Source organism: Salmo salar, chromosome 26, assembly GCF_965601325.2.
Source record: "Salmo salar chromosome 26, fSalSal1, whole genome shotgun sequence".
Classification (NCBI taxonomy): Eukaryota; Metazoa; Chordata; class Actinopteri; order Salmoniformes; family Salmonidae; genus Salmo; species Salmo salar.
In genome coordinates this window covers 28,509,150-28,645,000 of record NC_138316.1, presented here as the reverse complement: position 1 = coordinate 28,645,000, position 135,851 = coordinate 28,509,150, and the positions used below count along the sequence as shown (strand labels likewise).

The following is a 135,851-nucleotide window of genomic DNA, read 5'->3' as shown; positions in this document are numbered from 1 at the left end:
AGCTTCTTCAGTTATCATTTATAGGATCCAAATAAGGAAGAGAATATATTTTTTTAAAAATCTAGATTTGCACTTGATGAAATTGTAATAAATTGAAATAACAATAAACATTTGATGTGAGGAAAAAAAGGAGAGAATAGACTACCGGACCGCTGGACTCACCTGGCATTACGTCACAGATGGGGACTAGACGGGTGTGTTCCAGACTGGCGAAATTACACAGCAGCTTCCCGTCGATAACACCATCCCAGTCCCCAATAGGATTGTCCTGGAAGAGCCGGAGACAGGAACCGATTACTGCTGCTGGCGTTCCTCATCTCCTAAAACCTGTACTTACAGTCCCAGTCTCAGCAGCAGTCCTGTCATCACTACGACAGCTCTTCTCTCTCCAGTCAACTACCCCCTCTACCCAGTAATGGTCCTCTGTCTGCACTTGAACTTTAACTCCCTCTTAACCTTCCCGCTCTCATTTCTCAAAATGTACCTCCCCGCGTCTTCAAAACAGAGGGTTGCTTATTCCAATCCCCAGGAAGCAGGGTCAAAGTTCTCCAGTACTGGTTGCTCCACTCCACCACACTAATCTAGGTAGTCTTGGAAGGTTGGCCCCATTGTGGGCAAAAATAGATCCAAATAAACAAAAACGTTATTCAAAAATAGCCTAACACTAAGCTGTTTTGTATATGGCGTGTCAGAGTGTTGTTGATGTTCTCTGTATGCTGGGCGAGGCTGGAGCAGAGTGGACGGAGCAGTGGACTCTCCTCTCCTTTCCTCAGCTGCCAGGCCAGCCCGCTGGCCCTGTGCCACGCTACTGGTCATACAGCCCAGTGCTGTAGCTGCATCCCCAATGGCACCCTATTGCCAATTTAGTGCACTACATTTGTGCCCATTGGGCTCTAGTCAAAAGTAGTTCACTACATAGGGAATAGGGTGCCAATGGGGACGCAACCTACAACTTTACCTCACTCCCCAGCTCCCTGCATGACTACTGCCCTTTGTGTGTGTCCCAGGCCAGAGTAGACCGAGTAGGCTCACTGCTGCTGCTACTAACAACCTGCAGTCAAATGCCTCTGTCATTATGCATGTTCCCTTTCCTTAACTGCTATGCCATCTTATTATATTGGCAACAGGAAACATCAACACCAGCAGCTGGTTGTTAGACTGCTAAATAAACATTAGGAATTATATTTTCTTTTCAGGATAGACAATCAAATCATACAAACAACCTTACAGGGGCTACTTGAACTAGACTCTTGCCTAACTTGAGATGTAATTTACAAGTTGTTAGCCATGTTCTATAAATATAGCATTATTATATATGTAGGGTGGACATTTCACCTTTACCTAGTGTTAACAGCAGAGGAGAAGGTAATCTCCACTCTGACAGTATTTACATTGCCAGTCTGCCATTCTACAGCAGACAGGAGCAGGTTGTAGAGGTCCCACTCAGTAAGGCCCCAGTATGGGCCCAGCGTCTCAAGCCTTACCATGTCTACTCCCACATAGTACCCCAGGCTCTCGTTCCCAGGCAGCAGGTCACAGAAGATGATGGTTCCTCTTTCCGGCCCCTCTCTGGTCTGGACCAGGACCCTGGAGTTGATCTCCAGCGGATGGAAATCCAACTCCTCCTCCACCAGGATGACGTGATCCACCTCTAGCTCTCCCAGCTCCTCTTCCTCGTCATCCCACAGCTCCAGCTTGTCCAGGGCCACGAACACCCCGCACTCATCCTCACAGCGGAACAGCTGTCGGCCCTGGTAGGAGCCCTCTGTGAAGCCCTGGCCTCTGCCCTCCTCCTAGGTAGAGGCATAGGTTACATACAGTATGTTAAACGTGGGATAACCTGCGAGTACCAGTCACATGTGGCTTACTAAGTCACGCTAACCCTTCCCCTAATCCGTCACACAGTAATGCCAAAGAATTACCCTGACCCTTAACCTCTTCCCTAACCCCTTACCCTAACCATCAGAGGAAAAGCCTAACACTGGGCTTACGCTGATACAAGAGGCATGAGCTGTCTTTACAGTGAGGTTAGCTCAGCTACAGTAACCTGCATACTCAGCATTCTACAGGGAAGGGAACAGGGAAGTGAACATCATACATCTGGGATGATGAGGGTTTCAGATCGATAGTGCGGAGGGCATAACAGCATACTCAAAATGTTTCATTGCAGAGAGTAGCCGGCAGGCGCCGAACTGAATAATCTTTGCTCTTACACAGGGATAATGGACAGTTAGAAGGTGTAGTTACATGATCCTACACACTGCACTTCTTCTTGAGTGCCATGTAGGGCTTTTCACTATTGGCATCGTTCAATTTATGTTTGTATGCTCAAGATCAGAAGTAAACATTGTTGACTGTAAATGTGTGGTAAGTATTCTGAATCATGATACAAGTCTGGCATTCAATCAAGACGCTGATCTGAAACCCAAGAATGTGCTAAACCCTTTATAGTGAGCAAGGGTCAGCCTTTCCTCTCGTCCGGCTCCTTCACCCACTCACCCAGCCTACAACTGGACACAGAGGAATAAACACAACATTGTGTTGCAATAAACAAGCCTTTGTAGCCCGCTACTTTACTGCATCTTTACAGAACGTAGGCTACGGCAAGAGAGAGTCCATTTACTAGCTTAGCTGTTATGAAATTCTCAGGGAACATTTCACAAAGACCAAATTACAGACGATACACACACATAACTGAAGTTCCCTCTGGGACAAATAAAGTTATTCTATATACGTAACTGAGGGTCAATTGTTTACAAAGTGCATTTTAAAAGAATAGTAAAGATGAGGTTTCTCACCAGCAGCTCCACTCCAAACCAGACCCCGGAGAGAGCCCTGTCTGGGAGGAGAGATCCTTTAAATCGGACTACCCCGGGCAAAGGTTCATCCCCCGAACGCAGCTGCACGCGCACCTTGGAGCCACAGTCGATGTCTCTGGCCCGCTCCAGCCGGGGCTTGTTGCACAGCAGGGCATAGCGCTCCTCACAGTTGGTGATGGGGAACAGCAGCTCAGCTAGCTTCTCATCCAGCTCCAGGACGTCCCTGAATTGGTTGCAAATCAAACACACAACAACAAGATGTACATTTGAATCCCAGAGGAAAACACAAGAAAATATTTTTTTAAAGTTACAAAAAAATGTCAATATATCATACACTATTTGCACAAAAGTATGTGGCCACCCCTTCAAATTAGTGGATTCGGCTATTTTAGCCAAACCCGTTGCTTACAGGTGTATAAAATCGAGCACAGAGCCATATACTCCTCATAGACAAACATTGGCAGCAGAATGGCCTTACTGAAGAGCTCAGTGACTTTCAATGTGGCACCGTCATAGGATGCCACCTTTCCAACAAGTCAGTTAGTCAAATTTCTGCCCTGCTCCGATCAACTGTAAGTGCTGTTATTGTGAAGTCGAAATGTCTAGGAGCAACAACAGCTCAGCCGAAGTGGTAGGCCACACAAACTCACAGAACGGGACCGCAAGTACTCAAGGGCATAAAAATCATCTGTTCTCAGTTGCAACACTCACTACCAAGTTCCAAACTGCCTCTGAAAGCAACATCTGCACAAGAACTGTTCGTCGGGAGTGTCATGAAATGGGTTTCCATGGCCGAGCAGCCGCACACAAGCCTAAGATCACCATGCGCAATGCCAAGGGTCGGCTGGAGTGGTGCAAAGCTCACTGCCATTAGACTCTGGAGCAGTGGAAACGTTATCTGGAGTGATGATTCGCGCTTCACCATCTGGCAGTCCGACAGACAAACCTGGGTTTGGCGGATGCCAGGAGAACGCTACCTGCCCCAATGCATAGTGCCAACTGTAAAGTTTGGTGGAGGAGGAATAACGGTCTGGGGCTGTTTTTCATGGTTCGGGCTAGACCTCTTAGTTCCAGTGAAGGGAAATCTTAACGCTACAGCATACAATTACATTCTAGACGATTCTGTGCTTCCAACTTTGTGGCAACCTTTCCTGTTTCAGCATGACAATGCCCCAGTGCAGAAAGCGAGGTCAATACAGAAATGGATTGTCAAGCTCGGTGTGGAAGAACTTGACGGGCCTGCACAGACCTCAACCCCATCAAACAACTTTGGGATGATTTGGAACGCCGACTGTGAGCCAGGCCTAAATCGCCCAACGTCAGTGCCCGACCCCACTAATGCTTTTGTTGCTGAATGGAAGCAAGTCCCTGCAGCAATGTTCCAACATCAAGTGGAAATTCTTCCCAGAAGAGTGGAGGCTGTTATAGAAGCAAAAGGGGGAACAACTCCCTATTAATGCCCATGATTTTAGAATGAGATGTTTGATGAGCAGGTGTCCACAAACCTTTAGTCATTTAGTGTATGTCAAATGTGAGTATTGTTGTTTTGTATTGTCTTTATATAAAATTGCAATATAGCATGATAGTGTCACTGTCCATTAATTAGACCAACCGCTCATCCAGGCTCAGCACCACGTTGGTCTGGTCCAGGACGCGTAGGCTCCTCTTGCCTTTGCTGGGGGGTAGCGTGCGCCCCAGGCTGTTCCTCTCCTGACAGGCCTGTCCCAGGCTGCCCCGGGGGATCCTCAGGGTCTTCTGGGGGGGCTTCTCCACTGTACACTCCTTAGTAGAATTGTGTTGAGTTAAGGGTCTCAGTGTGTTAGAAATGGCACCCTATTCCCCATTTAGTACACTGATTTTGACCAGGTCCCATTGGGTAGATGTAGTGCATTATATAGGGAATAAAGAGCCAATCCAAACATAATCGAAGATACCCATTAGTACAACAGGACTTATCTTCCTGAGTTATTTAAAAAAAAAAAAAAAAAAAAAAAAAAATACACAATAGCCAAAACAACAAAATATGAAACAAAATAAACAAGCCTTGATAAATAAATAAAATAAATAAACAAAATCTTGAATAATCCCTAGAGAAATTCAGGAATTTTTTTAAAGAGCAACTGCTTTTAAAAACAACGAATCCCTTTGAAAATGGCTTATTTGGCATCGATATGAGCCAGAAACAGTTGTTCTAGTGTCAATGGACTACAAAGTATAAATAGGATAATTTTGCTCATTAAGTCAGTCTAAAACAGAGTTTGGAACATCTGTGCATCACAATGGGTAAACGAAGATAGGGTTTTGATTTGACGATGTCCATTAGTACATTAACATGGGGTGAACAGCTGCGGTGAACACTCTCTATCCAATAACATAAACAGTGAGACTGTTTAAATAAGACAACATGTCACATTTTTTTACTTGAGAAATACTGCACCAAAACACCTTAGTTAGATGTAAAAAAAAAAATGTAATAAAAACATCCATGGCAAAAACTTCAAAATGAATAACAGATATCTTAGATTAATTCTGGGGATTTTGAGGAAGTAAAATAGGGCTTCCATGTCTACAGTGTCTCATGGGAGACAAGAATCATTAACCAAACGCGGAATCGGTCAGTAAACACACCAACAGTGGTTTGTCCTTTAAAAGTTGCAGCGTACTGCAGCACAGCTTGCGTGGTGCTGCAAAATTCTATGGCACGTAATGCTAGTTAGACCACCAGAGGGAATCTTTGAGAAGCACTTGATAGCCTTCAATAGTGGCTGTACTAAAGAATTTAAAACCTTTTTTTGTAAGAACTGATTAAGAAATGTTGCTTAATTAATTTGATACATTTTATGATGTTTCTATTCCAAGAAAAATGATGGAATGGAAAATATGGCACTGTACAACGTGATGGTCGGGAGTAGGCTACAGTGCTGGGCTATTTAGCTAAAGAATCGCAGTGTCGTGCGAGCACGCGGGAGACCTGGTTTCAATTCCCCGGCAGGGAGGAAGGAGTAGGCTGTCCATGTACAGTTGAAGTCAGAAGTTTACATACACCTTAGCCAAATACATTTCAGAGAGTTGTTCACAATTCCTGACATTTAATGCAAGTAAAAAATCTGTCTTAGGTCAGTTAGGATCACCACTTTATTTTAAGAATGTGAAATGTCACAATAATAGTAGAGAATGATTTATTTCAGCTTTTATTTCTTTCATCACATTCCCAGTGGGTCAGAAGTTTACATACACTCAATTAGTATTTGGTAGCATTGCCTTTAAATTGTTTAACTTGGGTCAAACGCTTCAGGTAGCCTTCCACAAGCTTCCCACAATAAGTTGGGTGAATTTTGGCCCATTCCTGCTGACAGAGCTGGTGTAACTGAGTCAGGTTTGTAGGCCCCCTTGCTCGCACACACTTTTTCAATTCTGCCCACAAATGTTCTATAGGATTGAGGTCAGGGCTTTGTGATGGCCACTCCAATACCTTGACTTTGTTGTCCTTAAGCCATTTTGCCACAACTTTGGAAGTATGCTTGGGGTCATTGACCATTTGGAAGACCCATTTGTGACCAAGCTTTAACTTCCTAGGCTGATGTCTTGAGATGTTGCTTCAATATATCCACATAATTTTCCTCGCTCATGATGCCATCTATTTTGTGAAGTGCACCAGTCCCTCCTGCAGCAAAACACCCCCACAACATGATGCTGCCACCCCCATGCTTCACGGTTGGGATGGTGTTCTTCGGCTTGCAAGCCTCCCCCTTTTTCCTCCAAACATAACGATGGTCATTATGGCCAAACAGTTCTAATTCAGTTTCATCAGACGAGAGGACATTTCTCCAAAAAGTACGATCTTTGTCCCCATGTGCAGTTGCAAACCGTAGTCTGCCTTTTTAATGGCGGTTTTGGAGCAGTGGTTTCTTCCTTGCCGAGCGGCCTTTCAGGTTATGTCGATATAGGACTCATTTTACTGTGGATATAGATACTTTTGTACCCGATTCCTTCAGCATCTTCACATGGTCCTTTGCTGTTGTTCTAGGATTGATTTGCACTTTTCGCACCAAAGTACATTCATCGCTAGGAGACAGAACGTGTCTCCTTCCTGAGTGGTATGACGGCTATGTGGTCCCATGGTGTTTAAACTTGCATACTATTGTTTGTACAGATGAACGTGGTACCGTTCAGAGGTTTGGAAATTGCTCCCAAGGATGAACCAGACTTGTGGAGGTCTACAATTTTCTTCTGAGGTCTTGGATTTCTTTTGATTTTCCCATGATATCAAGCAAAGAGGAACTGAGTTTGAAGGTTGGCCTTGAAATACTTCCACAGTAGAGATCGACCGATTACGATTTTTCACCGCCAATAATTGGAGGACCAAACAAAGCCGATACCGATTAAAATCGGCCTATTTATTTATTTGTAAAAATGACAATTACAACAATACTGAATGAACACTTATTTTTACTTAATATAATAGATCAATAAAATCAATTTAGCCTCAAATAAATAATGAAATATGTTCAATTTGGTTTAAATAATGCAAAAACTAAGTGTTGGAGAAGAAAGTAAAAGTGCCGTATGTGCCATGTAAAAAAGCTAACGTTTAAGTTCCTTGCTCAGAACATATGAAAGCTGGTGGTTCCTTTTAACATGAGTCTTCAATATTCCCAGGTAAGAAGTTTCAGGTTGTAGTTATTATAGGAATTATAGGACTTTATCTCTATACCATTTGTATTTCATATACCTTTGACTATTGGATGTTCTTATAGGCACTTTAGTATTGCCAGTGTAACAGTATAGCTTCCGTCCCTCTACTCGCCCCTACCTGGGCTCGAACCAGGAACACATTGAAAACAGCCACACTCGAAGCATCGTTATCCATTGCTCCACAAATGCGCGGCCCTTGCAGATCAAGGGGAACAACTACTTCAAGTTCTCAGAGCGAGTGCCGTCACCGATTTAAACGCTATTAGCGCGCACCCCGCTAACTAGCTAGCCATTTCACATCGGTTACACAAGCCTAATCTCGGGAGTTGATAGGCTTGAAGTCATAAACAGCTCAATGCTTGAAGCACAACGAAGAGCTGCTGGCAACGCACTAAAGTGCTGTTTGAATGAATGCTTACGAGCCTGCTGCTGCCTACCAACGCTCAGTCAGACTGCTCTATCAAATATCAAATCATAAACTTAATTATAACATAATAACACACAGAAATACGAGCCTTAGGTCATTAATATGGTCGAATCGGGAAACTATAATTTTGAAAACAAACCGTTTACTCTTTCAGTGAAATACGGAACCATTCCGTATTTTATCTAACGGGTAGCATCCCTAAGTCTAAATATTTCTGTTACATTGTACAACCTACAATGTTATGTCATAATGTACAATTCTGGCAAATGAATTACAGTCTTTGTTAGGAATAAATGGTCTTTACACAGTTCGCAACGAGCCAGGCGGCCCAAACTGCTACATATACCCTGACTGCTTGCACGGAACGCAAGAGAAGTGACACAATTTCCCTAGTTAAAAGAAAGTCATGTTAGCAGGTTTAAATATGCAGGTTTAAAAATGTATACTTGTGTATTGATTTTAAAGAAAGGCATTGATGTTTATGGTTAGGTACACATTGGTGCAACGACAATGCTTTTTTCACGAATGCGCTTGTTAAATCATCACCCGTTTGGAGAAGTAGGCTGTGATTCGATGAGAAATTAACAGGCACCGCATCGATTATATGCAACGCAGGTCACGCTAGATAAACTAGCAATATCATCGACCATGTGTAGTTAACTAGTTAAGGTTGATTGTTTTTTATAAGATAAGTTTAAAGCTAGCTTGCAACTTACCTTGGCTTCTTGCTGCACTCGTGTAACAGGTAGTCAGCCTGCCATGCAGGCTCATCGTGAAGTGCAATGTAAGGCAGGTGGTTAGAGCGTTGGACTAGTAACCGGAAGGTTGCAAGATCGAATCCCCGAGCTGACAAGGTAAAAATCTGTCATTCTGCCCCTGAACAAGGCAGTTAACCCACTGTTCCTAGGCCGTCATTGAAAATAAGAATGTGTTCTTAACTGACTTGCCTAGTTAAATAAAAGGTACAAAAAAAAAAAATAATAATAATAATAATAATAATAATAATAATACAGATAAAAAATAACAATTCGGCCACAGTCGGTGTCCAAAAATGCAGATTACCGATTGTTATGAAAACTTGAAATCGTCCCTAATTAAAATCGGCCATTCCGATTAATCGGCCGACCTCTATCCACAGGTACACCTCCAATTGACTCAAATGATGTCAATTAGCCTATCAGAAGCTTCTGAAGCCATGACATCATTTTCTGGAATTTTCCAAGCTGTTTAAAGGCATAGTCAACTTAGTGTATGTAATCTTTTGACCCACTGGAATTATGACACAGTGAATTATAAGTGAAATAATCTGTCTGTAAACAATTGTTGGAAAAATGGTGTCATGCATAAAGTACATTTCCTAATCGACTTGCCAAAACTATAGTTTGTTAACAAGAAATTTGTGGAGTTGTTGAAAAACGAGTTTTAATGACTTAAGTGCATGTAAACTTCCGACTTCAACTGTAAATAAGAATTTGTTATTAACTGATTCCATGTGTGTTATTTCATAGTTGTGACGTCTTCACTATTATTCTGCAACATAGAAAATAGTAAAAATAAAGAAAACCCTGGAATGAGTAGATGTGTCCAAACTTTTCACTGGTACTCGCTTAACTTATTTGATTAATATTATGGTGTTTCTATTCCAAGAAAAACAAAAAACCCTCTGGGTTTCCATTAGGATGGAACTTCAATATGTTCTTTAAATAAATAAGACCTACACCACTTTTAACAGCACATTACTAAACACCAGTGAGACTCAGGTCACCTACGGTAGGCCTACAGTATATTGAAAAATATGACGTGACTCTCCGCCAATAAATACATATAGAGGATTGGAGGATTCTAAATTCAAACCAAAAGCCGCCTCAAACTGAAAATGGCAACCAATCACAGCCGGTTGTGATACAGCCAACCTAACTTAGAATTCCCCCCCTACCCTCCTTCTAGGCAAGTCTATTGTCCAGCTAGCTACCTGCTAACAGCCATAATGGCGCTGTACAACGTGACCGTGTGTGTTTGAAAGGGTATTTTCCAGTAAGTAACAATTAGTTTACCTTTATTAGACAACTTTGTTCCAATATTTCTGTAATTCAGTGATATTTATTCCCATAGTAATTCGTTATGGAGCCATAACTAAATAAACGTTGGCATTTTGAAAGAGTATTTTTATCATTATTGTATTAGCATAAATATGCCATTATTAGTTACATTGTTTAGTTTGCATGTGCAGACTGGCACTAAGAACAGTGGGAACGTTTCCCTAGTCAGCTCCATTATTAGTGCAATGCCCCTTAAAGTGTTGCTCTGTGCTACCCAGTGAGGCAGGGTGGGTCCACAAAATACCTCTAAGTACCACAGCATAATCGCTAAACTTTTAGTGGGGCAACCACTGTACAAGACTGAAATCTGGGCAACAGAAAAACACACGTGACAATCGGAAGATTCAATGGCTCTTTAAACATATGTATATTTACCTTGACCACCATGTAGAAGCGCCAGTCCTCCCTGAAGCCCCCACTGGGCTTCTCCTGGCTCCACAGGGCAGAGCTCATGGCTGTAAGGGCTGGGGCAGCTGGGGCATAGCAGGGGGAAATACAAGGTCCGCCTGTCTAACTAACTCAATATGAAGCCTCTCTCTCTTCACTTTATGGACGTTCCTCTATCCCCAAAGCAGTGATAGGGGCATAACAAGGGTGAGAGAGAAACTAGGCCTAACACCTGAGGGGAAGGTTGTCTGGTTAGAGAGTAGACAGAGAGGGTGTTATGGTTGTTCACAGGCTCCTGCTGGCCTGGGGTGCCCTCATAATGGTCTCAAATGTCTGCCTGCATGCCCCAATGTACTTCGAAGGACCTGCGTACGAAAAGAAAGGCATGCTGTTATTATGACAATGTTGTTAAAAGATCATGGAATGCCTCCAGGTTAATTCTATTAAATCACTGACTTATCATAAATCTCAGCTCAATTTCTCCCACCAAAAATTGGCCTATGGCTAGGCTATATTAACCCAAATAAGCATTGAGCCTTTTGGGAAAACAACAAAACATTTAGGCAACACAAATCTGGGATACGCTCTGAATAAATGGAATTCAAAGATTAAAACTGGTATCTAAACAAACAGGACGTAGCCTCAGAATGTAGGCCCGTTATCTGAGTGAAGCCTGATTGCACCATTAGCTACAGGCTGCTACTGTACCTAATAACACTGACGGTGAAAACCAGTTGAGCACAAACATGATTAGGCCTAACTTTGTGTACTACCGGTATCTTGCAACCAAATAGGCCAAAAATAGAACAAAAAAAGTTACTACCTGTATTCTGATTCCGGACATACCTATTTGACATAAGGGTAAAATGGATTTGAATTCAATCACTTTTTGACAGCTCCCTTTTGATTTGAACGAAACCTTCCATACATATTTGCTCATTGTAGAAGTGCTCAGGAAGTGACTTTGTAGCTGAATGCCAAAACATTCAGGAGATAAAGGAGCTCAAAGTTGACTTATTTTGCATATCCCACCATACCATGAAACATCAATGTCTTCATCACTGGAAAAAATAAAGAGTTCGGTTGATATAATTTAAAAGCTTACAAACAGGGTTGTCAAACTATTTAATAGTTTCTGGAAAAAGAAACTGGCAATTATACTAAAACGCTTCATTTCAAGAAAAAATCAAATAGTTTGACATGATATCAAGCTGAACCACTTATCTTTTCCAGTGATGAAGACACGTCTGTCTCATGGTACAGTGGGGTATGCAAAATAGGTCAACTTTGAGTACTTTTACCTCCTGAATGTTTTGGCATTCAGGTCCAAAAAGTCACCTTCTTAACACTTCTTCCATGGGCAAACATGCATAGAAAGTTGACAGGGATGCTGTCCAAAAACTGACTGAATTCAAATGGCTTTACCATGAAGGCAATTTTGAAGCAGGCAGACAATATGCTCAAAACATGTTGATACTCTCCTCTTAAGATGAGAAATGGGTGATGCCGCATAGGCCTTGGTACTACAGTCAATATTAACACAAATGGATTCTAAGCCAGCCGTTATTCAAACACACCGTTATAAACACATTATTCAAAACTCACTCGGGCCTGACTCAGAATTTGAGACATTTTGGATTTCCCCTAGCTGTGTGATGATCAGATATGGTCAGAGTGTGTTAAGGGAGCTGTGAGGGGGAATTCACAGAGTAAAGCAGTCAAACGCCTCTTCCTGACAAACAACAGAGTCACCGCCACTTTAATACAGGGTCGACCTGTTTTGACAAACCCAATATGAAGGGGGGATCCAAGCACCTCTGACATGACTCCTCTTTATGGTTCTCTGGCCACTCTCACATCTAGGCTATTCACACCTCATGTCTGTGCATCAAGCATCAATAAAGCAACTCGGGGCTCCCGAGTGGCGCAGCGGTCTAAGGCACTGCATCTCAGTGCTAGAGGCATCACTACAGACCCTGGTTCGATTCCAGGCTGTATCACACCCAGCCGCAATTGGGAGTCCCATACGGCAGCACACAATTGGCCCAGCGTCGTCAATTTTAAGAGTTTGGCCGGAATTTGTTCTTAACTAACTTGCCTAGTTAAATAAAGGTTAAATAAATAAAAACAATTAAATCTATGACAGGGTGCCGCTGTGTTAGCCTTGGTTTGCATTGCAACTCCTCTTAGGCTGCGTATCTGTGCATAACATCAATTTTCACAGTTCAAATTTTCACATAGAGGACTTGTTGTTTATCATGCCCCTATTTGAGCTTGTGGGAGCATGGAGTGAGCAAAATAACGTGACAGACAATTACTATGTTGTGATGTTATTCTAACAGTCTACCTACCATAAGGAAGGAGTGAAGGCAAAAGGCCTACTGCCCTTTCAAAATACACATAATTGAATGACCCTTGGTCAACAACATGCACTACTGCAGTGCTTACTGCTTACATGGGCATCATCTGACATGACAACTACTTCTGAAAGTAGCCCGCTTGTACCTTTTGCTTTGCCTTTTAACAGTGTGAATGTGTGAAGTACAATGTAGCCACATAATGATGGTGCTGACATCCTGAATATAAAATGACTGGGATGTAACACTGACTATTTAAACACACCATCATGCTTCCATTTTCAATCACAACATTCAAAAGCCCCAACAGATTAAATATTATTAACAGCAGAGTAATTGTATTATCATTGCAGCAGTGGTCTTGCATGTTCCATCAGTGACATCACTGAATAAAGCCAGTCAGCAGCAGCGAGTGATGATGATGCGTGAGAGAAGAAGGAAGAACGTATCACTGCCAAGCCTTGCTTAATCATGGATGAGGAAGGACCCTCATTGAGAAAACACCCATGGAACATGTCAATTAGTGTAAACCAGCACACATACTAGGACATGTTTGCTGTAGGGCTAGCTAGCCAGTATAGCAAACCATGCAATATTGATCAGGTGCAAACATATCATAATCTGACGAGGAAGCAAATGGAAATATAGCCATCATTATGACATAACGTCGTTAGCTAGCTCGTTTTCTTACCTTATTCAAACGTCAGTTTGGTGCTGCAGTGTCATGTCACCTGCTCATTCCAATGCTGTCCTTTAGTAGCTGAGGTTTTGATACGTTTGTACAATTAACTGGCTAGCTTGTTGATAGCAAGCCAGCTGATAATTGATATGACAGCCTCGAAATTAGCTAGCCAAAGTAGCTAGTATGGCTAGCTAGCTGTCCCATGCAACAGATCATGTTATCTACGGCATTTAATGTAGATACATATTTTTCTGAACGACTCTTAGACTATACTATTAAATACTGACACACAAAACATATATTACGTGACAGACAAAATAAGTCAGGCCTTATAGCGAGGAATAAAGATAATTTACAGAACCAATAGACACCGAAATGTGAGTCTCCTGAAAATATGCCAAATCATAACCCATTGGCCAATCTGCATTCATCACAAGTGCCAATAGGCTGGGCTTCACGTTAGTCATTAAGTCCCACCCCCCGGGGTTTTCCCACGAGTTTGGTTGACGGGTATTGAAGAATCTGCGAATGAGTGGTTCTCTCTAGTAGCAGTTTCTAAACCTGCTACTAGTCTCCCTGGCAGATGGTCTTCACTAGTTACCCCAACCACAAAGCCTTAAAGCCCGCCTATTTCTACAATGTATCTTCTTAACATTGTAATTTAAACCTAGCCATAACCTTTACCACACTGCTAACCATATGCCTAACCCTAACCTTAAAATAAGACCAAAAGGCAAAAATGTATTTGTGTGAATTTTTACGATATGGCCCATTTTGACGTTGTGGCTGTGGTAACTAGTGATAACCTTGGTAGACCCTGTACACTAGATGACAAATAGGGGGCGCTGTGTTGAAGCCATCGTGCCTCCATCTTGGCCTGATCTATATGCAATACTCCAGTCAAGGAAAAAGTAACATATACTATAAAAAAAAGAAACGTCCCTTTTCAGGACCCTGTCTTTCAAAGATAATTCGTAAAAATCCAAATAACTTCACAGATCTTCATTGTACAGGGTTTAAACACTGTTTCCCATGTTTGTTCAATGAACCATAAACAATTAATGATCATGCACCTGTGGAACGGTCGTTAAGACACTAACAGCTTACAGACGGTAGGCAATTAAGGTCACAGTTATGAAAACTTAGGACACTAAAGTGGCCTTTCTACTGACTCTGAAAAACACCAAATGAAAGATGCCCAGGGTCCCTGCTCATCTGTGTGAACGTGCCTTAGGTATGCTGCAAGGAGGCATGAGGACTGCAGATGTGGCCAGGGCAATAAATTGCAATATCGGTACTGTGAGACACATAAGACAGCGCTACAGGGAGACAGGACAGACAGCTGATCGTCCTCGCAGTGGCATGTGTAACAACACCCGCACAGGATCGGTACATCCGAACATCACACCTGCGGGACAGGTACAGGATGGCAACAACAACTGCCCGAGTTACACCAGGAACGCACAATCCCTCCATCAGTGCTCAGACTGTCCGCAATAGGCTGAGAGAGGCTGGACTGAGGGCTTGTAGGCCTGTTGTAAGGCAGATCCTCACCAGACATCACCGGCAACAACGTTGACTATGGGCACAAACCCACCGTCACTGGACCAGACAGGACTGGCAAAAAGTGCTCTTCACTGACGAGTTGCGGTTTTGTCTTACCAGGGTGATGATCGGATTTGCGTTTATCTTCGAAGGAATGAGCGTTACACCGAGGCCTGTACTCTGGAGCGGGATCGATTTGGAGGAGGAGGGTCCGTCATGGTCTGGGGCGGTGTGTCACAGCATCATCGGACTGAGCTTATTGTCATTGCAGGCAATCTCAACGCTGTATGTTACAGGGAAGACATCCTCCTCCCTCATGGAGTACCCTTCCTGCAGGCTCATCCTGACATGACCCTCAAGCATGACAATGCCACCAGCGATACTGCTCGTTCTGTGCGTGATTTCCTGCAAGACAGGAATGTCAGTGTTCTGCCATGGTCAGCGAAGAGCCCAGATCTCAATCCCATTGAGCACATCTGGGACCTGTTGGATCGGAGTGTGAGGGCTAGGGCCATTCCCCACAGAAATGTCCGGGAACTTGCAGGTGTCTTGGTGGAAGAGTGGGGTAACATCTCACAGCAAGAACTGGCAAATCTGGTGCAGTCCATGAGGAGGAGATGCACTGCAGTTCTTAATGCAGCTGGTGGCCACACCAGATACTGACTGTTACTTTTGATTTTGACTCCCCCTTTGTTCAGGGATACATTATTCCATTTATGTTAGCCACATGTCTCTGGAACTTGTTCAGTTTATGTCTCAGTTGTTGAGTCTTGTAATGTTCATACAAATATTTACACATGTTAAGTTTGCTGAAAATAAACGCAGTTGACAGTGTGAGGACGTTTCTTTTTTTGCTTAGTTTATGAGGATCAACAGGAAAGATGCTCATAAAATGTCATACATATTATTGAAAAAAACAAAAAGAAGTAGAACCATTGGTTGCAGAGGGATTCATCCTTGAAAGGTTGAGTATTGCTTTCTAAAGCTGACGGTATCTCCAGATTTATTTATGCAGCCCAGTCCCTACATCTTGACAACAAAATAGGTAAAAAATAGGTAGGATTTTTTTTATCTCATTACAATATCTCTGTTACACATAGTTCGCCATAGTCTTTGATGCTATTCCATCTGGAACTCTCATGTTGTTTAGAGGTGTAACCAGACCTCACCTTGACCTACCCTCGCTTAATCCAGTTGACTCTCCAATAGGAAACATTTGTTTCTGCTTACTCCCTCAGAACAACAGATCTATACGTCCTTTATTCCAAAGGGATATTGTATCCATTCCTTATGTCACAACTTACTGGAATACATTTGTAAATAATATCTGTTGAAAACATTACCACACAAATACCAGCTTGTTAAAGAGGTCAAAGAGGTCTCTTTCAGAATGATCCATAAGTATTACCCTACAAATCATTACCTGAAGAAACTCAAAAAAGACATTAACATTAGCTGTACTTTTTGTGTTGAGCATCCAAAAACTGTTTTGCATTTATTTTGGCATTATCTACATGTAAAGAAATTATGGAAAGATATTCAAAGTATTATACCTGTTAATATTCTTGATGACTTTTGTTTTTTTATGGGAGAATATACTGCTCGGTTTCCTTAACTATAATAAGGATAAAGAAAAACAATTTTATCTCGTCAATCTAATTGTGCTAATGGAAAAATGTAATATTCATAAATGTAAATTCACTAATAAAAAAACCACTCTTCCGTGTTTTCTATAAGGAATTCGAGCAGTACATTAAGACCATTCTACATTCTTCGAATAAGAAAGGTGTTAAAACAATCAATATGTGTGCATCTTTTAAGGTCTTTGCATAATCTGTAATTTGTTGTAACCCCTAGCATATGTTATCATTGTCTGTTTGTATACTTCTTGTATGTATACTATTTTTTCTGCAAGAAAAAAATCATTAAAAAAAATATTTTAAAAAGAAAGATAAAGAAAAAAGAAAAAAATCTTGGCCTGATCTTGGTACTCCCCCACAATTGTGAACTACATTCGTTTTCGCCACATTTATTTTATTACAATCACCTTCATGCATACGTTTAAATTATATTGTGAGCTAAACACAAAAATTAAAAATTAAAAAAATATAAAAAACATTTCCTTAAAGTATCACCTTAGAGATTACTAATAATACTGTCGCCAATACAACAACAAAATGCTTAAATATATGTAATTTTGTCCTTGAAACGTTTAATTTAAATACTGTAGAATTCCACATTCCTATGGAGGACTGCTCCTTCTGGGGCATGCCAATATGACTGACTGGTAAAAGTTCAAAGTAGAGGTCGATCGACATGGCCGATTAATTAGGGCCGATTTCAAGTTTTCATACCAATCGGTCATTGCCGATTATGGCCGATTACACTGCAATCCACTTGGAGACTGCATGGCATGCTGACCACCTGTTACGCGAGTGCAGCATCAAAAGGACCTTGTGGCTGCAAGGAGCCAAGGTGATTAGGAGACGGTAGCTGGCAATTAATTATTGGGTCAGCCTACAGGGACATGGGCTATCTCATCCTGTGAAAGGGATTTTACAGGCATGCTGGGAACATGAGCAAAGACAGAACACGAGCTTTGGGTGGGTGGGTAATACCCAGGTGAAGGAGATGGGACTGTATGGAAGGGAATTTAGTCCAATGGTAGCTATCCCTGTGAATCCACCATGGCTACTCCCACATCCAGTAGTAGATCTAGAAGTCTTGGAGAGACTAGGGAAAGATAGGGAGGGTGTTGATCCTTCTGATTTCTTTAAGAGACGTCTGGATACCGTGTATCATAATTTTGTGTCCATATACACAGATGGTTCAAAAGATCCAAGGACAGGACATACTGGGTCAGCATTTGTAGTGCAGGAATGTGGGGTGAGAGTCAGGAAACATATTACAGATCATCTGGCTGTATATACGGCAGACATGATGGCCATACTGTTGGCCTTGCTGTGGGTGGAGGAAGTTAAGCCAGAAAGAGTAGTTATTTGCTCTGATTCATGTGCAGTGTTAAGGAGTCTCCAGTCCTTTATATCACGTAGCAGACAAGACCTGCTTTATGAGGTGCTACAAACCCATGGCAGGAGTAAACAAATGGGTTTTCAGATCACATTTACATGCGTCCCAACTCATGTGGGAGTGGAGGGGAACGAGGCAGTTGATGTACTGGCTAAACAAGCACTAAGTAGTGGATATGTTGATGTTGTGGTTTCAATGAGCAAGGCAGAGGCAGAAAGCATGATATGGACAGTGATGGTGGAGAAATGGCAGGAACAGTGGAATAGAGATACTAAGGGCAGGCATTTATTTCAAGTACAGAGGAAAGTTGGGGAGGGGAGAATGGCAGGAAGGGACAGAAGAGAGGAGGCTATATTTACAAGATTAAGGGTGGGCCACAACCAGTTGAATAAGACTTTACATGTGATAGGAAAGCATCCAACAGGAAAATGTGAGTATTGCCAGGAAACAGAGACAGTGGAGCATGTAATGATACAGTGTGGACATTATTGGAGGGAAAGAGAGAGGATGAGATCTAGTATGAGGGAGAAGGGGATACAGGAAATTAGTTTAAAGAGTATATTGAGTAGAAGGTCATTAGATATAGTCTCAAATATTTTGTAATCTTTTTTAAGAGCAACGGGGCTGGCAGGTAGGATTTAGTTTCTCCCTGTCTCTGGCCTACACTCCAGTACAGTAGGTGGCGGTAATGCACCATAACGTTGGATGCCAACCGCCGATAAACCCCACCAAAGAAGAAGAAGGAGCCAAGGTAAGTTTCTAGCTAGCATTAAACTTATCTTATAAAAAACAATCAATCTTCACATAATCACTAGTTAACTACACATGGTTGAGGATATTACTAGGTTACCTAGCTTGTCCTGCATTGCATATAATCAATGCGGTGCCTGTTAATTTCTCATTGAATCACAGCCTACTTCAATTTCGCCAAACGGGTGATGATTTAACAAAAGCGCATTCGCGAAAAAAGCACAATCGTTGCACAAATGTACCTAACCATAAACATCAATGCCTTTCTTAAAATCAGTACACAAAAGTATATTTTTTTAAACCTGCATATTTAGTTAAAAGAAATTCATGTTAGCAGGCAATATTAACTAGGGAAATTGTATCACTTGTCATGCGTTCAGTGCAAGCAGAGTTGTATCAAATCAAATTATATTGGTCACATACACATGGTTAGCAGATGTTAATACGAGTGTAGCGAAATGCTTGTGCTTCTAGTTCCAACAGTGCAGTAATATCTAACAAGTAATCTAACAAATCCCCAACAATGACCTAATACACACAAATCTAGAGTGGTGAATGAGAATATGTACATATAAGTATATGGATGAGCGATGGCTGTTTAGCAGTGTGATGGCCTTGAGATAGAAGCTGTTTCTCAGTCTCTCGGTCCCAGCTTTGATGCACTTGTACTGACCTTGCCTTCTGGATGATAGCTGTGTGAACAGGCAGTGGCTCGGGCGGTTGTTGTCCTTGATGATTTTTTGGGCCTTTCTTGTGACATTGGGTGCTGTAGGTGTCATGGAGGGCAGGTGATGTGTTGTGCAGACCGCACCACCCTCTGGAGAGCCTTGCGGTTGAGGGCGTTGCAGTTGCCATACCAGGCGGTGATACAGCCCGACAGGATGCTCTCGATTGTGCATCTATAGAAGTGTGTCAGGGTTTTGGGTGACAAGCCAAATTTCTTCAGCCTCCTGAGGTTGAAGAGGCGCTGTTGCGGCTTCTTCATCACACTGTCTGTGTGGGTGGACCATTTCAGTTTCTCTGTGATATATATGCCCAGGAACTTAAAACTTTCCACCTTCTCCACTGCTGTCCCTTCGATGTGGATAGGGGGGTGCACCCTCTGCTGTTTCCTGAAGTCCACGATCATCTCCTTTGTTTTGTTAACGTTAAGTTAGAGGTTGTTTTCCTGACACCACACTCCGAATGCCCTCACCTCCTCCCTGTAGGCTGTCTCGTTGCTGTTGGTGATCAAGCCCACTACTGTTGTGTTGTCTGCAAACTTGATGATTGAGTTGGAGGCGTGCATGGTCGCGCAGTCGTGGGTGAACAGGGAGTACAGGAGAGGGCTGAGCACTCACTCTTGTGGGGCCCCAGTGTTGAGGGTCAGCGAAGTGGAGATGTTGTTTCCTACCTTCACCACCTGGAGGCGGCCCATCAGAAGGTCCAGGACACAGTTGCACAGGGAGGGGTTGAGACCCAGGGCCTCCAGCTTGATGATGAGCTTGGAGGGTACTATGGTGTTGAACGCTGAGCTGTAATCAATGAACAGCATCCTTACATAGGTATTCCTCTTGTCCAGATAGGATAGGGCAGTGTGCAATGTGATGGCAATTGCGTCATCTGTGGACCTGTTGGGTCGGTATGCAAACTGAAGTGGGTCTAGGGTGTCAGGTAAGGTAGAGGTGATATGATCCTTGACTAGTCTCTCAAAGCACTTCATGATGACAGAAGTGAGCGCTACGGGGCGATAGTCATTTAGACCAGTTACCTTTGCTTTCTTGGGTACAGGAACAATGGTGGGCATCTTCAAGCAAGTGGGGACAGCAGACTGGGATAGGGAGAGATTAAATATGTCCATAAACACACCAGCCAGCAGGTCTGCGCATGCTCTGAGGATGCGGCTAGGGATGCCGTCTGGGCCAGCAGCCTTGCGAGGGTTAACAAGTTTAAATCTTTTACTCACGTCAGCCACTGAGAAGGAGGGGGGGGGCGCAGTCTTTGTTAGCGATCCGCGACGGTGGCACTGTATTATCCTCAAAGCGGGCAAAGAATGTGTTTAGTTTGTCTGGAAGCGTGACGTCGGTATCCTCAACGTGGCTGTTTTTGTTTTTGTAGTCTGTGCTTTCCTGTAGACCCTGCCACATACGTCTCGTGTCTGAGCTTAGAATTGCGACTCCACCTTGACCCTGTATGGCATTTTGCTTGTTTGATTGCATTGTGGAGGGAATAACTACACTGTTTATATTCAGCCATATTTCCAGACTTCTTTCCATGGTTAAATGTAGTGGATCACGCTTTCAGTTTTGCACGAATGCCGCCATCCATCCACGGTTTCTGGTTAGGGTAGGTTTTAATAGTCACAATGGGTACGACATCTCTAATGCACAGTCAGCGTAAAGGTCAATGTTGTTCTCTGAGGCTGACCGGAACATATTCCAGTCCACGTGATCAAAACAATCTTGGAGCGTGGTTTCCGATTGGTCAGACCAGCGTTGAATGGTTCTCATCACTGATACATCCTGTTTGAGTTTCTGCCTATAAGCCGGGACGAGCAAGATGGTGTCGTGGTCGGATTTGTCAAAGGGAGGGCGGGGAGGGCTTTGTATGCATCGCGGAAGTTAGAGTAGCAGTGGTAGAGAGTATTAGCCCTGAGAGGCCAAGATGGCGGCTTGAACAGATGCTTTTTTACCGAGCTCTGCACCAAACTTCAGAAAGATTGTGAAAAAAACAAGTTTACAGTCATTACTATTACTGTTTTTATTTGTTCAAGATATAAGAACTTTCCTGTGACTGGAATAATAATTGGATCATTTATTTCGGCATGTCCATGCAAAGTCGTGACACAAAAAGAAAGGAAGAAGCTAGCCGTTCTATTGCTAATCATCAAGAGAGAAACGTGCTTATAGACACTGTCATAACTACGCTTGCCCTATGGATAATCTCATGTTTTAGAATGCTGTTGAAGATGACGAATTCCCCTCTTTACCGGTTACTCCGCGCAAACCTCTACCCTCCAAAAACCCCAACATGAACTCTGACATCGTGGCTACCCTCTCCTTACTCATCAACTCCAGGTCTGACGCCATTGAGAAAATGGTAGGCGCGAACACCATGGTTATCGAAGGCTTGAAAAGACTGTGGTATTTGCATGTGGTGAAATTAAGGATGTGAAAATGAGAGTGGCAAATTTCAAAAAAGTGTGGAAAGAATAACAATGTCTACCATAGACTGATCTGATCTGGAACAATAAACAAGAAGACGGAACCTGAGACTCTATGGCGTGCCAGAGGTGGAGAATGAGGATGTGCTATGAGAGGCTGAAGTTGTATTTATTTTTTATGCATACAGTTACTAAAATACTGTTTAAAAGGGGCATACAGGTCTTCTCTGACTTTACACGGTTATTGTTTAGTTATTAATACTTATTTCCAAGTGAAAAAGGTCTTAGGAACGTGTATATGTAAAACATTTTTTATAAAAAAAAAATCCTTTTCATTTGCACTTAAAATAGTAGGTACCCTTTTATTTAAATTATTATTTTGTATTTTATTTCTCAGAATAGTTTCTGATTACACTAAAGAGGGTTTTTAGTCTCTCTTACTAAAGAGAACCCTTGGTTTGGTCTTGAACATAATTTTCTGTTGAGTTGAATTTTAACAACTTCCTCAGAGTTTATGGTATAAGCTATTTTCACTTTAAGTTGACCTAAATGGTGCAGATCTCGGTTCCTTGTCACTTACGTTCACTGCTCCTACATTTTTGACTCATCCTACAGTTTATACTTCTATATAATCTTTGTTGTTTTGTCTTTGTCTATAGTTTCTCTTAATGCTATGGGGTTACGAAACAATGTGAAGCGCAAGGCCTTATTTTTATTTGCTAAACAATTTCGAACAGATTTTAGCTTTTTTCAAGAGTCTCACTATCTTTCTGCTGCCAACTTCTGTAGGTCACAGTGGGGCAACAATATTTGGCTTTCCCATGGATCTGAACGCTCCGCTGGTGTCACTACAATGAAAAATACCTTTGGTGGTAATATTCTACACTCGGAATGTGACCCATTTGGTCACTTTATTTGTCTTGTGATCAGTTACAATAACATTACGCTCATTACTGTAAACTTCTATGGGTACAACACCAAACATGAGAATGATGAGTTGCTTGAATCTATAGAGAAACATATACTTCATTGGTTTTCTAAATATCCCAATTCGATTATTATTGATAGAAGGGGCCTTTAACATTACTATAGATACTTCATCTGATAGATGGCCCCCAGGTATGACAACCAGTCAGAATTTGGGTTTAATACTTTTATGGAAAAGTTTGATCTTACTGATATATGGAGAGAAAGGTTTCCGGCCGACAGATCGTTCACTTGGAGTAACAAAACAGGTTACAGACAGTCCAGAATAGATTTTTGGCTTATATCCAAATGTATTGATAGTGAGTGTGTTACTACAAATATTTGTACTACTCCCCTCACAGACCATAGGGCCATTTACATTCATATCAAAATGTTTACCCCTGACACTAACTTTGGTAGAGCATCCTACTGGAAGCTAAATAGCTCGTTATTAAATAATGACATAGTTAAGTTTGAGGTTAAAGATCTGCTCTCACATGTTTGGGAAAGGGCCTGTGAAGAAAAGTTTTATTGCAAGAAATGGGAGCTCTTTACATTTGAGGTGTCCAAATACCTTAGAAAATAAGGTAGTAATCTTGCTAAGACCAGAAGAGCTGAGGAGGAAAAGGTGATCATTAAGATAACTTCCCTTTTTCAGAGGTCCCCAGCCGGCCTCTCGGGAGAGGAGAAGATGGAACTGATTGAGTTACAAAATAAACTGGATAATATATATAGATAAAATAAACTGGATAATATATATAGATTCAATTAACTGGATAATATATATAGATTAAATAAAATTGATAATATATATAGATTAAATAAAATGGATAATATATATAGATTAAATAAAATGGATAATATATATTGATTAAATAAACTGGATAATATATATAGATTAAGAGCAGAAGGAGCCTTTATTAGATCTAGGAAAAAATGGATTGATGAGGGAGAACAGAATTCATCCCATTTCTTTAGACTTGAGAAATTTCACTCTACAAATAACACTATCCATAAGTTATATTGATGGTGTTATTACAGATGACAAAAAAATGATTCGCTAAATACTGTAGCAATTTTTACAGGAAATTGTGTAGCTCTAAGTACTGTCAGGAATCCACAGATATGTTTTTTGACTCACTGAATAATGTTCACTCTGTCAGTGATACAGAATCTAAACAGTGTGATGTACCCATCAAAATTGAAGAGATTATATCAAATCAAATCAAATGTATTTATATAGCCCTTCTTAGATCAGCTGATATCTCAAAGTGCTGTACAGAAACCCAACCTAAAACCCCAAACAGCAAGCAATGCAGGTGTAGAAGCACGGTGGCTAGGAAAAACTCCCTAGAAAGGCCAAAACCTAGGAAGAAACCTAGAGAGGAACCAGGCTATGAGGGGTGGCCAGTCCTCTTCTGGCTGTGCCGGGTGGAGATTATAACAGAACATGGCCAAGATGTTCAAATGTTCATAAATGACCAGCATTTTCAAATAATAATAATCACAGTTGTCGAGGGTGCAACAAGTCAGCACCTCAACAGTAAATGTCAGTTGGCTTTTCATAGCCGATCATTGAGAGTATCTCTACCGCTCCTGCTGTCTCTAAAGAGTTGAAAACAGCAGGTCTGGGACAGGTAGCACGTCCGGTGAACAGGTCAGGGTTCCATAGCCGCAGGCAGAACAGTTGAAACTGGAGCAGCAGCACGGCCAGGTGGACTGGGGACAGCAAAGAGTCATCATGTCAGGTAGTCCTGAGGCATGGTCCTAGGGCTCAGGTCCTCCAAGAGAGAGAAAGAAAGAAAGAGAGAAAGAGAGAATTAGAGAGAGCATACTTCAATTCACACAGGACACCGGATAAGACAGGAGAAATACTCCAGATATAACAGACTGACCCTAGCCCCCCGACACATAAACTACTGCAGCATAAATACTGGAGGCTGAGACAGGAGGGGTCAGGAGACACTGTGGCCCCATCCAACGATACCCCCGGACAGGGCCAAACAGGAAGGATATAACCCCACCCACTTTGCCAAATCACAGCCCCCACACCACAAGAGGGATATCTTCAACCACCAACTTACCATCCTGAGTATAGCCCACAAAGATCTCCGCCACGGCACAACCCAAGGGGGGGTGCCAACCCAGACAGGAAGACCACATCAGTGACTCAACCCACTCAAGTGACGCACCCCTCCTAGGGACGGCATGAGAACACCAATAAGCCAGTGACTCAGCCCCTGTAATAGGGTTAGAGGCAGAGAATCCCAAGGGAGAGAGGGGAACCGGCCAGGCAGAGACAGCAAGGGCGGTTCGTTGCTCCAGAGCCTTTCCGTTAACCTTCACACTCCTGGGCCAGACTACACTCAATCATAGGACCCACTGAAGAGATGAGTCTTCAGTAAAGACTTAAAGGTTGAGACTGAGTCTGCGTCTCTCACATGGGTAGGCAGACTATTCCATACAAATTGAGCTCTATAGGAGAAAGCCCTGCCTCCAGCTGTTTGCTTAGAAATTCTAGGGACAATTAGGAGGCCTGCGTCTTGTGACCGTAGCGTACGTGTAGGTATGTACGGCAGGACCAAATCGGAAAGATAGGTAGGAGCAAGCCCATGTAATGCTTTGTAGGTTAGCAGTAAAACCTTGAAATCAGCCCTTGCCTTAACAGGAAGCGAGTCTATAGAGTCTATCAAACATCTAAAGAACAATAAATCCCCAGGTGTTGATGGAATTACTGAACAAGGAGCTCCCTTCCTATTTAAAGTCTTTTTTAGAGAGTATCAAAAACAATGTTCTCCTTCCTACAATGAGTCAGGGGTAAATAACACTGATACCTGAGCCTAAAAAACAAGTGCTGCTCATTGATAACTGGCATCCAATTTGTCTTCTTAATAATGACTATTAGATATTAGCCTTACTACTTGCAAAAATAATTAAAGAAGTCTTGGACGTAATCATTGATTCTGGCTTTATGAGGAACAGCCATATTTCTAACAATATCAGACTAGTATTAGACGTACTTGACTACTCAGACCTAATAACCGAGGATAGTTTCATATTATTTTTTGCTTTTTACAAAGCATTTGACACAGTAGAGCATCAGTTCCTCTTCCACTCCCTTGAGAAATTTGGCTTTGGGGATTTGTTCTGTAAGGCTATTGTCACGACTTCCGCCGATGTCGGTCCCGCTCCTTGTTCGGGCGGCGTTCGGCGGTCGACGTCACCGGCCTTCTAGCCATCGCCGATCCACTTTTCATTTTCCATTTGTTTTGTCTTTGTTTTACACACCTGGTTTCAACTCCCCAATTATTGTTCATTATTTAACACTCTGTTCCCCCATGTTTGTTTGTGAGTAATTGTTCATTGTATATCGGTCCGTTATTGTGGGCTCGCATTATTGCTTTGTATTTGTGTATTTTGAGTAAAGTACATTGATTACTCATATCTGCTGTCCTGCACCTGACTCTCTACACCAGCTACACACAGAACCATTACAGAATTACTCACCTGAAATGGAGTCAGCAGGAGTCTTCTCGGTCGAAGAGCGCATCCAGCAGCACGCGACCTTGTTACAAAGTCTGGGCACCGCCATGGATCGCGTGCTGCAGACGATGGATAGATGGGAGAGAGAAGGAGGTCTTCCAATGCCTGCAACAGCCCCACTACAGCAGGCACCAGGCAAAGCCCTGGAGTGGGCCAACGCTGTATGGAGTGAGGGAGACGCGGCGTTGGACCATTACGCAGAGTTCACCCGTCTGCAGATTTCGACCACCCTCCTGAGGGTCGAGCGGCGGGTGAACGTCTGTTCCACCTGAGGCAGGGGACGAGGAGCGCGCAGGATTTCGCTTTGGACTTCCGGACCCTGGCCGCCAGCACGGGATGGAATGACAGGGCCCTGATCGTTCACTACCGGTGCAGTCTGAGTGAGGACGTCCGTCAGGAGTTGGCCTGCCGAGACACCACCCTCACGTTGGACCAGCTGGTGGACCTGTCCATCCGGCTGGACAACCTGCTGGCCACCCGTGGACGTCCGGATCGGGGCCCGCCAAATCCATCCCCTAGCACCTCCGATACAACGCCCATGGAGCTGGGAGGTGCTGCGCTTAGGGCGACCGGAGGAGGGGTCATTCCCTGCACCACCTGTGGCCGCAGAGGGCACACTGCTGGTCGGTGCTGGGGGGGGGGGGGGGGGGGGGGGGGGGTCCTCAGGGAGTCGAGGCAGCAGGCAGGGCACTATCGTGTCACCCCAGATTAGTCGGCACCAAGCTCACCCAGAGCCCCCTGTTGCTCACATGCATGTGTTTATTACATTTCCTGAGTTTTCCCCGCATTCCCAGCATAAGGGGCTCATAGATTCAGGCGCAGCTGGGAATTTTATTGACCGTTCATTTGCCCATAGTTTAGGGATCCCCCTTGTTCCTGTGGATATCCCCTTCCCTATGCACCGCCTAGATAGTCGACCATTAGGGTCAGGGCTGATTAGGGAGGCCACCGCTCCACTAGAAATGGTTACGCAGGAGGGTCACAAGGAGAGAATCAGTCTCTTGTCATGACGTTGGCCTCTTTGGGTACAGGAAGGACAGTTGACCCCCTCCCCTTTTGCACCATCCCCCAACCTACCTTCCCCCACCCAGTCCCTGTGTGAAGGAGTGGTAAAATTCCAGGAGAGTCTCTGGCTACATGGCCCATAGAGAGACACAGGAAATTCTTCCAACTCACAGAATTGGGGAGCCAAGCGACATTTGTGTTCTGGAGAAGGTATGGAAGATTGGTGAAGAATCCAGCTACGAACTGGTCCGCTTGGTACAATTTTGTGATACTCAGAAGAGACAATATAGCCATATTACCATAAAACTGTTTATATAATAGCCTCAGCTTGAGACTTGCATCATAATGCTTGTATAAAATGTATTAATAAGGATAAAGCTATTTGTAATACATTGAGATGCTATGTACTGATGTTAATGTGATAGAATTGGATTTCTGTACCAAGCTTCACTCAGCCATCGGCACGCCCCCAAGGGACACAGACAGGACCAGGCGTCATTTGACAAGCCTGTTCAAGAGTCACTATAAAACTATACCCTGAGCTACATTTCTCCAGACCAGGCCTCCACTCCATGGCCAATAGGTTTTACCATCCAATTCCTCTACTGAAAGTGAACTATACCACGTGGTTAACTTTTAGACTATTGATAGCGACAGAATAAGAACAAGTCTTTGATATTAATTATTAGTCTGAAGCTAAGTAAATTATATCATCGAACGCGAAGACCAACGAAACATCCATTCTATAACGACATTAATGAATGTCGCTTTGAAAGATCCATTCTAACAGAGAGAGAGAGAGAGAGAGAGAGAGAGAGAGAGAGAGAGAGAGAGAGAACTCTCCATCAGAACGACGCTCGAACAAGGATCCCGACGACACATGAGCGTAAATATATATTGATTGCAATTGTTCCCGAATGAGCGAGCCTTCAATTGTCAATTGTTAATATTAATGAACTCTGTGTACCTTCTCAGCTGACCGTTTATGACCCATTGTCTAACAGACCAGCCATGCCTGTTAGCCATTAGGGCACATTACCCTACCAATCCTTTGTGACGATAATTACTGTTTGTATGTTTTCTGTTAATTACTTAGTGTAGTAAATAAATGATTTTAAGACAATTGATGTATGGATGATTTTAGTAAAGACTTGGTTCGTGCAGATACAACAATTTACGACGTTTGGAATGAGACTGGACTCGAGGTAAAATACACCATTTAAACCAGAAGATAATTGGCCTATACTATAATAGAATATAATATTATAATATAGGAAAGTTATATTAGGAAAATTATAGCTTTGTAATCTGAATATTCTCCTTGGTGCCCCGATCTCCTAGTTAATTACAATTAAACGATTAATCAGTTTAATCGCGTGATAATAATTACAGGGAGTTAATTGATAAACATGTCTTCAGTTTAATGGTACCCCAAAGACACGACACTCTTCCTTATTGATTCTCCTGCGTTTCCCGTGGTGCTGGACCTTGGTTGGCCTGTCATGACCCCACTATTTCGTGGCACCAGAGGGCTCTCAAGGGGTGGTTACAAGAGTGCTCAGGGAGGTGTGTAGGGGTTTCCATCGGTGCGACTACAGTGGAAAGTCCAGACCAGGTCTCCACCGTGTGCATCCCCTCAGAATATGCCGATTTGGCTCTCGCCTTCTGTAAGAAGAGGGCGACTAAATTACCACCCCATCGACGGGGGGATTGTGCGATAAATCTCCTGGTAGACGCAGCACTTCCCAGGAGTCACGTGTATCCTCTGTCACAGGAGGAGACGGCGGCTATTGAGACGGCGGCTATCCCGTTTGGCTCAGTTGGTAGAGCATGGTGTTTGCAACGCCAGGGTTGTGGATTCGATTCCCACGGGGGACCAGTACAGAAAAAAAATGTTGGAAATGTATGCACTCACTACTGTAAGTCGCTCTGGATAAGAGCGTCTGCTAAATTACTAAAATGTAAATGTGAAACATATGTCTCTGTATCCCTGGGGCAGGGATACATTCGGCCCTCCACTTCACCTGCCTCCTCAAGTTTCTTTTTTGTGAAGAAGAAGGATGGGGGTCTGCGCCCGTGTATTGACTATCGAGGTATCAATCAGATCACTGTGAGGTACAGCTAGCTACCCACTGCCTCTCATCGGCAGTGCGATTGAGTCAATGCACGGGTCGCGCTTCTTCACAAAATTGGATCTTAGGAGCGCTTACAACCTGGTGCGTATCCGGGAGGGGGACGAGTGGAAGCCGGCATTTAGTACCACCTCAGGGCACTATGAGTACCTCGTCATGCCGTACGGGTTGATGAATGCTCCATCTGTCACGTCCTGACCAGTAGAGGGTGTAGTTGGGTCAGGACGTGGCAGAAGGGAGTGAGTGTTTTATTGTTTCATTTGATTTTGGCCGTGTGACTTCCAATCAGGCACAGCTGTAGAGGGTTGTGGTTGATTGGGAGTCACACATAAGTTGCCTACGTTTCCTTTGTGTGGTGTGGGTAATTGTTCTTGTCATTGTGGTAGTACCTGACAGGACTGTGTTGGCTGTCAGTTTTTGTTGTTTTTGTGAAATGCATAGTGTTCGTAAATTAAATATGACGAACCCTAACTCCGCCGCATTTTGGTCCACTTCTTCTATAGACAGCCGTTACACCATCAGTCTTCCAGGCGTTTGTTGACGAGATTTTCCGGGACCTGCATGGGCAGGGTGTAGTGGTGTATATCGACGACATTCTGATATACTCCGCTACACGCGCCGAGCATGTGTCCTTGGTGCGCAGGGTGCTTGGTCGACTGTTGGAGCATGAACTGTACGTCAAGGCTGAGAAATGTCTGTTCTTCCAACAGTCCGTCTCCTTCCTAGGGTACGGCATTTCCACTTCAGGGGTGGAGATGGAAAATGACCGCATTTCAGCCGTGCGTAATTGGCCAACTCCCGCCACGGTAAAGGAGGTGCAGCGGTTTCTAGGGTTTGCCAACTACTACCGGAGGTTTATCCAGGGTTTTGGTCAGGTAGCAGCTCCTATTACCTCACTGCTGAAGGGGGGACCGGTGTGGCTGCAGTGGTTGGCTGAGGCGGACAGGGCTTTTGGTCACCTGAAGGCTCTGTTTACCTCGGCTCCCGTGCTGGCTCATCCGGATCCCTCTTTGGCGTTCATAGTGGAGGTGGATGCGTCCGTGGCTGGGATATGAGCCGTGCTCTCTAAGCGCTCGGGCACGCCACCAAAGCTCCGCCCCTGTGCTTTCTTTTCGAAGAAGCTCAGCCCGGTGGAGCGAAACTATGATGTGGGGGGCCGAGAGCTGTTGGCTGTTGTCAAGGCTCTGAAGGCGTGGAGACATTGGCTTGAGGGGGCTAAACACCCTTTTCTCATCTGGACTGACCACCGCAATCTGGAGTACATCCGGGCGGCGAGGAGACTGAACCCTCTCCAGGCAAGGTGGGCCATGTTCTTTACCCGTTTTGTTTTCACTCTGTCCTACAGACCAGGTTCCCAGAGCGCTAAGGCAGATGCACTGTCCTGGATGTATGACACAGAGTAGCGGTCCATGGATCACGCTCCCATACTTCTGGCCTCTTGCCGGTGGCACCAGTGGTGTGGGAGCTGGATACGGACATCGAGCGGGCGTTACGCACAGAGCCCACTCCCCCTAGTGTCCAGCTGGGCGCCTGTACGTTCTGTCTGCTGTCTGCGACCGTTTGATATATTGGGCCCACACGTCACCCTCCTCTGGTCACCATGGCATTGGTCAGACGGTGCGTTGCCTTAGTTGGAAGTACTGGTGGTCCACCTTGGTTTATGTTTCCTCCTGCTCGGTGTGCGCCCAGTGCAAGGCTCCCAGGCACCTGCCCGGAGGGAAGTTACAACCCCTACCCGTTCCACAACAGCCGTGATTGCACCTGTCGGTGGACTTCCTGACGGATCTTCCTCCCTCACAGGGCAACACTACGATCCTAGTTGTTGTGGATCGGTTTTCTAAGTCCTGCCGTCTCCTCCCTTTGCCCGGTCTCCCAACGGTCCTACAGACTGCAGAGGCTCTGTTCACTCACGTCTTCCGGCACTACGGGGTGCCCGAGGACATAGTCTCTGATCGGGGTCCCCAGTTCACGTCCAGGGTCTGGAGAGCGTTCATGGAGCGTCTGGGGGTCTCGGTCAGCCTCACCTCAGGTTTTCACCCCAAGAGTAACGGGCAGGTGGAGAGAGTAAACCAGGATGTGGGTAGGTTTCTGCGGTCATATTGCCCTATACCGGCCGGGGGAGTGGGCGGCGTTCATCCCCTGGGCAGAGATGGCCCATAACTCACTCCGCCACTCCTCCACTAACCTCTCTCCCTTCCAGTGAGTACTGGGGTATCAGCCGGTTCTGGCACCTTGGCATCAGAGCCAGATCGAAGCTCCTGCGGTGGACAAATGGTTTAAGCGCTCGGAGGAGACCTGGAACGGTGCCCATGTGCACCTGCAACGGGCCTTGAGGCGGCAGAAGGCGAGCGCCGACCGCCACCGCAGTGAGGCCCCGGTATTTGCACCGGGGGACCGGGTCTGGCTCTCAACCCGAAACCTGCCCCTCCGCCTTGCCCGGCCGGAAGCTGGGTCCGCGGTTTGTGGAGCCATTCAAAGTCCTGAGGAGACTCAACGAGGCATGCTACAAGTTACAGCTTCCCCCAGATTACCGTATTAATCCCTCGTTCCATGTGTCTCTCCTCAGGCCGGTGGTGGCTGGTCCACTCCAGGAGTCTGAGGTGCGGGAGGTTCCTCCACCCCCTCTGGACATCGAGGGGGCCCCGGCGTATGCTGTTCGAGACGTCAGGCAAGGGGCCTTCAGTACCTCGTGGACTGGGAGGGGTATGGTCCGGAGGAGAGATGCTGGGTTCTGCTCGAGGACGTGTTGGATCCTTCAATGCTGCGAGAGTTCCACCGTCTCCATCCGGATCGCCCTGCGCCTCGCCCTCCGGGTCGTCCCCGAGGTTGGTGTCGACATGCGGCTCGTCGGGGGGGGGGGGGTTACTGTCACAACTTCCGCCGAAGTCGGTCCCTCTCCTTGTTTGGGCGGTGTTCTAGCCATCGCTGATCCAATTTTCATTTTCCATTGGTTTTGTCTTGTCTTACATCACACCTGGTTCCAATCTCATCAATTACATGCTGTGCATTTAACCCTGTTTCCCCTCATGTCCTTGTCGGTGATTGTTTGTTTGTATGTGATGTGCAAGTTATGTTCTGGTGCACGACGGGTTTTGTACCCACTTGTATTCTTTTGTATATTTGGGTTTTTGGAGTTTTGTGAGCACTTATTAAATGACTCCGTTTATACCAAGTTCGTTCTCCTGCGCCTGACTTCCCTGCCACCAGCACGCACCCATTACAACAATAAATGCAGCCCCTGGACATATAGTTTGCAGCAGTTTGGCCCGCCTAACTCATTGCGAAATGTGTGAAGACCATTTCTTCCTAACAAAGACTGTAATTAATTTGCCAGAATTAAACATAATTATGACATAACATTGAAGGTTGTGTAATGTAACAGCAAGTTACGAGTTGCCACCCGTTCTGAAAAAATACAGAACGGTTCCGTATTTCACTGAAAGAATAAACGTTTTGTTTTCTAAATGAGTTTCCGGATTTGACCATATTAATGACCAAAGGCTTGTATTTCCGTGTATTTATTATATTATAATTATGTCTATGATTTGATATTTGATAGAGCAGTCTGAGCGGTAGTAGGCAGCAGCAGGCTCGTAAGCATTCGTTCAAACAGCACTTTACTGCGTTTGCCAGCAGCTCTTAGCAATGTTGAAGCACAGCGCTGTTTATGACTTCAAGCCTATCAACTCCCGAGATTAGGCTGGCAATACTAAAGTGCCTATAAGAACATCCAATAGTCAAAGGTATATGAAATACAAATGGTATAGAGAGAAATAGTTGACACATCATAATTCCTATAATAACTACAACCTAAAACTTCTTAATTGGGAATATTGAAGACTCATGTTGAAAGGCCCTTCCAGCTTTTATGTTCTCATGTTCTGAGCAAGGAACTTAAACGTTAGCTTTTTACATGGCACATATTGCACTTTTACTTTCTTCTCCAACACTGTGTTTTTTGCATTATTTAAACCAAATTGAACATGTTTCTTTATTTATTTGAGACGAAATTGATTTTATTTATGTATTATACACTGCTCAAAAAAATAAAGGGAACACTAAAATAACACATCCTAGACCTGAATTAATGAAATAATCTTATTAAATACTTATTTCTTTACATAGTTGAATGTGCTGACAACAAAATCACACAAATAATCAATGGAAAACCAATTTATCAACCCATGGAGGTCTGGATTTGGAGTCACACTCAAAATTAAAGTGGAAAACCACACTACAGGCTGATCCAACTTTGATGTAATGTCCTTAAAACAAGTCAAAATGAGGCTCAGTAGTGTGTGTGGCCTCCACGTGCCTGTATATCCTCCCTACAGTGCCTGGGCATGCTCCTGATGAGGTGGTGGATGGTCTCCTGAGGGATCTCCTCCCAGACCTGGACTAAAGCATCCGCCAACTCCTGGACAGTCTGTGGTGCAACGTGGCGTTGGTGGATGGAGCGAGACATGATGTCCCAGATGTGCTCAATTGGATTCAGGTCTGGGGAACGGGCGGGCCAGTCCATAGCATCAATGCCTTCCTCTTGCAGGAACTGCTGACACACTCCAGCCACATGAGGTCTAGCATTGTCTTGCATTAGGAGGAACCCAGGGCCAACCGCACCAGCATATGGTCTCACAAGGGGTCTGAGGATCTCATCTCGGTACCTAATGGCAGTCAGGCTACCTCTGGCGAGCACATGGAGGGCTGTGCGGTCCCCCAAAGAAATGCCACCCCACACCAAGACTGACCCACCGCCAAACCGGTCATGCTGGAGGATGTTGCAGGCGGCGTCTCCACGGCGTCTCCAGGCTCTGTCACGTCTGTCACAAGTGCTCAGTGTGAACCTGCTTTCATCTGTGAAGAGCACAGGGCGCCAGTGGCGAATTTGCCAATCTTGGTGTTCTCTGGCAAATGCCAAACGTCCTGCACAGTGTTGGGCTATAAGCACAACCCCCACCTGTGGACGTCGGGCCCTCATGGAGTCTGTTTCTGACCGTTTGAGCAGACACATGCACATTTGTGGCCTGCTGGAGGTCATTTTGCAGGGCACTGGCAGTGCTCCTCCTGCTCCTCCTTGCACAAAGGCGGAGGTAGCGGTCCTGCTGCTGGGTTGTTGCCCACCTACGGCCTCCTCCACATCTCCTGATGTACTGGCCTGTCTCCTGGTAGCGCCTCCATGCTCTGGACACTACGCTGACAGACACAGAAAACCTTTTTGCCACAGCTCGCATTGATGTGCCATCCTGGATGAGCTGCACTACCTGAGCCACTTGTGTGGGTTGTAGACTCCGTCTTATGCTACCACTAGAGTGAACGCACCGCCAACATTCAAAAGTGACCAAAACATCAGCCAGGAAGCATAGGAACTGAGAAGTGGTCTGTGATCACCACCTGCAGAACCACTCCTTTATTGGGGGTGTCTTGCTAATTGCCTATAATTTCCACCTGTTGTCTATTCCATTTGCACAACAGCATGTGAAATGTATTGTCAATCAGTGTTGCTTCCTAAGTGGACAGTTTGATTTCACAGAAGTGTAATTGACTTGGAGTTACATTGTGTTGTTTAAGTGTTCCCTTTATTTTTTTGAGCAGTATATTAAGTTAAAATAAAAGTGTTCATTGTTCATGTGTGTTGAAAAATCATAATTGGTCGACGTCTACTTCAAAGCCTCTCAATGGCCAATACAAACTATCAGCAGTCCAGGGTTTATATACATAATTGATTGCCTCCCACATTAACAGTGCTGTTGACAGGTCTGGGATCTTCTATACTGTGACTTGTACAGTGTACACAGATTCATGTCATTCAAACCAGGCGTGTGTGTGTTGACATGCAAATGACTTGTTATGAGTGCAGAATGATGTGCAAATATTGATAAAAGCAGCACGTGAATTCTTCATATTATATTTTGGAGAAATTATATTTCATTAATAGTACACTGAATTGCTGTTTAACTTCAAATTAAAGCTGCAATATGTAACCTTTTGGAATTCTCTACACTACACTTGCTTGTTGTCACATAAACTGAAATTAAGCGAACTATTCGATTTTTTGGAACCAGAAAACGGCAGAGAGATTTCTGCATAGTGCATTTTTAAAATGTAATAGCCTACATTAACATTTCTCAGTAGGCAAGGAGACATAACGTAACAAGCCATTCTATCCCCACCATAGATCACTGACACAATAGGACTAATGTAATCACTGTTAGTGATTCACTGATAAAATAAGAGTCATGTAACTGCTGAATCAACCCATGTCATCAAACATACTAGCACTGCCAGTCAGTGTACAATAGGGTAGAGTACATAAGAATACTGATGTACCAGTTCAAATACCTGACTGTTATTTGATAATTAGCCAGAAACAATAGGCTCACACCCAATGGTGCTTACATAAAACAAGTGTCAGACCAGTTCCTTATCACAATGACTAATATGACTAATATGAAAAGAATGCTACCAAACAAGCTGCCTGTAGTAGCAGAGCAGGTCAGAAGTTGCTACTTATTGTGAATGGATAAAACAAGCTTGCCCACACTGTTTACATCATTGAGAACATCACATCCAACATGATCCATAATGTACATAGAAACATATAATAACCTATAAATAACACAACTACCATTTGAAGGGAAATGCTACTAAAGAAGTTACATAAATTACAAACAGATATCCACATGGCTGTAAACAATAATACTCCAGTATAGTTGACCCGCACTTGGCATCATCAGAATGTAAGCCTGGGTTCCCGCTGTGTCATCTCTTCCACCTCTTCTGGGCTGAGCTCATTACCTCTCAACCTAGAGAGAAAACAATTATTCACTTAACTCTAATTTACAGTCTTTGGAGTAGAGACCTTCTTAAGTGATTAGAGATCCAATCTTCACATGTATGGGGAGGTATGGGGGAGGCATAGGAGACTACAGCATACTGTACTGTATGTATAGGACATAACACTTTTAAATTACATTTCTCAGCCAGTATATAACTGTCTTAATGATCAAAGCATTATGTTAACATACCACACTGCCTTCACACTAGTGTTGCTTTCAAGAGCCAGTATTAGACACTCCACACCTGTTCTTGTGATGCAGTTTTTGGTTAACCTGTGGTGGGCATGAGAGAGCAGAGTGAAAGATGTGTTTAGCACAATCACAAATGTATAGCACAACCACAACTTTCAAAATGTCAGTTGGGGCAAAACGGAACGTGGGTAGCTGCAAAGTCTTTTTCAGTATTCAGGATGTGGTATCAATATACTCACCACAGCTCCTCTAGCGTACTGTTCTTGATGAGTGGGGCAAGAGCACATGCTCCTGCACTGCCAACACCATTGTCTACCAGGCTGCCATGAAACATACATCTCACAGTAAGATTTATTCCTATGTTTAAGTATTTTAATGATAACAGGGCTGTCTGGACATATAGTTGCCCATGATAGTATGGATGTGTTAGTAATGTTCATGTTTCAACCTATCATTAGTCTAACATTACCTGAGCCACACCAAGGTTTGGCTGTCCTTTAGAGCATTGGCAATGGCCTCTGCACCTTTATCACCTATTTTATTTCCCCAAAGCCTAAAAAACAGAGAGGATTAAAATGGTCAACCAGATATATTATTACAGCATTGTGATAAAACAATAAAAAAACAACTTTGTAATTCTCAGAGAGATAGGGTAGTCTGCTTCCCACCCCAAGAACTGTAGTGACCGATTGAACCTCAGTCCCTCCGCCAGTTGCCCTGCCCCTGCTGCTGTGATGTTATTGTTTCCCAGCCTGCAATGCAAAGTCAGAGAAAGTGTTCGATTGAATATGGTTTTAGCGATTGCTGTGTGAGGTAACATTGTACAGTATCTTATATGGTGAGAGTTGAAAAATATCCTCACCTTAGAGAGAGAAAATTCTGTTTCATCTTCAGGAGGTGAGCGAAGCACTCTGTGCAGGCATCAGTTAGCTTGTTGTTGAAGAGCCTTTCAGAGACATTAATCAAGATCAATAAAGGTAATAACCTCATCAGTTTTCTTTTTTACATCTGCATATTTGACATAGAACGTTTAAAGCCACCATAGCCTAGCTATAGGTCACCTGACAGTGGAAAATAGATTTGGCCATACTCACGCAATCTTCTGAAAGTGCTCACACTGGATGCCTTTTTCAATCAATTTACGGATTCCCTCATCTGATATGTTATTGTGTCTCAGGCTGAGGGAGTGAAATAAAAAATGGTCTTATTATTAGGCTTTAGTTTAGTGTCCTGTGTCTTGTGTCTTGTGTTACTGGCACAAGGTAACATGTTTATGCTAAAATAATCCCATAGTGAGTGCCATAGTAAATAGCATGGTGAAGCTTTCCACACTTACTATACAGAGTGACAGACATGCAGGCAAGGCAGCAGCTGCTCCACCCCAACGTCTCCTACATAGTTGTAGTCTAGCTGAAGCCCCACAGGGTTCCTAAGGTGCTGGAGCACGTAGGCCAGCGCAGTACACTCCACAGGGCCTATGTTACAATAGGTCAGCTTCAGGTGTTCCACCTCTAGCTTAGCCATAGTGTCTCTGGCGATCCTGCTGTCCTGCATCTCATGGATGCACTTGATGAGCCACACGAAGCCCGGCATGGCGTGCATGCTCTTCTTCTCCCCCTCCACGGGCCGAGGGATGGATTTAAAGTGCTTCTGCATACCTTTGGACAGGCACGTCACCACCTGCTTGGACTTCCTGTCCAGAGTGGGCCCAGGGCAGGAGAGGAGCAGCAGGCTGCGGTGGCGCTGAGACAAGAGCCCAGACACAAAAGTGGCTGTTATCTGGAGGTTGGGGGTCTCTGCTGCCGTATTGGCCTCCTTCAAGGCCCCTTCTTGTTGGATCAAGCAGTGCCCCAGACACATCCTGTGAAAGCCAGGCTGTGGCTGCCTGTCCTGCAGCTGAAAGAGCTTAGGGATGGTGGAGCGGTCCAAGTTATTGTTCAGGACAATGTAGAGAGCAGCAAAGAAGCACTGCATGGTAATGTGCAGGAACTCGTAGTGTTTGCAGTTAGTAGCGGAGGAGAGGTCTTTACTACGAATGAGGAACCCCATGCAGATATCTTCCTCGGTCACCCCACACTTCTGTAGCTCTGTGCCTGTGAAGACGTAACAAGAGGCCCCTAGGCCCTCCATGGCTAGCTGCCCCAGATGCAGGGCAGTATCCTGGTGCTCCTGCACCCATCCTATCCCCATGGTGTTCCTCTGAGAGGCCCGGCGCTGGAAGAAGTGCTGCAGGATCATGAGGTAAACATCTGTGATGGTCTGGGGACTGGCCTCTCCCTCTCCACAGCCCAGCAGCTCCTTATAACACTTGGACACAATCCAGCAGAAAACCGGGATGTGACACAGGCCCAGTAGAGCTGTGTTGCTTCGTAGAGACTCCAGGACCCTGGTGGCCACCGTCGGGTCGCGATGATGCTTCCTCACGAAGCAGTCGATCCCGCCGGGCGAGAAGCCTTTCAAGAGGAGTTCCTTGCGAAGGTACCGCTTCAGGTTGGGTCCCACTGCCTCTGGCCGGCTGGTCACCACCTTAGGATGAGGATAAACTTTATTGTCCCTGAGGGGAAAATTGTCTTGATACAGGAACTGCTTTATACATAAACACTATACATTGCCTAGTCGACACATACACAATACATACATTGCACATAAAAATCCTACACATCTCATTTAGCCGTATACATAAAACATACCTTCCTCACCCCCTTCATGAGGGATCCCTGCAGCAAGTTGAAGAGCAGGGTGGGGACTGGGGCACACTGGGTGGGGCAGCAGTGCCTCTGCTCTGAGTCTGAGAAGCTCTGCATGAGCTCGTCCAGGCCGTCGAAGGTGAAGAGGATGAGGTGCGGATGGTCCAGGATGAACTGGAAGATTCGGTCCTGGTCCCCGTCCGGCCAGCAGCAGTGCAGGAACAGCAGCTCTCTGAGAGACAGCTCCCTCTGCTCCGAGCTCAGCCTGCGACAGCTGAAGGGAAAGAGGAGGAAGAAATCATGTAGAGCCGCCCCCCTGGCCCAGAGGAGGTGCAGCCTCTGGAGAAGGGTGCTCTTCCCACTGCCTGCCTCCCCAGAGACTAGCACAGTGTCAGCCTCCTGGTTCAGGGTGCCCACCAGGCCCACCACGTCCTCCAGCCCCAGAGCACCAGTCTGGGGCTGGGCCTCACTGCCACCCTGGGCAAGCTCCAGCTGAACCTCTGTGTAGATGTCTTCTAGAGACAGACTGCTGGTTCCTCCATACGTGCTGAGGAAATGTGACTGGGCTGACACAGTGCTGCGCAGCTTCTTCTGATAGGACAAGCACTCTGCAGCAGCACACAAATAATAAGAATGTTTGAAATATACAGGACATCATAGCAAACAATATAATATCTAAGAAGTATTAGTGTAACAGCTATGTGTTAGTGCTGTATGCAAACGACTTGCAAGTAGCCGTGTGACTTTTAGTGCTTTGTGATATAATACAGTACCTTTGGGAGGAGCCTCTTGGATAGATGGTGAGGGATGGTCCTCTGTTTGCTGAAAGTATTGCAGTAGGACCTTTGCTGCAGGCTCCCCCTTTGATCTGACCTGGTCCAGTAGACGCCTTGCCTACATGACAAAGAAGTCAATTAATTCACATTTACCCCTACTATCTGAACCTAAATAACATGTCTAATTACTAAAAAGTCTAGGGACAGCATGACCTGTTTAGATTCAAATATGTGCAAACTGGAATTTAATTCCAAGAGGGACAGGGACGTTGTGTAATATCATTGTACTCTACATCATACCAGGCATGTAGATATAAATAAAGCTGTTATACTGGTCTCAGGGTGCGGTTGGTTACCTGTTGTGAGGGGGTGTACAGAGGTAGCTGTACTTCATCGCAATCAGATGGTGTAAAGCTGCCCGTATGCAGCAGGACCTCCAGAGCTCCTTCAATACGGTCCCTTAGCCTCCTCACCAGACCAGGCCTGTCTGTCTGTAGGGTCTGGATAGCTGTACCATGTAGTTCTTTTGTATCATCTCTTGTATTTTCTATATCGGCAGTACGACAGTTTCCAAAAGAGAGGCCAGCTCTTTGGGCTTCAGGGAGGACCTGGTTGAAAGCAATACAATTAAATAAAAATGATCTGTATCTATGTAATGATTTGTATCTATGTAATGATCTGTATCTATGTAATGATCTGTATCTATGTAATGATCTGTATCTTTAATGATCTGTATCTATGTAATGATTTGTATCTATGTAATGATCTGTATCTATGTAATGATCTGTATCTATGTAATGATCTGTATCTATGTAATGATCTGTATCTTTAATGATCTGTATCTATGTAATGATTTGTATCTATGTAATGATCTGTATCTATGTAATGATCTGTATCTATGTAATGATCTGTATCTATGTAATGATCTGTATCTATGTAATGATCTGTATCTTTAATGATCTGTATCTATGTAATGATTTGTATCTATGTAATGATCTGTATCTATGTAATGATTTGTATCTATGTAATGATCTGTATCTATGTAATGATCTGTATCTATGTAATGATTTGTATCTATGTAATGATCTGTATCTATGTAATGATCTGTATCTATGTAATGATCTGTATCTATGTAATGATTTGCATCTATGTAATGATCTGTATCTTTGTAATGATCTGTATCTTTGTAATGATCTGTATCTATGTAATGATCTGTACCTATGTAATGATCTGTATCTATGTAATGATCTGTACCTATGTAATGATCTGTACCTATGTAATGATCTGTACCTATGTTATGATCTGTATCTTTGGGACATGGCAACTGATTTGTATCGTTCAACATTTTTGCCTAGTGGCTTTTTACTAAGACGATACGTTAGGAACACCTGCTCTTTCCATGACATAGACTGACCAGGTGAATCCATGTGAAAGCTATGATCCCTTATTAAATCCACTTCAATCAGTGTAGATGAAGGGGAGGAGACAGGTTAAATAATTATTTTTAAGCCTTGAGACATGGATTGGGTTTGTGTGTGCCATTCAGAGGGTGAATGGGCAAGACAAAAGTTTTAAGTGCCTTTGAACAGGATAGTAGGTGCCAGGCGCACCGGTTTGAGTGTGCAAAGAACTGCAATGCTGATTTTCACGCTCAACAGTTTCGCGTGTGTATCAAGAATGGTCCACCACCCAAAAGACATCCAGCCAACTTGACACAACTGTGGGAAGCATTGGAGTCAACACGGGCCAGCATCCCTGTGGAATGCTTTTGGCACCTTGTAGAGTCCATGCCCTGACAAATTGATGCTGTTCTGAGGGCAAAAGGGGGTGCAACTCAATATTAGGAAGGTGCTCCTAATGTTTTGTACATACATCAGTAATGAGTCTGTTCAAAACATGCTCATACATCCTTTAGAACGGCATCACCTGTGAAGAGCTGTGCCTACATATCTTACCTGTTTGAAAGCAGCCAGGAGCAGTCGACAGGTCTCATCTCCCTTGGTGTACACCAGATCTAGTAGCACCCTTGTGTTGGCACACAGAGTACGGCCTGGTACCCGTACATTCTGGTAGTCCTCCCAGAACAGCATGCCCCGGGACAGGAGTAGGTCCAATACACTCTCCAGACCCTCAGAAGAGCCACCACAGCACAGGGCACGCAGAAGCTCTGCTCTCTGCCTCAGGACCAGCTGCCGGGCACTCATACAGATGTAGGATCTTAATTTGAGCCAGTTTGCTACAGCAGGAAAATAATCTTGCAGCAACAGGAAATGTGAATTATTATGTGGATTATAATGGACATTTTAGTGGGGGTTGTTGAATGTTTTGTTAGGGAAAATCAAGTCTAAAAATCCACACAGGCACAGTTTCAAGTCTGACACCACATCATGCCACACTCACATGATTTACTCTCATTTCCTCTGTGATGTCAAGGAATAAAAATACATTCATCACTAAAAAGGAAACGTATGAACACAACCCAAAATTTATCACAAATTTCAGTACGATTGACTTGGAAAAATACAGATAAAGTCAAACAAGTTTAGAGAAGGCAAAGAGATTACAGGTTAATCCAAAACGTGATGATAAACCTCAAAGGCAACTGTGACATCTGCATTTAACTTTACATCTGTAATAGACCATGGATAAAATTGGAACTTACGTTTCAGCGGGAGATGAGTCTGATTTCTTCAAGATCATCGTCTGTCTACTATAGTCCTGTGAAACAGAATGGTCCACGCCAATGGTACAATCGGAATCGTCAACTCCTGTCTCTCTTCCTCATTCCACAATTCCTCATTCCGCTAAATTGCCCGCTGTAAATTATGGCTTTTTCTTAAACCATTTAAGAACGAATCTATAAACATATTAACTTATTATTTCAAGGTGAAGCATTTGCAAGTTCTCTAAAAGTATTGTATTATTGAGAGCTATTGAATTATGACAAACCACATGTGCATGTACCGTTTATTTACAGGGAAAGTGAAAGTGACATGTCAATGAAACGTTTAGAATTTGTTTAAATACTGTCTCTTTATTCCAATGATTAATGTCCCTTCAAATAGGTCTGTTAGAGCCCCACGTTTTTTGCACAAAAAAATAAATAATAAAAACAAAAAAATATCAGTTTGAAAATGTGACAAAGCGAAAATGTTGAGTTTCCATAAACCTTGCGCGCAATGTAGATATCAAAGAACGCGTAGTTCCGGGGTAGAGTAGTGGGTGAAACCATTCACTTCAGGAAAAGGGGAGATATAAATAAAGTTTCATTTCATTATGTGTTGCTGAATTCATAACAATGTTTGCTACCATTGTAGTAAGGTTGGCAATACGAGAGTTCTTCGGACTTACCATTGTTTTTGTTTGGGGGGGGGGGGGGGCGTGACCCGGATCTACAAGATCAGCCATCGCCGATCACCGGGAATACAGCAGTGCTCCAGAGAAGAGGACTACACCTGCCGTCAACTTCATGAGACAGTCAATTTAAATATTCGTCATGACATGTCCACACCAAAAAATCCAGGTACTCTGGTCAAGCCCAATGGTGATCCACCACTTTTACTGGTGAGTGAGGACTTATAACCTAGGGGAGTTAACTGTGATATTGTAACCCCCAGTATTGGTAGGGGGGCTCAGATAGCTAGAATGGTAGAGCATAGCTTTACCGGGAGTGCTGGTGTGACGTCAGTAAATGAACAAGAGGATGTTATTGATCAAAAACATGTCAGAGTGATGGAGATGATAAATACTCCAATGGTGATGAATACCTTATGCAGCAGAGTGTTATGCTTGATTTAGTCAAGCAGAGTGGTCAAGAGATTGGTCACAGTATTGTTTCAAGTCTGTCAGCAAGTAATATCACTCCATCCAAGGTAGCTGCCGACACTGTCCCAGTGTGCATGCCAGATTGGTCCAAGGTTCACTTTGTCATGAAATCTGACATGTGTGAGCCACCCACTTTCAGAGGTGATGGAACAGATAAATGTACTGTGTATGAGTGGCAGGAAATGATGAAGACTTACTTGGTAATGAAAGGTCACAAAATGCCAGAGCAAGGTAATGAAATCATGGAAAGGTTCATAGAGAGGAAAAGGATTTAGTCAAGATAGGAATCCTCAGCAACCCCCTTGTAAACATCAGCAGAGACCCTGAGATTATTTTCAGTATTTTGAAGCAGCATTTTGGTGAGATCATCTCCTCTACTACGCCACTTCAAGGTTTTTATGAAACCAAACTTTATCACGGGGAGAATAGCTTAGACTACTGGGTGCGCCATAACCGAGTAGCAGATCTAGCTAATGAATGTCTACAAAGACAGGGCAGACAGATGGATGACGTGGGTCATGCGGTCGCCATGATATTTGTGAAGCACTGCCCCAATCATGAACTGTACACAGCATTCGGATGCAAGCCTAGGGAGAAATGGACAGTGGGTGAAGTTCAGGAATTGATAGACAGCCACCAAAATGACAGATGTGCTACAAGGAGGAAGCAAAACAGCAAAACATATTGACACTACAGGAAGACATCCAAAAAACAGAGGAGAGCTGAGAGCACCTCGTCCTTAGCTCAGCAGTTCAAGGAGTTCCGAGTGGCAATGATCAGGTGACAATAACAAAACCTGTAACACTAATAGAACAGTTTATTATAAACCAAAACGCTGCTCGCCCCGCCCACAAGAGGGCCCCGCAGAACTGTACAGCTGTCTCCCTCCTTCCCATGTGCTATATGTAAAGATGTGGCTCACTCCACTCGGTCCCACTGTCTTAATGACCGCCTGTGCTTCAAATGTCATAATCCTGGCCATCAAACCATAGACTGCCCACAAAAGCAGGAGGTTAGAAGAGAGGTACCAGTCGGGCAGCGGCCACAAAATCAAGGTCCAGCTTTAAACTAATAGGTGCAGCTAAAAACTATAAATGAAACTGATCCTGAAATAGAACTGTCTTCATACAAAGAGAAAAATCAAGGCAACACAAATGTGATATGTCAACGTATTCAGAGAATAACCAGCAATGAAAGTCTGTTCTATGCACCAGTGACTGTGCAAGGCTCAGTAGAACTAAGAGGACTCATTGATAGTGGGTCAATGGCCTGTATGTTAAGTGAATCTGCTGAGTAATCATTGATTCGAAAACATGTCTTAACTGAAAGCTCGAAAATGTACACTTCTGTAGTACTCGTGGGATGTGGAGGGCAACAGGTCAATCCCAAATCTGAATATGAGCTCCATATCGAATGAATGAACTGCAAGATGCTGGTGCCAGTCTTAGTTGTGCCAGGGCAAACTGATGACGTGATCATTGTAACAAATGTACTGAAACGTCCTCCATCAACTAAAAAGTACAGAGGGATATTGGAAAGCAATATCACAACCAGTCAATGGCCTTTTTGATGAATCAGATGCACTTTTAAGCATACTGGAAAATGTTGACTGTTGGCAAGGAAGTAAAATGCCTGAAAAAAAAGTTGCCACTGTTGTTCTCAGCTGGTGTGTGACACTATTCACAAAACATGAACACAGTCTGGGGCAAGCTGAAAGGAAAATGGCCCTTTTCCATTGGCAGTACTGTTATTGTAGAGCCCACAACGTCCCGAGCAGCACAGAGGAGTGTGTTAGTGGGTCGTACTGTATGCCCACTGTGGGGTGACAAATGGATCCCCATGAGGTGGTTAATCTCCAAGATCGCCCGGTTACACTGAAGTGTAATGCAAAACTGGCAGATGTATACCCCTGTATAGCATTGGAAGACCTGGAGTTAAACAGCAGCTGCTGTGGTCAATGTGATGCAAACAAGATGTTGCACAGAATGTCATTGGAACCACGACTGAACAGGCAGAAAAACGCTCCTATGCTGATGTGTTGAAAGACATGGGTCTGACTGATGTTGACATTGCCTCCTGTGGAGTATCAGATGAATGGAAACACAAGATGGCAGACCTGGTTGTGAAATATGACAGCATATTTTCCAGAGGGAAATTGGACTGTAGCAAAGCAAGAGACTTTGTGCATAGAATAAGACTGAAAGATGAGAGGCCTTTCAGACTTCCTTACCTCCAAAAAAAAGTATTTATATTCATGTTGCTCAGAAAACTTGAGGGGCCAAATAAAACCACAGCCAGTTGAGTAACCCTGTCCTAAATCATCAAATGAGAAACATGCAGTTTGAAGTAATTTGCCAATGGATTGGGAAAGAAAGATGCTACGTCCATGGCAATAGATAAACACATGATTTGTATCTGGGTTTTGCATCCCTAAATATATTGTGACATTTAAATTGTTTTCACAGCCCTTTAAGTAATGACAATATGTTTAAACATTTTATTATATTTATAAACAATAGTGTCACGTCTGCTCCCGCTTTCCCCTTCCCCTGGCGCTTGAGGGCGCCAGATTACCCTGCATCACACGCTCCTGCCATCCATCATGCACACCTGCCTTCCCTCGTCACTCGCATCAGCGTTATTGGACTCACCTGGACTTACTTATGTTTATTTCCTCCCCTATATTTGTCTGTTCCCTTGCTCTGTTCTCTACTGCTGCATTGATTGTCTTTTGTCTTTTTATTTGTTTCTGACGCTGTTCCTGTCTCGTCTCTGTCAGTTATTTATTAAATGTTTACTCCCCGTACCTGCTTCGTCCCTCCAGCGTCATTCCGCGTGACACAATAGTATGAATAGGATGTATACATACATGTAACGAAGTGAATGCAGCATTACTGCAAAAAAGAGGCAAGTGAAAAGGGGAGAAAGTAGAGAACATGTCGGTCTGCCCTATATTAATCACCAAAATACAAATAGGAAGATTTGTTCTATTTGAAATGTTCATAAAGTTGGGAGATGTCCTTTGTCACCAGGGTGTCTGGGATTATCTGTAACACAAATGTTTGTATTAGGAGTCCTTATAACCAGTGTTGTGACGTTGTATTGATTAATGTGATGACTGCTGCTCATCGAATGATTAACGGTTTATAATTACCTGATTAAATTATTCAGGTAATTATTAACTCATTAACCTGTGGCACCATGGGAAAGTTTGGTTTTATTGACTTTCTATTTCCCAAATTAACTCAAAGAATATCAGAATATTGATTTTACAACAGTCGCTAATTAATCAATTTGCTCTACAGTCTCATTCTGAATGTCACATAATCCGGGAATCTGCACAAACCAAAGTCTCATTAAATAAATCTGTACCCCACCAATTGAGTTGATTATTTATTTGCTAACAAGCTAAAATGATAATATAAGATACACAAACACACAGTCTAGGCTATTGATTAGAACTTAGTACGATAAAACAGGTCCCTAGCTGGCCAACACAATATGAGAAGTGTTACACAAAATGGGGATTTCAAAAGAGAGAGAGTGCACGAGAGAAAAAGACACTTGGGTGCATTTGTCAGCTATGCTTATTTTAACCCTAATCTTGCCCCGAACTGCCGCTCTTATGGGTCAGAGTATAATGATGTAATTACGTGTTGAAGGTCTCCGATGGGTGTCTCTGCGTGGACGGGATTCCGACTTCTCTGATGACAGTCCATCTTCGGTTACCAGGTGTAACTTTCTGTTCTCACGATGTCAGTGTCCTTTCTCTTAGTAGTCTGTTTCCTTGCCCTTGCTCTGAACAGGGGTCTTCGGAGGAGGGCTAATCAGCTGTGTGGATGATCCCAGCGTGGGAAGGAAAACAGTGTAGACACACTATTCCTTGGAGAGTGGTGACCGGGTGGTCCTACTTGAATTCACCCCCTTTAGATACAGCTACTCGTCTGTAGCATAGGTTGTTAAAAGGTTCCTTTGTCTTCTTCAACCTCGTGTTGCGTTTTGGGTTCTCTGACCACTCAGACCTTTGCTGCAGCTCAGGGTCCTTAGTCTAATATGTTAATTCTTAACTCACATGTTTTATACCCTCCGGTCAGAAATGGGCGTTTCCGCCTTTAGGGCAATTCTCTGGGCATGACGAGGCAAGGTCTGGAGTGACTCAGATCCAACCTAGACAACTAACTTCACATTTAATCTTTACAAAAACATTCTCTTTGATCTGGACATTTTCCACACAACGTACAATATGCAAACAGTAGGCACATACAGTTGAAGTCGGAAGTTTACATACACTTAGGTTGGAGTCATTAAAACTCGTTTTCTAACCACTCCACAAATTTCTTGTTAAAAACTATAGTTTTGGCAAGTCGGTTAGGACATCTATTTTGTGCATGACACAAGTAATTTTTCCAACAATTGTTTACAGACAGATTATTTCACTTATAATTCACTGTATCACAATTCCAGTGGGTCAGAAGTTTACATACACTAAGTTGACTATGCCTTTAAACAGCTTGGAAAATTGCAGAAAATTATGTCATGGCTTTAGAAGCGTCTGATAGGCTAATTGACATCATTTGAGTCAATTGGAGGTGTACCTGTGGATGTATTTCAAGGCCTACCTTGAAACTCAGTGCCTCTTTGCTTGACATCATGGGAAAATCAAAATAAATCAGCTAAGATCTCAAAAGAAAATTGTATACCTCCACAGGTCTGGTTCATCCTTGGGAGCAATTTCCAAATGCCTAAAGATAATGCGTTCATCTGCACAAACAATAGTACGCAAGTATAAACACCATGGGACCACGCAGCCGTCATACTGCTGTCACGACTTCCACCAAAGTCGGCTCCTCTCCTTGATCGGGGCAGCGTTCGGCGGTCGACGTCACCGGCTTTCTAGCCATCGCTGCTCCATTTTTCATTGTTCCATTTGTTTTGTCTTGTTCCCTGCACACCTGGTTTACATTCCCCAATCACACTGCATGTATTTATTCCCTGTTCCCCCACATGTCTTTGTGTGAAATTGGTTTTGTTATGTGTTTCATGTGTACGCGCCAGGCTGGGGTTTTTCCCGTTATTCCATGGTTTTCACGAAGGCTGTTAATTGTATACATTTTGGGCATTTTTTGTGACTGGTTCGCGCCTTTGCACTTTTACCTTCGGCTAGAGGTTTTGACCCAGTGGCGTCTGTTTGGTTTATTGCCTCTGCCTAATAAAGTGTGCGCCTGTTCACAACAGCTCTCCTGCACCTGACTTCTCCACCAGTAGCGCACACCCTGACAACCGCTCAGGAAGGAGACGCGTTCTGTCTCCTAGAGATGAACGCACTCTGGTGCGAAAAGTGCGAATCAATCCCAGAACAACAGCAAAGGACCTTGTGAAGATTCTGGAGGAAACAGGTACAAAATGATCTATATGCACAGTAAAATGAGTCTTATATCAACATAACCTGAAAGGCCACTCAGCAAGGAAGAAGTCACCGCTCCAAAACCGCCATAAAAAAGCCAGACTACGGTTTGCAATTGCACATGGGGACAAATATCGTACTTTTTGGAGAAATGTCCTCTGGTCTGATGAAACTGATATAGAACTTTGGCCATAATGACCATCGTTATGTTTGGAGGAAAAAGGGGGATGCTTGCAAGCTGAAGAACACCATCCCAACCGTGAAGCACGGGGGTGGCAGCATCATGTTGTGGGGGTGCTTTGCTGCAGGAGGGAGTGGTGCACTTCACAAAATAGATGGCTTCATGAGGGAGGAAAATTATGTGGATATATTGAAGCAACATCTCAAGACATCAGTCAGGAAGTTGAAGCTTGGTCGCAAATGGGTCTTCCAAATGGACAATGACCCCAAGCATACTTCCAAAGTTGTGGAAAAATGGCTTAAGGACAACAAAGTCAAGGTATTGGAGTGGCCATCACAAAGCCATGACCTCAAGCCTATAGAAAATTTGTGGGCAGAATTGAAAAAGCGTCATGACACCAGTTATGACACCAGTTATGAAATTGACTAAATACTAACATGTACTGCCATGCAGTTAAATACTATCACACGCATAACACATAAACAAAACAATTCATTTGACTTCCATTCTTCTTTCTGTCTCACAAAAACAGCAGGTAGATAACTTATCCTCATAATATGGAAGCATTGAATTTCAATATACTGGACTTCATTTCAACATATTTTTGTGACTCAATTCCCACCGTTAAAACAAACAAAACCACATTTTTAGGACTCACATCTGACACCAGCATGGCGTGGGCAAGAGTGTCAGTTATGGGTCCCGCTGACCCAGCAACTGCAGGACCTGGGGACCCGGGGGGTCCAGGCAAGACAGGCAGACCCTACCCCACAAAAAACACAAGAGAAGACATCTTGATTTTTGTACACTTCATTTTGACCCATTCTACCCCTCACCTTCCCATGCATGCAAATGGTCCCCAGTTTGATGTTGTAATACAGTTTGTGTTTTCAGTCAACTTGCTTGGTAAAATAAACATAAACTGCTGAAAGATGTCGTAAAGGACAACAAGGACGATGAGGAAATATATGTCCTTGGAGTGAAGAGAAGTGGACCCACCAGAAAAGTCTCCAAGGTAGGATACCCAGAAGAAACCACAAAGGTATGAAACAAAGAAAGTGAAATTGCTAATTATACATCATCGCAGTGGCCCATAGCCTTTCCACTGAATTCACAAACAGGTAGGCACTACTACTTTGTAGCTCAGCCCCCTCAATGTAGCTGAAATATGATTGGTCTCAACTGAACACTTTGATGTCAACAACCCTGTTTTTGTTGTTGCGTTAGGGTCTTCGCAAGTTGCAATGTGTTTGCAGGAGCATATTTTGGCAGACTTTTGAAAATGGCCATCAAATGATTGGGGAGAATGTAGATCCAGGATGCAACAAGGGGCCTGGGGGGCCCTGGAGGTCCACTGAGGCCAAACTGTTCCTCACCATGTCTGAGGGGCACTGGAGGTCCACTGGGGCCTGGCTGGCCCTCGCAATATCTTGATGGGACTGGAGGTCCACTGGGGCCCGGCTGGACCTCGCCACATCTGGAGGGACTGGAGCAATGTGCAAAAGGACTATTGTTAAGTTACACTAATAGGCTATCAAGAAAGATCTGAAAGATTAATATCAAAGGTGAATATTGAATAACAAGGCAAAAGGCATTATTCTACACATAATCAGAGAGGGAGAAAGACATTAACCTCTACCAAAAGAGCAACTTCTAGCTAAAGAAATCTATTATTGTGCAGCGCTTCACATCTTTTTGTAGCGGGGTGTGTAATTGTCGGCAGAGAAGTCAGGCGCAGGAGAGCAGAACTGGGTAATAACCGGAGATTTATCAAGCAAAACCAACGGCATCCAGAACAACAAGATAAATGGGCACAAAAATAACCCGTCGTGCGCTCACGGGGAACGTGCACAAGCACTACAATAAACAATCCTACACAAAGACATGGGGGGGAACAGAGGGTTAAATACACAACAAGTAATTGAGGGAATTGAAACCAGGTGTGAGGAAAAACAAGACAAACCACATGGAAAATGAAAAGTGGATCGTTGATGGCTAGAAGACCGGCGACCGCCGAGCGCCGCCCAAACAAGGAGAGGACCCGACTTCGGCGGAAGTCGTGACACTTTTTCACACAATAAAGAGTCATTTCAGGGGCCGGCCTACAATGTCTATTCAATTATATCAAGTAATAATTTCATTGGAAAATTTAACAATAACAAGATATAATGAGACAAAGATTTAATTCATTTACACATATTAATTTCAAATTTGAAGTCCCCTGCCTTTGCCAGTATGTCTTTCAGCTGTCTCTTTCCAAAAGATGATGGTCTCTTGATGGTTAACTCCAGCCCCAGACATCTAATGACAATGGTCCCCACCTCAAAAGAGCGGTAGGGAAAACAACCTTTTCCACCACATTCATCTAACAGGGAAGACACAGGGAGCTTGGCATGGATAACATACTGTAGATATCAAACATAAAATGTTACATACTAAATTACTGGTAACACTAAACAATAAAATTACATTTCGTCTGCAATCTATTCATGTGACTAAATGTATCTGTAATCTATTGATGTGAGTAAATGTATCTGCAAGCTATTCATATGACTAAATGTATCTGCAATTTATTGATGTGAGTAAATGTATCTGCAAGCTATTCATATGACTAAATGTATCTGCAATCTATTCATGTGACTAAATGTATCTGCAATCTATTCATGTGACTAAATGTATCTGCAATCTATTCATGTGACTAAAGGTATCTGCAATCTATTGATGTGACTAAGTGTATCTGTAATCTATTGATGTGACTAAATGTATCTGCAATCTTCATGTGACTAAATGTATCTGCAATCTATTCATGTGACTAAATGTATCTGTAATCTATTCATGTGACTAAATGTATCTGTAATCTATTCATGTGACTAAATGTATCTGCAATCTATTGATGTGACTAAATGTATCTGTAATCTATTCATGTGACTAAATGTATCTGCTATTTGCTATTGTCAGAAAGGAAATCACTATAAACATACTACATTTAGAATTGAAGCCATCTTTAACTGCCTAAACTAGATCTGTTCGGCTCCTCCGACCCTCCTGTGGTCCAGTTGTGTTTACACCTATGAACATTAAAATTACATGGTGCAGAATGACACTTGACATAATATAGGACAAGTATAATCACCCACCAAATTATTATTATTATTATTACTATTATTGTATGTATTTATGGTAAATATGCTAAGGAAAACAAGAAACACAGCAAACACTTTGTCTGGCTTTTAATCTGTTTTTCAATTGTACTTTACCTGCAAAGGAAAGACCAAGTTTGCATGACAAACTGTTGCGCTCCACTAGTGGCCAAGTGCTGCACATATTTTTGTTCTCCATTCTTCTTCAATATGAGGACAACAGCTTCCACCCAAGAGCCTCAAAATCTGACAACTTAATAAGAAGAACATTTATCAAACTACATGAGGAACCAAACATTACATTTTATAAGAACTAGTAAATTGTACACTTTTTATACTGAAAACAAATGACTAATTACATTTTCTGTAACTCAATCATTCTGTTTTAGTAATCTCTGAACCTACATTAACCTCTTCTATTCTTTCATACTTCTTATCTTAAACTATATGAGATTCTAAAACTAACAATTGTTATCTTACCCTATGTGAGGTTCTGAAACAGTAACATTTTATTTAAGCCCACACATATCAGGGACTAATTAACAGCTTTGAAGTAAGAGCCAATAGCTGCAAGGTCACTGGTTCAAACGACTGGAGGGTTGCTGAAATACAATTCAAGTAATACCTAATAAGGGTCCAATAAACTACAGATGAAACACTTATAAACTACAAATTAGTGGCTTAAAATTGTGGGCTAAAATATAGTGTTAGGCTGCCATCCTACTCTGACCTGGGCTTTAAATGACTTTATGTGGTCATCAACTCTTCTTGCCCTAATGTCTTCAGTCATCTGTCCTTTATCCCTTGACTCCCTGAGCTCCTCAGCCATCTTCTGGAATTTCCTCCCCTCCATCTCACCTAAACTCCCCCGTCTGCCATGGAGGGTTGTCAGGTCACCTGAAATGACAATATTGTTTACTGATGTCAACTATAACAGAGGATATTGTGGTGGTGAAAGTGTTGTGAGCTATTGGCTTACTTGAACAGTACAGCATCACCTTCAAACTACTCATGCTCACCTACAAAGCACTCAATGGACTGGCGCCCTTATACCTTACTGACCTTCTGCACTCCTACATTCTGACCTGCTCACTACACTCCTCCACTTTTTAGCAGTGCAGCCCTCCAAAATAGCTCACAAAAATGTCTAAAAACTGTCATGAATCTCCAGTTTATTGTACAGATTCGGTGGTACAAGACAATGGGCACTCTTGCTCCAGAGCCACGGGACACAGTTCTACCGTGACAGAGCTAAGGCGAGCACAGCATGTTGTTTCACTATTTAATCAGATATTTAAATGACTAACAGGTCAGATACAGTAGGTTATAAACACACAATAATGTACGTGACCCATGACTGTATCAATATTATAAAGATATTATAGTCCACATATAAGATTATCAAATAATATATGATAATATATGCCATTAAGCTGACACTTTTAAGCGACGTAGTCACGCGACTTGGTCATGTGTAGCTTAACCTCTTTCTAAATATGTTGGAAAACAAATTGCTTAATGTAATGAAGACTACATGTGTAATAAAACAAATCACTTTTAAATTATTCTCTAATTAAACATGACGGAATACCCATGTCGACTGTTTTATTGGTGTGACATGCATCACCTAACTGATTGTGCCCAGGTGCATCTCGTTATTGGTGGGTGAGGTTTTACCCATCAATTTCCAGTGTTTCTCAGTGGCCAGAAGATTCCCATTAAATGTAAAGGTTGGCCTGCCTTGAGAAGACTAGAGAAGTGAAGGTGACTTACACCAAACTTCCAGTAACGGCAGCTTGGTAGTTGAATCGTAAGTATGGCAAAAGTATGACCTTCAGCCAGGATCAGCTCTCCTTCTCCCTGGGCACGCCTCCCTAAACGTATGACGTTTGTATATATTGCTGTTTCTAATTTAAAGCGGAAGCTAATAAGTATATATTGGTGATAAGATCATAGTATGAGTGTTATCGCTGAAGATTGTGTGATATTATTGCAGATCTGCTGTCTATTTCAAATCTATCTCAGGCAGATACAACAAACTGTTCACTTTAAAACAAATTAGGAAACATGGTATCACTTTGTACTTCCATAATAACTGCTATGTAACTGCTATGTAATTACAGTCTAGCAGTATTGGTTATTAGATAACAGTATAACTCCAGCCAACATGTTTCAGAACAATGTTGATACTGCATTTATTATTGTGTATTAGTTATTTATGTTTGAGGGCAGCTTGATGTAGTGTGACTAGATACACTCTCATTATTACTTAAAGTAGGCATCCATCTCACAACTGCTAAATGATTATGGATTGATAAGTGATTTGTAGTGAACCGCATAGCTTTAAGCAATAGATTTCTGAATAGATTTAATTGATGATTCAAACATTGGACCTCATTCCTGTAAATCAATCATTAATGTGCAAAAACCTTCCTCAATCATGAATAGTTATTGTCAGAAGAATCCATTTTCCTCCTACCCCTGGGCGAGATCATGCAGCATCATAAAGTTCACTTCCACTGCAATGCTGATGATAGTCCAGATGGCCATTTGATTAATTGTTCAGCAGTCTATGACTTGGGTGACTGGAGTCTTTGACAATTGTTTGAGCCTCACTCTGACACTACTTAGGGTGTGAATTTGAACATAGACATAATCTACAACAATATGCCAGTAAAAAACATCAGTTATAATTTCCTGTCCTGCACTGAGGAAATCTAACAGTTAAGGGGAGGAGTGTGTGGGCCTAGAGACGGGTCAAATTCCTCTGACAACAAGGGGGCGGGATTGCATACAAAATAACGGGGCACACAAAGAGTTTAGGGGCGTTGGTGGTTTTGCTCTGAATTTCGTCAAGGAAGTCAAAAGTAGACTATTTGAAAGATTATCGAAGATTTCAGAGATCTTAATAACATCCAACAGTTATGGCAGGTAAAACAAATATCATTGCATTGCATGGTTAGTAAAAGCAAGACAATCTGGACTCTGATCTGCATGTTTGCTTTAAAAACAAACACTATCTTTTTTGAGCCTTCCTCTGACAATACTTAGGGTGTCATTTTGAACACAGACATAGTCTACAACAATATGCCAGTAAAAACCATCAGTTAAAATGTCTTGTCCTGCACTGAGGAAATGTCATAGTTAAGAACTTTTGCATGTGAACAGCAATCTGCACAATATGCTCTTCCCAAAGAACATTTCAATCTATTCGATAAATTGGATTGTATTGCAGTAGGTTCAACAGTCTATTGCAAGACTGTTTACTCAAATGTTCTTTTCAGATGAAGAGGCCGTGCCCGCTGCAGAGGGTCCTCTTGTCGCAGTGACATTTCAGAAAACTCCTCACAAAAAACAGAAGTACCTGGAGTCTGAACCCAAAGCATTGGGGGTAAATCATCCTGAGCAAATAAATGAAGTGTGGTCTGTGTAGTCTGGCAATCCATTTAAATGTCACTATAATGTATTATGATCTATGAAATGTTATTTAATGTTATTTAATATGTAGCTCATTTTACTTCACCCCTCTCTCCTCCCCCCTCAGGTGACTCAGATTGCCCTCAGTGTGTTCTATATCAGTTCTGTCATTGTCATTCTCACCAACAGCATGAGCATGGTGGTTGAAGATTTAATACAAATCATTGGATCAGTGTTTGTGAGTGGCCACCACACATGTGCCCCCTGCACTCACTTGATTGATATTAAAAGACAAGCAAATGAAAGAGTTGAGTGTTGAGACTATGAGTATGATGTGACTTTTACTGTTGTATTCTCTACAGGTGATCATAGCTGGTAGTTTGGCCATAGCTGCACAGAATCTCCATCTTCCCACTGTAAGTTATGCAATTTGTAGGCGTAGATGTTCTTTGACAAAACAAGTGAGATATACTTTATCAGTGGCATTTCTTCTGCTCTCAGCTGCTCTCTTCTCCCCCCTCTGTCTCAGCTGAAGGCCTGTCTGGGGATGCAGGTAGTGGCCTGTGTAGCATCAGTGATCAACTTGATCTTCTCTGTGTCAGACCTGGCTGGACACGGATACGGTAATGGCTGCTGGGTATACGTTGAAATCAACAGCACTGATCACAACGATACTTGCTATTCAATCACTGTGAGTATGTACAGACAATATGTCAGTATGTGTTTGAAATACTTCAATGTAAATCGACATTGAAAAAGGGGATGTTCAAACAGGGATGATCATATTGGATGATAAAGTGGGCTGAGATTAAGAATGTCCTATCAAATGTCACATGCAAATATTACAAGTTAAATGCGTAAAGAGGAAAATATGTCATACAATAGGAATAAACACATGAAACAAAGTACACATTGCTCCAATTCTTGTCAACAGGCTTCTACTGGACATTACCTTGCTGAGTTGGTCCTGATAAATACTGCTCTCATCGCTATCTCTGTCACGCTCGCTGCCTACTGCTGCAAGGTGATCAATTGCTGCTCCCCAGGACAACGAATGGTGAGTCAGTGTAGAAATGGAACCTCTAAAATCAGAAACGGACTGGCCAGAGGTCAGTTCTGGTAAATACCAGACGGATCCATTGGCCAGTGGGACAGTCTAAATTGGGGTTTTATCACAGAATTATCATGATTTGGCTTATAATGGGAACGACAAGGGAAAGAAAATGGTCTAGTGAGTTGTAAATTACTAGGTCAATTTCTGGTCCCATGCAGTCCTTGCCTTCCTACAACAGACATCACCTTGAAATGCAAAGTTTGGTTGAAGGCCTACCAATACTATGTCTGTGGTGTGTCTAGAATGGGGTAGTGGCCTGTTCTCATCGTTCAAATATTGCATTTGACCAGATACTGAACAGAACATCTGAATTATAATCAGTGATTGAATGTTGTTATAACATGACGGTTATAAACTCTTAATTGAGTGTGTGAGTTCTATCTTCCAGCCGGTGATCACAGTCCAAGTCCCTCCTGCTCAGCAATGAGGAGAGATACAGTTTGAGGACCAATCAAGACAAGAGATCCGACCCTCTCACTAACCAGCAAAAACATGTCTTAAACTTCCATCAACTAAAATATTGTAGGCCTATATATCTATACATACACTGAGTGCAGAAAATATTAAGAACACTGTGCTTCCCACAGTTGTGTCAAGTTGGCTGGATGTCCTTTGGATGGTGGACCCTTCTTGTTACACAAAGGAAACTATTTAGCGTGAAATACCCAGTAGCGCTGCAGTTCTTGACACAAACCGGTGCGCATGGCACCTACTACCATACTCCATTCAAAGGCACTTAAATCTTTTGTTTTGCCCATTCACCCTCTTAATGGTACACATACACAATCCACATCTCAATTGTCTCAAGGCTTAAAAATTATTCTTGAACCTGTCTCCTCCCCTTCATCTACACTGACTGAAAGGGATTTAACAAGTGACATCAATAAGGCATCATAACTTTCACCTGGACTGACCTGATCAGATCATGTCATGGAACAAACAGGCGTTCATAATGTTTTGTGCACTCAGTATAAGTCACCTGATGGATTTCTTTTTGTAATTAAAAACTTTGATACGATGTACCCTAATGTGAGTTACATTTTATTAGGGGTCCTAGCAGGTGCAGCAACACCTATTGTTTTGCTAGTGTTCTTATTATATTTCCTGGGTCCTCCTTCTTTTGGTCAATATCTCCACAACCAATTGTTAAAAAGTTGTAAAAAACAACAACAACAAAAAACAATAAATGGCAGGTTGGTAGAACCCTTATATATGATCTATGGAGGGTTTGTAAATGGCTTTCAATTCACCAATAAAGTATATCCATAGGTTTACAACCGGCTAGACAACTGTGTGGGTTAGAGCATGGTGCTGTCAACACTAGGGGGTTGGAGTTGATTCACACATGGGCCACATACTGAATGTATGTATCACTGGCAATTGTAATATAAGTGATTTTCGATATACGTTTTTACCAATGACCATATCATTTTCGTATGGTATCACAATGTAAGAACACAATTCAATATCATTCCCATTATTTCAATGTGCATGTACAGTGAAAAAGTAGGAGTGGCTGGAACATGAACGTTATCCTATTGTTTCTATTCATTGAGCAACTAGCTCTCACAGAATCACATCAGAATTGGACATTCGTCCATATTTCACAAACATCAAATTTCGAAGTTGGTGAAAATGTCAAATTTCAAAGTGTTTAAAGTTAAGTTTCGGAATGAACTCTCAAATCTTTAGGTTAGGCATTAACTCTGAATGGTTAAGGTAAGGTGTAAGGTTTGGGATAGGCTTAAAACTAAATAAAACGTTCAATCGCTGGATTTGAACATGCAACCTATGTAATCACAGGCAGATTGTTATGCCCATACACCATCCCCTTGCAAAACCGAAACCTACTTGAATGTAACAGCGCTCACTGTTGCCCCTAATGGCCGGTTTCCATGTCATCTCCCAATGTCCTTAGACGTAGAAGGATGTCGAATACTGACTTGTATCACGGGTGACCTGACTGCAGTGAGAGCACAACATGAACCATGGGCCCACATTCATGAAGCTACTCAGAGTAGGACCAATGATCTAGGATCAGTTTAACCTTTTAGATCATAATGAATATCAGATTACCTCAAATCAAATTGTATTAATCACATACACATATTTAGCAGACGTTATTGCGGGTGTAGCGAAATGCTTGTGTTCTTAGCTCCAACATTGCAATAGTATCTAACAATTCACGACAATACACAACTCTAAAAGTAAATTAATAGAATGAATAAATAAATAAATATTCGGACGAACAATGTCAGAGTGGCATTGACTAAAATACAGTAGAATAGAATACACTATATACATATGAGATGAGTAAAGCAGTATGTAAACACTATCAAAGTGACTAGTGTTCCATTATTAAATTGGCCTGTGTTGCCATGTCTATGTATATAGGGCAGCAGCCTCTAAGATAGAGGGTTGAGTAACCAGGGGGTAACCGGGTGGTAGCCGGCTAGTGATGGCTATTTAACAGTCTGATGGCCATGAGATAGCAGCACCTGTGATGCACCTGTACTGACCTCGCCTTTTGGATGATAGCGGGGTGAACAGGCCGTGGCTCGGGTGATTGCACGATTGAGGGCTCGATTAATTCAGATTCTGGTGTTTTGACGGTGTCAGAGGAGGAAGCGTTTTAGACCTGTCAAATCCACAAGCAGCTCCAGGTGTGGTGACACTGATGGTTTCTCAGAACTGATGGCTTCTACAGTTGTGGCGAGAGTACAGCATTTTAGCGAAGCCTAACCCTTTTCCAAACCTTTAACCTAATTCTCCTAACCTGATACATCAATTCTCCTAAACTGATATTTTAAAACTGCTAACCTGCTACGTTAATTCTCCTAACCTGCTACGTTAAATTTCCTAACCTGCTACGTTAATTCTCCTAACCTGCTACGTTAATTCTCCTAACCTGCTACTTTAATTCTCCTAACCTGATACATCAATTCTCCTAAAGTGATATTTTAAAACTGCTAACCTGCTACGTTAATTCTCCTAACCTGCTACGTTAATTCTCCTAACCTGCTACTTTAATTCTCCTAACTGCTACTATAGAGCCATTGACTTTTGTCCTTCACACCAGAGTAACATAGTCCCAGCGCAATGATCTTCTCTTAAACTTTGCTCTGCTTGTGTGTCTACAGCTGTAGAGTAAATGACAGGACCCTTATTTAATGTCTCCTCTCAGATAAATAATGTGTTTGTGGATAATCATGGAGTTGAGGAAAATGAATCTAGGCCATTAGTTGACTGTAGGTTTTCAGTCCTCTGTTCTTCATGAGTACGTTCTACAGGGCAACACCAACCTGACTCTGACTCCTATCAACCTGCCTCATTAGATGGATAATCTAAAGACAGACTGTGTCACAAATGGCACCCTACCCTAAATACAATATTACTTGGGGTGCCATCTTCACCTGAAATAGCACCCTTTTCTCTATATAGTGCACTACTTAAGGTATAATTTTGAACATAGACATAGTCTACAACAATTTGCCAGTAAAATCAGCTGGAATTTCCTGTCCTGCACTGAGGAAATCTAACAGTTAAGGGGAGGAGTGTGTGGGCCTAGAGACGGGTCAAATTGCTCTGACAACAAGGGGGCGGGATTGCATACAAAATAACGGGGCACACAAAGAGTTTAGGGGCGTTGGTGGTTTTGCTCTGAATTTCGTCAAGTCAAAAGTATACTTCTTTAAAGATTATCGAAGATTTCAGAGATCTTAATAACATCCAACAGTTATGGCAGGTAAAACAAATATCATTGCATTGCATGGTTAGTAAAAACAAAACAATCTGGACTCTGATCTGCATGTTTGCTTTAAAAACTAACACTATCTTTTTTGAGCCTTCCTCTGACAATACTTAGGGTGTCATTTTGAACACAGACATAGTCTACAACAATATGCCAGTAAAAACCATCAGTTAAAATGTCTTGTCCTGCACTGAGGAAATGTCATAGTTAAGAACTTTTGCATGTGAACAGCAATCTGCACAATATGCTCTTCCCAAAGAACATTTCAATCTATTCGATAAATTGGATTGTATTGCAGTAGGTTCAACAGTCTATTGCAAGACTGTTTACTCAAATGTTCTTTTCAGATGAAGAGGCCGTGCCCGCTGCAGAGGGTCCTCTTGTCGCAGTGACATTTCAGAAAACTCCTCACAAAAAACAGAAGTACCTGGAGTCTGAACCCAAAGCATTGGGGGTAAATCATCCTGAGCAAATAAATGAAGTGTGGTCTGTGTAGTCTGGCAATCCATTTAAATGTCACTATAATGTATTATGATCTATGAAATGTTATTTAATGTTATTTAATATGTAGCTCATTTTACTTCACCCCTCTCTCCTCCCCCCTCAGGTGACTCAGATTGCCCTCAGTGTGTTCTATATCAGTTCTGTCATTGTCATTCTCACCAACAGCATGAGCATGGTGGTTGAAGATTTAATACAAATCATTGGATCAGTGTTTGTGAGTGGCCACCACACATGTGCCCCCTGCACTCACTTGATTGATATTAAAAGACAAGCAAATGAAAGAGTTGAGTGTTGAGACTATGAGTATGATGTGACTTTTACTGTTGTATTCTCTACAGGTGATCATAGCTGGTAGTTTGGCCATAGCTGCACAGAATCTCCATCTTCCCACTGTAAGTTATGCAATTTGTAGGCGTAGATGTTCTTTGACAAAACAAGTGAGATATACTGTATCAGTGGCATTTCTTCTGCTCTCAGCTGCTCTCTTCTCCCCCCTCTGTCTCAGCTGAAGGCCTGTCTGGGGATGCAGGTAGTGGCCTGTGTAGCATCAGTGATCAACTTGATCTTCTCTGTGTCAGACCTGGCTGGACACGGATACGGTAATGGCTGCTGGGTATACGTTGAAATCAACAGCACTGATCACAACGATACTTGCTATTCAATCACTGTGAGTATGTACAGACAATATGTCAGTATGTGTTTGAAATACTTCAATGTAAATCGACATTGAAAAAGGGGATGTTCAAACAGGGATGATCATATTGGATGATAAAGTGGGCTGAGATTAAGAATGTCCTATCAAATGTCACATGCAAATATTACAAGTTAAATGCGTAAAGAGGAAAATATGTCATACAATAGGAATAAACACATGAAACAAAGTACACATTGCTCCAATTCTTGTCAACAGGCTTCTACTGGACATTACCTTGCTGAGTTGGTCCTGATAAATACTGCTCTCATCGCTATCTCTGTCACGCTCGCTGCCTACTGCTGCAAGGTGATCAATTGCTGCTCCCCAGGACAACGAATGGTGAGTCAGTGTAGAAATGGAACCTCTAAAATCAGAAACGGACTGGCCAGAGGTCAGTTCTGGTAAATACCAGACGGATCCATTGGCCAGTGGGACAGTCTAAATTGGGGTTTTATCACAGAATTATCATGATTTGGCTTATAATGGGAACGACAAGGGAAAGAAAATGGTCTAGTGAGTTGTAAATTACTAGGTCAATTTCTGGTCCCATGCAGTCCTTGCCTTCCTACAACAGACATCACCTTGAAATGCAAAGTTTGGTTGAAGGCCTACCAATACTATGTCTGTGGTGTGTCTAGAATGGGGTAGTGGCCTGTTCTCATCGTTCAAATATTGCATTTGACCAGATACTGAACAGAACATCTGAATTATAATCAGTGATTGAATGTTGTTATAACATGACGGTTATAAACTCTTAATTGAGTGTGTGAGTTCTATCTTCCAGCCGGTGATCACAGTCCAAGTCCCTCCTGCTCAGCAATGAGGAGAGATACAGTTTGAGGACCAATCAAGACAAGAGATCCGACCCTCTCACTAACCAGCAAAAACATGTCTTAAACTTCCATCAACTAAAATATTGTAGGCCTATATATCTATACATACACTGAGTGCAGAAAATATTAAGAACACTGTGCTTCCCACAGTTGTGTCAAGTTTGCTAGATGTCCTTTGGATGGTGGACCCTTCTTGATACACACAGGAAACTATTTAACGTGAAATACCCAGTAGCGCTGCAGTTCTTGACACAAACCGGTGCGCATGGCACCTACTACCATACTCCGTTCAAAGGCACTTAAATCTTTTGTTTTGCCCATTCACCCTCTTAATGGTACACATACACAATCCACATCTCAATTGTCTCAAGGCTTAAAAATTATTCTTGAACCTGTCTCCTCCCCTTCATCTACACTGACTGAAAGGGATTTAACAAGTGACATCAATAAGGCATCATAACTTTCACCTGGACTGACCTGATCAGATCATGTCATGGAACAAACAGGCGTTCATAATGTTTTGTGCACTCAGTATAAGTCACCTGATGGATTTCTTTTTGTAATTAAAAACTTTGATACGATGTACCCTAATGTGAGTTACATTTTATTAGGGGTCCTAGCAGGTGCAGCAACACCTATTGTTTTGCTAGTGTTCTTATTATATTTCCTGGGTCCTCCTTCTTTTGGTCAATATCTCCACAACCAATTGTTAAAAAGTTGTAAAAAACAACAACAACAAAAAACAATAAATGGCAGGTTGGTAGAACCCTTATATATGATCTATGGAGGGTTTGTAAATGGCTTTCAATTCACCAATAAAGTATATCCATAGGTTTACAACCGGCTAGACAACTGTGTGGGTTAGAGCATGGTGCTGTCAACACTAGGGGGTTGGAGTTGATTCACACATGGGCCACATACTGAATGTATGTATCACTGGCAATTGTAATATAAGTGATTTTCGATATACGTTTTTACCAATGACCATATCATTTTCGTATGGTATCACAATGTAAGAACACAATTCAATATCATTCCCATTATTTCAATGTGCATGTACAGTGAAAAAGTAGGAGTGGCTGGAACATGAACGTTATCCTATTGTTTCTATTCATTGAGCAACTAGCTCTCACAGAATCACATCAGAATTGGACATTCGTCCATATTTCACAAACATCAAATTTCGAAGTTGTTGAAAATGTCAAATTTCAAAGTGTTTAAAGTTAAGTTTCGGAATGAACTCTCAAATCTTTAGGTTAGGCATTAACTCTGAATGGTTAAGGTAAGGTGTAAGGTTTGGGATAGGCTTAAAACTAAATAAAACGTTCAATCGCTGGATTTGAACATGCAACCTATGTAATCACAGGCAGATTGTTATGCCCATACACCATCCCCTTGCAAAACCGAAACCTACTTGAATGTAACAGCGCTCACTGTTGCCCCTAATGGCCGGTTTCCATGTCATCTCCCAATGTCCTTAGACGTAGAAGGATGTCGAATACTGACTTGTATCACGCGTGACCTGACTGCAGTGAGAGCACAACATGAACCATGGGCCCACATTCATGAAGCTACTCAGAGTAGGACCAATGATCTAGGATCAGTTTAACCTTTTAGATCATAATGAATATCAGATTACCTCAAATCAAATTGTATTAATCACATACACATATTTAGCAGACGTTATTGCGGGTGTAGCGAAATGCTTGTGTTCTTAGCTCCAACATTGCAATAGTATCTAACAATTCACGACAATACACAACTCTAAAAGTAAATTAATAGAATGAATAAATAAATAAATATTCGGACGAACAATGTCAGAGTGGCATTGACTAAAATACAGTAGAATAGAATACACTATATACATATGAGATGAGTAAAGCAGTATGTAAACACTATCAAAGTGACTAGTGTTCCATTATTAAATTGGCCTGTGTTGCCATGTCTATGTATATAGGGCAGCAGCCTCTAAGATAGAGGGTTGAGTAACCAGGGGGTAACCGGGTGGTAGCCGGCTAGTGATGGCTATTTAACAGTCTGATGGCCATGAGATAGCAGCACCTGTGATGCACCTGTACTGACCTCGCCTTCTGGATGATAGCGGGGTGAACAGGCCGTGGCTCGGGTGATTGCACGATTGAGGGCTCGATTAATTCAGATTCTGGTGTTTTGACGGTGTCAGAGGAGGAAGCGTTTTAGACCTGTCAAATCCACAAGCAGCTCCAGGTGTGGTGACACTGATGGTTTCTCAGAACTGATGGCTTCTACAGTTGTGGCGAGAGTACAGCATTTTAGCGAAGCCTAACCCTTTTCCAAACCTTAACCTAATTCTCCTAACCTGATACATCAATTCTCCTAAACTGATATTTTAAAACTGCTAACCTGCTACGTTAATTCTCCTAACCTGCTACTTTAATTCTCCTAACCTGATACATCAATTCTCCTAAACTGATATTTTAAAACTGCTAACCTGCTACGTTAATTATCCTAACCTGCTACGTTAATTCTCCAAACCTGATACATCAATTCTCCTAACCTGATACATCAATTCTCCTAAACTGATATTTTAAAACTGCTAACCTGCTACGTTAATTCTCCTAACCTGCTATGTTAATTCTCCTAACCTGATACATCAATTCTCCTAAAGTGATATTTTAAAACTGCTAACCTGCTACGTTAATTCTCCTAACCTGCTACTTTAATTCTCCTAACCTGATACATCAATTCTCCTAACCTGATACATCAATTCTCCTAAACTGATATTTTAAAACTGCTAACCTGCTACGTTAATTCTCCTAACCTGCTACGTTAATTCTCCTAACCTGCTACTTTAATTCTCCTAACTGCTACTATAGAGCCAGTGACTTTTGTGCTTCACACCAGAGTAACATAGTCCATCGCAATGATCTTCTCTTAAACTTTGCTCTGCTTGTGTGTCTACAGCTGTAGAGTAAATGACAGGACCCTTATTTAATGTCTCCTCTCAGATAAATAATGTGTTTGTGGATAATCATGGAGTTGAGGAAAATGAATCTAGGCCATTAGTTGACTGTAGTTTTTCAGTCCTCTGTTCTTCATGAGTACGTTCTACAGGGCAACACCAACCTGACTCTGACTCCTATCAACCTGCCTCATTAGATGGATAATCTAAAGACAGACTGTGTCACAAATGGCACCCTACCCTAAATACAACATTACTTGGCACCCTTTCCCCTATATAGTGCACTACTTAAGGTATAATTTCGAACATAGACGTAGTCTACAATAATTTGCCAGTAAAAGTCATCAGCTGGAATTTCCTGTCCTGCACTGAGGAAATCTAACAGTTAAGGGGAGGAGTGTGTGGGCCTAGAGAGGGGTCAAATTCCTCTGACAACAAGGGGGCGGGATTGCATACAAAATAACGGGGCACACAAAGAGTTTAGGGGTGTTGGTGGATTTTCTCAGAATTTTGTTAATTAAGGAAGTCAAAAGTATACTTCTTTAAAGATTATTGAAGATTTCAGAGATCTTAATAACATCCAGCAGTTATGGCAGGTAAAACAAATATCATTGCATTGCATGGTTAGTAAAAACAAAACAATCTGGACTCTGATCTGCGTGTTTGCTTTAAAAATGAAAACAGTCTCATACCGGAACATTTGCATGTGAACAGAAATCGTCTCAATATGCTGCTCCCAAAAAACATTTAAATCGGGTTGTATTGCAGTAGGTTCAGCAGTCTATTGCTAGACAGTTTACACAAATGCTCTTTTCAGATGAAGAGGCTGTTCCTGGCGTAGAGGGTCCACTTGTCGCAGTGACATTTCAGAGGAATCCTCACCAAAAGCAGAAGTACCTGGAGTCTCAACCCAAAGCATTGGGGGTAAAACATCCTGAGCAAATAAATGAAGTGTGGTCTGGCAATCCAATCAAATGTCACTATAATGTTTTATAATCTATGAAATATTATTCATAATTATCTGTAGTTCATTTTACTTCACCCCTCTCTCCTCCCCCCTCAGGTGACTCAGATTGCCCTCAGTGTGTTCTATATCAGTTCTGTCATTGTCATTCTCACCAACAGCATGAGCATGGTGGTTCTAGACCCACCACAAATCATTGGATCAATATTTGTGAGTACCCACCATACATGTTTCCCCTCCACTTACTTGATTGATCTTAAAAGACAAGCAATTTAAAGAGTTGAGTGTTGAGTCTGAGGTTGACATGTCTCTTACTGTTGTACTTTCTACAGGTGATCATAGCTGGTAGTTTGGCCATAGCTGCACAGAATCTCCATCTTCCCACTGTAAGTTTTGCAATTTGTAAGTGTACAAGTTCTTTAAAAAAAAAAGTGAGACGTACGGTACCAGTGGTATTTCTTCCCTTCTCCTCTTCTCCTTCTGTCTCAGCTGAAGGCCTGTCTGGGGATGCAGGTAGTGGCCTGCGTAGCATCAGTGTTCAACTTGATCGTCTCTGTGGCAAGAATGGAAGCACCCAGTTATGTCTGTTGGAAATACAGTGATGTGAATCTCACTGATTACGACAAGACTTGTGTTTTATTTCATGTGAGTATTTACAGACAGTATATCAGTATGTGTTGGTTATAGTTCAATGTACAGTGCATTCAGAAAGTATTCAGACCCCTTGACATTTCCATGTTTTGTTACATTACAGCCTTTTTCTAAAATTGATTAAATTGTTATTTCCCCCCTAATCAAATCGGCACACAATACCCCATAATGACAAAGCAAAAACAGGCTTTTATAATTTTCTTGCAAATGTATAAAAAATGTAAAACAGAAATGTCACTTTTACATAAGTATTCAGACCCTTTACTCAGTACTTTGTTGAAGCACCTTTGGCAGTGATTACAGCCTTAAATCTTCTTGGGTAAGACGCTACAAGCTTGGCACACCTGTATTTGGGGAGTTTCGCACCTTCTTCTCTGCAGATCCTCTCAAGCTCTGTCAGGTTGGATAGGGACAGTCGCTGCACAGCTATTTTCAGGTCTCCTAAGAGATGTTCAATCGGGTTCAAATCCGACCTCTGGCTGGGCCACTCAATGACATTCAGAGACTTGTCTCAAAGTCACTTCTGCGTTATCTTGGCTGTGTGCGTAGGGTCATAAGGTGAATCCACCAATTTGTAAGTCGCTCTGGATAAGAGCGTCTGCTAAATGACTTAAATGTAAATGTAAATGTCATTGTCCTGTTGGAAGGTGAACCTTTGCCCCAGTTTGAGGTTCTGAGCTCTCTGGAGCAGGTTTTTTTTAAATCAAGGATCTCCCTGTACATTAATCCATACATCTATCCCTCAAACCTGACTAGCCTCCCAGTCCATGCCACTGAATAACAGTCACTGCCACAACCATGCTTCCCCGTAGGGATGGTGCAAGCATTTCTCTAGACATGAAGCTTGGCATTCAGGCCAAAAAGTTAAATCTTGATTTCATCAGACCTGAGAATCTTGTTTCTCATGGTCTGTGTCCTTTTGGTGCCTTTTGGCAAACTCCAAGCGGGCTGTCATGTGCCTTTTACTTAGGAGTGGCTTCTGTCTGGCCACCATAAAGACCTGATTGTTGGTGTGATGCAAAGATAGTTGTCCTTCTGGAAGGTTGTTCCATCTTCTCAGAGGAACTCTGGAGCTCTATCAGAGTGACCATCAGGTTCTTGGTTGCCTCCCTGACCAAGGACCTTCTCCCCGATTGCTCAGTTTAGCCGGGTGGCCAGCTCAAGGAAAAGCCTTGGTGGTTCCAAACTTATTCCATTTAAGAATGGAGGCCACTGTGTTCTTGGGGACCTTCGATGCTGCAGAAATGTTTTGGTACCCTGCCCTAGATCTGTGCCATTGTCCACATAGCACAGATCTGGGGCAGGGTATTCATTCGCCCACATGGCTTGGTTTTTGCTCTGACATGAACTGTAAACTTTGGGACCTTATATATGATTTAGAAAGTGTGTGCCTTTCCAAATCATGTCCAATCAATTGAATTTACCACAGATGCACTCTAATCAAGTTGTAGAAACATCTCAAGGATGATCAATGGAAACAGGATGCGCCTGAGCTCAATTTTGAGTCTCATACAAAAGGGTCTGAATACTTATGTAAATAGGGTATTTCTATTTTAATTTTTTTATTTCTAAAAACCTGTTTTGTTTTTCCATTATGGGCTATTATGTGTAGATTAATGAGGGAAAACATTTATTTAATCAATTTTAGAATAAGGCTGCAACGTAACAAAATGTGGAAAAAGTCAAGGGGCCTGAATACTTTCCGAATGCACTGTAAATGCTAAAGTGATGCTCATATTAGATGTTCAAGTGGGCTGAGATTGAGAATGACCTATGAAATGCTACATGCAAATATGACTTATTGGATGTGTAGAGGCAAATACACAATACATATAAATGTACAGTATGTGGACACCCCTTCAAATTGGTGGATTCGGCTATTTCGGCCACACCCTTTGCTGACAGCTGTATAAAATCGAGCACACAGCCATGCAATCTCCATAGACAAACATTAGCAGTAGAATGGCCTTATTGAAGAGCTCAGTGACTTTCAACATTGCATCGTCATAGGATTCATAGGAATCGTAGGATTCCACTTTCGAAGTCAGTTTGTCTAATTTCTGCCCCGTCAACGGTAAGTGATGTTAATTTGAAGTGGAAATATCTAGGGGTAACAAAGGCTCAGCCGCAAAGTGGTAGGCCACACAAGCTCACAGAATGGGGCCGCCAAGTGCTGAAGCACATAGTGGGTAAAAAAATCGTCTGTCCACAGTTGCAACACTCACTGCAGAGTTACAAACTGCCTCTGGAATCAACGTCAGCACGAGAACTGTTCATCGTGCTGACGAGCATCCGCACACAAGCCTAAGATCGTGACATACAATGCCAAGCGTCGGCTGGAGTAGTGTAAAGCTCGCTGCCGTTGGACTCTGGACCATTGGAAACGCATTCTCTGGAGTGATGAATCACACTTCACCATCTGGCAGTCCGACGAACAAATTTAGGTTTGGTGAACGCCAGGAGAACGCTACCTGCCCCAATGCATAGTGTTAACTATAATGTTTAGTGGAGGAGGAATAATGGTATGGGTCTGTTTTTCATTGTTTGGGCTAGGCCTCTTAGTTCCAGTGAAGGGACATTTAACACTACAGCATACAATTACATTCTAGACGAATCTGTTCTTCCAACTTTGTGGCATAAGTTTGGGGAAAGCCCTTTTCTGTTTCAGGATGACAATGCCCCCATGCACAAAGCAAGGTCCATACAGAAATGGTTTGTCGAGATCGGTGTGGAAGAACTTGATTGGCCTGCACAGAGCCCTGACCTCAACCCCATTGAACTCCTTTGGGATGAATTGGAATGCCGACTGCAAGTCAGGCCTAAGCTCCTAACATCAGTGCCCGACCTCACTAATGCTCTTGTGGTTGAATGGACGCAAGTCCCCGCAGCAATGTTCAAACTACTAGTTGAAAGCCTTCCCAGAAGAGTGGAGGCTGGTATAGCAGCAAAGGGTGACCAACTCCATATTAATGCCTATGATTTTGGAATGAGATGTTCGACGAGCAGGTATCCACATACTTTTGGTCATGTAGTGTATGTCGTACAATGGGAAAAAAAACATAAAAGAAAGTACACAATGCTCCAATTCTTGCCCACAGAATTCTGCTACACATTACTTTGCTGAGTTGATCCTGATTCAAACTGCTCTCATCGCTATCTCTATCACGCTGGCTGCCTACTGCTGTAAGGTGGTCAACTGCTGCTCCCCAGGACCACGAATGGTGAGTCAATGTGGAAATGGAACCTCTAGAATCAGAATAAAACTGTCCATAGTTAGATCTGGCAAATGCCAGAACGAGACCATTAGAAAATGGGCCAGTCTAAATTGGGGTTTTAGTGCAGAATTATCATGATTTGGCTAATGATGAGGACAACAAGGGGAAAAAGTGGTCCAATTTCATGCAGTCCATCCCTGCCTACAACAGACATCACCTTGAAATGCAAAGTTTGGTTGGATACTATGCCTGTGGTGTGTCTAGAATGGGCTGAGTGTCCTGTTCTCATCATTCAAATATTGTATTTGACCAGACAATCTGCATTATCATCAGTAATGGAATGTTGTTATAACATGACTGTTATAACGTCTTAATTGAGTGTGTGAGTTCTCTCTTCTAGCCGGTGATCACAGTCCAAGTCCCTCCTGCTCAGCAATGAGGAGAGATACCATGTGAGGACCTATCAAGACAAGAGATCCAACCCCTTAATCAACCAGCAAAAACATTCTTCCATCAACTGACATATTGTAGGCCTATATGCCTACACGTATGTCAGACCGATGGATTCTTTTTTTATATAAAAAACTGCTTGGCATGATGTAGCCTAATGTGAGTTATATTTTATTAGAGGTCCTAGCAGGTTGGTAGAACTGTGATGGAAAACATTTTGTTGGTGCTTTTCTATTTACCAATTTCTGTGTTCTATGTTTGTGCTTTTCTATAAACAAATTTCTGCGTTCATGCAAGTGACTGATTAAAGGAATCCTCACTATCAGTATCTGCAATTTGGCAGTACACCGAGATCCTTGTTTAGGGAAAGGGATATCTCAATTTCAAGGTCTCAGCTTAGAGAGAAGAAGCCTTGTGAGGTAAGCTAATTCATGCAAATCTAACTTTTCAGTATATAAGGGAACTAATGGGACTGCCCGTTAGAGCTCACTTCAGACCGGTACTTTATGCATCTAAGTTTGACTGTGACCTCTCCAGCTTGCTGACAATAAAGAATGATTCATTTATAATTGACTTAGAGTGTCCCTGTGTAAGAATTTACACAACAGAACCCCTACATTATGATCTATGGAGGGTTTCTAAATGGCTTACATGTTATAAATAAAGGATATCCATAGGGGGTTTGAACAGGCTATGTGGGTTAGAGCATGGTTCTGGCAACACTAGGGGGTTGGAGTTGATTCCCACATGGGCCACATACTGAATGTAAGTATCACTGGCAATTGTAATATAAGTCACTTTAGATAAAAGTTTTTACCAATGACCATATCATATGATATCACAATGTAAAGAACCCCATTCAATATCCTTCCCATTATTTCAATATGCATGTACAGTGACAAAGTAGTGGCTGGAACATTAAAGTTATTCTATTGTTTCTCTTTAATGAGAGCACAACATGAGCCATGGGCCCACATTCATGAAGCGACTCAGTGTAGGACTAATGATCTAGGATCAGTTTAGCCTTTTAGGTCATAATGAATGTCAGATTCCATGGACATGGGGACCTGAACCTAGAACAGCATTCGAACGCTGAGACACTTTATGATTACGGGCCCAAGGTTCAATTTGCATTACAGTGCCTCCGCTTTGTGGCTAACACAGCACTAAAATGCTGCTAGATATGAAGTGTCCATCTCTTATAATCCATTTGTAGATGGTAGATTTGGAGTAATGGTAAATGGATAACTGTAGTGTTATGAGCAAGGGTTAGAGGTAAGCCTAAAGAGCTGTCATCAAGTCCACAAGCGGCTCCCATTGTTGTGACACTGATGGTTTCGCGAAATGGATGTTTTCTACAGTTGTGGCTAAATGGAGTACAGCATTTTAGCTTGGCCTAACCCTAACCCTTTTCCTAACCTTAACCTAATTCTCCTAACCTGCCACTATAATCGAGCCACAACCGTAGACGTCATCATTTCCGAGAAACCATCAGTGTCAACACACCGCCAAAACATCAGCAATAAGGGTGTCGGCTTGATCTGATGGAATCTAGGCTTAACTGCTGTACATTTGATTTGAAAGGTGAGCATTGTTCATTCAAGAGACTGGACTACAGTTTCAAGTTTGATTTAAAGCTTGCTTGTTTCAGTCTTTGCTTACTTTGATTCAATAATTCTTTGTGAGTTCCTCTCATACTGAATGCCCCATATTGTAAGAGGACATCACTGCTGGTATTCTGAACCATGGATATAGGAAAGGCATTAGCTCAGACTAGAGGCCACATCCTCTTTGAAGGTCGTTTTGGGAATGTGTTCATCAAAAATAAGCTGTTATGAAGAGGAAATGTCTAACAACAAAAACAGAATTAGTATCCAAATTATCATTGAGTAGCTAAAGTAGTTTTTAAATGCATAACGTGAAGGACCTCACATAATTCTGCTAGGTCCTAGGAGATGTGTAGCACAGATTAGGGCGCCAGTCAAATTGTCATACCCAATAATATATGCTGTAGTGGTCTAATGCAACCACTTGAGGGAACTGTTGTGTAAATTAGAGCATGCTATCTGTTGACGAGACTGGACTGTGGGGCCCCGTCTCTTACCGTTTTCCTATGACACATTTGCTTTAGATTCCCCTGACACTAACCTTTCATCCATCACTTTCATCACAGTTTTCCAAGAAAAACTGTGATGAAAGTGAGCAGTAAGACGCAGCAGTAAGACGTGTTCTTTTGTCCCATGTAAATATTCAATCTTTTTCTGTATTTTTTGTATACATTTCATTATATTTCAATCTCTTTTTTCCTTTTTCGAATTAAATATACCTTCCTGCAACCCGCCTCACCCAATGTGGTACGGATCTGTTATTTTTTAGACCTTATAACTGGAACCTCCATCAGAATCTAGGCATCAGAAGCTAGCCAGCTAATTAGCTACTAGCTATTTAGTCATTGTTAGCGGTCTTTACCTTTAGCTCAGACACCAGCCGCTTTAGCCCGGATAGCCCGGATAATACCTGCCAGTCTGCACAGCGCGATATGAGCCCTGAGCATATCGGACTGCTTTTTTCCCACTACATCACCGGATTCCTTCCGAAAGCTCTGGACCATTACACCAGATCTTCGCAGCTAGCTAGCTGCTACCGAGTGGCTATCGTGGCTTACGCCCTTGTCCAGAAGCATGCACCAGCTAGCCTCGAGCTAGGCCCATCTCCCGGCTAGCAAAGGAAGTACACCAACTACAATACCTTTCTTGCCAATTGGCCTGGACCCTTTGTCGACACGGAGCCCCGCCAATCCAGCTCAACTGGTCTGCTGGTCTGCTGATGTAATTCGGCCAATGTGCTCTCAACCGGCCTCTGCGTCGTGGATATTGGTGATGATCCATCTGCTAGCCCCGGCCCGCTAGCTTCCTGAACACTGTGTCTCCCGCTCGCCTAGCGTAGTAATCGACTACTGAACGGCTCCCTGTTTCATCTACTGCTGCTCATTGGACCCTATGATCACCCAGCTACACAGCTGATGCCTGCTGGACTGTTCATTAACACGGTATAATTTTCTTTATCTGTCGGCCCCAGCCTCAAACTCCTAGTCCTGCCCGGTGTGTAGCTAACTGACCCTCTCTGCCCATTCATAGCCATTTACCCATTGTTGTTGTCTTAGCTTTTTACCCATTGTTGTCTTAGCTCTCCCAATCAACACCTGTGATTGCTTTATGCCTCTCTCTAATGTCAATATGCCTTGTATACTGTTGTTTAGGGCAGCTGTCATTGTTTTATTTTACTGTGGAGCCCCTAGTCCTGCTCAACATGCCTCAGATAGCCCCCTTGTCCCACCCCCCACACATGCGGCGACCACACCTAGCTTAACTGGCGCCTACAGAGATGCAACCTCTCTCATCGTCACTCAATGCCTAGGTTTACCCCCACTGTACTATGGCCTGAATCTATCCTACCACGCCCAGAAATCTGGTCTGAATCCTGGCCTAGGAAGGCCACCAAAAATTCTGACATTGCCATCCCCAATTACAACATTTTCCGTCAAGACAGAACTGCCAAAGGGAGCAGAATTGCAATCTACTGTAGAGATAGCCTGCAGAGTTCTGTCATACTATCCAGGTCTATGCCCAAACAGTTTGAGCTTCTACTTTTAAAGATCCATCTCTCCAGAAATAAGTCCCTCACTGTTGCTGCTTGTTATAGACCCCCCTCAGCTCCCAGCTGTGCCCTGGACACCATATGTGAATTGATAGCCCCCCATCTATCGTCAGAGTTCGTACTGCTAGATGACCTAAATTGGGAAATGCTTAACACCCCGGCAGTCCTACAATCTAAGCTAGATGCTCTCAATCTCACACAAATTATCAAGGAACCTACCAGGTACAACCCCAAATCCGTAAACATGGGCACCCTCATAGATATCATCCTGACCAACTTGCCCTCTAAATACACCTCCACTGTTTTCAACCAGGATCTCAGCGATCACTTCCTCATTGCCTGCGTCGGTGATGGGTCCGCGGTCAAACGACCACCCCTCATCACTGTCAAACGCTCCCTAAAAAACGAACTGTCTGTAGGGTGCGCTGTTATCATTTACCAAGACATTTAGCCAGTTAATTGCCATTCATCTAAATTGGGAAATCATTTGACTTGAGATGATGATTAATTGACTGTGTTTTGACAACTCATTCTAAATAAAACAGCTCAGGTAGAAATTGTAATGCTGTTTCCTCCAACAACAATAAAATACTAAAATACTTATGAATACTAACAGTATGCAGTGGAGGTGTGGGAGAAATACATTGTTTAGCCATTGGGAGCATGTATCTATGTATCATGCTCACATGCTGTGTTTCTGATGTAATCTCATAAAAACACAACCATTCAGCAGCATTCTGATTGCCATCTACTCCTCATGCATTCTTTGATCTTAGAAATAAAATATCAGCGGAACATTTTTTGGGGGGGGACTGTCTGTTGTTTTTATTATTATTATATTAATATTGTTTCCTCCTGTGTGCCATGATTAGTTCATTGTCTTTTTCATTATGTTCTGAGGGCGAAATCTTCAGAAGTCAGACAAAGGAAGTATGTAATGAAAGGCAGACTGGGGTGTGTGATTTTAATGTCAGTTTCTTCCTAAATATGACAAGGAGGCAATCCTACCACAGGGAGTAGCAGAGTGTCACACATGTATTGTCACACAATTGTCTTTATCCAACCAGCACAGCATAGTTGTTGCTATATCTAATGTTCTGTGATATGAACTAGGGGTTGTGGCCTAGTCTGAGTCAATTTCAATTGAATTGTACACTGTGCTTTTGTAACCATTCATTTAACCCAGTCTGACCATGGACATGAATATCTGTGACGATTTAATGAAAAGTTGTTTGTTTATTGTGAATTCCTGGATGTGGTACGTACAGATGTTATTGCGTTGTTCATACACAGTCTTTGCACTTTCTAAATTATGCACTGTGACTGTAGACACATCTTTATGATTTGTGTCAAATTTAGAATTTAGAAAGCAGACAAAACACATGTTATAGAGTAATATACAGCATTTGGCAGACATCACTGATTTATTTATTCTTCTCTTATAGCTGAAACCATAACCATTCCAGGAGCAAAGATGTGAGCCAAGTCTCTACAGAGTACAGACCATTCCTACTAATTTCCTCCCTCAGTGATGAGGTGATCCTTGGGTCTATATGGGTCTCCAACGGTGCGGGACAACTTCTTGAATCTTGCCCAGACGTATAATAATGTTTTTCACAGATATGTTACAGAGAGTCTGGCTGCATTGTGTGGCTGATGCTTAAGGGGTGGGGAAAAAAATCCCAAAATTGTTTGCAATGGAGGGTAATATATCCTGTTAACTCCTGGAGTCTATACAGTCCTGCTGATATCATCTTGGAGCTAATTGTATCTCTCGTGCCAATTAGAAATCTCTGGACAAACAAACAGGGAGTCAGATGACAGAAGAGCTAGGATCTAGCTGTCACTGTTATGCTTGTTCTTTAGTGTAAAAAGATAGTAAGGACTAGTGTCTGGGTGCAAATGTCTTGAGACACCAGTCACCACCAAGCTCCTATGCTCTGGGTCATTGGTTGTAATGAAAGGCCAAACTGATGTTGATCTGACAATGTGGTGCAGGCCTGTGAGCTCTGCAACCACAAGGTCTATGTATTCAGCTACGTTCAGATCCCTGGACCTGAGCAATGGACCAGTAAAGGGGAATCAAGACAGCGATGGCACTCCGAGTTTCTATGGTCCTCCAGATCACCCTGTGAAAGAGGAGAGAGAGAAAGAGGGGGATTTTAGAGGGAGATAATGTTCATTTTTCCACAATACCCACAGAGAGCCCCAGCCAAACCCGACATGGCGGAAATGTTCATCAGCATGTGGTTTATTGGACATTAAAGTAAAGTCCTGCACCATATGGACTCAATTCAGCTCCCTGAGCTGCACTAAAGCAGCTGCAAAGCACTAAATAACTTAACTCCACACAGCCATTTTAACCTTGATGGCTATGAATAACATAGCCCAGCCCAGCCCAGCCATTGCAGGCCTATGGCAGTGAATAACGTAGTTCAGTACAGTCGTTTCATCATCATGCATTTTTCTGCTCTTAAGATATCAAAAACATGTGGTGAGCTTGACGTTAGGCCAGGTGCATCGAGTGTGCACGTAATGTGGAAGAAAAAATGTAGGCTAGAAGTTGTTTTGAATACTTAGATACTGTAATACAAGATGTGTGATTGTGGATGTGACTGCAAAATAAATCTGGACCGCTCTTGCTTTGTGCTTGGTGTTATATCAGTCAGATAAGGATAGGACTGGGAGGGTAGAGTTGGTCTATCCATAATCTGATAGGATCAGTCACAGAGACATTCTCTATTTCCTTATCAGTGTTTGGACAGGAATGTACTGTAGGCTATCTCTGACTGGTACCTATTACTACCTGTCTGTAAATTGGTTCCATGGTTCCTTAGCCATCATCAGTAGCTGTAAATGTCAAGCGGCCATCTTTCTTTTATTTTCTTTCTCCACAGACCTACAATAAAACCGAGTGCACTGTGAGGTCAGAGTATGCATCATCATATTAAACTTTATGGACTGCTGAAATTCATTGGTTCTTTAAATCACTGCACTGAGAACTTGTGGTGCGTTGTAGAGGGTCCTCACTCAAAAAAGAGAGTTCATGGAAATCTGGAAGATTAAATCCAAGGTGTGTGTGTTAATCAAAATGATAACAGCTTCCCTAGACAGACTAACTAAGCCACTCTAATGAGAGTGAGAGGGGGTATGGAAGATAGAGGTGGGTACATTACTCTCCCACTTAAATTATGGAGAGGTTAATTGGCAACAGGCTTTTCTGTCATAATGGTAAGAATGGGAGACTGATTTTCTGTCTCTTATTGACTCAGTTTTCTCCAAGGCCGGTGAGCGAGGAACTTAAAAGAAGAACCGGATAAAACCTATTTTAAAGGGAACAGAGCAAGTATGTGTGTGTGGCTGCAAGTGTGGGTGTCGATTGGGATTTAATTGACAGGAAGATTAAAGCTCACATCTGAGAGACGAAGGAGCTTTTTTCTGGCGCCAGCAAAGTCGAAAACAGAAGGAGAGTCTGGTCTCCTCTCCAGTGTCTGCCTGCCTGGCCGAGGTTTGGGGTGCGGTGGGCATGGCCGCTCAAGGTTAGCGCTGGGGACCCCGCTGAGCGCGTGCTGTCTGAGATGGGTCCTACTTGTTGAACATTTATTATCAAACTCTGTTTGCTCCTTTCATCTGCAGCACTCTACGTAAACTACAGAGGCAACTTGCAGCTTGACATCTCTCCATTCATGCTGTACCTTTAACCAGTGGCGGTTCTAGACCATTTCAACTAGGGGGGCCAAGCTGGGGCCAGTTGTACTGTTAGAGGGGCCAGTTACATTAGACGTTCATAATCATTAGTGTTCCGCGTTGCCACTGTCTAATAACGGATGTAAAAAAAGAACGATAGCAAAAATTTGTTATGTAAAAATTATTTCATACTCCACATTTAGGGGGGCCACAAGGGGGTCCAAAATTGTTGTCACAGGGGCACTGCCCCCCCCCCCCCCCCCTCCCCCCAGAAGCGCCCCTGCCTTTAACAGCATGCTGCCACTTCAAAGAGGAAGAGCTGCCTTTGATGTTGCAAAAAGAAAGAACCTCAATGATCTACTAAAACCAATGCAGCAACTTTTTGGAGGGAGCAGGCTGGCTGCTATTCATCTCCAACTAGCTCACTCTCTGAGTTTGAGAAGGGTTCTTCTTCTTAATGTCCAACCTCTGTTCTGTTTTTCCTGTCCATGGCAAGTCTTTCCTTTACAGTCCCTTACTTTGCAAGTCCTTCCTTTGCAGATCCAGCAAACACAGAAAACCCAAGTTAGCATTCTTTAGAGACAAGACACCAGAGCAGGTGGTTAATTCAATGCAAAGGGCTTTATTGGCATGGGAAACATATATTTACATTGCCAAAGCAAGTGAAATTGATAATAAAATATCAGAAATAAACAGTAAACATTACACTCACAAAAGTTCCAAAGGAATAGAGACATTTCAAATGTCAAATTGTGTCTATGTACAGTGTCTCTGTCTGTTTCTCCCATAATCGAAGGTCTTTCCTCTTCACGTTGCTGTAATCAGATTAGTGTCTCCCCTACAACTTAACCTACACAATTTGATCATTTAATTGTATTTAAACTTAAACAAACAGTCACAAAGCAGACTATTTCAATCATCATACTCAGTCATAAAATAGTTACTGATTACATGCAATGCCAGCTTGCGGTACATAATGTGGCTCCAGAATCCAGTAATGATGCCATGTAACAGGAGATACACATGGCGTGCACAGACACACACACACGCACGCACTCACTCGTCCATCTGGGACCAATCTAAACCAGTTGTTTCCTTTGAATCCAATGTTGCAGTAATTTGCAGTTTTTTCAAAGGATCTGTAAGCTTGTGGAAATGACAAATGTGTTTTTGTTTTTCCTGTTTGTGACAGACGAGGAGCCTTTAAATCTGGTGCAGAAATCACAGATATAAAAGGAGAAAGTAGGTGTTCTTCTTGACTGGCTTGCAGCCATCTTTAATCTAAAACATTGCTGGGAAATTGGGCAAAAGGCCAGTTTGTTGACCATGTGTGTAGACTGCAGACCCTCACTCCTGGGAAGATGGAGCAGGGAGGCAGGGCAGGCTGGATTACTAGAGGCTGGGGTTGTGAAGGCTAGGCCGCCCCCTCCACCCCTCCCACCAGCCAACCACACCTCAACACACAGACAACAAGTGCATCTACATTGATTTTCTGCTTTGATCTGTGTGCTGAGATCTGTAGATTTTTTTTCCTTTTCAAATCAAGAGTAATTTCCAATCTAAAAGCGGCAATTACAGTCTGTTGGATATAAAAGGCCTGAAGCTACTGGCACCCTCCATCCTCCCAGACACTGAATAATTCACCACAGCAGAGTTCATTAGCAATCAGGCTTCCTCCATTACAAACATATCCTTAGTGGCTGGAAAATCCAACGGCAAGCAAACCTGTGGAAATGTTATTATTACTGTACTGACTGACTGAGTCTCCTGGCATGAGAACACCTGGACCATTTACTTAGTACTGTCACGATTGGGCGCTTACTTTTCATATTGATTAAACATCCATCATCCTCTTGTATTAACATTTTATGAATTTAGAGAAAAGTGTATTCTGATTGTTTAAAGGTGTAAAACTCATTGTGATTTGTAAACGTTCACATACTGCACCTTTGGTCCAAAGACATTAAGAAATGACTTCACCTCCCTTTCTATGAGTGACAGCTAAGCGTGTGCTCAGAGCTGGAGAACAGGTCCCGGCTAACCTTGTCCCAGGCTAATTGCTAACGAGCCGGCTGGTGGATGAGGCTAGATCAGGGCTAACAGTGATGACCAATGATCAACACTGTAGGATCAGAGATGAGGGGGCGATGCCTGCTCTTCACCACACACATACACACCACACGCCCACCGAGTGATTATAGGGACGGTTGTTTAATCCATCCAATTGTCATCTCATCAAATTTTTAAGCGAGTCCCGTTGCAAATGTCAACAGACAGCAAAAAGTAATATTCATTGCCAGTGACTGATTACAGGGGCAGATGGATTTAACTTTAGCACTTTGTCAGCTCCTTAATTCAATGAACTTGACAATTATTGAAGTGGCTTTATTTTTACCCTTTCTTTTCTACACATGAAAGGCTGCCACACTAATTAGCTTTCATTCTTTCTCTCTTTTTTCATGCTCTTGAATCGGCAGACGTCGTATTCCAATAATTTGCATTATCCTGTGAATCTGGGCTTTGAAGTTCTGATATGCTGTAAGAAATAGGGGCCCACTTATCCCGCATGAAAAAATGTTCAAAGCCCATAAATACGCTGGAACAGATGTACATTATCATTGGATTTACTTTTTTCTCTTTGCTCCTGTATTGGTAATAGACTACCTTGTGTCCTTCTCATCCTTAGCGTTTAGCATCTCGTCTCGACAGAAGCTAGCACCCCACTGGGCCAATCCGCACTTCAAAGCTCTCACTGCCTATCTGCTGGAGACAAAGAAAACACATATGGCAGCCTCTCATTTTCCACAATATCATTGCTCTCCTGATTTTGGAAACAACAAGACAGGGTTCATCTCCACCCTCTCCCCAACACCCCCACCCGACTCCCACTCCTATCGCTCAACAACACACAATCTAAGGGTGTTTTCACATAGTGTCATCTTTAAAATAACTGATCTCAGTACTTTTTCAATTGAACTCTGGGGTCAAAAAAAGCAAAAGAGGTTCTCTTTGTATTCACACTGCTCTTGGATTTGAATGAGGACTCTTTTGCAGGTTCACTTCACCTATTTTGTGGTCCAAGTCCCCTTTGCATATCATTCACATTGCTATGTTTAGAAAGGAACTAAGATATTTTTCCAACATCCACTCAATGCATTCTGGGTTTTAACAAAGTGTAGGACAAGCCATTCCATCAGAATGTGTTAATCAGACAGCTAGATATACATACCTACTTACATTTTGGAAGCTAACAGATTGCATTTAGTTAAAAGATGAGACAATTAGAATCAGAAAATAATAACAGAATAAATAGCAGAAGAATACTTGCAGATTAAAATCCAGTTAAATGTAACTAAATGTAATCTATGTAATCCTCCAAAGTAATTAGGTTCAAATCTGACTTCTCTGGTAACAAATATACTGCTCAAAAAAATAAAGGGAACACTTAAACAACACAATGTAACTCCAAGTCAATCAGACTTCTGTGAAATCAAACTGTCCACTTAGGAAGCAACACTGATTGACAATACATTTCACATGCTGTTGTGCAAATGGAATAGACAACAGGTGGAAATTATAGGCAATTAGCAAGACACCCCCAATAAAGGAGTGGTTCAGCAGGTGGTGACCACAGACCACTTCTCAGTTCCTATGCTTCCTGGCTGATGTTTTGGTCACTTTTGAATGCTGGCGGTGCTTTCACTCTAGTGGTAGCATGAGACGGAGTCTACAACCCACACAAGTGGCTCAGGTAGTGCAGCTCATCCAGGATGGCACATCAATGCGAGCTGTGGAAAGAAGGTTTGCTGTGTCTGTCAGCGTAGTGTCCAGAGCATGGAGGCGCTACCAGGAGACAGGCCAGTACATCAGGAGACGTGGAGGAGCCCGTAGGAGGGCAACAACCCAGCAGCAGGACCGCTACCTCCGCCTTTGTGCAAGGAGGAGCAGGAGGAGCACTGCCAGAGCCCTGAAAATGACCTCCAGCAGGCCACAAATGTGCATGTGTCTGCTCAAACGGTCAGAAACAGACTCCATGAGGGTGGTATGAGGGCCCGACGTCCACAGGTGGGGGTTGTGCTTACAGCCCAACACCGTGCAGGACGTTTGGCATTTGCCAGAGAACACCAAGATTGGCAAATTCGCCACTGGCGCCCTGTGCTCTTCACAGATGAAAGCAGGTTCACACTGAGCACGTGACAGACGTGACAGAGTCTGGAGACGCCGTGGAGAACGTTCTGCTGCCTGCAACATCCTCCAGCATGACCGGTTTGGCGGTGGGTCAGTCATGGTGTGGGGTGGCATTTCTTTGGGGGGCCGCACAGCCCTCCATGTGCTCGCCAGAGGTAGCCTGACTGCCATTAGGTACCGAGATGAGATCCTCAGACCCCTTGTGAGACCATATGCTGGTGCGGTTGGCTCTGGGTTCCTCCTAATGCAAGACAATGCTAGACCTCATGTGGCTGGAGTGTGTCAGCAGTTCCTGCAAGAGGAAGGCATTGATGCTATGGACTGGCCCGCTCATTCCCCAGACCTGAATCCAATTGAGCACATCTGGGACATCATGTCTCGCTCCATCCACCAACGCCACGTTGCACCACAGACTGTCCAGGAGTTGGCGGATGCTTTAGTCCAGGTCTGGGAGGAGATCCCTCAGGAGACCATCCGCCACCTCATCAGGAGCATGCCCAGGCGTTGTAGGGAGGTCATACAGGCACGTGGAGGCCACACACACTACTGAGCCTCATTTTGACTTGTTTTAAGGACATTACATCAAAGTTGGATCAGCCTGTAGTGTGGTTTTCCACTTTAATTTTGAGTGTGACTCCAAATCCAGACCTCCATGGGTTGATAAATTGGTTTTCCATTGATTATTTGTGTGATTTTGTTGTCAGCACATTCAACTATGTAAAGAAATAAGTATTTAATAAGATTATTTCATTCATTCAGATCTAGGATGTGTTATTTTAGTGTTCCCTTTATTTTTTTGAGCAGTGTAGTTGTAAATTGCTGAGGTGTAATCACTTTTGAGGACACAAGCTCAAGTGTACAGTACAAATATGATACAAATATGTTATATGATGTATTTCCTATTACACAGAACTGTATGAATAAGGCTTGACATAACTTACATGCTTTCTAAATATAGTATAATCAAATTATACAATGACTAACTATAAGAGTTCACCTTCCTTATAACTGTAAAATACCTAAAATGCGCATATTTTCTAAAGGTCTCTCGATCAAAACATCTGCCCCCATCACTGTGAACATCTCACAGAGCTTTAGCTTGGCTTCCTGACAAACAGAAAGTGTTTTTTGTTTGAAATCTATTAATCATTTTAGATTACTGGCTATAAATCAATCTCTGAATGTGCTACAGTGACGGAACCCCTCTCACCTGCTGCGCTACGGTGTAAGGATTCCAGGCATATGCGTTGTTAGTGGCTGTGATGTAGGGTTCAGCCAGGAACCCTACATCACAGACTGTCGGACAGTCGTAAGACCGAAAGAAATAGTAGGAGGGACATCACAGCTTCAAGTGGTGTCAGATTTCACATCCTGCTTTACACAGGCAAGAGAGACATACTCCTGTGTCTGTGACAATCAGGGCTCCCGCTTAATGCAAGCCATTTCGATCTACAGTATGGTGTCAACAGATCGATTTATAAGCAAAAATGTTGGTCGGAACCATTACCAGAACGACACAGGTCCCCAAAACAGGGGACTTTACATTTAAGAGGTATAATGCTTTAACTGAAAATTGTACACCCAATGTAGGCTAGTGCCCCATTGAGATAGGATACAAAATAAAATACAATGTTGTGATTCTCACCACATGTTGTCTTCTCACACTATTCAAACCCCACAATCGAAAAACAGCTTATGAAGCTCTCAGACTAATAGATCACATATTGCAAACAAATAATCTGAACTAAAAACTCTACCCATATTTTGGAATTTCTGTGACCAATCAATAATCAACATCCGAAAACAGCACACATTTTTTCTGCAAACCTGCACATCATCATCTTTTCTCATTTGTGGCACCACTGTAGTCTAGTATGAGGGGTTATGGCAGGGGGAATGGTGTTGCAGTAGTCTAGCGTGAGGGGTTATGGCAGGGGAAACGGTGTTGCAGTAGTCTAGTATGAGGGATTATGACAGGGGAAACGGTGTTGCAGTAGTCTAGTGTGAGGGGTTATGGCAGGGGAAATGGTGTTGCAGTAGTCTAGCGTGAGGGGTTATGGCAGGGGAAACGGTGTTGCAGTAGTCTAGTATGAGGGATTATGACAGGGGAAACGGTGTTGCAGTAGTCTAGTGTGAGGGGTTATGGCAGGGGAAACGGTGTTGCAGTAGTCTAGTGTGAGGGGTTATGGCAGGGGAAACGGTGTTGCAGTAGTTTAGTGTGAGGGGTTATGGCAGGGGAAACGGTGTTGCAGTAGTCTAGTATGAGGGATTATGACAGGGGAAACGGTGTTGCAGTAGTCTAGTGTGAAGGGTTATGGCAGGGGTAACGGTGTTGCAGTAGTCTAGTGTGAGGGGTTATGGCAGGGGAAACGGTGTTGCAGTAGTCTAGTATGAGGGGTTATGGCAGGGGAAACGGTGTTGCAGTAGTCTAGTGTGAGGGGTTATGGCAGGGGAAACGGTGTTACAGTGGTCTAGTGTGAGGGGTTATGGCAGGGGAAACGGTGTTGCAGTAGTCTAATGTGAGGGGTTATGGCAGGGGTAACGGTGTTGCAGTAGTCTAGTGTGAGGGGTTATGGCAGGGGAAACGGTGTTGCAGTAGTCTAGTGTGAGGGGTTATGGCAGGGGAAACGGTGTTACAGTGGTCTAGTGTGAGGGGTTATGGCAGGGGAAACGGTGTTGCAGTAGTCTAGTGTGAGGGGTTATGGCAGGGGTAACGGTGTTGCAGTGGTCTAGAGTGAGGGGTTATGGCAGGGGAAACGGTGTTGCCGTAGTCTAGTGTGAGGGGTTATGGCAGGGGAAACAGTGTTGCAGTAGTCTAGTGTGAGGGATTATGGCAGGGGAAACGGTGTCGCAGCAGTCTAGTGTGAGGGATTATGGCAGGGGAAACGGTGTTGCAGTAGTCAAGTGTGAGGGTTTATGGCAGTAGTCTAGTGTGAGGGATTATGGCAGGGGAAACGGTGTTGCAGTAGTCTAGTGTGAGGGATTATGGCAGGGGAAACGGTGTTGCAGTAGTCTAGTGTGAGGGGTTATGGCAGGGGAAACAGTGTTGCAGTAGTCTAGTGTGAGGGGTTATGGCAGGGGTAACGGTGTTGCAGTGGTCTAGTGTGAGGGGTTATGGCAAAAGAAACGGTGCTGCAGTAGTCTAGTGTGAGGGGTTATGGCAGGGAAAACAGTGTTGCAGTAGTCTAGTGTGAGGGGTTATGGCAGGGGTAACGGTGTTGCAGTAGTCTAGTGTGAGGGGTTATGGCAGGGAAAAGAGTGTTGCAGTAGTCTAGTGTGAGGGGTTATGGCAGGGAAAACAGTGTTGCAGTAGTCTAGTGTGAGGGGTTATGGCAGGGGTAACGGTGTTGCAGTAGGTTGGTGGTTGAAGATATCCCTCTTGTGGTGTGGGGGCTGTGCTTTGGCAAAGTGGGTGGGGTTATATACTGCCTGTTTGGGCCTGTCCGGGGGTATCGTCGGACTGGGCCACAGTGTCTCCCGACCCCTCCTGTCTCAGCCTCCAGTATTCTGCTTCAATAGTTTATAGGTCAGGGGGCTAGGGTCAGTCTGTTATATCTGGAGTATTTCTCCTGTTTTATCCGGTGTCCTGTGTGAATTTAAGTATGCTCTCTCTAATTCTCTCTCTTTCTATCTCTCGGAGGACCTGAGCCCTAGGACCATGCTTCAGGACTACCTGGTCTGATGACTCCTTGCTGTCCCCAGTCCACCTGGTTGTGCTGCTGCTCCAGTTTCAACTGTTCTGCCTGCGGCTACGGAACCCTGACCTGTTCACTGGACGTGCTAACCTGTTGACCTGTTGCACCCTCTACCACCACTGTGATTATTATTATCTGACCCTGCTGGTCATCTATGAACATTTGAACATCTTGGCCATGTTCTGTTATAATCTCCACCCGGAACAGCCAGAAGAGGACTGGCCACCCCTCATAGCCTGGTTCCTCTCTAGGTTTCTTCCTAGGTTCTGGCCTTTCTAGGGAGTTTTCCTAGCCACAATGATTCTACACCTGCATTGCTTGCTGTTTGGGGTTTTAGGCTGGGTTTCTCTACAGCACTTTGTGACATCAGCTGATTTATGAATGGCTTTATAAATACATTTGATTGATTGATTGTCTAGTGTGAGGGATTATGGCAGGGGTAACGGTGTTGCAGTAGTCTAGTGAGGGATTATGGCAGGGGTAACGGTGTTGCAGTAGTCTAGTGAGGGGTTATGGCAGGGGTAACGGTGTTGCAGTAGTCTAGCGTGAGGGGTTATGGCAGGGGAAACGGTGTTGCAGTAGTCTAGTGTGAGGGGTTATGGCAGGGGTAACGGTGTTGCAGTGGTCTAGAGTGAGGGGTTATGGCAGGGGAAACGGTGTTGCCGTAGTCTAGTGTGAGGGGTTATGGCAGGGGAAACAGTGTTGCAGTAGTCTAGTGTGAGGGGTTATGGCGTGGGAAACGGTGTTTCAGTAGTCTAGTGAGGGGTTATGGCGTGGGAAACGGTGTTGCAGTAGTCTAGTGTGAGGGGTTATGGCAGGGGAAACGGTGTTGCAGTAGTTTAGTGTGAGGGGTTATGGCAGGGGAAACGGTGTTGCAGTAGTCTAGTGTGAGGGGTTATGGCGTGGGAAACGGTGTTGCAGTAGTCTAGTGTGAGGGGTTATGGCAGGGGTAACGGTGTTGCAGTAGTCTAGTGTGAGGGGTTATGGCAGGGGAAACGGTGTTGCAGTAGTTTAGTGTGAGGGGTTATGGCGTGGGAAATGGTGTTGCAGTAGTCTAGTGTGAGGGGTTATGGCAGGGGAAACGGTGTTGCAGTAGTTTAGTGTGAGGGGTTATGGCGTGGGAAATGGTGTTGCAGTAGTCTAGTGTGTGGTGTGGGAATAATGACAAGCGAACCTGGTGAGCTTTTTGTTCACATTGCCCTAAAAAGGGAACCGGACTATGGAATTCAAGTGAACCAAATGTGAGGGGTTTTAGTTCGGTTCGCTTCTGGGCTCTTTTGAGGGGTTTGAGTTCCTTTGGAGTGTTCACACTGCACAAGCAATTAAGCAAACTGCACTGAGTTCACAAAAATAAGTTATAGTTCACAAAAATATATTATAAAATATTTTTTTCCATTAATTTGTATTTTGACAAATTGCATCAGATCTTTTCTCCTCAGATTTTTTCTGAGCTAATCTGATTGGTCAAAATACCAATTAGTTAAAAAAACATTTGAATTGGGCTTCCTGTATAAACGCAGCCTTAGAGTAACCAGAGGTGTGTATATATGAATGAGTAATGATTTGACATTGTAGCTTTAAATATCCACTGTGTGATGGGAATGGAGCTCTTCCTCAGCTAAGTGAACAGAGCACCATCCTAACTGCCTTCTTTCCAATGTGTTCTCCCCATGTCTCTCAGGGGCCATCACAGAGTAATTGCTGTATTACAGTGGAGTTTGGGCTCATCTATAAATGACCAGGGCTCTATAATAACCCTCTGACCTGGGTTCATCTGAATGCTCACACACAGAGCACCAAACACACATACACACACACACACACACACACACACACACACACACACACACACACACACACACAGAGAGAGAGACAGAGACAGAGAGAGCGAGAAAGAGCCAAAGCAAGCAACTGAGGCAGATATTGATCTGAGGTCAGTCTAATTATTCCTGTGGTGATATCTCTCTGGTGCTCATCATGCTAAACCAACCTGCCTGCCCCACTCTGCTTTGCTCTGAGAGGATTAACAGGAGGCGACGCATACATTAGACGGCAAAAAGGAGAACAGAAATTCTGCAGAGCAGATACTTACAGACAGTACAGGGCAAATCAAACACCTTAGAAATTATAGCAGTGCAATTTCCAATTTCTGCGTTAGTAATTAACATAATACCAGTGAGTTCAAAAAGACATGTCAAAGCCAAACAAATCAAAGAATCCAAAGAATGACTTTGAAAGACTGATCTTAGATATTGCTGTGGTTTCTATACCCACTCCTAGCTAAGATATATCCATGTAGACCCTGCAGTGGGCTGGGAATACAATTGATGTACTAAAAATTAAATGAAGAAATGGAGCTTTGGAAATGGTTTGCTGTATCAGTGTCGGAGGGATAGATACTGTTTATCATGATGCCGACTTCTCCGGACACACAAACGTAGCTGATTTAAATGGGCTGTATTTGGCAGAGAATGGCAGGTCACGTTGCCGAGAGACACGTTGCCGTGGACACTCTGTGGTCGTCCCAATGAGAGATAAGAGCTTAAGCTGCATATCAAAGGGTGTGCATGTAGAGAGCGTGGCATGGCGGGCAGCTGTTGCCAGCCAGATTTGGGAGCCCACCGAGGCTTCATGGGGTGGGATCCTCCCCTCTCCCCTGCCCTCTGACGCTCTCATCCCCACATGTTCCCACATACAGCCACATCAAACAGGCAGGGGAGCCTAGTGGTTAGAGCGTTGGGCTAGTAACCGAAAGGTTGCAAGTTTGAATCCCCGAGCGGACAAGGTACAAATCTGTCGTTCTGCCCTTGAACAAGGCAGTTAACCCACTGTTCCTAGGCCGTCATTGAAAATAAGAATTTGTTCTTAACTGACTTGCCTAGTTAAATAAAGGTAAAATAAAAATACACGGCACATCGAAACACACACACAAGCGGATAAAACGACCTCCAATAAACCCAAACGTACTAACACTACAATGAGGAAACGTATGCATAAAAAACACCACAGACACAGAGGTCCAGCAGAAACAGATTCCAAGACACACAGATAGGCGACCTGTGGTGGTTTAGATCACACACACACTCCCTCCCTCACCCATATACAAATACGCACAGCACAAACCCACACAAAGAGGAGTCAGCAGACGTATTCTAGGGAACAGGTTCATACTTTAATGAAAGGGTATCTCCCTCGGCACAGTTCTGCTATCAAATAAATAAAGCAATTAATCAAAAACTGTCTATATAAACAAAGTAATGAAAAAGCCATTAGGGAAAAGAGAGAAAGGGTCTGGTCTGCTATTGAGGAACTGAACAGCAAGTGTTAGACATGTTTCATTTACAACAATCACCAAGAAGAAGTGAAGGAAGTGAGAGAAAGAGACAACTATCCTTCCCTGCTAGCACTGATTGGCACAGCGGATACAGTAGAGAAGTGACAAAATAGTAGGCAAGTGTGATAGCTTGGCAGAAATACTGTATATTCGCTCAGTCATTCAATTATTATAAATACGTTTATTCCTTCTACACGATACTGGTATAACCTTTCTGCAGTCCATATACTATTTACATTAGTTTAACATGTAGATACAGTAATTTTACAAAACATAATTTAGTGATGGAATACAGTGAGAACATTTAATTCAGTCTTGTCTGTAAATACCAAAACTGAATACATTTACAGATGAAGAAGATACAGTGGAGCATTCTGGAGCAGAACTTTAGGTGCCGGTGAAGCTGGAGTGTCCCTTTAAAGAGGCACAGTGCACTATTTTTGACCAGAGACCCTGGGCCCTGGTCAAAAGTTGTACATTATATAGGGAATAGGGCTCCATTTCAGACACACCATAGAGATATCTGTTCCAGTGCTGCCCCACTAATACCACAGTACTCTAGAGGCACATGGCACCATTCATCTAGTGCCTGTGGTGTTGGGGGGAGGGATTGTAAGTTTAACTGAGGATGAGAACCCAAGCAGATCCCTGCCTATTAGCCACAGTGTCTGTCTGAGGGGATCACTGCAGACACCTTCTCTCTCTCTCACACACACACACACACACACACACACACACACACACACACACACACACACACACACCACACACACACACACACACCTCTACTGTTTAGCTGCGGTGTTGCAGTGGTGTGAACACTACAACATGAGTTATAGTGTTGAGATGGGCTCTGTCAGATGGGGTGCTGCCATGCTAGGCCAGACAGATGCTAGTGCCAAGCAGATCGCAGAGCGGCAGCGTTCCAGGGGGGAGAGGGGCTGTGGAATGGGGTGCAGCTGAGTTCCCCTTGGGGGTGGCTGAGGTGGGTGACTGTGTCCCGTGGTGAGGCCAGCTTGACTGGTGCCTCTGCTAATGGACAGTCTGCAGCTATGTGAGAGAAGGCAGCACTGGAACTCAGGACAAGACTGGAATGCACCAGATTCCCTCAACTGACCCAAAACACACACTAACGGAAACTTGTAGTAAAAGCTCTAAACCTATACATAACCCAGAGTGGAAAGTTGGCTTTGATGTCCACACACCTGGTGTGAGGTTCAACACACCTGTAGGGGAATTTGTGAACTCTTCACACCTGCTCACAACGCATAGCCAGTAGCGAGGTCTATTAGCTCATACTGACTACCAATGTTCCCTCTAAGATGCGCAAGAGAGCGGGCGTGCAGCTTCCCCAGGACTGCCATGCAGATGAAATATCAGTCCACACAGAGAAGCACAAACTTTCTAGAGTTTTCCCCATTATTTGACATGTTTCTGTTGACTGTAGGAATTGTGATCGAATCAATACAATATAAGCCACTTTCAATGCAACATACCAAAACAAACTATGCAAGAGATCTGTTGTAGGCAGAACGCATCAGAGTAGGATTTTATTGCATTGACAGGCACAACATAGGCTGTACTCTACATAGACCGGTGCACCATAACCAATCAGACCTGCAGTAGGCCTATATGCAAATAGACCATTGCCATATATGGATCTGTGCCATTCACTTTTGAACTGAACTAGAGCATGAGTGGTGGTGAGTAGATGAGTTTGTTTTGAGATCAAAGCCAGAGCTACATGTAGCGACGTGTGTACATGTGTTCATATCTTTCGCTAGTTAGTCAGTTATTAGCCCAGTTATAGATCATTTGTAGTCAGCAATGGGGGAGTGATTGCTTCCTACAAGAGCACAAATCGTGTGCATTACTAGACATCTTTGAAAAGTCAGGTAAATTGCATATTTGTCTTAAAGGAGCAGTGTAGCCAATAGGCAGAGGGTAGCATATGTTGCCTGATTCTCTGTAATAATGGTATTGTGAATAACAATGCATTTTATTTTATAAAGTGGATTCTTGCATCAAACACAACATTGAGTCACCTTGTCTGAAGGCCAGATGGATGAACAGGTTAATCTCAAGCCCTGCATGTTTTTTTCAAAAGTTTCATGGAATGTAGGCCTACATTGAACACCACACACTGTCTGCTACTGTTGGCTGAATGATAGAACAGCTATTTCCATGTTGACATATTATGGGATGCATTGTCTCCATTGTTTTTGATGGTAGGCCAGTCTAGTAGGTCTACATTGTGAAATAGCCACAGTAGCCTACTTGACCACTGTTAAAACAAAGCGGTTACCGCCTCAATGTTCACATTAAACACACTTCGAATTTTCACAACGTTCAAGTTTGTGCTCAGCAGACCTGAAATTTGCTCAGTGATGAAAAACAATAGAGTGAACATTGCCGATTACAGTATTTTCCTCTTTACCCTGACCAGATGATACTCGGTCAGGAGCTCCTGGACTAGATGCAGGCATACCGTAGTGACCTGTCCTAAACAGTGGTGTAGGGTTCTGATGGTTCACCTAGGGTGGGAGAGGATCTGAGAGGTCCTGTGTGGTTGAAGCTGCCTGTCCGACAGCAGGCCTTCAGCAGGGTGAGTTATGGTCCTGGTGGAGCCTGTGGGCTGGGCCTGGTGTCACCTAGCACCAGAGGAATGAGACAGACAGCTGAGAGCCTCCACCCCGGCCCAGCCCGCCCAGCCAGCATCATAAACAGAGCCTTGTTGCCTGAGTGCTGGAGACACATGGCGTGATGGCGGCCTGGTGAAACGGGTGCAGACAGCTGGGGACAGGGGGATGCCTCATGAGGGGACAGCGGTTAGGGTCATGTGTTATGATCAGACCTGGAGGCTCATGGGACTGCTGTGGATTGTCAACCCTCACATACTTATGATTCAGCTAATGAGAAAGAGCCTTACTGTGAACTGCTAACCACAACGATTAGACAGACACTGTTCAGAAGGCAGAGATGTACTTGAGAAGGTGTACACTGACCATTTGTGTGAAAGAACTGTGTGTGGTGATATTAGAGGGAGAGAGTTGTATCTTTGATGGTCTAAATTGTATACATAGTGGTCTTTCGATAGTGTACATCAGGAAAATGGGGTTGAGTGAGAAACAAATGTAGATTGTTGATACAAAATGTCACATTATAAATAAATCTTATAATGTTGATAATATATGTACATACAATATGTAGGTAAAACATGTAGGAACATTTCAACACTACATTATTGCAGATTGTATCATCTTTAAAAAATAAAACAAAATGTAACTGAAAAATAGCATCTGATTAATAACAATAATACCAACAATTCCATTAATAACACTAGAGGTAGCAGCTGATTACAGTCTTCTATTCTCACTGACCATTTCAACATCGTTCTCTCAGGGAGGGTCCTGTATTGCATGTGAGATTCAGGAGCTGGATGATCTTGTCTTCATCATATCCAGCCAATGCCTGTCAGTCCTCTGTTCTGACAGCCCAAAGTGTCTCCAATGCAACTGCACCCACAAGTGCTTTTCAGTGGCGACAGGGGTGTCACAGCAGACAGGTAATACATGCACACAGACACCACACCACACACACACACGCGCAAATATTCATATAAACCAATGCACACATGCTCTCTCACACACACACACACACACAGTATATTCATACACACAAATGTACACATTTTTCTCTTTCGCACGCACGCACTCTCTAACACAAACTCACTGGACACTGAGCATCATATATATTTTTTCTTTTTACATCAGTCTTTCCATCCAAACCAGCCCTTCACCTCTGATTCCCCTTCCCCAAAACGTAGAGGTCTGTGAGGATGGCAGTGCCAGTATGGCTTTGAAGTCAGCTAGTTTTTCAGAGTAGAGGGTTTCATGGAACCAGACAGAGGGATGAGAGTCCATACAGCCAAGTCTCTTTTCTCCTTCTGTTCCTCTCAGGCTCCCCTGTTACATCCCTCTGCCCTGTCCTGCTCCTGGTTCCTGGCACGCCTGAAGACCAAGACACTGTCCTGCTGCCTCACAGGGACTCTTCATGCCTGGACAACCCCATAATAACCCTCTTCACCCTGCACCTCCCGCTGTCTGTCCAACTCCTCTTGATGTCCCGTCCTCTTAGCCCACAGGGCCATGCAAGACCCAACTCCCCCTGACAGTGACACAGTTCTGGCTGTGCTGTTACTGTGCTGTGTGGGAGGGGCCTGTCTGTCTGTAGAGTCTACTGGCCTGGCAGCGGCCCGGTGGGTGGGGCGGAGAAGGTGCTCAGGGGCCAGGGGCAGCAGGGCAGAGAGCTGGCTGGCTGGCTCAGGACTGGTAGAAATGGTGGTAGTGGTGGTGGTGTTCATGGTGGTGATGATGCTCGTGCCTCTGAACCATCTGGGCCAGCCCTCCTTCATAGAGGAGCACACTGGGTAGGACCCTCACCTGCTCCTTCTCCACCACAGACCCCACTGGAGCCCCCAGGGCCCGGTACTGCTGTTGGCCCTCCTTGGCCCTCTGCTTGTGCCTGCGGTAGGGGGCTGAGGACTGGTGAGGGGGGGCCTGGCTGGGTAGGGCCGGGGGAGGTGGGGCCCCTCTGCTCCTCATCACCCTGCCCGTGGTGGTCTGTGTGGGGTGCGTGCGGCTGTGGGTCTTGGGGGAGCGCAGAGCGTGTTTACCTGAGTCTTTACTCGGTCTTGGGGGACAAAGGGTGTCAGGGCCTGGGGCAGCGCTGCTCTCCATGGCCACCTGTGAGCGACGGTGGTGGGAGTAGGTGTGGCCATTCTCTGGTTCATGAGAGCGAGACCTGGTCTGGTTCGATGGTCGGGTCTGTGGCTCTGCTTTCACAGGCTCTGTGGTGGGGGCTGGAGAGGGGAGAAATACAGGTCAGGATAAATAACCCATGATGGGTAAATTGATACATCAATAACTTAATTGAAAGACTGAGAAGTTCATAACTCAAACGTTAAAATTACCAGTTCAATACTTTTGTAATACCTCTTTTCATTTTTTCTGCTTTCTTTTTTCACAGGACAAAGTGTATTTTTCTGCTTTGAACTAGAGGGGAAGTCACACTAAAAAAATAATCCCGTCAACACAGACATTTAAACAAAAGCAGCCCCATATTAAACAGAATTTAATTCACTTCATGAGGCCTGGCCCCTGAAGACATATCGTATTGTGCCCTGGTGCGTCCAGATGTTTTACTGGCCAGACCTGCCTGCCTGTCTCCCTCCAAGCAGGTGCTGGGGTAATGAAGGCCTCTCTCTATCTGGACACAGCTTCAAAGTACCGCGGTGCTGTGATCGGTCAGTGCCTCTAGTCTCCAATCTCTCCATCATCACCCCAAGCCCTAGCCTCCCCATCCCTCTGGCTTTCTACGCCCCGGACCAGCTCACCTGCTCCAAAGCGGGATGTGTAATTCTCGATGCCGGCCAGATCTAGGTAGTGGTTCCTGCGCTCCAGGTTCTCATCCACACAGTGGCGCTGGCAGCCCCGACTCTGACCCTGACCCTGCTGGGTCAGAACCTGGTGCTGGATAGTGTGGTGGTCACTGTGATGGCGCCTGGAGGGGAGAGAGATGCGACTTTACAACAGCTTGAAGCAGTTTTTTAGCTCTCTAAGACGCATTCTAAAACATACATTCTGCCGGTGTCAAAATAAAGATTGTTATTAGTGTCAAATATGTACATTATTGTCTTGTAAAACCTTGATGCAGGCTGTAGAACATATGTTACCTGAGGAGGGCTCGAGACTTCTTCTCTGCACTTTTAAGGTCTTCAATGCACTTGTCAGTCTTGGTTCTGGGGTGGGGCATGTCTGTGAGAGAGCAGGACATTATCAAAAAGAGCAGCCACACACACACATTTCTCTCAGAAGAAAGAAACCTTTGTTCACTGCCTTTTACTTTGAAGATCTATAAAAGAGAAAAAAACAACAATGCTTCATTTATTTACTCCAGGCCTCATATAAGAGAAAGAAATACCAGTCAAAAGTTTGGAAACAGCTATTCATTCCAGGGTTTTTCTTTATTTGTACCATTTTCTACATTGTAGAATAATAGTGAAGACATTAAAACTATGAAATAACACATATGGAATCATGTAGTAACCAAAAAAAGTGTTACACAAATCTAAATATATGATTTGTATTGTGCATATACCTTTTGACTATTGGATGTTCTTTAGTATTGCCAGTGTAACAGTATAGCTTCCGTCCCTCTCCTCGCTCCTACCTGGGCTCGAACCAGGAACACATCGACAACAGCCACCCTCGAAGCAGCGTTACCCATGCAGAGCAAGGGGAACAACTACTCCAAGTCTCAGAGCGAGTGACGTTTGAAACGCTATTAGCGCGCACCCCGCTAACTAGCTAGCCATTTCACATCGGTTAAACCAGCCTAATCTCGGGAGTTGATAGGCTTGAAGTCATAAACAGCGCAATGCTTGAAGCATTGCGAAGAGCTGCTGGCAAAACGCACGAAAGTGCTGTTTGAATGAATGCTTACGAGCCTGCTGGTGCCTACCACCGTTCAGTCAGACTGCTCTATCAAATAATATTTTTTACATTTTTTTTTTTTTTTTACATTTTAGTCATTTAGCAGACGCTCTTATCCAGAGCGACTTACAGTAGTGAATGCATACATTTCATAAATTTTTTCCCGTACTGGTCCCCCGTGGGAATCGAACCCACAACCGTGGCGTGCAAACACCATGCTCTACCAACTGAGCCACACGGGACACAAATAATAGACTTAATTATAATATAATAAAACAAAGAAATACGAGTGCTGGTCATTAATATGGTCGAATCCGGAAACTATCATCTCGAAAACAAAACGTTTATTCTTTCACTGAAATACGGAACCGTTCCGTATTTTATCTAACGGGTGGCATCCCTAAGTCTAAATATTCCTGTTACATTGCACAACTTTCAATGTTATGTCATAATTACGTAAAATTCTGGCAAATTAGTTCACAACGAGCCAGGCGGCCCAAACTGTTGCATATACCCTGACTCTGCGTGCAATGAACGCAAGAGATGCCACAATTTCACCTGGTTAATAGTACCTGCTAACTTGGATTTCTTTTAGCTAAATATGCAGGTTTAAAAATATATACTTCTGTGTATTGATATTAAGAAAGGCATTGATGTTTATGGTTCGGTACAGTCGTGCAACGATAGTGCTTTTTTCGCAAATGCACTTTTGTTAAATCATCCCCCGTTTGGCGAAGTTGGCCGTCTTTGTTAGGAAGAAATAGTCTTCAGACAGTTCGCAACGAGCCAGGCGGCCCAAACTGCTGCATATACCCTGACTCTGTTGCAAGAGGTGACACATTTTCCCTAGTTAAAAGTATTTCATGTTAGCAGGCAATATTAACTAAATATGCAGGTTTAAAAATATATACTTGTGTATTGATTTTAAGAAAGACATTGATGTTTATGGTTAGGTACACGTTGGAGCAATGACAGTCCTTTTTCGCGAATGTGCACCGCATCAATTATATGCAACGCAGGACAGGCTAGATAAACTAGTAATATCATCAACCATGTGTAGTTAACTAGTGATTATGATTGATTGATTGTTTTTTTTATAAGATAAGTTTAATGCTAGCTAGCAACTTACCTTGGCTTCTTACTGCATTCGCGTAATAGGCAGGTTCCTCGTGGAGTGCAATGTAAAGCAGGTGGTTAGAGCGTTGGACTAGTTAACCGCAAGGTTGCAAGATTGAATCCCCGAGCTGACAAGGTAAAAATCTGTCGTTCTGCCCCTGAACAAGGCAGTTAACCCACCTTTCCTAGGCAGTCATTGAAAATAAGAATGTGTTCTCAACTGACTTGCCTAGTTAAATAAAGGTGTAAACCTTTTTTTTTTTTTTTTTTTTTTTTTTAAATAATAATCGGCCAAATCGGTGTCCATACCAATTTACGATTGTTATGAAATCTTGAAATCGGCCCTAATTAATTGGCCATTCCGATGAGTCGGTCGACCTCTAGTACTGTATATATAATCCAGAGTTTATTAATGAAGTGAGATATGTTGTGGTTTGAAATTAGCATGAAGACAGCCAGCTAATGGTTTGTTTTCAAAGCCTGCTTCTTTTGAATCGCTTGACATTATAAATAGCCCCAACAACAGGAAGTAAACAAACAGGGCATCATATTTTGTAGCAATTTTTTATTTATTCTCAATACTTGTTTACCAAGTCGTCAGTTAGAAAAGTTACATTGAATGTAGCTATATTTTACCGACAGCTCTGAGAAGTGGGGGGGTGAGGGAGAAGAAGAAACACTTTGGAGAAAAATAAAATGGTTGTGGTTATCAAAAGGGGTTGGTGCATCTCTTAAGGTTTCTTTCACAGTATTTGAAGGCACTGGGGGGTTCTCAGCTCTGTCACTACTCCCATCATTAAAAATGAACCCCATTGTGCCGGAGAGATGGAGAGACAGGCAGAGAGTGAGAGAGAGAGGGAGAGAGAGGAGTCTGACATGCCTGAAGCAGGTGCCTTTCTGCATGACAACAAACAAGACTCTGGATGTGCTGACAGCAGAACAGTCAAGTAGGGGAGCCCAAAGAACACCGCTCGCTCTCCTCCCCCTTCTGGTCCCCTGTCTGCCCCATCCTCCCTCCCTCCCCAGCCCTGTGATCCTCCCCCAGCCTGGTGGTTACCTGCGGTGCCCTGTGTGCAGCTCTGCCAGCGCTGGCTGGAGTCGGGGGCCACGGAGAGCTTGACCCGCAGTGTCTTGCTGCTGCTGGGGGAATGGTTGACCGACGTGTCCACCACCTCATAGATGGTGTGGAGCAGGCTGGTGATGTCCTGGGGGGGGGGGGGGGGGGGGGGGGGAGAGAGCGAGAGATGGTCTGAGTTAGTGCACAGCCGACAACTCAGTTACTGTAGTCTGTCTAGCATGTTACAGGCAAACAGGAGAGATGACGAGAAGAACATGCAGAGTTGTCAGTTGTTTTATTTCAGTGTTCTCCCTGTAAAGTGATCAGGCAGGGAGTACAAAGAGGGAGTACAAAGATGGGATAAATGCATGACAAGATATGTCTGGGAGGTGGGAGGAGAAGTGCTAAAAGATGAACTGATGCACAACCCACTATAGCAGCTCTGCTCTTAATAGATAGAGCCTTCATTACCCTTTCTCTCTGTAGGCTTTTTATGGTGGTTAGTGTAACTTTGGCAGTGGTTCAATTAAGAGCTTTTAAAAGTAGTATCTCCCTCTCAGTAGCTCTCTCTTTCTCGCTCTTTGAAAGAGTTGAGTAGCTGAGGGCCATAGCACAGACCTTTGCCTCAGGGCTAAGAGTCAGACAGAATAAGAAAGAGAGAAAATAAGAGGGAAAATCCTGTAGGAGAGACAGAAAGGCTGAATAACATCCACACAAAGTCAGTGAGCATAGAGCAGACATCTGAAATCTGCACTCGCTTAAGTCTTTAAAAGCCTGTTTAGGAAGAGAGCAACATGAACATCCACAGATGGATCAAAAACATAGTATGTTTAATTATACATATTTCAAGTCTTGTTAGCATTTCCCTCTGAAGGTAATTACTGCATTTCTACTAATGTTCCCTGGACTGCCACTGCCAAGAAAAGGGGCTTACAAAACCACTCAGAAATTAGAACCTCTTTGGGCCTGTTAGCCTAGCTTCTGCTCTCGCTCCTCTAAAACATCCAAATGCCTGCATTCCTATTGCCTTGCCCCTCTCTGAATGCAACATAAAGGCCTATTATGAGCTCTATGGGGACTGGCTCCAGATACCGTTTCAAACGCTAAGACATTAAAAAAAAGCCTCCTATGTCATTTTTAGTTTCCATTTTTTCATACGTCTCAAGAAATAAGAAACGGAGCTGGAGAAGAAAGCCATTTCCTTCTTCTTTTTGTGTGAGCTGCCGCCTGCCGTCTCATGTGCCGCGGGGCCATGGGCGATGCCAAAGAAACTGGAGATCCAACCATCCCACCACACAGAGGACGGCTTCAGTCTCTTCACACCGTTTCAACTCAGCTCTCCAAAAATACAGGCCTCTCTGACGGCACTGCTCAGATCTTTACAATGCAGCAGCCAGCCACTGGGTATCTATCGCTGGGAAGGAAAAAGTCTCTTTGGTTCCTAGTGGCTGTATTATTGAAGTGGATGAATGTAACTTCATCTGGTTGTGTCTAACTTAGTCTATGTATGTGCATGTGTGTATTAGTTTGAAAGAGGAAAAGATCATGAGCGGGTAAAAAAAAGGAAAGTGCCCTGTTATGCGTTAGAGTATGTTTAAATATAAAATGTGTTTGAACCATTACCTCTCTGGTGACCTTGCCATTGTTGTCAAAATCATACAGCGTGAACGTCCACTCCTGTCTGTTGTCTTCCTCTACAGAGACGGCACACTCAAGCTCCTGAAACGAATCGCATTGCAATATAAGTATCAATACATTCACGACTGTGTGTGCATGCAAGTGTGCCTCCTTCCATCCATAAAAGAGTATTATATTGTCGCTCTAGTTTTTCCCAGAAGCACTAATAAATGGTCCACGTTGGTGGTTCACAGGTCAACTTCACACTCACTTCAAACTGGAGCTGTTTCTGTGTCCCTGTGGGCGCCTGGCTCCCTCTCCCCTGCATCTTCTCCTCCACACAGCAACTGTCCACCGTCTTCTCCGGGGGCAGAGCCACTGTAAGAACACACACGCAACCAAATGATCAAATACAAGTTTACTGGTCACGTACACAGTTTAGCAGATCTTGTAGCAGGTGCAGCAAAATGCTAATATTACTAGCTCCTAACATTAGTGCTGTGCACTAATGTCAAATAAAATGTAAGGAAAGAAAATACAAAAAAATAAAAATCAACAACGGCGGGACAAATCTGATTAACAACCCAAATAGCACTGTAGCAGTAATCAAATACAAACTATATGTACGTACACCGGGAGAATGTACACAAGATCAACTAAGAATGATATGTACAGCAGTAAATATATTACAGTAAGCTACGTGAAGAATCCAGTGTATGAATAAGCATAACACACAGACACAAAATACTTCGGGGCTTGGATGCAAATCATTGCCATGGGAAAGTGCTAACATAGCCCCAGGAATGGGTGAGGAGGTGGATGAATAGAACATGGAACTGAACAGACATAACACACCCTACATGCCAAGAACAGGACATGATGCTACTGTATAATGTGGCTTAAGATATTACATTCTAAAGTGGGAACATCATCTGATCTGAACATCAAAGAACCCCATGGGAGCCCTGCCTCGGTCTCTGTGCCCACTGTAGCTGAGCTCATAATGCTGGATGTTTCACTGAGTATTATAGCTTCCAGACATATAGCCCAGACAGACAGCGTCCATAGGGAGGCCTCACCTTGTCTGTCACACACACATCCTATTCCACCGCTACGCACATCATCAACAGTAGGCCCCAACTACAGTATGAAACCCTTATAGTGCATGTCAGCCCACCAACATCTCCTACTGTAACATGTCACAGTCCTTTCATATCCTCTCATCATAATCCAATTAAAACCTCTGAGATGTTTCAGACTGGGTACTACAAATGAAAAAAAGAGACTGATAGGCCATGGGCTGAGGCCATGAATACACAGAGTCACTCCATGGGTCCAAGTAGTGCACTATTTACGGAATAGGGTGCCATTTCATTGGGACGCAGTTGGTGGCCATTTGGTTTTGCTTGTGCTCCTGCCCAACCAATCAGGAGATGGCTGGGTTACTGCACATGCATGCACATGCACACGCACACAGCTCAGCTCCCCCCCAACCCCCTCCCCCCTGTTGCACTTTGAAGTTCCATTCTCAAACCTTTTGGCCGAGGATCAGACCAGCCGGCTGTAAAACAGAATCACTAATTAATTAAGCCAAGTCAAATCTGAAACAGCGTTTGTTGTGGTCGCCAAAGGAGCAGACAGACAGACACAACAGCCTCGTTCTATTTCCTCCGTATCCAAGCAGATCAAAGAGAGAGGAACATGACTGTCCGTCTCCCGTCCCCTCGGCTGCAGGCACAATGAAAGGCAGCGTCCTGGGGAGCAAAAACTTTTTGGAGGAAAAAATAACCCTGTCTTTTGATCATCACAGATGCTCAAAAGGTACCATTGTGCCATGCGAGGGGGAAAATCTGTTGGGTAACAAGCCCAATGTGGAGATGGTGAGGCTTACCTCCAGGCTAATGAAAAGGCCCAGAGGAATACGTCCCAGAGGGCACCCTATTCCCTATGTAGACATAATCTGCTATCTCCCTCTCAGACTCTGCCCCCTCATCACTGAAATATGAGTGGAACTCTTTATGAGTGGAACTAAATGCTGGTGATCTGAAGGGAGGGGGAGGAGGGACTGGCACTCTCACTATGCCAACACGCCTGATCCAACAGCCCTGCCATCACACACACACACGACCGCTGTCCCACACGACCGCTGTCACACACTCTCAGCTTTCACCTCCGTGTGGTTGGTCTGAGAGTCAAGCAAGTGTGACCAGACACGGAGATACAGGTTTTTTTACAGATGATTGGGACTTCTAAGCCTCACTTAACCTGTTAGGGCTAGGGGGCAGTATTGACACGGCTGGATAAAAAACATGCCCGATTTAATCTGGTTACCACTCCTACCCAGTAACTAGAATATGCATATACTTATTACATATGGATAGAAAACACCCTAAAGTTTCTAAAACTGTTTGAATGGTGTCTGAGTATAACAGAACTCAAATGGCAGGTCAAAACCTGAGAGATTCCTTTACAGGAAGTGGCCTGTCTGACCATTTCTTGAACTTCTTTTCCATCTCTATCTTTTACTAAGGATCTCTGCTCTAACGTGACACTTCCCACGTCGTCCATAGGCGCTCAGAGCCCGGGAAAAAACAGAATGTCGTCATTCCAGCCCCAGGCTGAAACACATTATCGCCTTTCTCAAGTGGCCGATCAAGGGACTCTGGGCTTATGCGCGTGACCCGACCGCCCCCGCCTTTGTGATTTTTTCCTCTGTTTGCCGAAAAGGAGATTCCCTGTCGGAATATTATCGCTTTTCTACGAGAAAAATGGCGTAAAAATTTATTTTAAACAGCGGTTGACCTGCTTCGAAGTACGGTAATGGAATATTTAGAATTTTATTGTCACGAATTGCGCCATGCGCGCGACACTTCTTTACCATTTTGGATAGTGTCTGGAACGCACGAACAAAACGCCGCTATTCGGATATAACGATGGATTATTTTGGACCAAACCAACATTTGTTATTGAAGTAGCAGTCCTGGGTGTGCATTCTGACGAAGACAACAAAAGGTAATCAAACTTTTATAATAGTAAATATGATTATGGTGAGTGCTAAACTTGCCGGGTGTCTAAATAGCGAGCCCGTGATGTCTGGGCTATGTACTTAGAATATTGCAAAATGTGCTTTCACCAAAAAGCTATTTTAAAATCGGACATATCGAGTGCATAGAGGAGGTCTGTATCTATAATTCTTAAAATAATTGTTATGCTTTTTGTGAACGTTTATCGTGAGTAATTTAGTAAAATGTTAGCGAATTCCCCAGAAGTTTGCGGGGGGTATGCTAGTTCTGAACGTCACATGCTAATGTAAAAAGCTGGTTTTTGATATAAATATGAACTTGATTGAACAAAACATGCATGTATTGTATCATCAAAGGTGAGTGCTGCATTTAGCTGTCTTCTGGGTTTTGGTGACATTATATGCTGGCTTGAAAAATGGGTGTCTGATTATTTCTGGCTTGGTACTCTGCTGACATAATCTAATGTTTTGCTTTCGTTGTAAAGCCTTTTTGAAATCGGACAGTGTGGTTAGATTAACGAGAGTCTTGTCTTTAAATAGCTGTAAAATAGTCATATGTTTGAGAAATTGAAGTAATAGGATTTTTAAGGTTTTGAAAATCGCGCCACAGGCTGCAAGTGGCTGTTACGTAGGTGGGACGCAAGCGTCCCACCTAGCCCATAGAGGTTAATGGCCTTATGAAAACTACATTTGAAAAGTCACGGAGGATGTAACTGCAAGATCCAAAGAGTCAAAACACACTACCATCTTGGATCCCTTTTGCTTCATCCCTCTTTGCAATTTTGCCAGCAAGTTATTTTTTAATCCTCACAAACTTTGAAAATGCTTACTGAAGCCCTGAGGAAAGACAAGCTTTTATATGTGCTTTGGTCTAATGATCATCTGTAACCTCTCTCTGGCTCTCTATGTCTGTCCCTTTCCCCTTCAACAAACCACTTTCATTCCTGGGTTATAAAGAATCAAAAAGCCGGAATGCTCCAATACGGCTTTCATTCAAGTTTAAATGTGATTTAAGAAATCTGTTAGTGACCCCCAGGTCTAAAGAAGAATTGCACCAAACGGTAATCAAGAACTACTTTGATAATAAGTTGTCTCTCATAAGTTCTGCCTGAAACGTACCACAAATAGTACTTACAGAGTCTGTAAGAGAACCATGGTGTGTCTACTCTTCTGAGAATGAGGGGAAGAGAAAGGAAGCAAGATGGCTCCTAAGCAGACACAGGGAGGGATTTTGACATGAACACGGTGTGGTGTGAATGGTCATTTAACGTTACCATAATTACAGTGGGGCAAAAAAGTATTTAGTCAGCCACCAATTGTGCAAGTTCTCCCACTTAAAAAGATGAGAGGCCTGTAATTTTCATCATAGGTACACTTCAACTATGACAGACAAAATGAGAAAAAAAAATCCTTAAAATCACATTGTAGGATTTTTAATGAATTTATTTGCAAATTATGGTGGAAAATAAGTATTTGGTCAATAACAAAAGTTTCTCAATACTTTGTTATATACCCTTTGTTGGCAATGACACAGGTCAAACGTTTTCTGTAAGTCTTCACAAGGTTTTCACACACTGTTGCTGGTATTTTGGCCCATTCCTCCATGCAGATCTCCTCTAGAGCAGTGATGTTTTGGGGCTGTCGCTGGGCAACACGGACTTTCAACTCCCTCCAAAGATTTTCTATGGGGTTGAGATCTGGAGACTGGCTAGGCCACTCCAGGACCTTGAAATGCTTCTTACGAAGCCACTCCTTCGTTGCCCGGGCGGTGTGTTTGGGATCATTGTCATGCTGAAAGACCCAGCCACGTTTCATCTTCAATGCCCTTGCTGATGGAAGGAGGTTTTCACTCAAAATCTCACGATACATGGCCCCATTCATTCTTTCCTTTACACGGATCAGTCGTCCTGGTCCCTTTGCAGAAAAACAGCCCCAAAGCATGATGTTTCCACCCCCATGCTTCACAGTAGGTATGGTGTTCTTTGGATGCAACTCAGCATTCTTTGTCCTCCAAACACGACGAGGTGAGTTTTTACCAAAAAGTTATATTTTGGTTTCATCTGACCATATGACATTCTCCCAATCCTCTTCTGGATCAATCGAATGCTCTCTAGCAAACTTCAGACGGGCCTGGACATGTACTGGCTGCAGAATTTGAGTCCCTGGCGGCGTAGTGTGTTACTGATGGTAGGCTTTGTTACTTTTGTCCCAGCTCTCTGCAGGTCATTCACTAGGTCCCCCCGTGTGGTTCTGGGATTTTTGCTCACCGTTCTTGTGATCATTTTGACCCCACGGGGTGAGATCTTGCATGGAGCCCCAGATCGAGGGAGATTATCAGTGGTCTTGTATGTCTTCCATTTCCTAATAATTGCTCCCACAGTTGATTTCTTCAAACCAAGCTGCTTACCTATTGCAGATTCAGTCTTCCCAGCCTGGTGCAGGTCAACAATTTTGTTTCTGGTGTCCTTTGACAGCTCTTTGGTCTTGGCCATAGTGGAGTTTGGAATGTGACTGTTTGAGGTTGTGGACAGGTGTCTTTTATACTGATAACGAGTTCAAACAGGTGCCATTAATACAGGTAACGAGTGGAGGACAGAGGAGCCTCTTAAAGAAGTTACAGGTCTGTGAGAGCCAGAAATCTTGCTTGTTTGTAGGTGACCAAATACTTATTTTCCACCATAATTTGCAAATAAATTCATTAAAAGTCCTACAATGTGATTTTCTGGATTTTTTTTTCTCATTTTGTCTGTCATAGTTGACGTGTACCTATGATGAAAATTACAGGCCTCTCTCATCTTTTTAAGTGGGAGAACTTGCACAACTGGTGGCTGACTAAATACTTTTTTGCCCCACTGTACATGTTCTATAATAGGTTGTATATATAGTGCTTTTCACCAGGGCTTAAGTTACTTGTATGTGGAGATTTTTATTTTACCTAACTAGGCAAGTCAGTTAAGAACAAATTCTTATTTTCAATGGCGGCCTATGAACAGTGGGTTAGCTGCCTTGTTCAGGGGCAGAACGACCAATTTTTACCTTGTCAGCTCGGGGATTCGATATTGCAACGTTATGAGGACCAAAGCATACCTGGCCCACCCCTTAAAATAAACCAGCCTGAACTAGTTCAACTCAACAACAAAACTAGCCAGCCGAGACACCCTGACCCACATATCTGGGCTGGTCCTATCCCAGTCTCCCCTGCTGCCAGTTAGGTAGCACAACAGAGCTCTGGTGCTCTTTTCCAGCTCAGTTCAGATGAAGGGGGAGGCCTTCCACCCTGATTCCTTAATCCAGGATCACACCACACAGGGGCAAAACAGAATAGATGGAGGTGGATTGCAAAGCACAGAGGGGGAGGGGAGGGCCAGGTGAGAGAAAGGGGGAGGAAAGGAGAAGGTAGGTAAAGGGGGAGAGAGGGACTGGGGGAGGGGTTCCATACATCCATCTCATCAGCACATTTGAGGAGCTTAGTGGGGGGGGGGTCCTACCTTCTAAACGGTAATGTTCATCACTGATCCCCTCTGCACACGCCTTGTCCAACAAATCCTGGAGAAAGAGAAACAGAGACATTTATTTTAGTGTATTTGTCACGGACCATGCACAACAAATATATATTCCACCAGATTTAGCTACAGAGTTTATTTCCATGTTTGTAGAGAGGAAGAGTGGAGAGGAAGTAGGGAGGAAGAGTATAATCACCATATAAACAAAGTATTCTAGATAGACACTGGAGATCTACATTAGAGCCGCCAATACATACTGGCATGGCTAAATCCAAATGACAGTATTCAGCTCTATATAATTTAGAGCTTGTTTGACAACAGTGAGATGAAGCTGAGCAGAACCAGAAAGTTAGAGAAGACAGTACTGTGATTGAAGAATCTAAACAGAGTGAGCGTACGACTGACTGCCACACAGTACTGGAGTTGGTCAAAGAACGGCCTCAATCACTGGTCACAATCACACTCTTCCTGTGGGGAATTGTGGGTTGTCTGTGAGGTTATTTCCGTGACGGGGTCTATCGTCATTGGGGGTAGCGATACGCTGGTGGGATTCAGTCCACCCGACCCGAGCCCCTCTCCTCTCCTGGCAGCTGTGTCTGTGAGTGCATACCAATGGGACTGCGTGATATGTTAGCACAGGGCTTCACCATGGAAAATGCCAACTCAGGTGTCTCTGTGGCATTACAGTCATCTGGCCCAATAACCATTACACACACACACACCCCTGATCTGAGAGTTCTCGTTCGGCACACACACCCCTGATCTGAGAGTTCTCGTTCGCACACACATCAGAAAAAGCTCTCTCTGGCATTGACATATATACTACTGAAAACACTCTCATACCATAAGCCTACACAGATATAAACCCAGAGACATACTAACTACATGATAAACACAGCAATCAAATCAAAAACACCTGAGCTGCTTGATCTACTCTATGTGGAGCTACTAGCTCTCTGTGTCGATCTCTCCCCCTCTCTCTGTGTAGATCGCTCCCCCTCTCTCTGTGTAGATCGCTCCCCCTCTCTCTGTATCGCTCTCTCAGTGCATTTCTCCCCTCTCCTCTCTGTGTTAAAGAGGGGGATTTATGAGTGAGAACGTGTAGGAGAGATTTGGGTTTAATCCAGTAGAGAGGTAGAGTTCAGCTGGTGTGATCCTAGCCCAGTCAGCCTAGTAGAGCAGCTCTGTAGTGTACCCAGTGGGGTGGCCCCTCAGGAGGAGTATACACCACATCACTGACTGACTGACTGACTGACTGACTAACTAACTAACTACTAGTGCACTAAATATGGAGTAGGGTGCCATTTGGGACACAGCTTGACTGATGCTGTCTGAATCATTAAAACCTCCTCAGGATGTAGCCAGGTTCCTCTCTTTCCCTCTGAGCCGAAACCTTACCAGCCTGCTATTTAAATTAGGCCTGACCCAGACTAATATGGTCAGGCCCAAAAGAAGCCAGCCCAGGAGATAAAAATCAGACACTGTCTGTGTGGAAAGATTGAGAGTAGAGCGCGAGAGAGGAGGGGAGTGGGCGGTGGGGAGAGAGTTATATGAAGCGGTGTTGTGTTGCTGCTTAGGCGCTCACCCCCTGCTTTGCCTTTGAGAGGCAGCCAGTAGAGCAGTCTGCAGCAGACAGGGTAAGTAACAGGAGAGCCTCTCCATGTGTACGCTGCTTTAAAAGATATCCCTGTCCAACACAAGAACACACTCAAACCTGAATATCTCAGCGCTGCTGAAATCCTGCTGCCAGCACACATCTGTAACACATTTCTGAATGCCTTGTATTTACAGACCCTCAGCAGAGGGCTCTGAATGTAGTACAGTTTAAGCTGTACTGTGTAGCGCGTGTGTGTGTGTGAGAGAGAGACGGAGACAGAGAGAGCTGCAGTCAGATGGCTGTCCCTGAGTGGCGTCAGGACCATCTCTGCAGGTCAGGCAGAGTTCTTCAGGTCGGAGGAGGGCGGCTCTGGAGTGCCAGCTGACAACTTAATTGTCAGTAGTACTGCAGCCAGTATTGGCACCACAGCCACAGAGCTCCAGGTCTACAGTACTCTTCACAATTAAGGTCCAGGCCTGTACAGTAACTCCAGCCCAGGACCCAGCCCTGGCCCCAGTCTCCTTCCATAAACCCCCAGAAAAAAAATCAACATTCTTCCAGCCTCTCTCACCAGGGTTTGTGCTCTGAAATCAAACAATGAAGGCGGCTGGGTTTTAGTTACAATGAGCAACATCCCTCCAACCAAACTCTCAAAGTACACACACACCCTCTATCACACACGCACAGTATTGAGTCGAGCACATTTTCTGTTTTTGATGAATGACACAAAATGAAGGGATTAGCCAAGAACATGAGAACAGGGGAAAGAGGAATGTGCTAATTGGTTGTTGTCTGTGATGGATGGCAGCAGTATTATTAGTATGCTGGGGTTACTCTGGGATCTGCTCTTGGCAACTCTGCTTAATGTTTTTATACATTCAGTAAAAACCACTCCCTCTCTCGCCCTCCTCTCGTTTCTCCCTCCCTCGTTTCACTCACACCCTCCCTCGTTTCACTCACACTCTCCCTCCCTCCCTCCCTTCACTCACACTCTCCCTCCCTCGTTTCACTCTCCCTCCCTCGTTTCACTCACTCTCCCTCCCTCCCTCGTTTCACTCACTCTCCCTCCCTCCCTCCCTCGTTTCACTCACTCTCCCTCCCTCCCTCCCTCGTTTCACTCACTCTCCCTCCCTCCCTCCCTCGTTTCACTCACTCTCCCTCCCTCCCTCCCTCCCTCGTTTCACTCACTCTCCCTCCCTCCCTCCCTCGTTTCACACACTCTCCCTCCCTCCCTCGTTTCACACACTCTCCCTCCCTCCCTCGTTTCACACACTCTCCCTCCCTCCCTCGTTTCACACACTCTCCCTCGTTTCACTCACACACTCCCTCCCTCCCTCGTTTCACTCACACACTCCCTCCCTCCCTCGTTTCACTCACACACTCCCTCCCTCCCTCGTTTCACTCACACACTCCCTCCCTCGTTTCACTCACACACTCCCTCCCTCCCTCGTTTCACTCACACACTCCCTCCCTCCCTCGTTTCACTCACACACTCCCTCCCTCCCTCGTTTCACTCACACTCCCTCCCTCCCTCGTTTCACTCACACACTCCCTCCCTCCCTCGTTTCACTCACACACTCCCTCCCTCCCTCGTTTCACTCACACACTCCCTCCCTCCCTCGTTTCACACACACTCTCCCTCCCTCCACACACACTCTCCCTCCCTCCCTCGTTTCACACACACTCTCCCTCCCTCCACACACACACACTCTCCCTCCCTCCACACACACACTCCCTCCCTCCCTCGTTTCACTCACACACTCTCCCTCCCTCGTTTCACTCACACTCTCCCTCCCTCCCTCGTTTCACACACACTCCCTCCCTCCCTCGTTTCACACACACTCCCTCCCTCCCTCGTTTCACTCACACACTCCCTCCCTCCCTCCCTCGTTTCACACACTCTCCCTCCCTCCCTCGTTTCACACTCTCCCTCCCTCCCTCGTTTCACTCACACACTCCCTCCCTCGTTTCACACTCTCCCTCCCTCGTTTCACTCACACACTCCCTCCCTCGTTTCACACTCTCCCTCCCTCGTTTCACTCACACACTCCCTCCCTCCCTCGTTTCACACACACACTCCCTCCCTCCCTCGTTTCACACACACACTCCCTCCCTCCCTCGTTTCACACACACTCTCCCTCCCTCCCTCGTTTCACACACACTCTCCCTCCCTCCCTCGTTTCACACACACTCTCCCTCCCTCCCTCGTTTCACACACACTCTCCCTCCCTCCCTCGTTTCACACACACTCTCCCTCCCTCCCTCGTTTCACACACACTCTCCCTCCCTCCCTCGTTTCACACACACTCTCCCTCCCTCCCTCGTTTCACACACACTCTCCCTCCCTCCCTCGTTTCACACACACTCTCCCTCCCTCCCTCCCTCGTTTCACTCACACACTCCCTCCCTCCCTCCCTCGTTTCACTCACACACTCCCTCCCTCCCTCGTTTCACTCACACACTCCCTCCCTCCCTCGTTTCACTCACACACTCCCTCCCTCCCTCCACACACACTCTCCCTCCCTCCCTCGTTTCACTCACACACTCCCTCCCTCCCTCGTTTCACTCACACACTCCCTCCCTCCCTCCACACACACTCTCCCTCCCTCCCTCGTTTCACTCACACTCTCCCTCCCTCGTTTCACTCACACTCTCCCTCCCTCGTTTCACTCACACTCTCCCTCCCTCGTTTCACTCACACTCTCCCTCCCTCGTTTCACTCACACTCTCCCTCCCTCGTTTCACTCACACTCTCCCTCCCTCGTTTCACTCACACTCTCCCTCCCTCGTTTCACTCACACTCTCCCTCCCTCGTTTCACTCACACTCTCCCTCCCTCGTTTCACTCACACTCTCCCTCCCTCGTTTCACTCACACTCTCCCTCCCTCGTTTCACTCACACTCTCCCTCCCTCGTTTCACTCACACTCTCCCTCCCTTGTTTCACTCACACTCTCCCTCCCTTGTTTCACTCACACTCTCCCTCCCTTGTTTCACTCACACTCTCCCTCCCTCCTGTTGTTTCTCTCATCCCCTCATCAAAAGACCTGACCGCTAAATGGCAGAAGGAATATAAGAGAAACAACAGAACTAGGCAGAAATAATCATTTGAAGTATATTTTTTCTCTCCTACTTTTTAGAATGTGCCGTTTGGAGAACTGGGCAATTCGACAAACACTCAAATGTTTAAACTCAGACCAGAACTGCCTAAAATTCCCCATCTTAAAATTCCTCTGGTCCTGGCAGTGAGGTGACTGAATGTCTCTCGTTCTATTGTCCCAAAGGAACAATAAGGCCACTCTCTTTGTCCAGCAGCTCCAGGGCCTGTTGTGGCCCCATCAGCAGGCTTTAATGGAGCTACAATAACACTTTCAGTGAGGCTCAGGTCCTCACCTCCTCACCAGGCAGGCAGAGGGCTGGACAGAGGGCTGGACCAGCTTTATTCAGCGCTATGAGAATGAAGTTTAATCCCCTGAACTTCACTTCTGACTCTGGTGGTGACACACTGAGCACTCCATTGTCTTCAGCCCCTCCCTGCCATCTCAGCATCTCCATTTAGATCAATGGAGGACCTGGCCCTGGCCCGTACCCCTCAGGCCCTCACCCCTCTCTACTGTGGGACTGACTACTCTTTTCTTCCTGGGGAGCTCACAGGGACCCCACAGCTCCCAGGTTTGAGGATTAGGGAATGGGGATACTGACTAGTGACCTCTGTCCTCTTTTAGGAGGTTAAGGGGTTCTAAAAAAGGTTTAGGACTTGTTTTTGTTCATTGATGGATTCTTGGCTGGCTCAATAGATGGAAGACTTCACACAGGATGCTTACTGATTTTTTTAAATTCACACTTCAAAGTTGTTTCATCCTCTCAGCTTCAGGGCCAATGTGGGCTTCAATACACAAGTGACGTTATCAAAGAATTTATACTATTCTTAAAATGTTTTTCAGTGATTGCATCTTTTGTTCAGCCAACCTTTATTCTTTATCTTCAATGACCGTGTTTTCCACTGGCTATAAGCATGGTAATCAGCTGACCTTAAAAAGAGCCATCCATCTTGACCTGTCGTGTCAGGCCAATGAGCCAATCACAGGCCTGCCTGGTGACCTTTGTCCTATGTGGGGTCAAGGGTCACCATAGGAGTGCAGCTTAAGGCAAACAGTCAGGGACAAGGCCAAGAGCTGCACCACTTTGATAGTCTCAAGTAGACCTCAATGAACACCGCATCTTCCTGTATCTTTCATACCTTCAGTAACCGTCTTCCATACTATATATGCTAATCAAATGTGCTTCTCTGGTCTAACTCTATACAAAACAAAAAAGTGAAGGCCCAGCTGCTTGTTTGAGAAATAGTCGAGGAGAATGAATTGCTCAGATGAACATTGCGTGATACTGTACGTGTAAAGGTCTTTTGGCTTTTTTTTCTGTGTGTTCACGACTGGTGTTATGGAGTGTTTATGAAGGTTTTACGAAGACTACAGTGAAGTGTCACTTTCCCAGCTCTGCAGAACGTATTTGGGCGCTACCAGAGCATCATGAAAGGCTGTAAGCAAATGAACAAGCCACTTTCCTCCAACGCTTGGGACCACCAAAAACAATTTTCCAGACATGATGTTTAATGTTCTGTGGAAACCAAAGTTTAAAGCATTTTGCTTTCAACAGGAGCCAGACCCTTCAGAGCGTTTTCTCTTCTGGGCTTGGAAGATGGAGGATTGTATGGCCCCAGTGTGTTTTAAAGTTGTTAAAGCCCCTTCACAGAAAGTGATTTATTCCTAGAGCAGTATAAGACAGGAACACAGTGTGACTGTGCTGCATTACAGCATCCCAGCTAGCTACATCAGTACTGGACAGGCTGCCCGCTCCGTCTACAAGGGTTGTTTGATTTGGCCTTTGAATCAAAATGGCGGACCCACGTCAATGAGACACATAAATATGGATTTGAATAAGGGAAAATAAAGGAAAACCCAGATTTGCATATTTACAAATAATAATATTTTTAAGAACTAACATTGGTTATATTGAGAGTTTAAGTGAGCCAAGGAACCACTGACTGCAGGGGTGAAAAGCAAATCATAGACTGACTTAAGTTTGGCAAGTTAGGGCATGAGGTTGTCATGGGGGCCCGCCAGCCTTACCCAGGCACTATGTTCACAGACAGACTGGGCCGTGTGTGTGTGTGTGTGTGTGCATAAGTGTGTGTGTAATTACATGTGCGTGTGTGTTTATGTGTGTGACCATGTGGTTGCGAGCGCATTCAGTGTATGAGTGTGTGTGTGTGTGTGTGTGTGTAACTACCATGTGTGTGTTTACATGTGTAAGTGTGGGGTTGTGGAAAGTCCTACAAGGCCCTGGTCTCTACGCTGTCTGCCTCCACCCAACACAGGCGGCTGACAATTTAAGCGGGCGGCCGACGACAGCTCCCCCTGATCGTGCGCCAGCCAGCCGGGGCGCAGGGCTCGGTGGAGGCAAGCCGGAGGCCTCGGGAGCAGCGTTGGGTTGGAGCAGTGTTACTAGTTACTGGCACTCCTTCAAAACCAAGGAAAAATCTCATTATGAGAGTGAAGCGTTGGGTTGGGTGCCTCACGCTGCTCTCTACTCTGCTCTGCTCTCACAGGCAGTGCTGGAACTGGAGAACACCTTCAGGTCTTACACTGGAGCAAGACAGGCCCACGATGCCGAGCAGGGAGGGAAACAACACATGAAAGGCCATTTAGCGAACGTGAGGAAGACAAACAGAGCGAGGAAGAAAAACAGAGCGAGGAAGACAGAGGGGAGAACGAGGGAATGGTTGGTGGCCATGTCGTTCTGGTTGTCTGTCAGTTAGGCCTGCTTGGTCCTTTTGACAGAGAGACACAGAGGATCACAGCCCATAGGCCTCACCCAAAACCAAGAGGATGTGTAACCTTTATTTAACTAGGCAAGTCAGTTAAGAACAAATTCTTATTTACAATGATGGCCTACACCGGCCAAACCCAGACGACGCTGGGAAAATTGTGCGCCGACCTATGGGACTCCAAATCAGGGCCGGTTGTGATACAGCCTGGATTCGAACCAGGGTGTCTGTAGTGACACCTAACACTGGGCTGCAGTGCCTTAGACTGATGCACCACTCGGGAGCCCAGGTTTTAAAAAAAGGAAAGGGGTTTTAAGTGTAGAAATTGTCCGGGTGATATCGGTCTACTGCAACTAAGCTCCTCTCAGCCATGGCCACATGACAGAGTCAAGACAGGGTTATGAATAACCTAGAAAACCACACCATCGCTAACATCTGAAATATATATAAATTAAATTCATAATTGAAAGAAATCAACTAAAACTGCTTGTTTTTAAAGCCAAGACATTGCCGAATGGCTTGGTGACAATACTATAGGTTGCAGCACAAATGGCTGACGTTGAAAGCTTAGAACTAAAACAACAAAAAGTATATTGGTTTTAGGGCTGCAAATGAGCTTAAGGTGTAGTGTTACTGGAGCAGGACCTCTTGAGAGGAAATGCCCATCCCCTCTCCGCCCCCAACAGAGTAAGCTGAGACACTCCAGAGGCTGGTTCAAAGGTTTGGGTCTGGTGCTGCGACTATATCCTTGAGAAGGGGGATCTGGATCAGAGAGTTAAAAGTGCAGTGACCCTTTTAATTGTGTCGTACTGTTTGGGAAAACAGAAAGCATCAGCAGACACCAGACAGCAGCTTAGAGTTAGGTTGAAAACTGAGTCAAATGGGGTGGAACTACATGGACTTGTCCAATAATAAATGCAAATTTGTGTTTTCTGCTGCCATAATGAACAAAACCCAAGACTACGCTTCAGTTCTTCATGTGAACCGCTCCTCCTCACTTGTCTCTACCCGACATTTAACAGCCACAGTCAGACTGGGCGGCACGTACCGACAAAACACAACGTTTTGAAATGGTTCCAAGATAGAAAGTGTTGTTGTGAGGTAGTGAACGGAGCACTGCCTCTAAGCATGGTTTCCAAAAGGATCGGTTTGCACACCTGAAATTAAGATCTCAGATAATCATATACCGTAGCGAACCTGGCAGGAGACAGAAAGACACATCTACCAGGGAGGAGAAAGCAGACAGCCAATTATTGTGCAACACATCTGTTAGATCAACAGCCATCTCTGTGTGCGCGTGTGTGTGTTGAGTAAACATAATGTAGGTGTCTGCACGTAGCATGTAGAACTATGAGCCAGAACCAGAGAGACCTGTTCTGTTGTTCAACTGTGAAGAGCCTATCCTCTCGGGCCAAAACATCTGATGCTACTTTGAGGTATTTCTTGGGTTCCCTCCAAAATCAGATACTTGGACAGACTCCAACATCATAGATCTTTATTATGCATAACTGCCTAAAAGCAGAGGAGAGGCCGTTTGACATGCAAGAAAAGAGACATATGTTTTTTTTTACAATGCTATTTGATACACATTTGATACTCAACTGAACGTTTTTCGCTGAGATCAAAGCATGTCAAGGCAATCTAAGGTTTGATCTTGAGGTCCTTTTCAACTTGTGAGCCAAGTCCAGCCTGATCAGATAAAACCCTCTTCAAGGAAACAAAGAATGTTTCCTTGAACTCTAACTGGACCATAACAACTCACTGACTGAACTCCAGGTCGCCCGTTTGAAACACCATGCCAGACGGTCGGAGAATGACGCTGGCTAATTGGACGCTTCTGAAGGAGCAGAGTGGACCAGACACCTTCATTGCAGTCGGCGAGGTTACGGTGTAGACTCTGCGGCCCCAAGCATGACACTGCTCACTCACAGCACACCCACTTGTCTTCCCTTCCTTCCTGTGACCCAGGAAGGAAATTATTGCCACAGGCTGGGGATTCGTCAGCAGTCAGTCAGGTTGGAGGGAGGGAGGAAGCTGCCTTATGATATGCAGTGAGCAGCACCAGGGCTCTGTGATGGCAACGCTGGGCTGGATAGGAGAGGTCTGGAAGGACGCATGCCAGTGGGCTTACCCTCTTATCTCTAGTTAACTGGACAGGTTACACACAGACAGTTCGCTCCTCTCGCAACACTGGGAAGGGGAAAAAAGTCCTGTGATTGGAGGAGCTGTGGTGGCCAACCTCATGGATTCATGCTGGTATGTTTAGTGACATTTGGTGTCTGTGCAGACCAACTGCATAACATTGCTGAATGTGATGCCTTTGGATCCCAGATTTAACCTCTCTAGGGTATGTGGGACGAAATCGTCCCACCTACTCAACAGCCAGTGGAATCCTGTGGCGCGTTATTCAAATACCTTAGAAATGCTATTACTTCAATTTCTCAAACATATGACTCTTTTACACCATTTTAAAGACAAGACTCTCGTTAATCTAACCACACTGTCCGATTTCAAAAAGGCTTTACAATGAAAGCAAAACATTAGATTATGTCAGCAGAGTACCCAGCCAGAAATAATCAGACACCCATTTTTCAAGCTAGCATATAATGTCACATAAACCCAAACCACAGCTAAATGCCGCACTAACCTTTGATGATCTTCATCAGATGACACGCCTAGGACATTATGTTATACAATACATGCATGTTTTGTTCAATCAAGTTCATATCAAAAACCAGCTTTTTACATTAGCATGTGACGTTCAGAACTACCATACCCACCGCAAACTTCCAGTGAATTTACTAAATTACTCACGATAAACGTTCACAAAAAACATAAATTATTTTAAGAATTATAGATACAGAACTCCTTTATGCAATCGCTATGTCCGATTTTAAAATAGCTTTTCGGCAAAAGCACATTTTGCAATATTCTGAGTAGATAGCCCAGCCATCACGGGCTAGCTAATTTGACACCCACCAAGTTTGGCCCTCACCAAACTCCGATTTACTATTAGAAAAATGTGATTACCTTTGCTGTTCTTTGTCAGAATGCACTCCCAGGACTTCTACTTCAATAACAAATGTTGGTTTGGTTCAAAATAATCCATAGTTATGTTCAAATATCCTCTGTTTTGTTCGTGCGTTCAAGACACTATCCGAAGGGTGGCGAAGGGTGACGCGCTTCGTGACAAAACATTTCTAAATATTCCATTACCGTACTTCGAAGCATGTCAACCGCTGTTTAAAATCAATTTTTATGCAATTTTTCTCGTAAAAAAGCGATAATATTCCGACCGGGAAACCCTGTTTTCGTTCAAAGACTAAAAAATAAAAACATGGTGTCGGCTCGTGCACGCGCCTCAGTCTCATTGTTCTCTGATCGACCACTATCCAAATGCGCTACTGTTTTTCAGCCAGGGGCTCCAAAGGCATCATTCAGCGTTTTGCCGCCTTCTGAGAGCCTATGGGAGCCGTAGGAAGTGTCACGTTACAGCAGAGATCCTCAGTTTTCAATAAAGAGAGTGTAGAAGCCCAAGAAATGGTCAGAGAGGGCACTTCTTGTAAGGAATCTTCAGGTTTTTGCCTGCCATATGAGTTCTGTTATACTCACAGACACCATTCAAACAGTTTTAGAAACTTCAGGGTGTTTTCTAGCCAAAGCCAATAATTATATGCATATTCTAGTTTCTGGGCAGTAGTAATAACCAGATTAAATCGGGTACGTTTATCCGGCCGTGCAAATACTGCCCCCTACCCTAGAGAGGTTAACTCATGGGCCTGGAGAGAGAAAATTGTGTGTGCATGAACGTTGGTGTGCCTGCTTGCATGTGTGCCCATCTGCCTGAATCCAGCTCTGTTGACAGCCCCCCAGAAGACTCCTCCCCTAATGACTGGCTCTGGCTTTTATAGTCTGATTGTACACGACCTGCCCACCATTCATTTTCACCAAGTCAGATTAACATTGCTGGTCACATTACCTCATCCACATCAAAGGCTTCCCCCTAAAAGGCTCAGTAGAATATTAGTGGAGATTTACAGCCCACTTCAGAAACATGCTGATTTGAGCTAATCTCCCTCCTTCCCTCTTTGTGGTTCATGTGTGAAGTTAGCCAACGGTTTAAATGACCCATTTACAAAACCTTTACACCTGCAAAGATAATCTTTTACAGCTCTGCTAGCTTGCTAACCCCTTCAGCAACACACACCACTGTAACCTGCCTGTTTCTTAAGGCATAACGCAAGGTATTTATTGTGGCTTTGAAAAATATGTAACCACTGCAATTAGCTTTTATCAGGCTGTTTATCAAACGAGTGTCTCACAGAGAGGAGAAAATGGCTGCTTGATCAAGGGTCTTTAAAGCTCATGTTATTCTGTGGTTGGTTCCCCCCAGCCCAGCAGCAGAGAAGGGGTTCATGGAGATACAATTGATAGACCATATGAACACCAGTGGACTGCTCTCTCTCTCTCTCAATTCAATTCAATGGGCTTTATTGGCATGGGAAACATATGTTTACATTGCCAAAGCATGTGAAATAGATGAACAGTAAACATTACACAAACGTTTCAAAGGAATAGAGACAATTCAAATGTCATATTATGGCTATTTACAGTATTGTAACGATGTGCAAATAGTACAAAAGGGAAAATAAATAAACATAAATATGGGTTGTATTTACAATGGTGTTTGTTCTTCACTCTCTCTCTAACACATTCTCCGCCAGCCAGCCAAGCCACTATGATGAACCCTCTCTGGGAGAAAGTCTCCATTCCCAGGGGGAGCCGGGATTGGAAAGGAATGGAGACCGCTTGTCACTTGGCCTTGATTTACAGGTGGCCCAGTCTGCCAAGAGTAGCAAATCACTATGTTATAGCCCTTGTCTTTGAATGCAGAGTGAAGTGAAGCACATTTCTAAAGAATGGAAGAGATGAGGGGAGAGGAGAGGAGCCGTATAGGCAGCAGAGACAGTGTCACACCTCATCTCTGTCTGAGGGCCTGGGGAGTTAAAACTGCAATCACATACCTCTCACCTCCTCCTCTTTGGAACCATCTAGCTATACTGCCAAGCAGCAGCAGAGAGCGAGAGCTGTATGCGTTCCAGAGGGCTTGACACAGTGTGTCTAGGAGATCTGGGTAATTAGTTGAAGTATCATGAGTTGGTTTAGGAGATGGTGCTGTAGGGGTATGTGTGGGTTCAGACGCCGGTTCAGAATGTGGGAGGCAGGGAGGGGGTCTATAGCCCTCAGGGGAAGTAGAAAGTGACAGGCACTTCAGCCTCTCACCACAGACAGAGCACTGGGGAGATATCCAGCGAAACACACCACCTTCTCTACCTTGTCAGGAAATGACATCTGGGCCTACATCTGCTCTGACTGCCCTTGAGACTGCCAGACTGCCCTTCTTTCAATGTCCCAAGCCATTATCTAAAAGGGACCATTCACAGCCACTTCCAGATAGCTGCGTCTTGTTTTTAAACCTAGGACAAAGGTGGAATAAGGTTTAGGTGAACCCTTTTCTAAGGCTGACATGAGAAGGAACCCAGAGACCTGAAAGAGTCACCACACCTTAGACCACACAGACTTTATTGGAGCCTATATGAGGACTTTTTCAACCCAGTCCAGACACCCTCCCTAGTCCACGTCATATGTAACTACGTAAAAACCATCTCTCACATGTTGAACTTCAAACAAACATTCTTTCTAATTACAGACAACTTCTCAACTTAGCAAATAAACACAGGGGCAGAAATAACAACTTCCAACTCCAGAGAGCATTCTGGTGCCAGTGGCAGGTTTAAGGGTTTCTATTCATAGCTCTAACCAGAATTAGTGGTCAGGGTTAGCTGTCAGTTGGTCATGATAATGAACTTTGGTGAAGCATGTTGTTCACGCTCGTGCTTGACTGAATCCCCTGCAAGCACACACACACACAAACAATCGCCTGCACAGCACGTGTGTGCACTACCGCACACACGGGAAAAGTTACCAGTGACAAACCAATCAGGAAACGGGCACGCTAACAGGAAGGAACAAAACAAATCTCTGAGCACCCCACTCACAGAATCCAGAACTCAGTCATTGAACCTCTCACTTTTGTTGGTTTCAAAGATCTTGGGAAATGTGTAGCATTAGCAGTGGCTTCATAATCTCAAGTGAAAGTATCACACCGACAGCATACAGGCGGATTGGCTTTGAAGCATCAAATATGAATTGGCACAGTCAGTTTGTTCCACTTCCTTCAGGCAACCCCTGGATTTCACTCACAGATTTCAAAATCTGTGAGGTTCCACTGATACTGCAGCAGGAAGTTAAAGCACAACCGTTTCAGATAGATAGCTCACTCAGGAGGAGGTGAACGACACACTGCATTTGAACCCATATTTCCATCTGCCCCAGGTGTACCTCAGAGAGGGATGCAACTTAAGCTAGGCCCACCACAGTCCAATGGCTGGAAACACTTAAGCTAGGCCCACCACAGTCCAATGGCTGGGAACACTTAAGCTAGGCCCACCACAGTCCAATGGCTGGGAACACTTAAGCTAGGCCCACCACAGTCCAATGGCTGGGAACACTTAAGCTAGAAGAACACTGAAGCTTCTGGAGCAGAAATGACCCATAGATGTTACACAGTGTTAAGTAATTACAGTTGTGCGATTAGACTTGAAATGGGGTAGCAGAGGCAAGACAGTGAGGCTTGTGTTAATCTCTGCCTGGTGGGGAAGCCTACAGCTCAGGCCCCTGGATGTTCCTACACACTCATCACTGTCCCCTGAGCACTGTCATTAGCCCTCAGGAGATTCCCTCAGCTGCCCTCATCATCCACACAGATACACCACGTGCATACACAAACCAACAAAAACAACTCTGGGCAATATAATCAGAGGCCATGGATGAACCAGCCACGCACCTCCACAAACCAGTAGTCACAGTTAAACGCTTGACAGCCTGTGGCCACTTTACATTCAGTTCCATTCAGAGTTCACACAGACCAATTCCATCTCTGGTTAAGCACTCTTCCGGTTGAGGTTCCTCTGCCTGTGTTTAGCATGAGTAATGGGTTTAAGGTTAACAGCCAGGCCAAATGGGCCTTCAGGGACTCCTCACCGGTCATCCTGACCCAGTGAGAGGCTGTGACTTGGGGTAAAGTCCTCTCCTCTCTGGGCCTCACTCGGGCACCTGTGGAGCATAAACACACCGGAGAGCAGCGGGGAGCAGGGCCTTCCTTTACAGCTGGGCCCCCCTGCTCCTGTCCTGTGTTTGGGTTTCTCTCATCCGAAAACATCCCCTAACAGACAATCCAGGCCACCTCCAACCCATGCCAGCTCCCTCCAGCTTAGGCCAAAAACAGCCCCTAACAGACAATCCAGGCCCAAGTAGGCACGCTGGATCCCAGGCGCCATGGGTAGGGCCTAACCCCCACGCTGGCTGTCAGGAGGAGGCCACAATGGCCCCAGAGCTGTTTAATATTTATGCCCAACTTCCTCTGTTCCCTCTCCGTCTGTCACTCAGGTGACCACAGGAGTCTAGAGGTCATCCTGTGTCTGAAGCAGAGAGTAACTACTCCAAGAGTTGTAGACTGGAGACCATCATTGGTGTTATCCTACTAATGAAAACATACAAATCTAGAAGTAGACTAAATTGGTATTTGGCAGTTACTAATCCGAAATCAACAAGTAAATAAATATGTTGAGAGAGTGTGCGTGTGCCTGACTGTGTGTGTGTGTGTGTGTGTGTGTGTGTGTGTGTGTGTGTGTTGCAGTTTTATTCAGATGATGATCTTGTCCTATTTATAAGAGCTGTATACATGCAGCAACTTTGACTGCTCAGTCAAATGATTCAGTGCTTACTACATGGGCCGGAGCGCAACCCACAGGGGGACCACAAACAAACAAGAGAGAATTATTCAGGGTTTAAACGCTTAAAACGGCCACTTCAGCACAGCCTTTTAAGTGTGTGATTAAAACGGGCACTGAGCTTCACATGGAATGCTCAGCGGAACCCAACGCCACCACAGGAGTTTCTTTCCCACTCAATCTCTCGCTCCCCCTCTCAGTCTATATATGGTCCTGCCTCACACGCTCCATCTTTACCAATTCTTCCTGTCCCATATAACATCCATTACTATCAACACTCTCTGTGACCATCCCTTTTCAACCAGCCAGTGTAAAACAAAAATGGGGATAAAGCTTACAGATGTAGGATCTGAATTTGATCACTCTTTTGCAAAGCAGGAAATGCAAACTTGTAGTGTTTTTCAGTTTTTAAAATGCTTCTAAAGTTTGTCATTTCCTATTTGAAATTTCAGATTTGATTTGACCTAAAGAAAAATGTATCAACTCCCCTAAAAAAAAAAAAAAATCCATTAATTATAATCCACATTTAATTTTGCTGCAGGATTTTTTTTCCCTGCTGTAGGAAACTGGCTCAAATTAAGATCCTACATCTGTATTTGCTTTCTAGATCTGTTGTTCTGTATCTGATGCATCCACAGATCAAAAGGATAAAGAGAAGCGAGCATCTCATCTCAGCGTGATGATGTCAGCGTGATTAGCTCTATATTTAGATGGATAATCTGCTAATTAGGCCTTTCACTGATACTTAATATGCACACACTCATCAATTTGATAAGCCATCTCAAAACCAGAAACTATAAAACTCTGTCACAAAACAAAAGGCAAAGGGAGAGTCAAAGAGAAAAAAAACACTAATATCTATCAGTGGTCCCTAGTGTTAAAATTACACCAAAAAAAGTATCTCTATTGGCATACTGAACATACAAACAACTCCTACTGAAAGACAATCATCATAAGAGAACAGAGAGGAGAAACACTTCCAATTGATCCTGGGATATTTGTAGCGCCACAGTGAGCAGATATTTGGGGAAACAAAGCCCAAATCTCAGCTGCTAATCCCTGGGGATTCAGAGCACATTCCAGGGACTGCTTTGATCTCCTGAGTGCATCCGGACAGCCCATCCCAGACACACGGCATCCTCATACACACACGTCTCATGCCGTCCCCCTGCACACCCCCATACCTCACATGCTCAATCACTATTTTTACACATATAAAGAATCAGATCAAAACGTCACACAGACATGGAACCCAACAATAAACTGAGACAAATGAACAATATTGTGAAGATACTCAACCTAAAATGAATGGAGAACCATGTGAGGTGCATCACAACACACAACAGAAAGTTGTAAACAACAGGGCCAACAGATCTAATGTCTGTGTATCAATACTTTTACCTCATTTAGTATATCATTATCATCTCCTTCTTTCACCGAAACCATTTCCGGCAGTCCCATTCACAGCAGTCCCATTCACAACACCCAATGAGGGTTATCCGCTTCACATTGTCACATAGGGTGAAATTCCTCCAGCTATGTAATCTATGTGACACATGATCCGGGAAGTGACATTAATGCCACCTGCATCTCCTCTCCCACCCAGTCCCCCAGATACGTAAACGACAACCCAAGACTTCCTCTTCTCATTGGAATAACACAGAGCCAGGTGCATGTACCCCTACTCCCCAGCCCTCTCCCCAAAGGCAAACGCTTTCTTTTCTTAGACCACAACTCCAAACTTCTCCCAGCCTCTTCAAAGGCCAACACCAGGGGGGTGTGGAGGGGTACGGCCTGGTGGGAGAGGGGCATATGACACACTGTCACTCACAGCACGCAGGGAGACAGCTGGTGGGAACAGCACAGGCATGGGGAGAGGACAGAAAGCGAGAGAGAGAGAGGACATAAAGCGAGAAAGGAAGAGTCTGCATTTGAAAGGTGCATTCAGCGCTGAGACAAGGACCCTGCGCTTTTGTGAAGACAATAAAAAAAAAACACTACAGGAGAAGAAGTAAGAAAAGAAGCTAGGCCACAGAACTGCCATGTCTTTTATCAGACTCAGAGTCTGAGGGTAGCACATATAAAAGCTTTACTTCAAAAATCAGAGCTCTGGCACCCAGTGAGAAACATGGGGATGTGGGCAGAAGTTCTACTCTGAGATTCATTTCAGAGTGCTGTTAGTTGTCAGATGTACCTTAAGATATTTTGTCCCAGTTTTGTATGGGTTTAGAACCTAAACCTTAGATGGAAGGTTTTGAAAAATGTGCTTTGGAATTGTCAGCCCAGAGCAGGGGTTTGGCGACTCCAGCAGTAGCATCACTGGGACCTCCTTTTACTACACAGAGGGTTAGGCCTCAATATATAAATATCTATATCTAATATCAATATATAAATATCTAATATCATAGATTACACACATATATATATATATACATACATACATACATACATACATACATACATACATACATACATACATACATACATACATACATACATACATACATACATACATACATACATACATACATACATACATACATACATACATACATACACCTCCCTGGCCCACTTCAAATGCAGTCTAATTTCATCAGCAACAACCAGGCAAGGCCACAGGGTAAACACAAGAAACAGATGGAGCCTGAGAGGGAAAATAGGAGGAGAGAGCTGAGATGGGGGGAGGGGGATTTAGGGAGGAGGAAAGTTACTTGGCAAGGGTGTGGGGGAAAATGCCTTAACAAATCATCAAATGAAATCTTTGCAATTTGCTTTCAGCACATTGCAAATTCCCTAGACAGACCGCTGGCTTAGGGTACAACTCATAACACTGCCTGAAGAGGACAGGAGAAGACCGGAGAGGGCAGGAGACCTTCAACACCTGGGCTCAGAGACTTGTTAAGACCCAACAAACCAGACCAGACAGGCATTGGCACTGCCAAATCATAAACTGTTGACTTCTCTACTTCTTCTTAATCATCTAAATTACAAAACGTTATGGGAGATATAAAAACAGCATAGTAAAAAACAAACTGTGCTTAGAATCAGAATTAAAGCTGGAATCCATAAAAGGGCATTTCATTTTAATGGAGGAGGTAGGCTATGGCAGTAATCCCCCTCTCTCCTTTCAAGAATATGATAGTTTGGTTTGGGAGGTTTCAGATCAAAAGGATTCCAGTCTCAGACTCCCCGCTGCTGCCACCATCTGACCCACATTCTCCTGGACCCCAGTTCAGCCGGGAGGCAAAAAGAACACGGCCTATAAAGTATATGTATCCTATACAACATGGGCCACTTTTAAAGGCTACGAGGAATGTTTGCATTGCATTCTCACCTAGCTAAGGTTTTAGCCCTTTTTCATTTGACAATACTTTGGGGTTAGGGTATTTACTACGACTTATGGAAAGCAGTAACTTTCACAAACTTTCCCTCAAGTTTTGTAATGCTAATGCTTCATGATAAGGTTAAGTTACAGATAATTTATAAGACATTTGCTAGTAAATATCTCACTATTTAAAAATGTTTACTGTAATTTCAAGCATTGTCATACTTAGATGTTTTAAAATGAAAAATAAAAACTGAATAAATCTAAAATGCCAAATGGTCCCTAAAATAAACAACACATGAACTGCCATGTCAAGGCAAGCAAACAAGATATTCAAAACGTTACAATGAAATATTCAAGTTCTAAAGACTACTTGTTGAAGGGAAAAAAACGAAGGGAAAAGCATCCAAATAAATATTGATGTCAGGAACACTTTTCGTCCTATTCTATTCATTTTCCCGCAGCGCTGTGAAAGCCATTAGGCACATAGAATTAAATCATTTATAAAACAGAAAACTCTGTGAGCCCAAATTGTTCAAAACCATCCAACTTTTTCAGCGGGGTTCCTTTTCCATCCTGGCCAAATATCACTTCACACCATCTGGGGAATGAAAAATGCTCCACAAAACAATCCCACCCTTTCACATGTATCCCACAATGCCCTCTGGTGAGTCTGCTGAACTGAAGAGGGCCCATGGATACCCTAACTGTGCCCAGAGGGCTGCTACACTACACGGAACAGAACACCGAACCCCTTCCTACCCCGATGATGATTTCATAAGGAGGGTCCAATTACAATATGAAGATGTTTATTAGAGGCCTGACAGCATGTCAGGCTTAGTGGCTTTGACACCATGTGCATGCAACAAGCAGACCTGAGGCTGACCCCATCACGGCACTCAGTGCTACACTTGATCACTCGCACGTCAATACAAACTGGGCATAAGTCATAAAAATCTCAGCCCACTGCTTTTCTCGTCAACCTCCCTGGGCTAACAGAGCCTCACACCTTCACAGCCCACCGACCAATGTGCTGCTATTAAAAACACCTCACGGCAGGGATAGAGAAAACAACTGTGTACTTTAGACACAGGTTGGACTTTGATCAAGATATTTTTCCAGCGTGCACGAGGCTGATTGTCACTAGCTGAAGGAGTCCTTGACTTGGCTCCTCACCAGCATATCCCTGTGTCTTCCTCATACCAGAGACATTTAAATTAAATGAACCAGACTGGTCTGGTATGCGCTGCTATCGGTCACTTCCTTATGATAATGACATGATAAATCATAAGAAGCAATGCAAAACGATATGCAATCACATAAAAGATTCAGTTTAGATACATCGCTTTGTGTGCATTGCCAAAGTTTCAAAGTGCTGGGGTAATAAATGCTTGGGATAATCCAACCAGAGAAACAACGGCAAACGGTTAGAACACCTCTCGTTCAGTTAACACAATGCTTTTCATGCACACAAGCATGAGCAGCTCACTAGAAATGCAATGTCCATGAAATAGTGTGACATGATTCTCATTGAACGCAACTGCAGCATAAAATGTAGCATGTAAACATCCTAATGGTTGTATGTCTGTGGTCACAACATGATGGCCACATTGCTGGACAGAGTATTAGCTTCCCTCTGTTCCAGTGGGCTGAGTGAGCTCAGTAGCTGAGAAGTGGAAAAGTCCTGGTGGATTTTTTGATGAGCCCTCAAATCCTCAAAAATGCTGCCTTTGAGAAGTGAGCATCCCTAACCAAAGAGGCTTACACCCGGTTCCTCTGAAGCTTTTCCAAAAAAAGGATTTCTCCTCTCGACAACAACACAGGTTACGTCCCAAATGGCACCCTATTCCCTATATAGTGCACTACTTTTGACTAGAGCCCTAGTACCTATATAGTGCACTACTTTTGACCAGAGGGCTCTGGTTAAAAGTAGTGCACTATATAGGAAATTGGGTGCCATTTGGGATGCAACCACTGTGTGTTTACCGGGATGACAAATCTGAAACAGACATGACCTCCACCACCTCTACCCCAGCCTTACAATGCAGCCCTGTCACCAGTCTGTCAGACTGCAATGCTTTCAACTCAGCCGTGATCTATTACCTAGAGTATAAACTTTAGCAGCATCTGTTCTTGGTGGTGTGACACATTTGTTCCCATGCACCAAAAGTGTCTGATGATAAGACAGTTACCAAAGCAAGCAGTGTGTAGCAAGTCAGGGCTCCTTTTGTAAAAAGTTGTACCAACATATGCTGTTTTGTACTGTATGTTGAAACAAACATGGCTGAAAGACTGAAAAGTGTTGTGGGAAAGATATTTGTTAATAGAGAGGTTTAAACACAAGCCTACAAAGTTTTCACTCTTAAATATTTGGTCCATCATGTATATGGGGCCAAGTGTGTACTGTCATCAGCCATGTCATTGTGTTAACATGTCCAGAATCACAACACACACACAACATCCTTACAAACTGTTTGCAATGGGAATGAAATTAACACATTGATAAGAATTTCACAGATCAAGAAGAGGAAGAAATTAGTGCACACTGAATGTTGAATAGCAGCTTTTATCTTGCTACACCTGCATGAGACTTCTTCTAATGTGCCACTGCATTCAATAATTTCCATGTGTCTGGATGAGAGAGTCAAGAATGTCTATCTATGTTGTCTAGCCAACAAAGCAAATATCGATTATCTAAACAAACAAAACATATGCAAACTATCCTTGTGATGTCAGCTTGATATTATCAATAATTTACCATTTTTTTATTGAGATTATTAGTCTAGCCTATAACTAAACACACTGCTACTTTCTTTTTACAACATTTCTGGTTCTCTTTTCAACTTCTGCATAATGCACAGAATAAATAGAAATAAGCCACATTTCTTGAGAATGTCATTGAATAGGTCTACGTCAAAAGCAGACTTTGAAGAAAAATTAAGCAGGCAACATCTGAAGATTTGGTTGGCTATTTATCAGGTATTATCGTCCCATTGGTGTATTGCAATAAGGTGACTGAGAAATATACTTTCGTATTTTTAAAAATGTACTTAATTCGAAACAACCGATAAATTCAGTTAAACTTTAGACTACAATTCATCCCACTAAAAATAAATGCAGCCTTGGCTAAACCTCGAAAGGGAAGCTAAGAAAGTTAGGACCGTCCAGGGTTCATTGTATCAACATCAAACTGAGAATAACAATCTTGTTTTTGAAATCATAATAATTTATTTTAACATTTATTTAACTTACCCGAGTAGACAAGCCGCACTTATTCGTGTGGTGACAGTCTTGTTGCTCAAGCCGCGAGCCCGTGCAATAGTATTTCTGTTTCACGAGCCAATCGTCAATTCCTTTCCTTGCCAAACAGGCATTAACTACAAAACTGTCGCCTGGAATCAACATAAAAAGGTGCGTTATTACAATATAAACAACATGTTACGGTTAGGTTACAATGTAACATATTTATTCAGCATTGTGCCTTTTTCTTCATTTTCTTGAATGATAGTAGACTTCGTCTCATGTTGTCAACGAGTCGGTCATTATTGGTGCATGGATAAATGGGATGATAGACTGGACATACTTTTAATGTATATTTTCAACAAATATAATAAAACATAGACAAACGTATAGCCTGTCGTAAGTGTAGGCCTATGGGCTACTCACCCTCCGGACTTTCCCTCGGTTTACAAATCGCAGCTTTTCGGGGACAATTGTCGAGAGAAAGAGAACATAAAGATAGGCATTACTCGAAAGTATTACCGCAAGTGAGCATTCAAATCAACGATTAGGGGTGACATTTTTCGGTAAAACATATCTTACCATGTTTCGAGTGAAGTTTACCCATTTCTCTGCATTGAGTTGGGATTGAAAAACATCAAATGTATTTATAATCCAGAAATCAGCGATTTCCAGACGATACAAGAAGCGTCCGTAAAGAAAGCAGCAGGCTGCACTCAGTACATCCTACGGCAACAGCGCCACACTAGCCTTTGATCCGAAGAAAGCTCCCCCCTTCGTCTCCCTTCCAAGCGTAAAGGAGGCGGTTACCAAAACCAGCACTTCAACCGCTGAATGAACATGATTGACACCTCGCCCAAGATTAGACGATTTGCAGGCAGGCCCTCTTCTGTTTTATTGGACGAAGGCGGCACATGAGAGCCAGCCGAGACTCTTTCGGAGTTTCCAAATATAAAAAGAGCAGCAATGCAGCAGCCCCTGTCACCACTACCACCATTGCCAGCCAGCCAGCTAGGCGCAGTGGTCGAAGAGCAGCGCAAAATCGCTTTAAATGATATTTCGCAGGACGATAAAAAAAAGAATGAATAAAAACAGTTATTTGATTGATAGACATGCAAACATAATATTTTATTAATCATACAAACGGTTGGATTAATTGCTACCTATAATAACTTGTTTACACCTTTTTTTCATAGTTCACACTGTGGGAGAGAGTCCTGAATAAACAAAATCTGATATTTATAGAATACAACTTATAATATTTATGGCACTTATAGAACACTTTATGATCCCAGTTTTAAAACTAAAATAAACACAAGACAAACTAATTTGGTGCATACATTTGATAAACCATAAATGCCCTTCAGACATTTCACAACATACTGTATGAGCCTGTTGACAGGAAAGTTTAGAGACACATCACATTTTTTCATGTATATAATACTAGATACATTTAAAATCTCATGAAGTCCCATACAACTTTGAGATTTGTTCAAGGTCTTACAAAAAAAAGGCAATTATTGCTTTAACAAGAAAAGTGCACTATTTCACAGGATGGCTCCCACGTGGCCCAAGTGTAATGGCCCCTAAATTATCCCAGGCCTCTATAACGGTCAAGGTTATGTTTAAGTTTACATGCCTGGTCAGCCTCGTGAAGCAGTTTAGATCTACCAAGCCAGGCAGCCACCTGCACCATCAATCCACATGCCTGGACAGTGTGTGAATTACAGGAGGCAGGGGTGGCTCAGACCCCCGAATGAGACATGAGCTCCCCTTAATGCAACAAAAGTCAAACTTTGGGGTGTTTCTAATTTAACCATTCTCCTATTTGTTTAAAATTCAATGCTGTACTGATACAGTGGTAAATATGAAATTAAAAGCTTATTCCAAATGAAATCAACACCCCACACCTCTGTCATGGTTTAAACAAGTGGCAGTTGGTTCAGGTTCTTTCAATCACATCTTTCTACTCCCCCTATCTGTCTGTCTTGAGCTTTCACAAGCAAACTTGCAACAGTATCAACTGGGTCCAGCAAACTTGCAACATTGTTTCAACTGGGCCCTCACAGTTTCCCACACAGATGAGCTCTGAACAGACACAGCTGTATTTGAGTCCCGTATTTCAGCAGATGAGCTCTGGACAGACACAGCTGTATTTGAGTCCCGTATTTCAGCAGATGAGCTCGGGACAGACACAGCTGTATTTGAGTCCCGTATTTCAGCAGATGAGCTCTGGACAGACACAGCTGTATTTGAGTCCCGTATTTCAGCAGATGAGCTCTGGACAGACACAGCTGTATTTGAGTCCCGTATTTCAGTAAATGAGCTCTGAACAGACACAGCTGTATTTGAGTCCCGTATTTCAGCAGATGAGCTCTGGACAGACACAGCTGTATTTGAGTCCCGTATTTCAGCAGATGAGCTCTGGACAGACACAGCTGTATTTGAGTCCCGTATTTCAGCAATGAGCTCTGGACAGACACAGCTGTATTTGAGTCCCGTATTTCAGCAATGAGCTCTGGACAGACACAGCTGTATTTGAGTCCCGTATTTCAGCAAATGAGCTCTGGACAGACACAGCTGTATTTGAGTCCCGTATTTCAGCAGATGAGCTCTGGACAGACACAGCTGTATTTGAGTCCCGTATTTCAGCAGATGAGCTCTGGACAGACACAGCTGTATTTGAGTCCCGTATTTCAGCAGATGAGCTCGGGACAGACACAGCTGTATTTGAGTCCCGTATTTCAGCAGATGAGCTCGGGACAGACACAGCTGTATTTGAGTCCCGTATTTCAGCAGATGAGCTCTGGACAGACACAGCTGTATTTGAGTCCCGTATTTCAGCAATGAGCTCTGGACAGACACAGCTGTATTTGAGTCCCGTATTTCAGCAATGAGCTCTGGACAGACACAGCTGTATTTGAGTCCCGTATTTCAGCAAATGAGCTCTGGACAGACACAGCTGTATTTGAGTCCCGTATTTCAGTAAATGAGCTCTGGACAGACACAGCTGTATTTGAGTCCCGTATTTCAGCAGATGAGCTCTGGACAGACACAGCTGTATTTGAGTCCCGTATTTCAGCCCCTTTTCAGGACTCCCGACTTTTCTTTTTACAAAAAATATACATTTGTCAGCAAGACACATCAATTAATTCAGGCTACAAGAGTGTAGATCTGATAACAATCACTGAAGGTCATCATGCTACACTTTATGGTGTTTTGGAACATATGTCGCTTTCCGAACGCACTAGGCGGACAGTTCTTATAGCCTTTAGCCGTACCCTTATCTTACTCCTCCTCTATTCCTCTAGTGATGTAGAGGTTAACCCAGGCCCAGCAGCCCCTAGCTCCACTTCCATTCCCCAGGCGCTCTCATTTGTTGACTTGTGTTTTTTTTTTAATTTTATTTCACCTTTATTTAACCAGGTAGAATAGTTGAGAACAAGTTCTCATTTACAACTGCAACCTGGCCAGGATAAAGCAAAGCAGTTTGACACATACAACAACACAGAGTTACACATGGAATAAACAAACATACAATCAATAATACAGTAGAAAAAGTCTATATACAGTGTGTGCAAATGAGGTAAGATAAGGGAGGTAAGGCAATACATAGGCCATGGTGGCGAAGTAATTACAATATAGCAATTAAACACTGGAGTGATAGATGTGCAGAAGATGAATGTGCAAGTAGAGATACTGGGGTGCAAAGGAGCAAGATAAATGAATAAATACAGTATGGGGATGAGGTAGTTGGATGGGCAGGTGCAGGGATCTGTGAGCTGCTCTGACAGCTGGTGCTTAAAGTTAGTGAGGGAGATATGAGTCTCCAGCTTCAGTGATTTTTGCAGTTCATTTCAGTCATTGGCAGCAGAGAACTGGGAGGAAAGGTGGCCAAAGGAGGAATTGGCTTTGGGGGTGACCAGTGAAATATACCTGCTGGAGCGCGTGCTACGGGTGGGTGTTGCTATGGTGACGAGTGAGCTGAGCTCACTGGTCACCATAGCAACACCCACCCATAGCACGCGCTCCAGCAGGTATATTTCACTGGTCATCCCCAAAGCCAACACTTCATTTGGCCACCTTTCCTCCCAGTTCTCTGCTGCCAATGACTGGAACAAATTGCAAAAGTAACTGAAGCTGGAGTCCTATATCTCCCTCTCCAACTTTAAGCATCAGCAGTCATAGCAGCTTACCGATCACTGTACCTGTACACAGCCAATCTGTAAATAGCACACCCAACTACCTCATCCACATATTGTTTTCTATCCTCTTGCTCTTTTGCACCCCAGTATCTCTACTTGCACATCTTCATCTACACATCTACAGCGAGGGAAAAAAGTATTTGATACCCTGCTGATTTTGTACGTTTGCCCACTGACAAAGAAATGATCAGTCTATAATGTTAATAGTAGGTTTATTTGAACAGTGAGAGACAGAATAACAACCAAAATATCCAGAAAAACGCATGTCAAAAATGTTATAAAATTATTTGCATTTTAATGAGGGAAATAAGTATTTGACCCCTCTGCAAAACAACACTTAGTACTTGGTGGCAAAACCCTTGTTGGCAATCACAGAGGTCAGACATTTCTTGTAGTTGGCCACCAGGTTTGCACACATCTCAGGAGGGATTTTGTCCCACTCCTCTTTGCAGATCTTCTCCAAGTCATTAAGGTTTCGAGGCTCACGTTTGGCAACTCGAACATTCAGCTCCCTCCACAGATTTTCTATGGGATTAAAGTCTGGAGACTGGCTAGGCCACTCCAGAACCTTAATGTGCTTCTTCTTGAGCCACTCCTTTGTTGCCTTGGCCGTGTGTTTTGGGTCATTGTCATGCTGGAATACACATTTTCAATGCCTTGGCTGAGGGAAGGAGGTTCTCACCCAAGATTTGACCGTACATGGCCCCATCCATCGTCCCTTAGATGCGGTGAAGTTGTCCTGTCCCCTTAGCAGAAAAACACCCCCAAAGCATAATGTTTCCACCTCCATGTTTGATGGTGGGGATGATGTTCTTGGGGTCATAGGCAGCATTCCTCCTCCTCCAAACACGGCGAGTTGAGTTGATGCCAAAGAGATCCATTTTGGTCTCATCTGACCACAACACTTTCACCCAGTTGTCCTCTGAATCATTCAGATGTTCATTGGCAAACTTCAGACGGGCATGTATATGTGCTTTCTTGAGTAGGGGGACCTTGCGGGCGCTGCTGGATTTCAGTCCTTCACGGCGTAGTGTGTTACCAATTGTTTTCTTGGTGACTATGGTCCCAGCTGCCTTGAGATCATTCACAATATCCTCCTGTGTAGTTCTGGGCTGATTCCTCACCGTTCTCATGATCATTGCAACTCCACGAGGTGAGATCTTGCATGGAGTCCCAGGCCGAGGGAGATTGACAGTTATTTTGTGTTTCTTCCATTTGCGAATAATCGCACCAACTGTTGTCACCTTCTCACCAAGCTGCTTGGCGATGGTCTTGTAGCCCATTCCAGCCTTGTGTAGGTCTACAATCTTGTCCCTGACATCCTTGGAGAGCTCTTTGGTCTTGGCCATGGTGGAGAGTTTGGAATCTGATTGATTGATTGCTTCTGTGGACAGGTGTCTTTTATACAGGTAACAAGCTGAGATTAGGAGCCCTCCCTTTAACAGTGTGCTCCTAATCTCAGCTTGTTACCTGTATAAAAGACACCTGGGAGCCAATAATCTTTCTGATTGAGAGGGGGTCAAATACTTATTTCCCTCATTAAAATGCAAATCAATTTATAACATTTTTGACATGCGTTTTTCTGGATTTTTTTGTTGTTATTCTGTCTCTCACTGTTCAAATAAACCAACAATTAAAATTATAGACTGATCATTTCTTTGTCAGTGGGCAAATGTACAAAATCAGCAGGGGATCAAATACTTTTTTCCCCTCACTGTATCACTCCGGTGTTAATGCTAAATTGCAATTATTTCGCCTCTATGGCCTATTTATTGCCTTACCTCCCTACTCTTCTACATTGCACACACTGTACATAGATTTTTCTATTGTGTTATTAACTGTACATTTGTTTATGTGTAACTCTGTGTTGTTGTTTTTGTCACACTGCTTTGCTTTATCTTGGCCAGGTCGCAGTTGTAAATGAAAACTTGTTCTCAATTGGCTTACCTGGTTAAATAAAGGTGAAATAAATAAAATATAAAAATCCATTCACCCAATGGCTGGTGCACAGTACACTGTTTGGAAGCTGGAATTATTTTGGAGTGGACGAAAATGCACAGGTAGCCTACTTTTTGAAGTAATTTGTTTAACAATCAGATGAAAACCTCACGACTGGTTTTTGTTCATGCCAGATTAAAAGATAATACATGTTTACTGTTAAAATACATGTCTTTACTATTAGGCCCATTACATTTTTAGTGCACGGCACAAATAGGAAGTCCCATGAAAAAAAAAGTGTCCCCCGAATGTCAAAGTATAATTCGCACTCTGTGCCTGAGTGTGCAGCTCAATGGCCTGCTCTCTGCTAGTCCTTCCCTGGGGCTCAAGACTCCAGGCCTGGCTTGCACTCTGCTGGTCCTTCCCTGAATTTTTTACATTTATTTAACTAGGCAAGTCAGTTAAGAACAAATTCTTATTTACAATGATAGCCTAGCGGGGAACAGTGGGTTAATTGCCTTGTTCAGAGGCAGAATTACAGATTTTTTTTAACTCAGGGATTTGATCCAGCATCCATTCGGTTACTGCCCCAACGATCTAACCACTAGCCTACCTCCCGCCCCAAAGGCTCCAGGCCATGCTCCATTAGCAGTGTCTGCCTCTGACAGGCCCTGGGCCCTGCTGCAGTGGATAAAATCACTGGCACCGGGGCCTCCACCAAAATCTTAACCGCAAAACCACTCCAGTCGACTGCCTGCCTGCCTGCCTCTCAGACATTGTTCAGCAAGACCGAAGAGTGTAGTTTCTGAATCAGCCAGACCGGAGTCTATAGATCTGGCTGGATAAGAGTTGGTAGAGTGAGTTATGACACTGTGGAGTACATGTTAGAGGAAGGGGGCCTTCTCTCTCTCCTTCACTGGAAACCTGTGGTCTCTCTCTCTCTGTGGTCTCTATCTCTCATTTTCTCTGTCTCTCTCTGTCTCTCTTTTTGTCTCTCACCCTCCCCCTCTAACTGTATTCAGCTGCAGTCGAGCATGAAGACACTCGTGGGAGCAGGTCCATGTGGGAGGTCTGGTCTCAGAGTGTGTGGTGTGGTGGCGGTATGGTACTCTGAGCACTATACCAGCTACCTGCACAGGAAGTCTGCTAAAGTAGTGCACTAAGAGAAACTTTACTGTGGTTTCATTTAAATTAAAGCAAGTGGGATGTTTTTTGAATGGGAGGTCATGCTCAATAATCGAATCTCCTCCCACTGTTCTGGGGGATTTTCGCTTCTTGGAGGATTCAAATGTACATACAGTGGAAGCAGCAAGCTTGTCCCTGACACCAGCCACCACAGACCCC

The 135,851-nt window shown here is 43.8% G+C and overlaps 5 protein-coding genes across 11 annotated transcripts in view; 2 read left to right on the top strand and 3 right to left on the bottom strand.

Moving 5' to 3' along the window:
- The window catches only part of LOC100380700 (ubiquitin carboxyl-terminal hydrolase CYLD), a 34,995-nt gene extending 21,105 nt beyond the window's left edge, over positions 1-13,890 (bottom strand). For 2 of the 5 annotated variants that reach the window (XM_045708121.2, XM_045708122.2), the window contains exons 1-6: positions 13,476-13,890; positions 10,416-10,792; positions 4,432-4,601; positions 2,799-3,042; positions 1,485-1,793; positions 163-268 (exon numbers count right to left, since the gene is read on the bottom strand). In XM_045708121.2, the coding sequence (XP_045564077.1) occupies positions 163-268; positions 1,485-1,793; positions 2,799-3,042; positions 4,432-4,601; positions 10,416-10,493 (907 nt within the window). In that variant the 5' untranslated portion in view covers positions 10,494-10,792; positions 13,476-13,890. The remainder of the gene's footprint in view (positions 1-162; positions 269-1,484; positions 1,794-2,798; positions 3,043-4,431; positions 4,602-10,415; positions 10,793-13,475) is intronic. The other 3 variants (XM_014176106.3, XM_045708123.2, XM_014176107.3) reach the window with 2 other exon arrangements.
- A 20,859-nt stretch (positions 13,891-34,749) lies between these two features.
- LOC106587579 (nucleotide-binding oligomerization domain-containing protein 2) lies at positions 34,750-43,427 on the bottom strand. 2 transcript variants are annotated; one of them, XM_014176101.3, is made up of 13 exons: positions 42,733-43,427; positions 42,026-42,324; positions 40,427-40,678; positions 40,068-40,188; positions 39,298-39,902; positions 37,944-39,133; positions 37,702-37,785; positions 37,470-37,553; positions 37,276-37,359; positions 37,077-37,160; positions 36,847-36,927; positions 36,605-36,688; positions 34,751-36,382 (listed from the first exon to the last, which is right to left on the bottom strand). In XM_014176101.3, the coding sequence occupies exons 2-13, from the start codon at positions 42,272-42,274 to the stop codon at positions 36,310-36,312; spliced, it is 2,991 nt and encodes a 996-aa protein (XP_014031576.2). In that variant the 5' UTR covers positions 42,275-42,324; positions 42,733-43,427; the 3' UTR covers positions 34,751-36,309. The 2 variants fall into 2 exon arrangements, with proteins under 2 accessions (XP_014031577.2, XP_014031576.2); XM_014176102.3 differs by having other exon boundaries at positions 34,750-36,382; positions 42,026-43,427.
- Positions 43,428-55,398: 11,971 nt separating this feature from the next.
- LOC123730769 (membrane-spanning 4-domains subfamily A member 4A) lies at positions 55,399-58,173 on the top strand. Its single transcript, XM_045708598.1, has 7 exons — positions 55,399-55,551; positions 55,905-56,011; positions 56,165-56,275; positions 56,400-56,453; positions 56,567-56,728; positions 56,972-57,094; positions 57,540-58,173. Exons 1-7 carry the CDS (start codon positions 55,545-55,547, stop codon positions 57,576-57,578), a joined length of 603 nt encoding a protein of 200 aa, XP_045564554.1. The 5' UTR covers positions 55,399-55,544; the 3' UTR covers positions 57,579-58,173.
- Positions 58,174-60,763: 2,590 nt separating this feature from the next.
- On the top strand, positions 60,764-71,378 carry m4a4a (Membrane-spanning 4-domains subfamily A member 4A). Of its 2 annotated transcripts, XM_082969275.1 has the most exons (14): positions 60,764-60,896; positions 61,250-61,356; positions 61,510-61,620; positions 61,745-61,798; positions 61,912-62,073; positions 62,317-62,439; positions 62,885-62,902; positions 66,452-66,470; positions 66,692-66,798; positions 66,938-67,048; positions 67,171-67,224; positions 67,328-67,483; positions 70,588-70,710; positions 71,105-71,378. In XM_082969275.1, the coding sequence occupies exons 1-14, from the start codon at positions 60,890-60,892 to the stop codon at positions 71,141-71,143; spliced, it is 1,191 nt and encodes a 396-aa protein (XP_082825401.1). In that variant the 5' UTR covers positions 60,764-60,889; the 3' UTR covers positions 71,144-71,378.
- Positions 71,379-91,232: 19,854 nt separating this feature from the next.
- On the bottom strand, positions 91,233-129,159 carry LOC106587577 (protein naked cuticle homolog 1). Its single transcript, XM_014176100.3, has 10 exons — positions 128,947-129,159; positions 128,791-128,823; positions 128,377-128,516; positions 106,510-106,567; positions 100,271-100,377; positions 100,006-100,101; positions 98,383-98,530; positions 95,450-95,531; positions 95,111-95,277; positions 91,233-94,576 (listed from the first exon to the last, which is right to left on the bottom strand). Exons 1-10 carry the CDS (start codon positions 128,969-128,971, stop codon positions 94,038-94,040), a joined length of 1,395 nt encoding a protein of 464 aa, XP_014031575.1. The 5' UTR covers positions 128,972-129,159; the 3' UTR covers positions 91,233-94,037.
- Positions 129,160-135,851: the final 6,692 nt, after the last annotated feature.

Coding starts and splice junctions, on each gene's coding strand:
- LOC106587577 (XM_014176100.3), bottom strand. CDS start 128,971: ATGGGTAAACTTCACTCGAAACATG. Junction 98,531..100,005: donor ATGGCAAGGTCACCAGAGAG/GTAATGGTTCAA, acceptor CCCCCCCCCCAG/GACATCACCAGCCTGCTCCA. Junction 95,278..95,449: donor AAGTCTCGAGCCCTCCTCAG/GTAACATATGTT, acceptor TCTCCCCTCCAG/GCGCCATCACAGTGACCACC.
- LOC123730769 (XM_045708598.1), top strand. Junction 56,012..56,164: donor CTGAACCCAAAGCATTGGGG/GTAAATCATCCT, acceptor CTCCCCCCTCAG/GTGACTCAGATTGCCCTCAG. Junction 57,095..57,539: donor GCTCCCCAGGACAACGAATG/GTGAGTCAGTGT, acceptor TCTATCTTCCAG/CCGGTGATCACAGTCCAAGT.
- LOC106587579 (XM_014176102.3), bottom strand. CDS start 42,274: ATGAGTGCCCGGCAGCTGGTCCTGAGGCAGAGAGCAGAGCTTCTGCGT. Junction 39,903..40,067: donor CCAAGAGGCTCCTCCCAAAG/GTACTGTATTAT, acceptor GTGCTGCTGCAG/AGTGCTTGTCCTATCAGAAG. Junction 36,689..36,846: donor AGTACGCTAGAGGAGCTGTG/GTGAGTATATTG, acceptor TGCCCACCACAG/GTTAACCAAAAACTGCATCA.
- m4a4a (XM_082969275.1), top strand. Junction 61,357..61,509: donor CTGAACCCAAAGCATTGGGG/GTAAATCATCCT, acceptor CTCCCCCCTCAG/GTGACTCAGATTGCCCTCAG. Junction 66,799..66,937: donor CTCAACCCAAAGCATTGGGG/GTAAAACATCCT, acceptor CTCCCCCCTCAG/GTGACTCAGATTGCCCTCAG.